The 144,179-nt window shown below is 39.7% G+C and overlaps 11 protein-coding genes and 1 non-coding gene across 17 annotated transcripts; 7 read left to right on the top strand and 5 right to left on the bottom strand.

The window, feature by feature from the left end:
* Positions 1-13,692: 13,692 nt before the first annotated feature.
* LOC141912477 (calumenin-B-like) lies at positions 13,693-22,224 on the top strand. 2 transcript variants are annotated; one of them, XM_074803702.1, is made up of 9 exons: positions 13,693-13,895; positions 13,973-14,135; positions 15,315-15,483; positions 16,372-16,505; positions 16,713-16,903; positions 17,587-17,759; positions 17,908-17,968; positions 19,246-19,442; positions 19,903-22,224. In XM_074803702.1, the coding sequence occupies exons 3-9, from the start codon at positions 15,361-15,363 to the stop codon at positions 20,005-20,007; spliced, it is 984 nt and encodes a 327-aa protein (XP_074659803.1). In that variant the 5' UTR covers positions 13,693-13,895; positions 13,973-14,135; positions 15,315-15,360; the 3' UTR covers positions 20,008-22,224. The 2 variants fall into 2 exon arrangements, with proteins under 2 accessions (XP_074659803.1, XP_074659802.1); XM_074803701.1 differs by having other exon boundaries at positions 13,693-14,135.
* Positions 22,225-23,386: 1,162 nt separating this feature from the next.
* Positions 23,387-27,551, bottom strand: LOC141913379 (leucine-rich repeat-containing protein 72-like). The gene is made up of 8 exons (XM_074804885.1): positions 27,513-27,551; positions 26,943-27,016; positions 26,505-26,574; positions 25,755-25,950; positions 25,153-25,242; positions 24,641-24,793; positions 23,990-24,026; positions 23,387-23,704 (listed from the first exon to the last, which is right to left on the bottom strand). The coding sequence occupies exons 1-8, from the start codon at positions 27,549-27,551 to the stop codon at positions 23,539-23,541; spliced, it is 825 nt and encodes a 274-aa protein (XP_074660986.1). The 3' UTR covers positions 23,387-23,538.
* Positions 27,552-30,995: 3,444 nt separating this feature from the next.
* LOC141912527 (soluble guanylate cyclase gcy-31-like) lies at positions 30,996-47,384 on the top strand. 2 transcript variants are annotated; one of them, XM_074803779.1, is made up of 12 exons: positions 30,996-31,303; positions 34,593-35,410; positions 36,227-36,308; positions 40,696-40,816; positions 41,069-41,153; positions 41,718-41,836; positions 42,269-42,545; positions 43,385-43,531; positions 44,029-44,185; positions 44,603-44,802; positions 45,219-45,875; positions 47,069-47,384. In XM_074803779.1, the coding sequence occupies exons 2-12, from the start codon at positions 34,628-34,630 to the stop codon at positions 47,132-47,134; spliced, it is 2,694 nt and encodes an 897-aa protein (XP_074659880.1). In that variant the 5' UTR covers positions 30,996-31,303; positions 34,593-34,627; the 3' UTR covers positions 47,135-47,384. The 2 variants fall into 2 exon arrangements, with proteins under 2 accessions (XP_074659880.1, XP_074659879.1); XM_074803778.1 differs by having other exon boundaries at positions 41,066-41,153.
* Positions 47,385-50,276: 2,892 nt separating this feature from the next.
* On the top strand, positions 50,277-53,141 carry LOC141912906 (uncharacterized). Its single transcript, XM_074804333.1, has 4 exons — positions 50,277-50,416; positions 50,998-51,049; positions 51,780-52,034; positions 52,218-53,141. The coding sequence occupies exons 1-4, from the start codon at positions 50,382-50,384 to the stop codon at positions 52,311-52,313; spliced, it is 438 nt and encodes a 145-aa protein (XP_074660434.1). The 5' UTR covers positions 50,277-50,381; the 3' UTR covers positions 52,314-53,141.
* A 46-nt stretch (positions 53,142-53,187) lies between these two features.
* Positions 53,188-56,423, bottom strand: LOC141912905 (tumor necrosis factor-inducible gene 6 protein-like). Of its 2 annotated transcripts, none has more exons than XM_074804330.1 (5): positions 56,364-56,423; positions 55,902-55,989; positions 55,619-55,740; positions 55,142-55,297; positions 53,188-53,757 (listed from the first exon to the last, which is right to left on the bottom strand). In XM_074804330.1, exons 1-5 carry the CDS (start codon positions 56,398-56,400, stop codon positions 53,510-53,512), a joined length of 651 nt encoding a protein of 216 aa, XP_074660431.1. In that variant the 5' UTR covers positions 56,401-56,423; the 3' UTR covers positions 53,188-53,509. The 2 variants fall into 2 exon arrangements, with proteins under 2 accessions (XP_074660431.1, XP_074660432.1); XM_074804331.1 differs by lacking the exon at positions 53,188-53,757 and adding an exon at positions 54,324-54,381.
* Positions 56,424-58,047: 1,624 nt separating this feature from the next.
* Positions 58,048-68,029, bottom strand: LOC141913161 (patatin-like phospholipase domain-containing protein 2). Its single transcript, XM_074804623.1, has 9 exons — positions 67,374-68,029; positions 65,645-65,877; positions 63,819-63,884; positions 63,263-63,530; positions 62,550-62,828; positions 61,894-62,023; positions 61,364-61,480; positions 60,061-60,274; positions 58,048-59,613 (listed from the first exon to the last, which is right to left on the bottom strand). Exons 1-9 carry the CDS (start codon positions 67,558-67,560, stop codon positions 59,089-59,091), a joined length of 2,019 nt encoding a protein of 672 aa, XP_074660724.1. The 5' UTR covers positions 67,561-68,029; the 3' UTR covers positions 58,048-59,088.
* A 109-nt stretch (positions 68,030-68,138) lies between these two features.
* On the top strand, positions 68,139-74,953 carry LOC141913090 (lipopolysaccharide-induced tumor necrosis factor-alpha factor-like). Of its 2 annotated transcripts, XM_074804540.1 has the most exons (6): positions 68,139-68,235; positions 68,386-68,516; positions 68,963-69,082; positions 69,467-69,614; positions 71,393-71,515; positions 72,535-74,953. In XM_074804540.1, the coding sequence occupies exons 2-5, from the start codon at positions 68,405-68,407 to the stop codon at positions 71,496-71,498; spliced, it is 486 nt and encodes a 161-aa protein (XP_074660641.1). In that variant the 5' UTR covers positions 68,139-68,235; positions 68,386-68,404; the 3' UTR covers positions 71,499-71,515; positions 72,535-74,953. The 2 variants fall into 2 exon arrangements, with proteins under 2 accessions (XP_074660641.1, XP_074660640.1); XM_074804539.1 differs by lacking the exon at positions 71,393-71,515.
* Positions 74,954-75,161: 208 nt separating this feature from the next.
* Positions 75,162-75,243, bottom strand: Trnas-cga (transfer RNA serine (anticodon CGA)). Its single transcript has one exon. It is a non-coding gene; the product is annotated as a tRNA-Ser (tRNA).
* A 4,993-nt stretch (positions 75,244-80,236) lies between these two features.
* On the bottom strand, positions 80,237-86,505 carry LOC141912780 (uncharacterized). The gene is made up of 4 exons (XM_074804174.1): positions 86,361-86,505; positions 85,591-85,770; positions 82,983-83,124; positions 80,237-81,004 (listed from the first exon to the last, which is right to left on the bottom strand). Exons 2-4 carry the CDS (start codon positions 85,768-85,770, stop codon positions 80,841-80,843), a joined length of 486 nt encoding a protein of 161 aa, XP_074660275.1. The 5' UTR covers positions 86,361-86,505; the 3' UTR covers positions 80,237-80,840.
* A 10,087-nt stretch (positions 86,506-96,592) lies between these two features.
* Positions 96,593-97,195, top strand: LOC141913129 (histone H1-like). The gene has a single exon (XM_074804587.1). The coding sequence runs from the start codon at positions 96,593-96,595 to the stop codon at positions 97,193-97,195; it is 603 nt and encodes a 200-aa protein (XP_074660688.1).
* A 1,269-nt stretch (positions 97,196-98,464) lies between these two features.
* Positions 98,465-104,838, top strand: LOC141912844 (uncharacterized). Of its 2 annotated transcripts, XM_074804260.1 has the most exons (10): positions 98,465-98,555; positions 99,229-99,367; positions 100,174-100,319; positions 100,930-101,071; positions 101,450-101,571; positions 102,214-102,324; positions 102,750-102,795; positions 102,883-102,943; positions 103,487-103,577; positions 103,675-104,836. In XM_074804260.1, exons 2-10 carry the CDS (start codon positions 99,271-99,273, stop codon positions 103,816-103,818), a joined length of 960 nt encoding a protein of 319 aa, XP_074660361.1. In that variant the 5' UTR covers positions 98,465-98,555; positions 99,229-99,270; the 3' UTR covers positions 103,819-104,836. The 2 variants fall into 2 exon arrangements, with proteins under 2 accessions (XP_074660361.1, XP_074660362.1); XM_074804261.1 differs by lacking the exon at positions 98,465-98,555 and having other exon boundaries at positions 99,236-99,417; positions 103,675-104,838.
* Positions 104,839-112,953: 8,115 nt separating this feature from the next.
* On the top strand, positions 112,954-140,127 carry LOC141913378 (uncharacterized). The gene is given in 15 exon segments (XM_074804883.1): positions 112,954-113,053; positions 118,848-118,986; positions 124,262-124,366; positions 125,303-125,419; positions 126,269-126,372; positions 126,997-128,753; positions 129,175-129,201; positions 131,811-132,094; positions 132,915-133,082; positions 133,532-133,604; positions 133,970-134,117; positions 134,618-134,942; positions 136,002-136,159; positions 136,993-137,254; positions 137,837-140,127. Coding segments are annotated over 15 exon segments (3,921 nt in total). The 5' UTR covers positions 112,954-112,994; the 3' UTR covers positions 138,032-140,127.
* Positions 140,128-144,179: the final 4,052 nt, after the last annotated feature.

The raw sequence follows: 144,179 nt of genomic DNA, 5'->3' as shown, positions 1-144,179 counted from the left end.
CTCAGTTCATAAAACAATTAAATAACCTAACAGTATTCTATCATGATTAAAAACACCTGAACATTAATGTATTTTATTGATGATCCCTAGAGTGATTTTATTAATGATGAAAATTTGTTTATTCCGAACCCTAGAAACAACAGACTTTATACCTTTAATAACTAAACTTTAAAATAATAATATAACTTGACCCAAACAAACTTAAATAACGAGACTTAAATATACTTAAATAACTCGACTTGAATAACTAGAAATCGACTAAAATAACTAGACCTAAATATACTTAAATTACTAGACCTAAATATACTTAAGTAAATTAGCCTAAATAGACTTAAATTAACTAGAAATATACTTAAATAACTAGCCTAAATAGACTTAAATAGCGAGACCTAAATAGACTTGAATAACTAGAAATATACTAAATAAATAGACCTGAATAGACTTAAATAACTAGATCTAAACACAATAAACAAATAAACTGAAATCAAAAAGTGAATACAATAAACTCACAGACAATCTGAAAATATCTTTAAAACAAAATAGAAAAATCAAGAAAAGAAGATTAAATAAAGTATGAGAAGTTCTCAATCACATTTCATATGAACTATGAGTACAAGCTCTTCGTGCGTGCATTATAATATATGGGCCTTTTATATAACCACTATTTGTATCTGTGTTGTGGACCACGTAATTGTGTCAAAGAGTATTCAGTGATAAAACCTGGACCTTCAGTTATCCGTTTCAAATATCTTGGGTTCCAGTATATGATATAGTCAAATATAAGATAAATAACTCATCAAATTGATCTGTAGGTTAGTTTTAAAAAACGAATATAATCTAGTTCTTAAAAAATATAAAATGGTTTGAAATTATTTAAAATTAAAATAGTTTAAAATAAGTACAAATAAAACAATTTAAAATATGATATACATAAAATTTGTTCCGTGATATTCAATAATGTTTTACAACGCAGATTTTTTTTAGATATTCAGGAAATGTTAAGATATGGATAAAACAATTTTTAGATAATTAATAGTTGATGTAAGATTCAGATAAAATAGTTTTTAAGATAATAGTTTCTTCTTGAATGCGATAGGTTTGACGCCGGTAACTTTTATAAAAGGAACATTTTCCCAAATGATTTCCTAACAACGAGGAATCACTTTGACCATCAAAAGTTGGAGTAAATTGGAATTTTTGCAATGAATGACTCGAAACATAGAATGAATTTGGTTGAATCTTTAGGAAATAAGTGAAAAACTGTAACGGTAATAATCTTAACACTAACTGTTCAATAACTGGAATATTACTGAAATGTTTGCTGGCTATTGATGATGATGATGATGATGATGATGATGATGATGATGATGATGATGATGATGATGATGATGATGATGATGATGATGATGATGATGATGATGCTGGTTTTTGTTTAATAATTGGATGCGATCAACCTCTGACTGTTCTCTATACAGGGGTTCAACCTACTCTCTATGACTGCCTTCTACAGGAATTAACTTCCCTTCTCTGACTGTTCTCTATACAGGGGTTCAACCTGCTCTCTATGACTGCCTTCTACAGGAATTAACTTTCCTTCTCTGACTGTCCTCTATACAGGAATTAACTTCCTTCTCTGACTGTCCTCTATACAGGAATTAACTTCCTTCTCTGACTGTCCTCTATACAGGAATTAACTTTCCTTCTCTGACTGTCCTCTATACAGGAATTAACTTTCCTTCTCTGACTGTCCTCTATACAGGAATTAACTTTCCTTCTCTGACTGTCCTCTATACAGGAATTAACTTCCCTTCTCTGACTGTCCTCTATACAGGAATTAACTTCCCTTCTCTGACTGTCCTCTATACAGGAATTAATTTCCCTTCTCTGACTGTCCTCTATACAGGAATTAACTTTCCTTCTCTGACTGTCCTCTATACAGGAATTAACTTCCCTTTTCTGACTGTCCTCTATACAGGAATTAACTTATCAATGATTATTTCTCAAATCTGAATTTTCAATCACATTATCTAAAAATATCTCAATCTTATCTTTTATTTAATGCTCAATTATTTGGTGTAAAAATCTAAATCATCACACCTTAACTCCTCATCAACGCTAACTACTCTCTCTCCTCTGCTCAATAAACAAGAATTATGAAGTCAAATTCTGAACCTGATGATCATTAGGGTCATTATTAGCCAATACAACTTCACCGACTTGACAACAACAAATTCTCTTATCAGAGATCATTCTTTTACTGAATCTATACAGAATTTTATAAGGTTTTATTTATCGTATTTATCAATTATTAAATTCATGTATTGATCATGGATCAAGTGAATTATTCCATTTTACACCCTAATAAAGGACCATGGGTGCAGTAGGATCAACTGAGTACAGTTAACCATTGAGCATTGAAATGGATTTGTTGTGGGATTTGCAATAAGGTATGAAGATGAAATCTTGGCGCACACAACACCAGTAGTAAGCGTGTGTGATAGTATGCATGGTATTACATTATTCCCATGACTCGCACATGGCAGACGATCGATTCAATGTTTATTCTATAACATTGAACTTGGATGCAGACGGGCTCTCCCAGTGATGACATTATCAAGAAACAAGGTCAAGCATCGATTATTAGAAATGGGGAAAATTCATCTGCTCATTTTCTCCCAGTACTTCCAAATGACAAAGAGCTGATGGACACAACTTTCCATATTAATTCCATCTATTTCTCTTCTGATGACAAAATATCAGCTGTGTAGATCCAGTGGTTACAATTTGACCACCCAGAGCTGACAGAAAGTTACTCTCAGCACTATAAGGATGTCGATAAGGATCAACGTGGTTGATCCTAAAAATGTAATGAAATCGATTACCGTTGTTTTTGCTGTGATTTCCAGTTTTGCTCAACATTTTATCCAATGTCACGCAGTTATTCGTATGAATACATATTCCTATTCTTAAACGAGTGAATATTTGAAGTCCTTCCAATCACATTTAAAGGATTTCCTTCTGCTATTTGGCAATAGATATAAACATTTCAAGTTTTCGTGATAAATCAAATAAATCTTTAAATCTGTAATTAGAAAAACAAGTATTTTAATAACAATAAACAATGATTTTAAACTTGACGTATGAACGTCATAGTATCAGGGGTGGGATAACATGGAACACATTAAAAAAAGTATTCCAATGTAGTTTGATAAGAAATCGCATTATGTGTAAAACATAGCTGTTCCTTCTCTGCGTTTTTGAGTATCAAAAAGAATCACATTATGTGAATCATAGCTGTCCTTTTGATTTGAAAAATCCATGGAACTGCACGAGTCATTTTGAATGCAGGAATGGAATTGCTGCATGAATGGAACTGCATGAGTGTCATTTTGAATGCAGGAATGGAATTGCTGCATGAATGGAACTGCATGAGTGTCATTTTGAATGCAGGAATGGAACTGCATGAGTCATTTTGAAAGCGGGAATTGAACTGCACGAGTCATTTTGAATGCAAGAATGGAACTGCATGAGTGTCATTTTGAATGCAGGAATGGAATTGCATAAATCATGTTGAATGCAAGAATGGAACTGCATGAGTCATTTTGAATGCAGGAATGGAACTGCGTGTCATTTTGATGCAGGAATGGAACTGCATGAGTCATTTTGAATGCAAGAATGGAATTGCATAAGTCATTTTGTATGCAAGAATGGAATGGTGTGGGCGGGTTTGGTAGGAACACAGCGGGACGTACAGTCAGAAAATAAATGAAAATAATTTAAAATAATGATGGATGACATGATGGAATGAAATTAAATTCATCCAAGGAAAATAAATAAAGTTGATGAAATGATGATGAATTTTTTTGATTTTTTTGTTTTTTAATTTTTTTGAGAGAACCGTAAAACTCTCGTTAAAAACTCGTTAGATCTGGTTTTTGCTTTTTTTTTTTTTTAATAAAAAAACATTAATAATGCAGGACTGCACGCCCACTGGTTCCTAATGCAAGGGGGGTTGACAGATATTTTGTGGCACCGCGCGAACTGCAGACCGACGAAGAATGAAATGAAATTAATAAGTTTTTAAAACTCACTTATATTACAAAGTGACAAGTGATAATAAAAATGGATGATGAAAGGAGTGCCGATCTGCAGACGTGTATGGGCTGGTGTTGTTGCCCGGAGTGATGGCGAGTGAAGGGGGGATGGTTTTTTATTATCGCCGTTGTCTTTTAATGAATGTATAGTTGCCATCAAAGGCCCCTTCAACATCGCGGAGCAATTGTAAAGGATCTTTCATTCTTATGTTCTTTGACCAACCAGGGCCACGTGCAACAAGCTCTACAGCGGGGGCGGGTGGTACCCCCGCTGGAGCGCCCGATGATCCAGCCTGGGCGGGCATTTCATTATTATTTTCATTATTATTTTCATTATCATATGTACCTCTCTTTCTTTTTTTTTGTTGCACTCCCACAGGTGTTTGTGGTGGTGGTGGGGGCCCTGGTTGTGGAGCTCCAGGAGTATGAAATAACTCCTCATCACTCGACTCCTCAAAAGATGGTGGTGGTGGAGGAGTCGCACGTTTTGGAGATTTTTTTTTATTAGGCCGCCCCGAACCTTCTGAATAGTTAACTTTTTTTATATTTCTACGGGGCGACCTGCGCGGTGCAGGAGTCTGGACCTGTGGCGCCTCTGTCGGGGCAACCACGGCAGGGGCGACCTCCTGCTCCACGATAACAGGTGGCACGACCTCCGTATCCGAAGATACGGTGGGCGCAACCACCTGCACCGCAGGAGCAGGGTCCACCACCTGCGGAGGAGCCAATTCAGGTGTTGGTGGAACTGGCTCCACCGGCTTATGAGACGACATTAGATCAACACACCTTTGTAATCTTTGTTGTAGACGTGTTGCCGCCTCATAAGTGTGGCCAGACTCATTTTTCTTCTTGATTACATCTCTGACAAGTCTTTCAGCTGAAATGAAAAGAAAAACTATTAAGGATCACGAATATTACACATTAATACCACGTAGACTTATGTCTGTCAATACAATAGTGATGAATAAAATTTTGTTTACTCATCACTGAAATCATACAAACAACTGTTAGACAGAATCATCATTACAATTAATTGCCAGTTTATCTGATTCATTTCTAAATCAAGAGTTTGAAGGCAATTTCGGTTTTGTCATCGTATCTGTTGATGCATCAATAGTGGATGGTAATAGTTTTGGGAATGCATAGGTAGAATTGGTTCATACCAACAACTGCAATTATGGTACAGTTCAGGTTTCACAACTATATAAATTTGTTTTGGAATAACTAGCCTCACGATTTAACAGAAAACCTGAGAAAACTCATACAGATGTCAATATTATGATCACCTGCGCCAGCCTTTTACACTGTTGCTGAAAAGCTTTCAAATGCATCTTCTTCATTCCTCATATTATCAAATTATATATTGTTTTCATAACGCCCATTGCTTTCAATACAGTTCGGGTATAACTAATGAACAATAATAAGAATAACAGCTTGGTCTACCATGGATAAATGAAAATATCAGGAAGGCATTCCTGAAAACAGCTACACCCGATACAACGAACAGAAGAGGAAAGATAAACAAGGAGCATATCGGCTTATATAGAAGAAATAGAAGCTTGAAGAAATAGAAGCTGCATACCTAGGGGGTGCCCCCTTGGGTCCAAATCCAAAAAGGTCTCTGTACTTTGTAGGTATTGGTCCATAGAACATTCATACCAAATTTGGAATTGATCGGATTAAAACTGTAGGACTAGTAGCGATTTGAAGAAATAGAAACTCCACCCCAAGGGGCGCCCTCTGGGGTGGCACCTTAGCTATTCCAGCCGAGTGGGGGATTCAGAACTTTGCGGGGAAAAAATCATACCAGTATCAGGGTGACTTAAAGAGATTCAAGATGGTCCACCTTTGACTGAAATAAGTTGCCTCAACAAAATATTCTTACTTGACAGTATTAGAAGTATCAGATGGAATTACACGACGAAAGCATAAATTTGATAAATGCGATAACAATACATCCGTTGTTTACCGTTTTAGATCCTCCAAACTTCGGAAATCATTTTTCCTGGTGAAATAAATAGCTGCGGTGGTCATAACAACAAAGAGCAATTAAATGTTTATTCTTTACGATTTGTTCATAATTCATAATTTGGTTATTCTAAAACTCTTTGACATCAAAGGTGTTCGTAAAAATGCAAGCACGTTTCAGGGTGGCTTCTTTTATTTGTCTTGCTTTTTCCCTGACATGTCCCCGACTACTTTCACCATTCGCAAAACCTATATATCTATATATCATGCGGCCATGTAATCAAACCAATTCACTGCTGGCTACATCCAATTCTACAAATAAAACAATTTGTATTGATTTAATTAGTAATAAATGACCTCTGGAACAGGCCTATTTTTGACGCTGTAAAAACCGTTATAATAATGTTTTTATCCATTGATAACTACAATACATTATTTGAAGGGTTCTGTGTCAACATTCGTGTTTCTAAATAAGATGAAAAGATATTCTATCAAAAGCTATAAGTTAAAAAATCATTCTGTCATTTACTAGACATTTATACGTGGAACCTCAGAAATATTGCCCTGGGCCACTCAGGGTATTTATAAGTAGGTCCGGGAGTTTCTTCTCCCCAATTTAATTGGAGCCCAGAGAAGAACCAAGGTGAAGGATCAGTGACTGGACCACTGCACCTCGATGAAGGCCTATTTCACATATATTCAAACTTATTTCAAATGAGCCACTTACCCCTTGAATATTGAATCCTTCAGACACAGCTTGTTTAAGAATTCAAAGGAAGTGGCGATAAACGCAAAAACTTCACACAGACGCAGTACAGCTAAAACTATAATATCTCCCACGACTTCATCAAGAGGATATTAGTACTAGTTCTGATGTAGTTCTGGAGTTGTATTCAGAAATGTTCAGCTCATATTTGACGTAATCTAGGACAATATTCTGATAAAACGCTACGTTTGAATACATTTCAACATTTGAATACATCTTTATGTGTATTCATCTCAAATGGAGTTTAACCATTTACAAAAAGCGATTTGTCTCGAAATCAAACACCAAAGTTCATTTTCACTTAAATCCGATTTTAACTATTCACATAAAATACTTATCATATGAAAAAAGTAATTCAACTTGATGAGATGCTGTTCAATTCAAGTAAAATAATAGGCTCAACTCCAGAACAGGTAAAAGTAGATCTGCCCAGGCTGAGTACATAGCACGTATTCTTCCGCGAGCCAGGTAGCCGACCTGTTTTACTCGTCGACAATTCCGACGATTTAGAATTGCCCACCTATTATACTCGTCGATAATTCCGACGATTTAGAATTGCCAACCTATTTTACTCGTCGACAATTCCGACGATTTAGAATTGCCAACCTATATTACTCGTAGACAATTCCGACGATTTAGAATTGCCGACCTATTTTACTCGTCGACAATTCCGACGATTTTAAATTGCCGACCTATTTTACTCGTCGACAATTCCGACGATTTAGAATTGCAATATCTTTTATATAATAATATCCCCTGATATAAAGTGGCTGGGATCGAGGGGCTGCGTGTTTGCGCGGATTACCCTGATATAAAGTGGCTGGGATCGAGGGGCTGTGTGTTTGCGTGGATTACCCTGATATAATGTGGCTGGGATCGAGGGGCTGCGTGTGTGCGTGGATTACCCTGATATAATGTGGCTGGGATCGAGGGGCTGCGTGTGTGCGTGGATTACCCTGATATAATGTGGCTGGGATCGAGGGGCTGCGTGTGTGCGTGGATTACCCTGATATAATGTGGCTGGGATCGAGGGGCTGTGTGTGTGCGTGGATTACCCTGATATAATGTGGCTGGGATCGAGGGCTGTGTGTTTGCGTGGATTACCCTTGAATAAAGTGGCTGGGATCGAGGGGCTGCGTGTTTGCGTGGATTACCCTTGAATAAGGTGGCTGGGATTGAGGGGCTGTGTTTTTGCGTGGATTACCCCTGATATAAAGTGGCTGGGATCGAGGGGCTGTGTGTGTGCGTGGATTACCCTGATATAAAGTGGCTGGGATCGAGGGGCTGTGTGTGTGCGCGGATTACCCTGATATAAAGTGGCTGGGATCGAGGGGTTGTGTGTTTGCGTGGATTACCCTTGAATAAGGTGGCTGGGATCGAGGGGCTGTGTGTTTGCGTGGATTACCCTTGAATAAGGTGGCTGGGATCGAGGGGCTGGGTGTTTGTGTGGATTACCCTGATATAAAATGGCTGGGATGAAGGACCGTGTGTAGATTACCCTTTATAGATACAAACTGCAATCGGCATCAAGTGGCCGTGTCGTTGCTTGAAAATTTATCTTCCCTTCAACAATTCTAAATCGTCGGAATTGTCTACGAGTAAAATAGGTCGGCAATTTAAAATCGTCGGAATTGTCGACGAGTAAAATAGGTCGGCAATTCTAAATCGTCGGAATTGTCGACGAGTAAAATAGGTCGGCAATTCTAAATCGTCGGAATTGTCGACGAGTAAAATAGGTCGGCAATTCTAAATCGTCGGAATTGTCGACGAGTAAAATAGGTCGGCAATTCTAAATCGTCGGAATTGTCGACGAGTAAAATAGGTCGGCAATCAGAAACCGAACCACTCACTTCATTAAAGAAAATCCTCCACGATGGAACTATATTGACCTATTCTGGAGTTGAACCAAATAATATCATTACATGATAATTCATTTACCATTTTGAATTACATGTATAAGAAATGTACAATAGTAATACAAAAACAATTCAAGATAGAGGGACGCATGAAGAAACCTGTTAAGGTTTATGAAACTAGTCGATATTTTCATCAATAAAACCATTTTCCAATGAACGAGATTTGATGAGACTAAGATGGCCGCTAATTGTGTAGTATTGGCTAATCGAAAAACGGGTTTCATCAAGTATCCTTTCCTCAAATATACCATTTCAAATTTCAATGTAATACGGCGAACATCAGGCCTAACAATGATATTTGTGGTATAAAAACCCACAAGAAAGCCATTTTGTTTCTGATCAAAACATGTTTTTGTGATGATGAGATCAAGGGTAACCAAAATTCAAGATGACAAGAACAAATATGCAAAATGTACTTAATTTGACGGAGAAACAACAAAGGCTGCCAGTTAGTAATCTTACTGAATATTGAATTTCAACCAAAAAAGAATTCTGACGATTCAGATTTCTCAATGTGCCATTTAATTTAAAATGTTTACAACGTAAATTGTATTCAAAGTACAAATACTTCAAAAGTTACTTAATTTTCATTTCAAACAAAAAAACGAAGCAAAGAATTACATTAAAATATCATCAGTATTTCCTTCACAGAAACCAAAACCAATAGAAACTGAAAAATCAACAATCAGCAGTTTGTAGAATAACCAGACTGGTTTGATGCACTGGTATCACTGGTACTGGTTTGATGCACTGGTATCGCTGGTACTGGGACGAAGCACTGGTTTCGCTGGTACTGGGATGATGCACTGGTACTGGGATGATGCGCTGGTATCGCTGGTACTGGGATGATGCACTGGTATCGCTGGTACTGGGATGATGCACTGGTATCACTGGTATTGGCTTGATGCATTGGTATCACTGAAGATTGTAAAACAAATTCACAACCGGCTTCAAACAAATTCATTCTAAATATAATAAACACATTTTTATAAAAACAGTCGTCATAAAAAAACCAAACATATATATATCAGTAAATAATGAATAAATGAGAGATCGGTTAAACTTACGTTGAGTAAATTGTTATTGTACATAACGCAATTATTCAAACTTCCTCCCGCAACCAGTGACTTCATATAAATCAATCAAATCCATTTACTACAAAACATCAAATATATTATCATTCACTCATTAAACAAAATGTCATTAAACAGTGAATAAAGAATAATAATAGGAATCTAGGCCTATTTCACGTATACCGATATTCATTAGATATTTCAAAACAGTCACTACTTACCCCTCGAATGTTGAATCAATCGGTGGAATAAATCACTGTAAATATAGCGACACCTACTTCCCCGCAAAAAACTGCATTCATATCATTTCTGTTGAAGTTTTAAGTTGTTATGTTACGAGGGCTGGGCTGGAAAAACGCTACGCCCAGGCTGGAAAAACACTAGGCCGGGGTTGCTAGGCTTTATTTAGAGATGGATAAATATTTGGGTCCGGTACCTACCGTAGCTTTTAGGCCTAATTGCAAATAATTTTTACAACAAAATAGAAACCTTTTCTAACTTCAACGAATATTATCAATTATGCACTGCTGCCTTTTCATTTTTTACGGAAACATCGTTAGTACGCCTAGGCCTATCTGATGTTGGCCTATCCGATGATCCGCACGCAGTGTAATTAACTAAATTTTAAAATATAGTCTTGCTGATCGGATAAAAAATGAATCAGTAAAAATTTCAATAGCCTAACTCGCAATGCAAATTCAAACTTCACATAAAAGGCCTTTTTATAGTTATTTATTTGGAACTTGTATGTGGCCTGTGCTTAAAGGCTTGGGTGGTCTTAGTTTTGGACGAAGGACTGGCCACCGCACCACCCTGCTAAAAAGACATATGATAATGATATCAATGATGACCGAGGCCTATTATCTATTAAACAGTTTCAAACTGTTTATTTGCAGCTTTCTAAAAAGAATTAAAGAGCATCAATGATACATGCTTGGAGTGATGGGATTCTTTACAAACGTCAAATTTGAACCCGGAAATAGGTTTCTACATAATTTTATTAAATCCCATCCATCAGAGTCAGTCAAGTTGTATTAAATTCAATTCAATTTTGTACCATGAATATTTGTTTCGAGTCTCGAATGAAGCAAAGGAATGGAAATTCTATGAGACATCAAGGGTAGATAGATATATTTGTCATTACTGCGGTTAATTTGTAACTTAGATTGTTTTAATGCAGAAATAGAAATAATTTCCTTTCCTTATTCAATTTTGTAGATGCTTGAACGAATTTACAGAATCAAATGAAATTTTACTTTTCAATGAAGAATAATTGAGTTGTTATTTAATAAAAAGAATATTAAACTATTATCAAATGATATAATTGAGAATACAAATAACTGATTTAAGAAAAAATCAATGATATTTTGGTATTGAACTGAGATTTGACCTTGAATCAAATGATTGAAATATTTAAGATCAGTAAAATTATACATTTGAGGTATTGAAAACTCGATATTTTTGTGATTAGTTTTTGAGATTAAGTATTGAAATAATTGAACTTTCAAGTAACTGGTGTATTCAAATGAATAAAGATATTACCTGAATAGAATTGGGTAAGTATTTAGCAGTTTAGATACTCTAGTTTATTAAGATTTCGGATTCGAGAAATCTTTTAATGAAATTTCAGAGATTTGTGCTAGATTGTTGTGTATTGGATATTTGAGGTAACCGAGATAAGTAATTGAGATAGTTGAGGCTTAATAACTGAGATAAGGTAATGAATAAAAACTTACTGATGATACAAAACAGGTCGAGGGACCCGCTGTTCTTCACCGCCTCGACCTGTACCGCCTTCAAGATTTCAAGAACAAATGTGTACGACATTTTTCTAATTCTATCTTAATCTTCTTCTTCTGCTGCTGTATGTGTGTTGTTGGTCGTCGTTATTTTGATTTCTGGTGCTGCTGTTGATGATACTGATATCTGCTGCTGTTGCGTAATGGATGCTACTGCAATATTAATAAAAGAATCATTAATACCAAGATATTCAAGAAACATTTCATCAACAAAAAAAAATCAAATGGACGTAGCATAACTTACCTGAAAATGGCCGAACTGGAAAGAGTGACCCCGTGACCGGGCCTTATATACCGACACCGGCGTGACGTCATATTGCACAAGACTGACCAATGACTAGTAATGATATTCCCGCCGGGAAGTAATGAATGGGATTGTCGCCACCAAAATGCCATTAGATTCGAATCCTGTAATGGTTCGCGATACTATTTCTTATTAGGGGTGCCTCCACGTAGGAAAGCGCCGATGCCCATGTGCCAGTTGCACAGTCATTAAACACTAGTCTAAAACCAACTTAGTTATGTGGCCAATTTACCAACGTTATATGTGGTTAACTGACTAAGACTATATAGTCTTAAAATGTAAGATTACTTATGGACGACTGATACAGCTGGCCCTTAAACTGAGCGTTGTATTGGACAGGGATTTTCTAATTTGACAGGAGCGATTTTTTGTTCAACGCTTAACTTGAGTGATGACAAAACGTAATACATTGGAGATGAAAAATATGCACAGTGTGATCTTATTGGAAATTAGCTTTTAAATTCCGACATTCCGACTGTAGTTGTGTCGGTAAATTGTAAACTGTGTAAACTTTGATTGTAGTTATTCGTCGTTTTTCTAATCATAAAACAGGCTTATGAGAATAACATAGGACCTTCGGTGAATTCATCTCCTTCCTGCCCATTGGCTCTTTGATAATTCGTCTCGGGTAGATGTATCATTGTCATTCACTTAACCTTCTACCTTGCACGTTCGCTGATCTTTTTGAGGTCAATGCATCATCATCGAGGACTAATCGCCATTTTGTCGTTAATAGAAATACTAACGTAATAAAATCTTAAACGGTCCTAAACTTTTTGTTCTGGCATATATGGGTTTAGTTATCTATTGAATGAGACCATAATACGAATTTCGATGAACAGGCTACACTTGAGCTTGAAGAGGAGGTCCTAAACTTTGGAATCAAATTAGTCACACTATAAAATACAGTTAAAGTTTGAATATTTTCAAATCGAGGATGAAACGCCATTATTTACTTATTAATTTATAATCCTCTTTAGGAAATCCAGTCCAAACTGTCATATTCATGTAGCATATTGAGTGTGTTGTATTTCCATATTCCAAATATTTATCGTAGTTTTATTTTTAACTTAGTTCTTTATTAACCAACTACTACATTTATTCTAACATTCCTTTTTCGTCAGTCACCGACAAGCCTTGCCTTTTTCTGAAACTCACTCTTATTTTACAACATACAAATTGTTTCTAAAATAAATGAAAAATGAATAATTTGTTTTAAATTGTTTTGACTATGGGCTAAGCCTGTCCTGGACGGCAGCCACCTCTTATACCGTCCAAGGACCGGCGCGACTCAGTGAAACGAGCCGGCGATGCGAGACTCAAGTTCCCGAGTCCAATGTCCATGATTTATTCATTGTAATTCCATGTTGTGTGATTTAGTGTTACGGGATTCCGGGGTTTCCCGAAGAATGTAAAATCAAACAAGCAACAATTTTGGTTGATGTTGGCCGGGATTCAAGTACTGCGTCATAGTATACCCCAGATCTATTAGAGGCATCAGTCGCGAAAAACATGGTTATTCTATAACTGGGTACCGAACCCATATATATAGAATAGAAATAGAAATCGTATGAATATTAATCGCCGAAATCGATAGCAATAAAATGTTCAATAAAGTCTTTATTAGAATTTGAGTGGGTACGAGAGACACACAGTCACAGGGCCACCTTGTCCTTCGGTTTTCTGAGTTAGTCAACTATAGTCGAATTAACTAAACGTAACCGAATGTCCGATAGTCGGAACTATATTCCGGAAATAGTTCGAAAATCAAGCGCATTCGGTGATTAGTTCCGACCACTGGTCGACTAGATACGAAAACCGAATTTGGCCCTGGGTATCACGGACTGGGTACTAGCGGACACATGACGTCTCCGTATACTGTTGCATTTTGCGGACGTGTCCGGAAATTACCGAAGTTGACGTGTCCGGAAATTGCCGAACGGGTCAAGTTCAAGTTCAAAGGGTCCAGCGGAAGGTAGTGCCAACTCAGTGCCACGTAGCTGTGATTTGATTGGTTATCAGGTAATGCCACGTGTGTTGTTTACGTGTCAGTTATTGGATGCTGAGAGGGATACTGGTTGATGCAGACATCGATTCTTCTCGCAGTGAGTGTGAACGCGTCGTACCGATCGATAGATTTGCTGGAGGTAGAATTGATCTGAGTCCAGAGTCGACGAGAGACGGCAGCTGTGACCAAATATAGGATTTTAATCAGGTAAACAGACACTGTCACTGACAGTTTGACAGCTGTTGCTGTGGTTTTGACAGATAAAAACAAGCTGTCGTCATACCGGTTACAGAATCAAGTTAAATTTAAATAAGGTTTATTCTCAATCGATTGTTGTTGCAGTTTTTTGCTCATGAACTTGTCATTATTTAATCAATGGGACGGTAAAAGTGCAGATCCGCACCTCTCGTGGTTGACGCAATCTGCTGAATGACAGAATCCAGGTTAAAAATCTTTCTACTCTCTAGTGAAGATATCTTAAAATTAGCCAATGGCAATGTACTGAATTGCTGATGACATTTTGAATCTGAAACAATGATATTTCATGTAGTTGATTGAACCGTTTATGCGGAGAGGTGCGGATCTGCACTTTTACCAATGGAACCAATAAATGATCAGGGTACCACCAATATCCCTGTATCTGTTGCTGCATGAACGTGGCATACCCATCGGTACTGGGTATGTTGTTGCAAGCAATTTTAGATTGCCGCGGCCAGTTGTCGATTTTTGACAGGTTCTAATTTGATTGTGTTGCTGCAGCAAATTTAGTTCATTTTCGTCAAAAATATGATATTCAAAGAAAAACAATGACATCATTCAAAAAACGTTATGGCCAGGACTTATTGCTGCAGTTCCAACAACACTGGACGGGACTGGGGAGAGCAATAAATAACCGGAGCGGAAATAGAGGGCGCTAGAAATCCCTCTTCTGGTGTCGGTTGGCTGACTATAATAGGCCTATTTGTCACTGGAGGTGATTCCTATTGACTGTGTAATAAAAAAAAAACTTATTGTTCTGTAAGCAGGGTCCTCTACTAACATGGAAAACTCTGGTGGGGAATCAGAAAAAGTCAGGAAAATTTGGGGAATTTGATGAAGTTTAACAAAATCCTGGAACAATCAGGGAATTCTTATGTGACCAGGTCTTGCTTTATCTATAGGCCTACATGATTCATGAAAAATGAATGAATTGTTAATGTTAGGCCTACATTTTAAACCTAGAAATTTCTCTTAATTCACTCAATTAATTGTGTACGCCTATGAAAAAATTAGTCAAAATTGGTGCAAAGTGATAATTCTGAAAGAGGAGTGATACCGGGGTTTATCAATCCATCTTCTTGCGATTCTTGGAGTTCTGGTGACTGAATGTAAATTGTATATTTTCAGGGCGTGTAGTTTTTCCTCAGACAATTTTTAAAGTCTATTTGTGAAAATGATGTCAAAAGCGACCGGTATGAAATTATGCGGTACTCTATTAGTGATAGCGCTAGTGAGCAGTACGCTGTCATCGGCTATACCGCGGAAAGATGGCGCTAAAGACAGAACTTACGAAAAGGTAGGGCCTAATTGAAGTCTATAAATAATCAGGGTGCAGCCGCTTACCTGGAAATCCAGGAAAAGTTAGGAAATTTTTTTTTAATCCTTAAAAAAACTAAAAATCAGTGAAAAGTCAGGGAGATTTGTTGAGATTGTTAGATCTGAGAGTTTATGTCTTACGTATTCGACTGTGTTAATTGATTGCATTCTTAGCAGATCAATTCAGGGAAAACAACTGAATTGTCAGGGAAAAGCAAGTGGGATAAAAGTGGCCCCTGATTAAAACTGTGACGTGGCAACTGTGAACCAACCCTGGTTGGAAATCTTCAGTAAAACATTAAGACAGAAAGTACTGATTAGATATATTTAGAGTATGAACTTTTGCTACTTCAGCGTAGAAGGTGCATCAGATAAAATGAGGTGATAATTGATTTAAACCTGATTTACTCATTTACCCGATGAAGCTACTTAACAATAGTTGCAAAAATTCGGAACTTCTTCCTGGCATTTGTCTCAACGCTTACCAATGGAATACCGGCAACACCAGATGGCGCCACAAAACATCGGGTTATTCGTAATGAAAATCAGTTCTTAACTTTAAGGCTTTCAAATGAGAAAATTATCAAACGACTCATCGGATAGATATAAGATTTCCTTTCTCACTCAGTGGATGGTATTGATTTCACTGAAAATTGATTTACTTCATCAGAAAAGTTGACTCGAAGTTTATTGAAATAAATTGAAGTGCGGTAACCCAGTGCCACTAGTGATCCTGGTGGATTATCGCCAATCCTAGCTTTCCTCAATAGCCTTGCCGGTATCCCATTCAACACCAGGTTATCACTGACTCGACTGCTCTTGCTAAAAGATAAATTTTTGTTCAGCACATGTTATGTTTTGTTTGTAGGAGTTATCAGATGAGAAACATTACGACGATAAAGGAGAACATAATTCCGATTACGATCACGAGGCGTTTCTAGGAGCTGACGAATCAAAAACGTTCGATCAATTGTCACCGGAAGAAAGTCGCGATCGACTCGGGTAAATTATAATAAATATTATCGAAATCATTGCGTATTTTTCCCACAAGTCTCGCAGTGCTGCTGTCAAACTTGCTAATCTCATCAGGTTACTGAAGTCAGCTTTGAATTTGAATGCCAATTTGTAATTCCAATGATATCCAAAATCATCGATATAGTAATGATGATCCAGAAGCCTTTGTCAAAATCAAACCTCTTCTCATTTCAGGAAAATCGTCGAGAAAATTGACAAAGACCACGACGGGAAAGTGACGGAATCAGAACTACAGTCGTGGATACAATACGTGCAAAACCGATATTTATTACAAGATACAAATCGTCAGTGGAGCGAGTTCGATACAACTGATGCAAAACTGAAGTGGGACGATTATAAAGAGAAAACTTACGGGTTTTTAGAAGGTAAAAACAACTAATCAGCTCATTTCTTATTCAGCCCCACAGTTCTGTATCCACTTCCACAGTTCGGTACCCAGCGCCACAGTTCTGAACCCAGCTCCACAGTTCTGAACCCAGCTCCACAGTTCTGAACCCAGCTCCACGGTTCTGGACTCAGTTCCACAGTTCTGTACCCAGCGCCACAGTTCTGGACTCAGTTCCACAGTTCTGAACCCAGCTCCACAGTTCGGTACCCAGCGCCACAGTTCTGGACTCAGTTCCACAGTTCGGTACCCAGCGCCACAGTTCTGAACCCAGCTCCACAGTTCTGGACTCAGTTCCACAGTTCTGGACTCAGTTCTACAGTTCTGGACTCAGTTCTACAGTTCAGGATCCAGTTCCACAGTTCGGTACCCAGCGCCACAGTTCTGAACCCAGTTCCACAATTCTGAACCCAGTTCCACAGTTCTGAACCCAGTTTCATAGTTCTGAACCCAGTTCCACAGTACAGGATCCAGTTCCACAGTTCTGAAGCCAGATCTACAGTTTTGAACTCTGATTCACACGTCTGAACTCAGTTTGACAGTTCTGGACCAAGTTCCACAGTTCAGGATTCAGTTCCACAGCTCTGAACTCAGTGCCACAATTCTGTACTCAGTTCCACTGTTCTGACAATGGATGATGATGATGATACTTGTATTTTGTAGATGGTGATGAAGAGGATAAAGATGATAAGGAACATTATAATCAGATGCAGATTCGCGATGAGAAACGTTGGAAAGTTGCCGATCAGGATCAAGACGGTTCCTTATCGAAAGAGGAATTCACACATTTTCTTCATCCGGAAGAAGTAAAACATATGAAAGAAATAGTCGTCGATGTAAGTTTCACTCGTCTGGAAATAAAGACTAAATTGAATATGTTTAAAACGATTCAGAACGATCATTTTGAACAGTATCCCGGATTCTTTCAATGTGAAATATTTCTAATTAAACCGCAAATTAATCGATGTTTCTTATTATTCGCAGGAAACGATGGACGATATCGATAAAAATAAAGATGGATTCATTGATGTAGACGAATACATTGGTGAGTGAGAACGCCGCTTATATTAGGACAGGTTTCTGATTGGTCTTTACCGATTACTGAATAGTATAATTTGTAAATCTGATAGAAGCGATCGGTAGTGAGTTTGATAGGTTTTGATCGGTCTCTACCGATTCCAGAATTCTCTTCTGGCGCTTCTGTTTGACCAGAATACGCTCTACCTAATCCGGAATAACTCAAATCTTGAAACTTGATAGAATCTACCAGATGAGAGTTTGGTAGCTTTTTAATCGGTCTCTACTGATTCCAAAATACTCATCTGGCGCTTCTGTTTGACCGGAATATGTTCTCTATTCGGGGTATTTGAGAAGTTGTTTGATAAATTCTAATCAGGAATTTCTATTCTCCTGAACTGGAATATGTTCATTGTTTGTTTGTGCTGGTGGTTTATTGTGTTGTGTTGTATTGGATTGTGTAGTTGTATTGGTCAGGGTGCGATCTAAACACTTGTCCGATTGCCCGGGACAAGTATATTCTCATCAGGGCGAGTAGGTTATCATTATCACTCGTCCTCCGGGCTAGTGCAATTTTATATCACAAAGCATTTTTCCCAATCGATACAACGGATGATAGTGCCACCAATCAGACTGCCCGTGTAGGGCAAGTAGATTTTGGAAGAGGCAAGCGAAATTTCAGATATGCTTACCCCGGGCAAGTGGCTTTCATTCCTTAGATCATACCCTGGTGTGTAATGTAATTGTATTGTTGTATTGTAGGTGATATGTATTGTAATTGTATTGTATTGTAGGTGATATGTATTGTAATTGTATTGTAGGTGATATGTATTGTAATTGTATTGTAATTGTATTGTAGGTGATATGTATTGTAATTGTATTGTATTGTAGGTGATATGTATTGTAATTGTATTGTATTGTAGGTGATATGTATTGTAATTGTATTGTAGGTGATATGTATTGTAATTGTATTGTAATTGTATTGTAGGTGATATGTATTGTAATTGTATTGTATTGTAGGTGATATGTATTGTAATTGTATTGTATTGTAGGTGATATGTATTGTAATTGTATTGTAGGTGATATGTATTGTAATTGTATTGTATTGTAGGTGATATGTATTGTAATTGTATTGTATTGTAGGTGATATGTATTGTAATTGTATTGTAGGTGATATGTATTGTAATTGTATTGTATTGTAGGTGATATGTATTGTAATTGTATTGTAGGTGATATGTATTGTAATTGTATTGTAATTGTATTGTAGGTGATATGTATTGTAATTGTATTGTAATTGTATTGTAGGTGATATGTATCATGAAGCGGCCGATGAAGAACCCGAATGGGTAAAAAAGGAACGAGAACAATTCAAAGATTATCGAGACAAAGATAAAGATGGAAAATTAAATCGCGACGAGATTCGTGAATGGATTATACCGGATGATTACGATCACACCGAGGCTGAGGCGAAACATCTAATCTACGAATCAGATAGCGATAAGGTACGACCCAATAACTGACTATACAGATTAAACAAGGAACTTATACTTACTGTGGTTCAGTTACATTAAACAGCTATCATCGATCTAATCAGCCTGGAACCTGCACTGCACTCCTTCAGTGTGCAGGCTGTAGGAGTGCAGGGAGGTACTCTAGGCTGAAGGTGTAGAATAGTACAGGCTGAGGAGTTGCTGAGTCTAGTCTGACCAGTTGGGGCAGATTTAGGTTTAGATTTAAGTTTAAGTTTACCTGAGGGCTGCAGTAGGGTCTGGGCCGAGGGCTGCTGTCAGATCTGGCCTGAGGGCTGCAGTAGGGTCTGGGCCGAGGGCTGCTGTCGGTTCTGGCCTGAGGGCTGCAGTAGGGTCTGGGCCGAGGGCTGCTGTAGGGTCCTGGGGCCGAGTGCTGCCATATCGCTCTAGTTATAACTGATAATTACTAATACTGAATGTTGTTTTATTTCAGGATGGAGTTTTATCTAAAGATGAAATACTCGATAAATACGATGTATTTGTCGGTAGTCAAGCGACCGATTTCGGGGAAGCGTTGAGTCGTCACGACGAATTCTAAACAATGCGGCGTCGTCGTTAGCGATTGATCGACGAGTGAGCAGGCGGACTGATTATTTACTGCTGGGATTAATTTACTAATCTTGAGATTAAACGCGTATACGTGTGTGTATAGTATAGTAGTTCCTGAGAGGAGTATTATAGTCGAGATTAATATTTCATGATGTCAACGCTGGGTATGACTCGTCCTCAACTAAATCTACTTTTAAAATTCAGGTTATTTTTGTAGCACTCGATCCGAATATAGAGTTTGCGGTTGATATTTGTCTCATTCAACTGATTTTAACTCAACTCGAGTCAACAGATGTATAGACAGTTCCACCGCTGTGGACTCAGTTCCACCGCTGTGGACTCAGTTCCACCGCTGTGGACTCAGTTCCACAGTTATTGATCAGTTCCACCGCTGTGGACTCGGTTCCACTGCTCTGGACTCAGTTCCACCGCTGTGGACTCGGTTGCACAGCTATTGATCCAGTTCCACCGCTGTGGACTCGGTTCCACTGCTCTGGACTCAGTTCCACCGCTGTGGACTCAGTTCCACAGTTATTGATCCAGTTCCACAGTTCTGTATCCAGTTCCGTTGTCAGTAACCTGTCTGTGGTTTAGTTTCAGGATCGGATATTTTCACAAACCACATGGGTCGGTATAAGCCCATCCGATTATAAAAAGCTTACTACCAACGTTAGGTAACGAACTACCAGTTCCACTAAGTTCGACTTTTATTTAGATCATTTTCAATGTTTTAATAATGTTCGATGTTTCTTTCGTATTACAAATGACGCGACTGTGGAACTGGATCCTGAGTTCACAGTTAACTCTAACTCACAACTGTGGAACTGGATCCTGAGTTCAGAGTTAACTCTAACTCACAACTGTGAAACTAGATCCTGAGTTCAGAGTTAACTAACTAACTCACAACTGTAGAACTGGATCCTGAGTTCACAGTTAACTCTAACTCACAACTGTAGAACTGGATCCTGAGTTCACAGTTAACTCTTAACTCACAACTGTGGAACTGGATCCTGAGTTTAAACCAACTTTTGAGCCATTGAACCCCTGAAGACTCCTCTAGGCGTTAAAAGTAACTCAGCTTTGATGTATGAATGTTTTGAGAAACGCATGGAGAAAAATAGTTTCCATTTAAATTGAAACAGAAACATCGCATATCTGAAACATTTCTTAATTCGCGGCAAATTTGTTAATCAGGGGGAGGGAGGTGCATTATTACAATTATTATTAGAATGCTTAATCGCTTCAAGCTTTACCCATTTCTGCATGCATCGAATCATCACATGTGATACATTGTAGTCCCACACGAGAGCCTAATGATCAAAACCTGTTAATTTACTGATGAATTCCTTCATCGGGACCTGCTACTGAAGTTTTCCACCTTTAATCAAAATGACCCCCCTCAATTAGTTAGGGAATGCTACCCCTTCACTGATTACTTGACTTGAAGGTGCTGCTTGATTGTCTCGTTAGAGGTGCATTAATAGCACCCTGTTGTACACCCCGTTCTGTTTAATTGTTAAAAGTAGTTTTGGTGAAACGCTTACAGTGGAACCTCGTTATAACGAACTCGGATATTAGAAATGAATGTAGAATTTTGTCTCAATTTCATACTGGATATAATGAACTATCGGTCGGTTATAACGAACAGATTTTCTGGTGCCATGAAGTTCACTGTAACGAGATTCCACTGTATTTATAATAAGGATAATTGTAAATTTTCAATCAAACTTCTGAAATGGTTGATAAATTCGCTTGCCTCACAGGGACCAGTCTCGTAACTATAAACAGCGGTATGTTGGGGGAAATGTATTCATTTTCAGCATCATAGTCACGAAAACCAACATTCATAATGTGCATCGCTCCATAATTTACTCTTCCAGACCACGTTAACTGTAAAAAAAAAAGTTCTATGAAGTTTTATATATTCTGTTAGTGTTAGTGTATCTAGTATAGGAAAGCCTGCTGCTGCCGCTATGGCTGATGTATGGATTAATTATATAAATATATATAGAAATAATTCATGTATTATTAATGCATATGACACTGACCTCATTAAGAGAATGAAGATGATCTGGGACGCGCTGTGAACGAACTTGAAACGAGTCCATCAAAATTAATAATAGTACATCATTCATTTATATTTTGTTTGCACAATTTGTTTTAGCATTTTCTACATCAATAAAGAAAACTGTTTTTAAGAAAAAAAGATCGCTGTTTCATAGCTGTATTTGTCAAGATGTTGAGGTTTGGGTGTTCGATAGGCAGAGGTCCAAGTAGGAGAAAAAAGAATTCAAAATTCTAATTTGCCTGAACAGCAATAGAGCGATAGGTTAATACGTTTCATTTAAAATTACTTGAAATGGTCTTAATAATATCAATTCTAGATTCGAACCGTGGACCGTAGAGAATTTCTTTAATAATACGAATTCTTTTTTCGGTTTGATTTCATCGATACATTGTAATACATTGTACGGCTGTATCAGTGGCGTATTCACTGATAAAACTTATTACTAGCGTTGACCTACAAGGTCATTTCTCGAGGCAGGATAGCAGCCCTATCGTCATGGTATCTGTAGAGGGTGTCTCGGTTCGAACCCATTTATTACTGATACAGATGAAGAGTGGTCCTGATGCTGAATAGAGGATGTACAGGGGGTGCCCGACGAGAGGATATCAAGATTTCTAACGTGATCGCCATCTATTGGAATTTGGCTGAACTGACTAGATAGCTCTTACTGGTCTCACTGAGTCTTCTTTAATCCGTGAAAATCACACTCGCCATCTGGTGGATATAACCATCATTAAACTGTAGTAGCATAGAAATCCACCAGATGGCGAGTGTGATTTCAACCCACTGAAGAAGACTCAGTGAGACCAGTAAGAGCTATCTAGTGAGTTCATCCAAAATCCAATAGAGGGCGATCATAGCATCATCATTAAACTAAGCGGATGTCCCGGGTTCGAACCTAGTAATTACTGATACTAATTCAGAGTGATCCTGATGCTGAATAGAGGATGTACAGGGCAGGGGTGTCCGGGTTTGAATCCTGTAACTGATTTCCAGTCTTTGGTGTTGAATAGCATTAGTCGTGATTACTGTCCTCAGCCAATGAAGTAGGCGTTTAAGTTGTCCACATACGACAAATAAGACGATTTTGTTCTTCTTTCTTTCTTTATTTTAATGATTCGCAGTTAAAATACCACAGATCAATAATTTTACTCTTCAATATAAACAATCTATAAACAAATAGTACCTGTCGGTACTAAAAAATCATATTTGTAAATTGTATAAAAAAAGTGAAAAAAATATGCATTCAATTCCATACATGATAATGAAACAAATTTCAAGTCAAACTCTGTGAAGTTAAAATAAATATTTCTAATAGGTTTTACTTAATGGATATCACAATGAAAATGTTTGAATTTTAAACATAATTCTTCAGCAGTACCTTCTCTCCCCATTTACTCTCCCCTGCTCCATGGACTCCCCATAAACCTCCCCAGCGCACCCTGGTGACACTCAACGGAATCTAACGGTTACTATTTGCGGAGTTTCGAACGGTTTTTCCGATATTCTGCGTTGTTCCGAATTCGGAACTTTCGACCAATCGAATTTCGAATAATCCATCGTAGATTTTTTGCTCAGTCGATCGTTAACGGCTTCCTCTTCAATCTCATACGGAGGACTGAAAAAAATATCGTTTCAATCTCAATAAAATCGTTTAAATCTCATAACAAAATCTCTTCCTTTGAACTAAAATTCACTAATTCATTTTCAAGAGTACTCCTCTATAATGAAGACCTCTGTTCAGTGATCTGTAAATATTTTCTAAATTCATTTTCAACTAAGAGAACTCCTCTATAATGAACACCTATCTACAGTAAACATTTGACCTCTTCCGTAAACAGTGAGAACTTAGTCTGGTTTTTACAGAAAAGTTCAAATCATTCTACATTATATGCATACTTACTTATTTCTGTAGAAATTATTTCCAACGTCAAACGAGACTGAAATATTCAAGAAAAGAAGAAATAAGAATTTATCTAAAATAAGCGATGATATTCCACAGGTTTTGACTCTACTGTTAAAATCAGCTCATTTTTCTGATGATTTTATCTATAAATAAGGGTGATTGTCTGTCTTAGTTATTTGATTTGATGATTCTACTTTATTTGGTGTCGTGGTTCCCACAGTTATATCAATTCAAAATCCCCAAGTTTTTCACAAGTATTTCATGGGTGATTTTTCAATTTTCCCAAATGCAAATGAACACATATCGTCATGCTACAGTCAACATTTTAGCGGTGACTGGTTGAGAAAGGTGATTTACAAGGGAAATTGCTGAAGAAAGTTGCCCTTAGCAAATGCAGTATGTGAAATGTAATGAATTTCCCAAATAGTTCCGTGATTTGAGTCCCAAATATTTCCAAACCGGGAATTATCATTTCAAAATTCCCAAGTTATTCCCAATTTACCTGTTCTGTGGGAACCATGTGGTGTGTGTCACTAGCAAAACCACTAAAACAGTTTCTCTAATAGTCAAATCCTAACCAAGAACGGTAGAACTGCAGGGGTGGATGATCCAGAGGGGGAGTTTAAGGGGTTGATATTATAGCAGTACCTGGTATTGTAGGCTGTGTTATATATCTCTCTGAAGGATAAACAATATCCGGCGGTCCTTCGGATCTACGTCCGAATCCAATCGATTCTTTAACCACTTCTTCCCGTTGGTTGTAAATACTGTGAGCGATTTTACGATCTTCGAGTGAAACTTCTAAACAACGAAATTAAAATAAACAACATCATTACAGAAAGAAATTACCGTTTAGATTCGATATGCTGCTTAAGGTTAACTGGTTTTTTTTCACAAATATTCAAGGCTTTAGACGTGAATATCGGTGAAAAACTGGATCAGAGAAACCCATTTTCGTAGTTGTGAAGATCATTATGGTCTGATCCATACAACGACTTACACTCAGTAAATTGAATTAGAAATATAGATTGAGACTCAAAAATAGAGTCAACTTCAGTAAGTGACGACTTATCAAAATGATGATTTAAGCTGAGAATTCGACTGTTTTTTATTAACAGATATTCAAGGCATTAGACGTGAATATTGAAATCGATACAAACCTTTCCTGTCTAACAGTTCAACGGACGGTAAATGATGAATTACATACATCTTATAGTCGGTCTCTTGAGCCACAGGATTATGAAATAAATCTAGAAATTCCATATGAAAAAAAAACACGAAAAAACTTTATATTTAATTCTAGTGCGCGATCAAGTGACGTTTTTCTTCAATTCAGATAAAATGGACCTTTCCTGATGGATATATACAGAGGAACCTCGTTACAACGAATTCCAATTTCAACTGTTAAGTGAACTGTGGAAGAGGGCGTTAGAGTTCATTGTAACAAGGTTCTACTGCATCTACACTAACTCTATCCTCTCCAGGTAGGGATTTTAACCTGATGACATCGCTACACTCAGCCACAGCATGAAACCCTGCCAAACTAGATCGAGTGCGCAAGTTTGCCGCGAGGAAACTTGAATTTCAAATTGGACCGGGTTAAAGGTCCAGGCTAAAATATAAAGGGATTGCTGATTGGCTTATAATGACATCATCTAAGCAGCGCAAGTGTGCACTCGGTCTAGTGTGGCAGGGTTTCATATCATGGCGCATCCTGATGCAAGTATCAGGTTCGAATCCCTGCCGAGGGAGGTGGACTTACTCAGAACACGCAGGTCTTGCATTTGTTTAAGTTCTTTGACAACTTTTTCGAGTTTTTCCAACTGATTGTTTTGTAACATTAAAACGTTAAGCGTGGTCAGGTGACTCAACGAGCCGGTGATGTCTAGAATGTTGTTGTGTTGAAGATAAAGTTCAGTGATTCGGAGATTCATAGAAAAACAGTCGATATGACGAAGCTGAAATCATGCAGAATGTGATGAACTGATTGACAAAAAAAAACATGCAAAGACGAGAAGATACACAATATCCGTGTATGATGATGACGAGAGAAATCCCACAATAACGAAACAAAGATTGAAAAATTCTATATCAGAATGATTATATTTGAGGAGCGACGTTTCGGCTAACAACTGTTAGCCATCATCAGGCAAACTCTTAGCTAATCTTACAATTTTAAACCGTCTGATGATGGCTAACAGTTGTTAGCCGAAACGTCGCTCCTCAAATATAATCTGATATTCTGATATAGAATTTTTCAATCCTGGCTTCGTTATTGTGGGATTTCTCTCGTCAAAACATGCAAAGCATCGTTGATAAGAATGCACAGGGCTGCCAACCACTGAAAAGTGCTCAGTGACATTGAAATCAAAATCCCAGCCCTGTGGCCAACATGCTATAGAATATGTAGTTTTTGAAATCCCAGCCCTGTGGCCGGCATGCTATAGACTCTGTAGTGTTTGAAATCTCAGCCCTATGGCCGGCGTGTGGTTTGATGCAGATTCATATTTACCAGATTTCCATTCAACCAAACTCTCTGTAGATTCTTAAATCGTTCGAAACTACACACATTCTTCAGTTTCCTAAAAAAAATAGAAAAGAAAAAAAATTTTCAATCCATCCCTAAATTTACAGTAAATTCAATAGAAGAATATATCAAATATTTTCATTCATTTTTAATCTTTATTTTATACCCTAATGAAAGTAGGCCTACCAGTACCTTGAAAATAGTGGAGTAAAATGAAGTGGAGTAAAATGAAGTTTCATCAGAGGCCCTGTAGTCTCTCAATTATGTTACAGTATATGATAGTACCCAAAATACCGTGGAATAAGATGTAGTTTCATCACGCCCAGGCTTAGTCTAGTACCCAGCCGTTGTTCCTAGGGAACCGTAACAACGACTGGTATTCAGACTAGCCCATCAGGCTATAGTCTCCTAACCCATACTTACTTTTTACCAAGATACAACTCAATTACATCAACATCTCTTTTGACTTGGTTTATTTTTAGTTGTTCGTCAATAAGCTAAAATACAATGTAATCAATAAATAATCAATAATTGGGGGATGGTTCTAAATTATAGTGTGTGTATATCGAGTATAACTGGGGACCCTAAATAATTGAGAGCCTACTCCTGCTGGTTGGGTACATCCTATCATCGACTGAATCGGGGACCCCATAGTCAAGTCAGTAACCCTAACCCACCCAGGGCCCATGAAGCCAGCCTCGTGGGGATTTGCCTTAAACTTGGCCAGACTTTCTACTGGCAAGTTTTGGGCCTCTGCCTGGCAGTGGCAGTTCTGTGGAGGTCTCTGCAGAGAGTAGTTAGTCCGATATATACCCACCACAGCAGGCAGATGGCATGGCGATGCACTCTACTCTGGGCTAGCCTATGGTTTAGTTTCGTGAACCACATTCGTACAAGCCCATCCGATTATAAAAGCTTATTACGAACGACTCAGTTACAATGGTATCAACCTTGTCATATTTGTATATTCTGGTAAATAATCGTTTATCCTACCCGAATCGATGAAATCCTTGTCTCACCGGAAGCCGCCATGTTCGCTTGTTGCTACAACTATCAGTGGTGACGACTCGATGCAATCCGTCAGATGTAGACCATGGTAAATAATAAGGACTTCCCCTGAATCATACTCACGGGTCATTTTTATTATCTTGCGAATCCATATAGCATAAATTTCTATTCGTATAAATCCTTCATATTTCAAAGTAGTTCGATGATTCGCCGCTAACTATCAATAAAGGGGCAGCACTTAACGGCCCATATTTGACACGGCTCGATATTCTTACTGTGGCACGCGAGTGATAGTCTATTCGTACTCACTTGCCGATGTTGGTTGTGTTGTCGGTGGTTCACGCGCCGGGTTCACGCCGGGAGTGTTAACGAATGGGTCAGAACAAAATTGGGCAATTTCTTTCATTTTTCATACAATATCTTGCATGCTACTATTTATACCCAGTTCATATGAACGTTTTAATCGTGGGTTTAAAAATTGTGACAAAAGTCGGCTCCACTTGGGCACCCGAACTTGAAGCGTTCTTTGCACGAGGACTCCCAGTCAAACCGTAGGACAACGGGCAGTTCTAGCAATAATACAATAATATTAGCAAAAAAGGGCACTTTTCCAAATTCTGGGGGGGGGGGGGGGGGGTAACTGCCCTCTGCTAGATACGGGTATTTTTTACCGGCAAGCAGCTTTGCGAGTGGATTTGAGCACTGACATGGCGGCGGCGGCGGCGGCACTCCTCGCCGTGGTGACAGTAACTGAGAGACAGAGCCTCCGGTAATGGATTATACCGTGACTGATGACTGCAACCTGCCTGAGCTGTCCGTATAAACCCATTAAACGTTTCTGATCATATTCAGTCCTGGCTTTCACTGTTCCGGTCTCGGGATGAATCTACAACTTCCGGTCTGTCACAGAGACGACGCTGAGTTGATCTCTGAATGTGTCAAACCAACCGGCGTCATGCAAACTAAGGCTTAAAACTCTCTTTCTTTTTTTCATGTTTGAATAGATTAACCTTTCAAAAGTGGTAATTTGCCGGGAGCCGAGATCTATGCTTTTTTGTTGAAAAAAAAATTATGAAAATAAACAAGACTCTATATGAAATAAAAACGTTAAACATCCAACTCGGATATCACTCAGAGTCGGACATATTTTGCGGTCCCGAAAGATTCGAATCAAGCAAAGTCTACTGTTTTATGTTGTATGAGTTTAATCGTAAACAATGGAAATGAAGTTTAAAAAATATAACACAAAATCGTTAAAAATTGTTTCCGAATTTAAATACGGATTCCTCAGCTCAGATTGACCTCAGCTGGGTCCAGTTTCACATAAAAGTTTAACTCTTAAATCGATTTAATTCCTTCGTTAATTCAGTTTATCTTAAATCGATTTAGGCCTTAATCCTTTTTGTGAAACTGGGTCCAGCAGCAGGGTGTTATAGGTCCGTGCGTTTAAAACAAAAACAAGGGAAATAGAATTAAAGACCTGTAAACCGTAGGGAGAAAGAAAAAGAATGGCTTTTGTAGCCAATTGTTGTAATTCATGGACGTAATTTAGATAAAACTGTTTTCTTTACTTTTATATTTCAATTTATGACGACATAAAATACCGGTATATATTTTTTTCGCTTAAGATGTTTGTACCGTAACTCTCTCTCTCTCTCTCCTTTCACTCTCTCACTCTCTCTCTTTCTCCTCTCACTCTCTCTTTCCTCTCACGAACGAATTACGTTGTAAATTACAACTACACATTTTTTAACTACCCTCCCAAACGAACAAAGCATATACCGTATTATACCGTATCACCTCTTGTTTTCTATCTACGCATACAGAGTCGTACATTTCTTGACTTTTGTGAAACCTACGTCTTTCGCTTCTGGCAAATTTCATCATTTTGTTGACATCGTTAAAGTCATTACAGCGATGTCAGGTGGTATCATGTCTTAGCATGCTTTTGAAGTATTTACGTGTTTCATATGAGTGTTTTGCAGTTGCTCTTGTTGTGATAGCCACGTAGATTTTCGACAGTAACCTCTCTCATGCCTCGACTGACTGACTGAATACAAGATGAATATCAAAGATATCAAATTCTGAGTTCGAGATTGAGAGACTGTCTTCAAATTGTTTGATATCTGAGTGTGAGGAATACACAAGTAGCGAATATCTCAGATACTGCTGTAGCTCTCTGAGTCCTGCTGCTATACCGTGACTTTTAAGTGTGCTGAGTGTTGGATGATGGGGGACTGTGTTTAAATCGTTTATTACTGGAATACTAACTCTATGTCCCGCTAAACCGCGTCTCCTATAAGTGTGTTGGAATACTGCGCGGGTATACACCTCAGCTACGAGCAATCATCTCAACGATTGCTCGTTGATCACAGAGACAGGCGATCTCCTCCGGGGTGCTGCTAACTGCACCAGTGTCTCCGAAGTGTGTGGAATAAAGAACCGTCGATCGAGGGTATGGACTAGAGCTCTACGGGCCCAGCTGCTAACTGCACCAGTGTCTCCTAAGATACGGCGGGTTTTGCCTACATCTCGCTGTCAGGGTTTTAACGATATGGAATAAACTGTTTCAAATGTGCTTTTTTATATCAAGTGCGCAAATGACTGACGCGTCATATTGACTTTATGGATCACAGTAAGACATTGAACTCTGATTAATGACGTGTCCTGGCGATCTATGATTCTTAATTAGTGCATTATAGCTGATGTGGTCGGGGATCATTCTTATCATTCGTGGAAAATGTTGATTATTTCATATTCGGACGCGTTTAGACAGTGGTATCAGCAGTGATCACCGGCTGTCTGTCAGTCTCAACGCTTTATATCGGAATAAACACATCAAGATGTGATCAGTGCCACATACGACACGCGACTAACGACATACGACATAAGTCGGCTCGCACGTAGAGTGTCAAACGAATGTCAAGGTCAACGATGAGAGGCGCATCAAACGATTCTAAATTGTCTCTCTCATTCACACACAGGCGACCAACGATTGAGATCTCTTCAATTTAAATCGCAGTCTGCTATTCGATTCTAAATCGGTTTTCTCGAGAATAATTTGGACCCATCGGAAAAATAGTAAAATTTTCCTGAAACAGAATCCATAGAATTTCAGTTGAATAACGGATTTTTTTTAGAGCTTAATTTAGAGTTTTGAATGACTAATTTCTAGAGACAAGGGAATCACGTTGACATCAGGCGCACGATGTTATATACTTGATGAAATATTGTGAAAATTACGATTGTTTTCAGATAGAATTGGGGAATATAAAATTGTCAGAAAACGTTCGTTCTCGCTCAGTAGGAGCCCCGAAGTTCGGACAGATTTTGTTGTAAATTGATATTCAATAGATGCGCGACCGCAGCGCTCACACAGTGACAATCAACGCGACAACGTCAGCTTTCTAAGACCCGACGCAGAACTCTAAATCTGATATAAATCAACGTTCATATAAAGAAGGATGTTCGTCGGTCGATGTTGATAAATCATTGAAATTCGATCAGAGCTCTATTTACAGAGTTTACTTGTCTGTCTCTATTTCCCCGCGAAACACAGTATCCGATGTAACAAACAAACAGATACGACGTGTGTTTTTTCTAACTCTGTAACGCGAGAATATTTTGACGTTTCGTTATCGTGTATGAATTGCTGTTTAATACGAATAGATCAAGCGTTATAACGAGGTGCTGGAGCTGGTGGTAATAATATTCAGAGTCTCGCCGACACACTGCAAGCTGGTCTAACTCTCTTCATCTCGTTGCGGTTTGTTTTGGTAAGTGCTACGTGGTTTATATAAACATTCTTTCTCGTTAGTCGTGTATCGTGTATCATCATATCTTTCTTTAATGTTTAGTTAACTTTCTTTTACTTTTTATTCGACCTATATCTAACCACATCTACTACACCCGGAGAGTTTGAGTGTTGGGTGGTGGAGTTTTTTTTTCAGCAATGTTTTTTAATCGGTAATAAAAAGACACCGACTTTTTATTTCGAATTGTAATCACCATCATTTCACCATAACAGGCGGCGAACAGTTTCGAATATTAAGTCCAATTATAGCGGTCTTGAAAATTCAGAAAATGCATAAGATTATGGAATTGCTTTTTTCAAAATTCAACTGGCTGAGAAACTAGATCCTGAAAATAAAGGCGATAGATCGTATCGTGTTTGCAGCCAATTATATAGCAGAATGTTGTGAACTCCAGGGGCCGGTTCCATAGTCATGGCTTAGACTTAAGACCAATTTAAGACTGTCTTTGTCCTATAACCAATCTAACTGCTTAAGACCAATCTTAAAATCTAAGACCATTTTTGAACTTAAGTCTCAACTGAGGAACCAGCCCCAGGGACCGGTTGCATAGTCATGGCTTAGACTTAAGACCAGTCTAAGACCATCTGAGTTCTATAGCCAATCTAACAACCTAAGACCGTTCTAAGACCAACTTAGTTCTATAGCTAATCTAACAGCTTTAGACCAGTCTTACGATTTAAGACCACTTTGGGACTTAAGTCTCGATTATGGAACCGGCTCCCTGCTAGGTGTTTACCGGTCAAATCAAGTTTTTCACATATCCTCCTATGTCACTAAAAGGATTTCAATTACTGATTCTGAAGGATTAAAGGGGTCCCGTATCGGATAGATTCTATTTTTGTCTGATTCATTTTCTAGCAACGTCTATCTTAACATTCTATATATAAATGGCGCTTGTTCTCCCGAGTTTTTATAGTAAAATCCTAACACCTGACGATTATCTCTGAGTTCATAACGTGTCGTATCCTCTGTTTTTTTTTTTTCATTTTTTTTCAATTTTTGAATAATGAACGTCTAAATGTGAACGTAGTGGGTTTTTATCACGTATATTACTGGGTGCTATTTAAATGTTAGCGCAACCAGAATAACTGCGACACTTTGCGCGTGAAATTCAGAGCAATTATGGAGTGAAATTGTTCTTTGATGACGTCTCAATTTAACGTTAATTAGACTTGTCACGTGACGTGTATGGTATTCATCTCCGTCTTTAATTGCTGCTTAATTGCATAATTTACCGAACACAAAATTACATCCACAATTCGCCCGAAGAGGAAAGATTCAAATTACTGTCGAAAAAGTGGAAATTGAGCTAGAAATTTTTGGATTTGAAATTGAACGTTGACAGTTTAAATAACCGCTATACGTAAAATTATTTCTCGAGTTCATGATTCAACTGATAATTTAAGAAGATGCGCGCGCGCCGCCTGGAGGGAGGATATGAATAAACACACCGGCTCTAAATAGAAGATGATGCAGCACCGGCTAAAGGTGAAAGGTTCGAATAAAAGTCGCCCGGTGAAACGACGAAAAATCACCACCACCGACTACAGCAACCAGGTTGCATCTTGTGACATAAACAGAAGCAGTTGCCATAGTAACGAGCTGTTAGATGAAAAGGGCGCTCGCTCGCTCGCTGGTGGTTTGGTTAGGATTATTGTGGTAAAGATGAATAAACTTGTAATCTTTCCTTCTCGTCTTCACAAACCGAAATCCCGCTCTCCTCGTTAATCACTGCGGCTAATTAATACACATTGACACAACGCGTGTGATGTACCACGTCGTCACGTGTCATTCAATATCTATTCACCTTGACTCTCCGCTCGCAGCCGCCGCTGGTTCATCTTCAGTCCCTGAAGTGTCGAGGATGAGGTATCTATTCACCCTGACTCTCCGCTCGCAGCCGCCGCTGGTTCATCTTCAGTCCCTGTAGTGTCGAGGATGAGGTATCTATTCACCCTGACTCTCCTCTCGCAAACAGATGTATCTATTCGGTGAGGTGTCTATTCACCCTGACTCTCCTCTCGCAGTTCGAGTTCATCCTCAGTCTCTGTGATTGGTGTTGAGGATGAGATGTCTATTCACCTCGCCTCTCCTCCCGCACTTCATCTGCAAACAAAAGTGCTAACTTTGCCATAACGTTGCACCACACCACAGCACCACACAGCACCACTCCCTCCTCCAACCATGGCACAGTGAACACGCGTCGAACCTGGACGATCAAAAATTTGAAATCTTCTACAGAATCAGTGCAGTGGTATATAATCCAGGCTTAGGAGGTTGTCCAGTGCAGGTGGGTTGACAGGTTCCAGGCTGAGATGTCTAGCGCACAGGCTAAGGGGTGAAGGATAAGGGCCTATAAAATCCTTAAAAACAAAAAAGAATGAAATTGCAGTTAAGAGAAAAAATGTCTTAGGACCGTAGAACCATGACACCTAACCCTAGCTCGGTCGCAACCCTAACCCTAGCTCGGTCGCAACCCTAACCCTAGCTCGGCCGCAACCCTAACCCTAGCTAGACTCGAACCCACGACCTGGAGCACGCTAGCCGGACATACTAACCACTAGACCATAGGCCAGTGGTGACTGAACTTGTTTGGAAGTTTGTCTGGTCAGTGTAGTGACCAGTGGCCATACTGGTGATCAGTCAGGTGTGACCCAAAGCCACACAAGAAATAGATATTATCAAAAATGCATAAAAAGTGATATTATAGTGATAATATAGAAAATAAAACACATATAAAAAGGAATGCGATTAGCTTAGTTGACATGGTTCAGTAGCTGATTGAAACCTTTAACTCGCTGCAGTTTTACTAATTGTTTACAGGTGTTAAAGCGTTTCTAAATCCTACTAATTATCAACTTGTCTTATTCGTTGAGCAGCGGCAGCGGCAGCGGCAGCGGCAGCGGCGGGTTCCCCATTCATTGCTCATTATATTCAACTTATTCAACTGCATAGCGTCTATTGTAATAACGTGTATTCAATAGATTCAATAGCTTTAGTCGAATTGCTTTATTCGTCTGGGATGGGGATCCTTTTTTACGACTACGTAATTTCCCCAATCTGGAAGATTCGTTTTAAGAAATCTAAGTAAACTGTTGAGTTAATCCTTTAGATCCTTACGTATAATTTTTCATCCTAGAAAAGATGTGTTTTTATCTAGAGAAAAAAACCCGGTAAATTCAAATTATCTGTTCGCATTCTATATATTACTATTTCCATGTTTGTGGAGATTGTGTTTGTCTGTTTTCAGGTGTTGTAGCAGTCGACCGCAGGTAACACGTGACGATGTACGGTCTACTTCTCGAGGGTATCTACTACTACGTCAAGCTGAAATACGGCGACGAAATCTGGGACCAGGTTCTGCAACTATCCGGGATTCCCGTAACGACTTTCAACACTCACAAAGTCTACTCGGAATCGTATATTCCGGCGATCGCCGAGGCCGCCTCCGAAATAACCGGATTCGACGTCGACGAGATTATGGAAGATATCGGCGTCTATTTCGTGTCGTTCGTCAGTCAGTTCGGATACGACGGAGTATTAAACGTTTTAGGTCGACATTTGAGAGATTTTCTAAACGGATTGGACAATCTACACGAGTATCTGAGATTCAGTTATCCGAAATTGAAACCGCCCAGTTTCTTTTGCGTCAACGAATCGAAGACCGGACTGACGCTGCACTATCGATCGCGACGACGTAATTTCATCCACTACGTCAAAGGACAAATAAAAGAAGTGGCCCGCTCGTTCTATAAAGTCGACGTCGACATGGACATCGTGTCTGAGTTCGAGAACGAATCGATGATCAACGTCATAATTAGGTTGAATTTTAATAATTTCGCCTACAGATCTTTAGTTCAAATACAAGCGGATCAGCTAAACGACTCGTTACCGGTTCCTTCAGACGTATTCTTCGAAGTATTTCCCTTCAATATCGTATTCAATCGAGGATTAACGATTCGTTCTATCGGAGACGGATTAAAAGCCGTTATGCCTCAAGTAATCGGTCATAATATAGACGATATATTTGAACTGAGTCGACCGTTAGTTTCGTTTACCTGGGAGTCTGTAAGTACCATGCAATACACACTGAGCCTCGATATAGTTATGTGTACCAAAAAATCTCATCACGATAGAATATCAAACATGTGATTGTAGATAGTTGAGACTATTTTCAGTCTGGGTTATAGTTGTAATTTTTAGAAAAATTGTTATTATTTTTGTTCTGACGTTTCGGGAGGATTATTGATTTTTTTGCTTTACTATTATATCTCATTTTCAAATAAATCTCTGAAGATGGGTAGAAGTAATCCTCGCGAAACGTCAGAACAAAGATAATAACAATTAATGAATTTTTTTAATTCAGATTTTGGGTGAAATAGTTAGTTAAATATAAAACTACTAATTCTAATCCGCGTCAACAGTCGATAGATAAGAAAAAAGTCTCACACAAATTTGCAAAAAAAAACCACAATCGAAAGAAAGCTTACAAAATTGATCTCTAAGTTTCAGTTCAGTTCAGTTCATAAGTTGTTGCGGAATAACCCTTTCGGGTCTTAAGCAAATTTATATTTCTCAAAAATTTTTCAACTCAATTATTGTTATTGTAACTGAGTTCAGTTGCCAGTCTATCTCCTGTCTAAGACAAAACCCAAGCACATTCGAAAGATAACTTACGAAATTTATCTCCATGTTTCAACTCAATTATTGCTTTGAAGAATAGCTCGTTGTAACGTGAGGTGAAATGTTGTGTTGATGCAATATTCAATATGGCTCTCTTATAGTAGTCCATTGAGCACACGACCCTAGTCGTTCTGTGCTGGCGGTCCTCGCGTCGACTTCTCAAAGTTGATAAAATAATGCGTTATTCTATTTGTTTTTAAGGTGATGATGCACACAAACAACGTGTTTGAAGTCTACACGAAATTAGAAGTGAAAGAACTACAGGAATATCTGAGAAACTGCGGTATGATTAATCAGTGTTTCTTAGGCCTTTTTTAATAGTTCGGTTTACGGGGTAGACCTATTAAAATATCATTTCGGAGGAGGAAATTAAAAATAAAAAAGAAATTTCCTCAGTGAGATAAAATCACTTTTTGAAGGAAGAGGGAACTGTCGACAGGGCAATATACATATGTCCAAAACAAATGATTCTTGGAAAGTTCGAATTCTGCACACTGCGATATAAGAAACCTTGCATTTTCAATTTTTTCATCATTCAAGCCGGGATTCTCATTCGGTGGAGGTGAAAAACTTTTTTTGCTCGTTTTTTTCACTGAATTTGTTCCACGGGACGGGAATGAAAATTTAAAAAACATTTTTTTTATTTGACTTTTCTTCAAATTTCGGGTGGCGGTTCCCGTAAACCAAGCTATCAAACAGGCCTTATTCATTGTGTATTTGAATGACAAGACGCGCGTAGATTTCGATAAAAAGATTTCAGTTCTCTACGATTAATAGGAAGTCACTGATGATTAGGATTTTTCGTTCGTTTTTAAAGTATCGAACACCATAGAATTTATCGTCAGAAGTTCATTTTTAGCGAGTAACATTTTTTTCGTCCATTTTGATATGACCCAGATGTGAAAATAACATATTCTATAAAACGTCACGTCATTACTAAAAGCTTAAAACCAGTAGCGTGACGAAATCAAATCAAATCCATCTATTTTATCTATCTATAACTATGCTGATGAGTCACCCAAAAATGCTGGTCAGTTCTTAAATTAACAATCTGATACGAATCTTTTCGACTGGGAAACCAAATAAAGTCGACTAAATGGTTCACGATATACGAGAGTGTGCTCACGGCCCAAATTTTATAGATTTTGGCATAAAAAGGAAATAGAAGCAAACAAGAGAGATGAAAGTTGTTTGCAAGTTGTCGTTGAAAGGTTTGAGCTATTTTATTCGTGGTAGCGCCATTCCATCAGAGTAACTCTGCTCCAGGACACGTCGTGTCAGATACAGATTCAGATTTACAGGTCGCAGCTCGGAACGGAGCGCACATTTCCATTCAGAAAATTACACACTATCATGCTACATCTTGAAAGGGGCGTAACATGACGAGAGAATGATATTCCACGTCACTGCCGAGCATTGAATGATGAGTTCTTCAAACGTTACCACTGTTCTGTTGCCAACTGTAAGAACCTTCTCGGGACATTGCGATTATGTACGGAGTAGCTTTGCAATACGCTGGGATTATCAGTTCAGTGTTTATATGTACATCTTCTTTTACGGACCAGTCACAATACTCGGTATCATTTTGAATATCATAACGCTTCTAGTGTTAAAGAAGATGAACAATGAAGCGTATTATTTGATCAAAGTTCTCGCTATTTTCGACATATGTTATTCGACAACCGTATTCGTGATGTACCCTCTACGCGCAATGCATCTCTATATACATATAGGTGACGTCATTTTACGTTTGGATGATTGGTTTTATGGTTGGGAATTCATTATAACTGCATTGGCGCCGTATTATGCGTTTCAATTGATACGAAACTGGTGCGTCATTCTCGTCAGTTTGGAAAGACTCGTTATTATAGTTTTCCCGCTAAAATCTAGATTGTTTTGGACTCGAAAAGTTGTGGATTCTATAATAGGTGTGTTATGTTTGTTTAGTTTTTGTTTTTGTTTTGCGATATTTCTACCGGATCGAACCTATATACCAGTACCCTGTATTCACAACCCCCCAACTCTTATTCAATCCTATGTTATAGTTTACCCTGCGTCTGTTAATGAGTGGAAAAGACGCTCGCAAGGCTGGATATTTACAACAATCAGCATCATGGCCCCCATGGTCTCACTGGGTGTTATAAATATATCTTTAATCGTAGTTTTAATCGTTGTTAAAGTTTCTAGTGTCGGTAAAACTCGTTCTAAAAGCCGCGCCACTAACACATTAGAATTGCGTGTCTTGCGAATGTCATTTGCATTAGTGGCCGTGTACATCGCCTGCGAATCAGTGCTATTTCTAGAAAAGCTACAGTATTTCGGTTTTACTGGAATAGTTTGGGTTTATTATGGAAATCTTACTGGTGTAGAAACGCTGATGATTCGGCGTAAAATCGGTATCGGAATGACCGTCGTAGATTCATGTATGAACTTTATCGTTTATTGCTTATCAAATAATAAATTCAGAATCGCTGTTAAACAGTTACAATGTAACAAACCGGCCTGCCGCGGTCCAACTTTAAAATCTGCAGAATGATAGTGCTTCCTTCGGCGTCAGGATCACTCTGAATCAGTATAAGTTATTCCTGGGTTTGAACCAGGGACACCCCTGAACATCCTCTTAATCAGCTTCAGTACCACTCTGAATCAGTATCAGTAATTACTGGGTTTGAACCAGGGACACCCCTGTACATCCTCTATCCAGCATCCAGGAATCAGTATCAGTAATTATTGGGTTCGATTCCGGGACACCCCTGTACTACATCCTCAGCACCACTCTGAATCAGTATCAGTAATTACTGGGTTCGAACCCGGGACACCCCCGTACTACATCCTCAGCACCACTCTGAATCAGTATCAGTAATTACTGGGTTCGAACCCGGGACACCCCTGTACTACATCCTCAGCACCACTCTGAATCAGTATCAGTAATTACTGGGTTCGAACCCGGGACACCACTGTACTACATCCTCAGCACCACTCTGAATCAGTATCAGTAATTACTGGGTTCGAACCCGGGACACCCCTGTACTACATCCTCAGCACCGCTCTGAATCAGTATCAGTAATTACTGGGTTCGAACCCGGGACACCCCTGTACTACATCCTCAGCACCACTCTGAATCAGTATCAGTAATTACTGGGTTCGAACCCGGGACACCCCTGTACTACATCCTCAGCACCACTCTGAATCAGTATCAGTTGTTACTGACGCGGTGAAGATGGTGCTCCAGTAAAACACCTGCCTCTTCGCATAAACTTAAAGACACAAAATGACGATCACGTTGAATTATGAATTTTGTTTATTTTCATATAAGAATATAGAAATCTGTTTTTGACATTGAAATAATATCTGATAAATGCATCATACGTTTTGCACGGAGCAACAACTACAAACACAAACACACATCTCATACAGACAACATTTCATACAAAACTATCTTATAATCAGCAAAACTCGTTTAATTATCATCATCAAATAAAGTCATCACATTATTGAAGTTTTCTCTATTCATGAGTCCTGATATGTATTTTCAATACAATTTACAAAGTGTACGTAAATCATTATTTGGATAAGATGTCACACTACTGAAGTCATCTCCATTTTTGAGTCTCAATTTGTATATCTAATTCAATTTACTATGCGTAAGTTATCATTTGGATAAGTCTCTAGATTAAACTTTTTTTCTGCTCGTTTTTTCACTGAATTTGTTCCACAGGCGGGAATGAAAATTTTAAAAAAAACATTCTCTTTTTTATTTGACTTTTCTTCAAATTTCGGGTGGCGGTTCCCGTAAACCAAGCTATCAAACAGGCCTTATTCATTGTGTATTTGAATGACAAGACGCGCGTAGATTCCGATAAAAACATCAGATTTCAGTTCTCTACGATTAATAGGAAGTCACTGATGATTGGGATTTTTCGTTCGTTTTTAAAGTATCGAACACCATAGAATTTATCGTCAGAAGTTCATTTTTAGCGAGTAACATTTTTTTCGTCGATTTTGATGCGACTCAGATGTGAAAAAAAACATATTCTATAAAAATTCACGTCATTACCAAAAGCTAAAAACCAGTAGCGTGACGAAATCAAATCAAATCAAAAGATTCCATCAGAGTAACTCTGCTCCAGGACACGTCGTGTCAGATACTGATTCAGATTTACAGGTTGCAGCTCGCGAGCGGAGCGCACATTTCCATTCAGAAAATTACACACTATTATTCTACATCTTGAAAGGGGCGTAACATGTTTGAGGGAAGAATATTCCACGTCTCTGCCGAGCATTGAATGATGAGTTCTTCAAACGTTACCACTGTTCTGTTGCCAACAGTAAGAACTTACTCCGGATACTGCGATTGGGCTCGGAGTACCAGGAGAATACACTGGCAATATCAGTTCAGTGTTTATACGTACATTTTCTTTTACGGACCAGTCACAATACTCGGTATCATTTTGAATATCATAACGCTTCTATAATCTATTGTCATTTTCATTATCAGTTTTCAGGGTTCATCCCCTCTCTGAATACAGCCTTGTTTGGCTTGGGATGAATCCTTGACACATTACTGTACATTAATGACTGATTTATATTTGTATATATTTGTATTCTGCTCTGTACTGGTAACTTTTGTGTCTGAATAAACTTCAATTTAAAATTCTTATTATTTACAGCTCGGTTTAAGAGAGAAAAATGCCGGAAACCTCACAACGCGTTCGCGAAGTTCAGTATTCTGAAACCGTTTCGGGCATCAGAGTCTCCGACCTCTTCTCAATACAAACGATCCAGTAAAAGGTATCCATCAAAAATAAACTGTTACCGACCGAAGATAGATAGATATCTATTTTTCGTGAACCTTACATACAATATAAATAATCGATACAATTTGTTATTTTATTTTTTTTTTAAATATTTATACACGATGTTGGTTCGAAAAGGGAACTTAGGAAAACTTCGAGTAGAAATTATAATCTAAGAATAAAAAGAGTCTGAAAATCAGGTGCAATGTATTTATGTAATATTTTGTTGATTGTTGATTTCCAGTAGTTTGTGCAGTAGTCACTCAATCGGAAACGGTAAAGGCGGGGATAGAAGGAACAGTGATACATTTGTGAATGGCTGTAATAACGAGGTAACACATACATGTAGGAGTACTCACAACAATTCATAAAGACTAGTCTTAATGAATTGTTGGTACTAATCATGTACTTTAACTAACTAGTTTAAATCTATCCCCGGGATGCTTCCGAAAGGCGACGATAACAGCAGCAATAATGACACCTTATATATTCTTGTTTGATTGGAGTTTTGGGCGGAATGATTCTATATTAATCTCCAGGATCCAATTCCACAGTTGCGAGTTATAGAGTTAACGCTGACTTAAATCAGTTCATTTTCAATGAGTTGAATCTGAGTCAAATCTTAACTGACAACTGTGGAACTGGGTCCAGAGATTATTCGAAAGAATACTTAATAATGTCTTACTTATTGATAAATCAGCTCACTGAAAAAAACTGACTTATATTTGAGCAAAATAGATCGTCGTTCGATTGAATAGAATACGTGTATTCTGATTCATCTATTGTGTAAGTAATAGGCTGCTCCAGGACGTTTGAAATATATTGACAATCTGAAGTCTGCAGCTAATTATAATAATTTCCTCTGATTAACTATAAGCTTTTCTCTTCTTAACAAGGACAACGAGATGACGTCATCGTCTGAAACGGAAGAAGGCAGTTTGAAATGTTTGAAATTGAAAGGTCAAATGATGTACATGAACGATTGGGATAGTATTATATTCCTCGGGTGTCCTGTGTAAGTATCCCATTCCTCGGCAGTCCTTTGAAATAGCGCAGTGGTCGAGTGGTTTAGGTCACAGGTCGCTGGTCTCCCGATTCCAGGCTTATGGGTTCGAATCCTGTTCGAAAAAAACTTACTTGGCCGAAGTTCTGTCTCATGTGAAGAATGACTTATTGATATGTCCCCATAGACTTTTTAGACTTTTTTAAATTTTTAAAGGAAAAAAACATCAAACCCGCTAATTCGGTTTGGTGAATTTTAATAAAAGTTGAATATTCTTTTTCAAAAAGTAGAATGACTTGTAAGTCCACATTTGGACTGGATGCATGTTTGAGTAACTAACACATTTGTAACTATACTTGCATATATAAAAAAAAACAATTAGCTAATTAACTGATAGCCAATCATTTCTACAATGAATAATTCGATTTTATTCGATCTTTTCAGTATGAAGGATATCAATGATATGTTCAACGCCGGTTTGTACATCAACGACTTGAGTATGCACGACTCGTCACGTGACCTGATCCTAGCCGGTACGCAACAGTCGGCCGAGTTGAAATTAGCGTTGGACCAGGAGCAGCAGAAATCTCGTAAACTCGAGGAGTTTATGAAACGTCTTCACGTGGAAATGAAACGCACCGATCAGCTTCTGTATCAGATGATACCCAGATCTGTGGCTGATCGTCTGCGAAAGGGTGTCGACCCCGTAGAAACCTGTGAGGTATACTATCTACCAGTATCCACCATTATCCAGTAGTGTTCACCAGTTTCCACCAGTATCCACCAGTAGTATCTACCAATATCCACCAGTAGTATCCACCAGTATCTACCAATATCCACCAGTATCTACCAATATCCACCAGTATCTACCAATATCCACCAGTATCTACCAATATCCACCAGTATCTACCAATATCCACCAGTATCTACCAATATCCACCAGTAGTATCCACCAGTAGTATCTACCAGTATTCACCGGTAGTATCCACCAGTCTATCTACCAATATCCACCAGTATCTACCAGTATTCACCGGTAGTATCCACCAGTATATCTACCAATATCCACCAGTATATCCACCAGCAGTATATCCAACACTATCCACCCACAATATAATATGATGTATCACGATAGGTAAAACACAATATCCGTGTTGACGCGATGAGGAGAGAATCCCACAATGATAATAAAAAGTCCGAAAATGAAACTTCGAGATAGTAGTTTATTTCAACGTTTCGACTATATCCTAATAGTCATCTTCAGGAATACTGAGAAATAAACGTTGAAATAAACTACTGTCTCGAAGTTTCATTTTCGGACTTTTTATTATCATTGTGGGATTCTCTCCTCATCCCTAATATGATGTAACAGTTTATTTTTTGCATTTTCGATGTTTTGAAAATCATGAAATGATGAAAATCATTGTAGTTTCTCTGATGAGTTATTCATTCAAAACTTTTCGAAACTATCAAAATTAACTGTTTATAAAGATCATCGAAACTATCAAAATTAACTGTTAATCAAATATCATCAATTGAGATATTTTCTGAATTCGTTTATAGACGTTTGAATGTGTGACTGTTCTGTTCAGTGACGTGGTCGGATTTACGACGATCTGCAGTAAGATTACCCCGTTACAAGTGGTCACCATGCTCAACTCGATGTACACTAAATTCGACCAACTCAGCGAAAAACATCGAGTTTACAAGGTATGAGAAATAACTACCGCACACCAGGGCTGGGTTTCATGGATGTGGAGAAAAATAGTCCCTGGGCCCGGTTTCCCGAACGGGGATTAACTTTTGATTCGAATTAGGTGATAATTCGAATCAAAAATGCTTATTTCGAATTAGACAATTAATTAAAATTACGGACTTAATCCCCGTTCGTGAAACCGGGCCTTGGGAATATTTTGAAATTCGTCAGTTATAACCATGGTTTCTCATTGTTACTATTACCAGATTGAGGATTTACCCCTAGGGTTAACGTCGATACTCAATCTATGAAACTGCTACCCATAGCAAAACAAATCCAATCGATGAATTCTGATAGGATTTTGGTCGAAGCTCGAAACGTCGAAATCCGTACAGCATTTTTCTTCATTTGTTGGTTTTATTTGTGTTAATGAAATAAAAATTTGTGAGGTTTGAAGTTTGATAGATGTATTAAGAAGATTTTTATCAAATTTTCATCTTTTTTTGTCCAGGTTGAGACTATCGGTGACGCGTATATGGTAGCGGCCGGTGCGCCGGTTGTAACGAAATTTCACGCTTGTTATATTTGTGATATGGGTTTAGATATGGTATCGACTATGTGGGAAATCATGGATTTATCATCAGGATCGCATATCACTATTCGAGTCGGTACGAGTCTGCCTAAACTACTGCATGATGGAAATTGAAAACTTGAAATTGAAAAGACCTGACCATTTGTAGAGTTAAGCCTTATCATATTCAAGACCATCTTATCCTAGTTGCACAGGCGACTGTTGTTAGGTTGGCTATAGAACTAAGATGGTTTTATGCTGGTCCTGGTCCTGAAATGTTTTTTCTATCCAGTCCACCAAAAGATTATCTATTCAAGAACCAAAATGAACTTAGACTATGTCTCTTTTAAGTTTTTTTAGATTGGCTATCAGCAAAGATGGTCTTAAACGTATCTTAAATCTAAGCCATAAACATGCACAACCGCTTGGCTAGTAGTCTAACTAGATATGATTAGTGTAATAAGTTATGATTAACGATGACATTTGCATAACATTTTTGGCGTATAATTTTCAGGAGCGCATTCTGGTACAGTCGTAGCGGGCGTTGTGGGGTTAAAGATGCCTCGATACTGTTTGTTCGGAGACGCTGTAAACACCGCGTCCAGAATGGAATCCAACTCCGAATCGCAGAAAATACACATTTCAGAAACTACTAAAGTTTTGCTGGAAGGTTTTCCGTATAGCGTAGTGGAAAGGGGAACAATTCAAATCAAGGTAATATTGAAATGTATCTAGCTGTAGCATCTTACGGGTTTAGAACCGGGGACCGGGACCAGGGTAAGGCTTTAGCGAATTCAGAAGTAAGGCTAGTCGTTGAGTCAGTTTTATAACCATATCTTAGATTGGAGACCATTCTATGGCAATTTTATACTTCTAAAGCCAATTTGACAGAATTTGAGATGAACACTTTCGTACTTGAGAAACGACTGTGCAAACTGAATCCACGACCTAGTCATAGCTAGCTGGGGCTTTGGCGTCTGAGATTGTTCTGGTCATAATAACTACCACGTGGTCATATCTAAGGCCCCAACTGAGGAATGGTCCATTTGAGTACACCTAGCAATATCGAGGCCCAGTCATAGCAAGGTCCACACAGTATTTAATCAATAAACACGTATTTGTATTTGCAGGGTAAAGGAGTAATGAAAACGTTTTGGTTACAAGGTAAAACCGAACTGGATCCGAGCGACCCGAAAATACAATCGATGCTCGAAGAAAAACAACGTCTGAACGATAACGTCTCAGACAGCCAATCAAATACGAGCAGTTACGTCATCGATGGTGAGAATCTCGGGAGCGCGTTGTTTAACCCGAGCGAGGCGATGAAACAATCAGTGACCGATCTGGAAGGAGTTCACTCAAAACTGAAAGCGATGGCCAAACTCAAACTGGTGCTTACTAGATCGGTAGAAGGAACGGTCGGTGACGACTGTGATGACGTCACGATGGATCGATCCGCATGTCAAGGTCATTATTGTGACGACGGCGGTGATTCTAACGAGTGCAGTACAGTCTCGGAGACAGGATCTGATACGGTGGACGTGAGGCTGGGTACTGCTGCTGCTGCTGTTGCTAAATCGTGCGGAATTATCGGTAGTTCTGAAGAACGCGCATGCTCATACAGCAGCAGTATTGATACGATACCACGTGACGAATATGGATCCGAACGGGCCGAGGAAGAAACAATTGAAACTCCTGATTCGGGGGCGACAGATATTCGAAGTAACGCCGCTGCGACCAGTGTCCTAAACCTTTCTCATCATAACGACGCTGATACAGCAGCTGAGGTAATGCAGACCAGTAGTTACCCGATCCCCCGTCAGGATACGCCACCAGTTCGTTCTAAAATAACGGGCGAAGTGAAACCCATCCTGGTAGTGTCGCATCCTTGCATCCGGGAACTTCCGGCGACAACAACAGACGACGAATCGCAGTCGCAAGCACAGAATACCGACTCGCATCGTAAAACGGCGATAGTCGATCTATCGTCGTCCGGCTGTGGTCCGTATTTCAATAACAATACGGGTCCTAACCATAGTCGCACCTGTACGATTATCTAGTTCCAGGCACCACCAGATGGCGCTTTTAACAGTCGGTTTTAGCCTAAATCATTTCACAAACTTTAAAATTCGAAATCTGAATTTTTCGGATAATCTGCCGAATCCAAATTTGATTATAGTATGCAAAAAGGCATAAAATTCACTTTTCGTCTCTCGGTGTTTCCTGATGGTTTCCATAGTTCAGAGAAAAGTTGATTTCATTTTGATTAAAATGTAGAAGCAATTGAAGCGCAAATAGTAGTTAAAGTACAGTCTGCGACTACAAGGTAGTGGGTCTCTCACCCGGTGTAAAACAGGGTCCGAGGGAAGTGAAGGTATTTTTAGGATCTAAGTGTTTTTTTTTACACAAATCAAGCATGAGCACAATAATCGTTACAGTTGATTCTACCCGAAATCAAATTAATGTTTCTATAGTAATTCAGGTATGAATTTGCAGCCAGGGATCATTCCATTCAGGTTGGGTCCAAGCTGAGGGGGTACAGGGTCCAGGTTCACCAAGTGGGCTGTTCACTCAGCGATCGCCATCGCCCTACGACACTATTTCACGATCCGCCTATCGGACACTGAAGTTCTAGGTGAACAGGGGCGGATCCAGAGGGGCGGTTCGGGGTGCCCAACCCCCCCCCCCCGTTTTCTTACCAAAAGCCCTTTTGAAAATCACATGTGAAAACTTCCAACCGACATTGATCAATGACAGAAAAGTTCACAGTACTTAAAGCAGTAATATGCACTAGAATTGCATAAAAATGTGCCTAATTTTTCCAAAATTTCCTGGTGTTCAGTTCCCAGGCTGCACAGATTCATACCCGTAGTATATATATATGCACTGCACGGAAAACGGCAGGATGCATCACTAAATAGAAACGTCTTTAGTTTTAGATGTAAATATATAAATGTTCCCTTCGTTTTTGATGTTTCAGCTTGGCCCTGATGACGGGATTACAGCAACCCCTAGCACGCATCCTACCGCCCGTAGTTCCCGATAGGTGTCGTCTCAGCAGTGTTCCCTCTCGCGTAGATTGATGTTTACGTCATTAGCTCCGTGTGCGTTGATTGGTTAAAACGCGCTGTGAGAAACGGCTTCGTGCATGTTGATTGGCTGCGACGTTGGTGACGTCACTAGAACCTGTCGCGTTGATTGGTTCGTCGTGATAATATGATCATAGAGCATCGTTATAGATTGTATTTTACAACTGATGTGAATTGATGATTTTTATCTCGTGAAATAAAAGTCGATCAAGTCTAAAATTACAATATCGGCTTCTTGCATTTATTTGAAATCGGTTAATTCTCTTGGAGTCGAATCTATAGAGAACTCTGTGGTACCGGGTGGAATTGTGAAGGATAACTAGAATTTAAAAACATGCGCGCGCACACACACTGTTTGAATTACTAAAATCACATTTTCCATTATAATTCCATAAGACGTAAAATGAAATCCCGCACTTGGCTCGTTTGAAAATAACTGGTAACTCGCTATGCAAGACCATTCTGACTGATCTGAACATCACCCAAATACTGCTGGTCAGTTATTGAATAAACAATCTATATATGAGTCCTTTCGACGGAAAAACCTTAAAAAACGTCTCATTATTCCATAAGCCCCATATGGTAATTGTGGTCACGTGCCTGTTGGACAATCTATGAGCATTAATCCACGGAATTTTTACATCAAATTCGATTTCACATTTTCCGATATTCTAGAAGTTTGAATTGGTCAGTTGTGGTCAGAGATTACTAAGTTTTTAATATCCTGGTTTTGGTTGAATCCTTGGAATTCGGTCTCCAATCGTTAACACCCCGTCCGGGTTGGGCCATGGAAAGAATTAATTTCTTGTGAGTTAAATAGGCAAGGCACTAATTATATAGTTATTGGCCTAAAGAGGAAATAGAAAGAAATGAATTATCTTAAACAAGAGAGATGAAAGGTATTTGCAAGTTGTCGTTGAAAGGTTTGAGCTATTCGTGGTAGCGCCATTTCATCAGAGTAACTCTGCTCAAAGACACGTCGTGTCAGATACTGATTCAGATTTACAGGTCGCAGCTCGCGAGCGGAGCGCACATTTCCATTTAGAAAATTACACACTATCATGCTACATCTTGAAAGGGGCGTAACATGACGAGAGAATGATATTCCACGTCACTGCCGAGCATTGAATGATGAGTTCTTCAAACGTTACCACTGTTCTGTCGCCAACTGTAAGAACCTACTCTGGAGAATGTGACCATATACGGAGTACCATGGGAATACACTGGCAATATCGGTTCAGCATATATATGTACATCTTCTTTTACGGACCAGTCACAATACTCGGTATCATTTTGAATATCATAACGCTTCTAGTGTTAAAGAAGATGAACAATGAAGTGTATCATTTAATCAAAGTTCTCGCTATTTTCGACATATGTTATTCGACAACCGTATTCGTGATGTACCCTCTACGCGCAATGCATCTCTATATACATTTAGGTGACGTCATTTTACGTGCGGATGATTGGTATTTTGGTTGGGAATTCATTATAACTGCATTGGCGCCTTATAATGCGTTTCAATTAATACGAAACTGGTGCGTCATTCTCGTCAGTTTGGAAAGACTCGTTATTACAGTTTTCCCGTTAAAATCCAGATTGTTTTGGACTCGAAAAGTAGTGAATTCTATAATAGGTGTGTTATGTTTGTTTAGTTTTTGTTTTTGTTTTGTGATATTTCTACCGGATCGAGCCTTCAAACCAGTACCCTGTATTCACAACCCCCCAACTATAAGACGAACCCATGTTATAGTTTACCCTGCGTTTGTTGATACGTGGAAACGTCTATCGCAAGGCTGGATATTTATAACAATGAGCATCATGGCTCCAATGGTCTCACTGGGTGTTATAAATATATCTTTAATCGTAGTTTTAATCGTCGTTAAAGTTTCTAGTGTCGGTAAAACTCGTTCTAAAAGCCGCGCCACTAACACATTAGAATTGCGTGTTTTACGAATGTCATTGGCATTAGTGGCCGTGTACATCGCCTGCGAATCAGTGCTATTTCTAGAAAAGCTACAGTATTTCGGTTTTCTTGGAATAGTTTGGGTTTATTATGGAAATCTGACTGGTGTAGAAACACTGATGATTCGGCGTAAAATCGGTATCGGAATGACCGTCGTAGATTCATGTATGAACTTTATCGTTTATTGCTTATCAAATAATAAATTCAGACTCGCTGTTAAACAGTTAAAATGTAACAAACCGGCCTGCCGCGGTCCAAATTTAAAATCTGCAAATTGATGATACACAATAATAGTGCTTCACTCGGGATCAGGATCAGTTATTCCTGGGTTCGAACCCGGGACACCCCTGTACGTCCTCTATTCAGCATTATCATCCCTTAATAGTCAAAGAACAAGAAAAATTCTCCTACGTCAAGTAGAGGTGGTTGCTCGTCATACCAATGGAGATTAGGAGCAGCAGCTTCGTTCTGGTACAATTCCGCATTTTGTTAACTGACTTAAACAATACCGAACAATGAATCAATTGCAGATCACAATATCCGTGATAAAACGATACGAGTACAATCCCACAATAAAAGAATTATATGATAAAATGTTTATTTAAAACATATGAGAAATATTTCGGGTGGTTACTACCACCCTTCTTCAGTCTAAAAGTCATTTTAGACTGAAGAAGGGTGGTAGTAACCACCCGAAATATTTCTTATATGTTTTAAATAAACATCTTATCATTTAATTCATTTATTGTGGGATTTTACTAATACCGAACAATATATTCTATCTATCTATATAACTAGCTAAACGCCGAATCTGCGTCAAGCTACAGAAAACCCAGCAACACGGTACTTACTGGGTGTGCTAGGACCCTACAAGAGACGACTGTGTAAATACTCGATCTATATTAGGTAATGCTAATTGATATTCGACTTGCCAGCGTATAAGTTTCAATGCTAATGCACGAATAATTCTCCCCCCCCCCCCTCCCCCCTAAAGCACAAAGACCGGCACTGCGCGGTAAAATATACACACTGCAAATATAGAACTGGTTTAACAACAACAGTAAACTATTCGAGGGCACTCACTAGAGGCGGTCACGTGACCCATCGTCACCCTGTATATATGCAGGTGAAACGGGCAAATCGTCTTGAATAATACAAGTACATATTATTGAATACAATAGGGGTATATATATATATAGAGTACCTTGGTCTATAGTATACGCCTTACCAAGGAGATCATGGTTTTACCCGCGGGTGCTGGGACTGGTGGCAAGTAAGTGTGAAAATAACATGTATTAGTCTAGCACTGTGAATATATCCTGCAGTTATCTGTTTTTTTCTAATGTTGAAAAAGCGATAAAAAATTCGGATCAATTTCATTTCGCGATAACGCTAGGAAATCGTGATAATGTTTAAGCTCAGGGCAAAGTCGCGACCTGCTGTCTTAGCGGTCTTAAGATCGGCGTTAGCGCTAAGATGGTCTTAAATCTGAGCCATGAGCCATAACTGGGGAACCGGATCCGGTGTAACTGCAGTTGGGGTCACCTATCCACTGGGTGGCACTAGTGTTTAAAGAATAGTGTTACGGTAAGGTTAGGTACATAACCATTAGGGACACCTAAACTGCAGTCGCTCCCCTGATCCTTATGTGGCTGGTATAGTATACGAATATCAGGGGTCGGTACGCCAAGGTTGAGAGATGTGAAGTCTGAATATTGTTTCTGAATAATTAAGAATGAATATAATCAATAACTATGACCTCACGAAAATGTCTTCAACTGTTTCTTTCTCTGGCAAAGTATCGTCAAAATGTTCTAAATAGTTCGAATTATTTTTTCCTATAAAATTCTTTAGGATGCTGTCACGTCTATGCGCAGTGTTAGGAATTGTAACGCTGATGAGCAGGGTAGGTTTCAAAGTTTTACACTAAGTTAAGTGGTTTGAATTTACGATACTGAATCCAGTTTCATCAAAAGCTAATCACAATCTGTTATCTCAATGTTGTTTGAGTTGGTCGAAAATCTGAGAATTGTCCTTATTTAGGTTTTGTAAAAACTGATAAGAATTATACCTAAGAAATGACAGCGCTATTCGGTCGAAGTTCGATACCGCTGCCAACCTGTATAATGCCACTGTTCACTTTTTAGAGAACGAATTTACCCAATCTAACTCAGATTCAATGGATTTACCATTCTTTATAAAGCCTAGCGCACATCGACACTGCGATTGGAGACAACTAGTTGCAAGGCAGTTTTCGGCGCATGAGAGGAACTGGCTGGATACGATCAGTTGCTTGAATGTGTCGATGTGAGCGAGCTTACGATAGGTAAGCGTCGATCTATCTCCAGTTCCAGCCAGTTGCCCATGTTCTACTTTTGAGCAACTGGTTGTACTCAATCGCAGTCATATCCGTAGATGTGCGCACTCTGGATCTCGACGATCGACACGCGCGCCATGCAGTTGCTGCAACTGACCGGTTGTAACTAGATTTCGATGTGCGCGGGGTAATCGTTCGGTAGCAACTAGTTGTCTCCAATCGCAGTGTCGATGTGCGCTAGGCTTACAGCTGCCAAATTCGTTATAACGCCGTGTTTTTCATTGGCATTACAAAGGACTTCATATTTACGATTTTTCAGATTGTTTACGGTTCGTCTAACGTAACGAACCCGACAAATGCAACAGTAATCGAAAAAGATCTAAAAGTCTCGCATCGAGATGTAATCATTATCAACGTCATCTCGTATATATTCGTCGTGTTGGTGATCGGCGGATCATGCGGGATTCATTTCACTTGTAAATATAAAGAATGGCAGAAAGCTAAAAGACGCAAACCAACTTCCGATGACATCGTAGACGTTATGCCTAAACTATCAGAGGTTTATTCAGTACAGGTACTATAAGATAAAAACTACCGGGTTTGTGTCAGGCCCCTGTTAACTGACCTGACCCCTTAACTTCCTTGGGCGGACTCTTTCTTCTGCATTCTTCAAATTCTACATAATGAAGGGACGATCAACTTGTTATAATCGCAGTAGAGTAGTAGATTATGTTCTATGTTTCTATTTTTTTTTTAGACCGATGAATCTTTACATCAGATATCTACAGCGAACTCGACGGACAATGTAACTAGTAGTAGCACGTTAAAACTATTTCAAAACACCTCCGTGTAAGAGTGTAACGCAACCGTTTGGAGGATTCAAGTACCGAGATTTTGGAGTGTAATTGGATAAAGATCTACTGCCTCGGCGGCTGACGACACCGGGTTCAATTTAGAATTTGCAGCATTTGAAGCAGATTCCGAATTTTTTTAATACAACAACAACAAGACAAAAGAGATTGATTTCAGTTTCTAAATGTTGTCATGTATATGCGCACCTGGTTATGCAATCCCGGCGCCCGTAGAGTTACAAATTTGAATGTAGGTCGTTTCTGGTTTTATTTACTGATTATTCAATCAACCGAATTATTTGATTTAGTAATTACATCATTTATATTTGACTGTATGTATAAGGCTTGTACATAGAAACCTTGTTTAAACCAACTAACTATTTCAAATGAGAAACTTAACCAGTTTCACCGGTACACTGACCCGACAAACTTACAGACGTCAAGCACCATCAGATCTATGGTCGAGTGGTTAGCATGCTCACCTGACACACTGGAGGTGGCACTAGTTCGAGTCCCAGATTTGGCAGAGCTAGGGTTATGGTTACTGGTGAGATAGGCGCGGTTAGGGTTACTGGTTAAATTAGAGATTTTGCTCTGTTTTGATGTCATATTTGAAAATTTCGAATAGCGATTTTACATCTCAAAATCTGTTTTTAGTTTATAAATCCCCTGATTATGTTTTTTATGTTAAGCAAACCCACTCTATGACGTAATTTACTCACAAAAGGGACTGAAACTACATCAGATTATTTTATTACGTTGTTCCATATATCGAATTGTCTGTATATACACGTGTATCTGATTTCATCAAAGAATACAAAATCATTAGATTCGAGTGAAATAGAAAATTGTTTTTTGTTCTTTTTTCTTCCAATTTACTTCTGTTGAAGTAAAGCCAACCCGATGCCGGTTGTCGGATGTCGGATGCCCGACGCCGGATGTCGGATGCCGGTTGTAGGATATCGGATGTCGGATTTCTCCTTAGATTCAATTTAAATCTATCCATAATTTCCACGAGTCACAAACAAACATATCATAAACCCTTGATGTCAATTTGAGTTTATTAAAGAGACAGGATTTTTCTAATTTCTGGTGTGGCTAAAATCTAGATGAAATTCCATTGAGAATGAACTAGATTTTGATGCAGAGTTGTCCAACTGTTATGCACGCCATCTAGCGGGACGTATCACGAACAGTACTACGCGTTCGACTCGCAATCGGAATGAATCGTTATTCTGTGCGTCTGGTCGACCGAAACCGAGGAATCTACGGCGGGAGTGTTGAATATTTTTCTGTTAAATCGCAGGAGCCGTTGCGAGTTGGAAGCTGATCGGTTTATCCAGATGACTGTACACGTGGTTAACACTGACACCAGTAACGTGGCCGACAGCGCCATCAGGAAATAATTCACTGCGCGGAACTCGACCTGTTTATATTGCATTAAATCTGAAATTATAGAATGATATATATTAAGATAAAATCCCACTATTTACAGATTAAAGAAATTAAAAACCAGAATTTATTTATTAAATCTTAAATATATAAAAGACACGACGTTTCGAACTCACCCTAGAGATCATCGTCATCATCGTAGAGATTTAATAAATAAATTCTTGTTTTTAAATTCTTTTAATCTGTAAATAGTGGGATTTTATCTTATTATCCGTTCACCACGTTTGAGTGTGGTCATCGTTCTAGTGATACATATTGTATTGGATTGGATTGACATTCATGTTGTATTGTCTTTTTGCTCTAAGCAAATGTAATTTTGTGAGCAATGAAATATATTGTATTCTATATAAAAGTCTCGTTGAGGTGACACATGGCGCGTTTTTTTTTCGGTTTGAAGCTCAACCTTCGTCGGCAGGGCTTCAAACCGGATAGCATCTTGTCATGTTCCTCCATCGCTGGCAATCGAACCCGATGGCATCGCGAGACTCTGCCACCCTCATCCGTTTCCAACTAGACGATGCTGATAGATTTCCCTATTGCGTACAGATCCCCTCGAGGGATGAAAGGCCACTAATCTAAAACTCCACGATTCAGGTGTCGTGACTTATATTTATAAATCTGGAATTAGAATGATATGAAAGTCTCGTTGAAGTGACACATGTCACCTTCATCCGTTTCCAACTAGACGATGCTGATGTATGAATTTCCATATAGGTTACTTTTCGAGGGATGAAAGGCCGCTAATGGGCCAGTTGCACAGTCGTGACTTAAGTCCAAAAGTGGTCTTAAATCTTAAGACTGGTCTTAAGTTGTTAGTTTGGCTAAAGAACTAAGTTGGTCTTAGACAGGTCTTAAGTCTAAGCCATGACTATGCAACCGGTCCAACCGGAATCAGCTGCATTGTCGTGACATAGATTTATTAAGAGTAGGCTAGTCTAGTTAATCAAACTAATAACTGTTAAAATTGGTTCGAAATGTTTTGAGCATTAGAACAGGGACGGAATTAAGGGATGGGCCCCTTCCAGTGAGGTTGCCCTTTATGACAAGACAGAGATCGCAGAAAACCTGCAAATTCGGAAATTGCTTTGACATTTTTACAAAAAGGTCTAATACCGAGGGAGAGCCCCGCTGGTGGCCATTGATATGATGGCTGCTTAATTCGAGAAATGCCGTTTCTTGTCTTCTGGGGCCGGTTCCATAGCCATAGCTTAGACTAAAGACCAGTCTAAAACTATCTTAGTTCTATAGCCAATCTATCAACTTAAGACCAGTCTTAAGATTTAAGACCACTTTCGGGACTTTAGTCTCGACTATGGAACCGGCCCCTGGACCCCAATTTTCCTTGATCCATCGATCCCTGCTAGAAGTTATTTCTTACGTTTTGGTGTCGACCAGTATTTGAATCTGAAGCCACGCCCCTGTTCACTGTCGTCCGTTTTAAACGTCACAAACATGGCGTCTTTGTAGCCGGTAAAATTCGCTGGTAGTTTATTTCCGCACCAGCGACGTAACGCGTAGTCCCACTGGTATTTACCTTTCAATGTGAAATAAATGAACATCAACAAGATTTGGATCTAAATCAAAATTATTTAATTTTTTTATCAGGAGTCAAATATTTGCTAATAATGTCTTTTCAAAAGACTCAAAAGCATATTTATACACTGTAACACTGTAGAATTGTTCTCATGTTCATGAAGCTACTTACAACTAAAAAGGAGTCAAATCTTTACTAGCGGGAATGGATCCAAAAATTGTATGTCAAATTCAGAATCGTGGAACCTTTCAATTTGAAATCAAATTAACTGCCTCAAAACGACTTTGATATAGTTTAAAATCGCGATTGATATATTCGTACCGTCTCTGATCTCGATGAAGTCTTTGTTACAAGTCGGACTGCCCTCCGTATCAGTGTCGAGTACCTCAACGGTTATCACGTGACTCTCCTTTGCTTTCAGTATCCATCTACAGTAGGTCAAACTGTAATATCAGATTCGGCAAAAACCCGTTATAACCCACCACCCTCGCTTACCAGGGCTTGAGCCTTATCAGAATGTAAGATATGTTGGACAGTGCGTTAGTGATGTCATAGGGGGATCTAGGAGGTCGCCATATTTTCTGAAGGAGTTATAATTACGTACGGTTTATAGAAAAACGGATAATTTGGAGACTGTAGAAATTGCGGAGCCGCCCTCGCTTCTAATTCTACTGGATCTTCGACTCGACATTCTGCGGAAATAGACACAAAAATATTCCATCATCCGCAGCTGTATCTAAATGATGTTTCATTATATTCTTATTCCATCGTCACAGTTCCACAGTTGTCGGACTGGTTTAGTATTGACTGAGTAAAAATTAGTTCATAATAAGTAAAAATGTTTTAACACGAGGGTGAAATTACAACTGCGAATTTTGGTAGAACTTATGGACCTATGAACCCTGAGCCCGGTTGCACAGTCGTGACCGAAGTCCAAAAGTGGTCTTAAATCATCTTAAGACCGATCTTTAGTTGTTAGATTGGCTAAAGAATCAAGTTGGTCAAAGACTGGTGTTAGAGATCGAAGCCATGCGACTGTGCGACTGGGCACTGTATTTTTACCTACCTGACGTTACTGTCAGCGAACTATCAAATAAAACCATAAGTTGTAATACGCGAATTTTCAGTAGTTGATGGACGAGGCGCCACATAGTTCTTCATTTGATATCTCCAACACTTCTTCAATCACTTCAGCATTTTGTTTTTATAGTTCCAGTCTGTACACGTTCACCCGGTGACCCACACAACAAACGCACAAATTATCTTATCGCATCTACGTTTAAACAGCTTTAATAAAGATCATCAGGTTAAAGTTAAATCTGTTTAATCCAAATCCCGGCGGTTAATAATGATATATATAGATCACTAACTGTTTCTGAGTTTGAACATTTTTACGATTACTTTTAATAATGAACCATTGATGATGAAACGCTTTCTGAGTTCGTGTTGTAAAGATGATAAAGATACCTGAACATTAAGAACAAAGAGCGTCTGAAATTTTTTCTCGAGCTCCTATAGTAGTTAACGTTTATCCTCAAATAGTCATCTTCAAGAATACATTGATGAAACGCACTGAGTCCGTGCTGTATAGTAACACGAAACGCCTGCACATTAAGAATAAAAAGAGTCCGAAATGTTTCCCCGAGCTGATATCTAGTGGTATTTTCGACTATATCGCATTTACTGTGAGTCGTCTTTTGGAATATTTGAACAGTTATGATAGTCTCGAAGAGTCCGAACTAAATCCGTGCTCGACGTGAATCTAACGAGATGACGCTGGGGTCCACCGCGTAGAACGACCTTCATCAAACCATCAAAAAACACAATCAAAACTGATCGTAGTGAAGTGGACGTGCGGGTCCCTGAGGGACACCACCACCACCCACTGCGCTCGAGGAGTAATTAGCCATTTTCGTCTGGTTGTTTTACGTAAATTCCTTACCTACCTGTCTACAGACATGGGAGCGTATCTCGGTACCGGATGGTTACCTTGGTAACCGCAAGCAAAATGTTTGTTAATCCACAAGCAAGATTTGATTGAGGTAATATCGAATTATCGATTTTTCGAGAAGGATTAAGTATGTGACGTTAACCCACGCAAAGCGACGGTTCTCAGAAACAGAGTCGATTCAGTGGAAAATACTTCTTAATTTCAATTTCTAGAATCAAATTAAAATGAAAGTTTAAAACATGGCTGCAGTTTCTGCGCGTGTGGCCCCGAGTTCGAGCCAAGCACCGGTGATTTCTGTATCGAACACATCACGAGTTTGAAAGGGTTAAATTCGATTTGCGTCGACTAATTTCCGGCGCATTCACTCGCAACAGTTTTTTTATTTTTATCACATTTAGGGCCTCGTATTAATTCAACAAACTCAACGACATATTTCATCCGCCTTCACAGCGGGTTTGATTCTATCAGTAAGGTTACTATGTGGCGGGTCGGGTCACAAATGGAAGTCCTCGCCCAGAAAAGGGTCTACAGTGAGATCCTGCAGAGTAATTATTCTAATTGGAGGTACTGAGACGATTTCTGGATGCGACCGGAATCAAACTTCACAACTTTCACCTCATCAAGAGGTGTCGGAGTCCACCGCGCCTGTAAAGGGTCTGTAGATTGAGCGGGGAACGGGATTTTTATTTAGTTATCGGCACTTGGATCGTGGAGCAGCGCATCGAATTCGACCAAAAACACTAAATAACGATAAAATCGAAAAATAAACTACTTTTTTTTCAATAATTCATCATTTATTAAATCAGTAATATTATGTTTCGAGACTGAAGGATCTGTGTAACTCTGGCCGATCGATTAACGGTAAATTCAATCTCTAGACTAGGATCAGATATAATCGAAAAACAATTGCTTTATATTGATTGTAGTCACTGTAATGTATAATGCCCTGTAGATGCCCAGTAATGCCCTGTAGATGCCCAATAAGTGCCCCGTCGATGCCCTGTAGTTGTCAGTAATGGCCCAGTAAAGCCCGATGTCGTTTCATTTGATAACACACAGTTAAATACGTACATGTACGTGTTAATAATTCAAATGAACAATATTGAACAAACTATTTACTTAAAACTGAATTATTCACCTTAAAAACGTCATTAGCACCCAGTAATTAAAGCAATGATATCACTAATACACATATTTTCTCGGTAATATATGCTAAAATTAAACCAGTCTCATTGTTATATTGCAGTAAGGGACAAACAAGGTCTACCCTCATTAGGCACCAACTCGGGGTAAATAGAATTTTTCCAGTCACAACCGCAGTAAGAGACACAGTCTACTGTATCTCTCAAACTCTTACTCAGTATTTGACACCAACTCGGGGTAGAATTTTACCGGTCTCAACTTTACTGCAGTAAGAGACAGAGTCTACTGTATTTCACAAACTCTTACTCAGTATTTGACACCAACTCTGGGTAGAATTTTACCAGTCTCAACTTTACCGCAGTAAGAGACAGAGTCTACTGTATTTCACAAACTCTTACTCAGTATTTGACACCAACTCTGGGTAGAATTTTACCGGTCTCAACTTTACTGCAGTAAGAGACAGAGTCTACTGTATTTCACAATGATAGATGAATTTCTGATTTTAATAATAGCACATATGATTGTATTAAGATAGGTATTTTCATTCATTCATCCCTCTCCATATTCAGTCACGTTATTCTTTAAAGCGGCGCATTTCGCTACCGAACTGAACACAACGCACAAACAACTCAAGAAATTAAATTACAAACTTTTTTACCGCTCAAAAAAGAATAACAATAGGTGGCGTGTCTATAGATTATGTCCACGACGTCACTTCCTGTGTTAAACTATTCACCGATGACGTAACCGACGACGTCACTGATGACGTCACGTAGCGTTGTTGTTTATTTTTGTTGGCGCGTAGTTTATTTTCTAATTGTAGGAACGCGATCCTCGACACGCAACTGGCGCTATGACGACGAGCGATAAACGATAATTCATCGTCAACGTCTCCGATATCTATATCTAAATATTCGCGACCGGATTTCTTCGGACCGCGGACTAGATCCGGAACGCTGCCGTGTAATAGTGTTTCCTCGTCGTCACACACGTCGCCGCAGTGTTTCATGTGACTATTAGATTCCACCTCTGGCACGTGAGCAGGTGGTGCACCGCATATTTCCGTTACTTTCACGACTTGTTGCTCTTCGTCCAGATAATAATAAGCCATTATCGTATCCATCTCGTCCGTCTGTTTGACGTATCGTTCTAAAGTCTCGTACGATTGGTCGACGACGCTTTCTTTTACCGGTTTGTTACCATGACGACGCTCGTCTATCACCTATAAAATCAATAAATCGATTTATTCCCGATTTGAAGTTTGGTAATTATGCAAGCAGGCCTGCAGATACCACCCCCCTCCAAAATTTGGGTTGTACTACCAGGGGTTAAATCAAGAATCAACTTCAAATGTAACGCACGGTAATTGTGGTAAACAGTGACTTAACTGAGATCAGAAGCAGGGCCGGATTTAAGGGGGTGGTCTCGGGGGTCTGGACCCCTGCCTTCCCAATGAGGTTACATTTATCGTCAAGACAGAGATCGTAATGACCTGAACATTTGACGCTCATCCGCCGTCGGACTTTCGCAAACCGCAACCTTTCAGATGTATTTCTGAACACCGAGGATGCCTCTTTTCTTTCTTTCCGAACATGGCCTATTTAATTTCCCTAGATCCGCCGCTGTACAGGGGGGGGGGGGGGGACGGCGGTCGAGGGGAGATTTTTACCTGTTTCTCTATCTGATGTAAACAGTCTATTGGACGATGATTTTGATCTATCACCGTCAGTTCGTTACGAGACGCCGCCAGATCCACCAGAGACGAAGCCAAGTTTCTATTGGAGTGGAATTTTAAAGCGAATCCCATATTCACTTTACGGCGTTTATTGTGATGATACGAATCGGGACAATCCGTTTCTGTTATATCCAACTCGCAACGAAATCTGAAAATAAATCAGATTTAAACAAATCAATTATAGCACAGTTCCAGTTCTGAACCCAGTTCCACAGTTGTAGACCCAGCTCCACACACAGCTCTGGACCCATTTGCACAGTGGTTCGTGAATACAGCCCCAGTTCCAAGGTTCTAAACCCACACTTCCACAGTTCTGGGCCTATTTCCACAGTTCTGGATCCAGTTCCACAGTTACTGAACCAAGTTCCACTGTTCTGGATCCAGTTCTACAGTTCTGGACCCAGTCTTATATCATAACCCAGAATACAAAAAGGTCATTGAAATAAATTGAACTAAATTTACATATTTGTGTCTCATTCGTGATAAACAAGGTTTAAAGATGAATTCAGTGCTCAATAAAATGTTATCTACTTCCTGGTATGGCATGGTCAAAACAGTTTAAACAGTAAACACAATTCGGAATCTGATACACAGATCAATGTTCATCTATTTTATTACGCATCAAAAAACTTTCTAGGGACACGTCATTGCCTAACAACAGGACTGCCAAACTGAAAATTTGTATAATACATAATCACGGAAGTTTATTTCGGACACTGGATGGAGTCCATAGAAGGAATTATAGATATGATAAATTCACATACTAGACTAAAACTTAAAGACAAACAGTAATAAAAAGGTCAAATAGATTTTTTCAGAGTAAAAGCTTTCGCTACCACTGAATATTGTAGTTAAATCGGGTAAATGAGTCATTGAAATTAATAGTATAGCATGATACCATTACACAATAGAAGCATGTGTATTGTGAAAAACATTTTTGCGAATTCTGCCAAAACTTTAAATGAATGAAATTACATTAAAGGTATTAATTTTTAGCAGGATTATTTATGTGAGTAAAAGGTATTGATGGCAGTTAAAACCCAAGAGAACCCATGGGGTCATATTTGTCCCAGCAACACGCGAAATTTCAAAATGTAGGTCAAAGTTCCCAAATTTAAAAAATGAAACCTGGGTTGTACTTTGCAATGCTATAGCTGCAATAAAATGCATTTTCATAATTTTTTGAGCGGTTACAATTGGTCTTGGGTTCTCTTGGGTTAAAGTTAATTCAACATACCTGGCTTTATAGTTGTGTCGATGTTTCAGATAATACAACAACGATTGTAGAACATCTTTAAATTCTGATAACAGCCACAAACTGTCGTCGGGAAGCGTCGGTAACCAGTGGAGAAATCTACAATTTAAACACAATAACTATATTTATCAAGTGAGGGAAACTTGGGGGTTTTGAAAATTGAGTGAGGGTGAGGGGGAAATCAGCTAGATTTTGCATATTTGTAATTTATGAACATGATGCCCACTTAGAATTTAGTTTATAAATGGACGTTTTAATTGTTGCTGGTCCTCAATCGAGTTCTACAGTTTTGATTTGAAATTAGACTTTAAGAGTCTAAACATCGGAAATGAGTTGATTTTAACTCTGCAGTCAAACTTTACTGACAAATGGTGGATCTGGATCCACCAGTAACTGTGGAACTGGCTCCTCCAGTAACTGCAGATCCGGGTCCACCATAACTGTGGAACTGGTTGTAGCAACTGTCGAACTGGACCCTGTTGATATTGTGGAATCGTTTAATAAAAACGCACCTGATAGTGAAGTTATACACGTAATCTAACGGTAAAACCATCGGAGTGAAAGCTAATGCCGTTAATCGATAAATACGACTTTCGTAAAGATGAGCTAAAATACCATTCTTAGTGCAAGCAGCTTGTAATACTGAAATTATATCAAATATCATCATTATTATTATCATATTAACAATTTTCTAATTCAAACCACGGTTTTTATAATGGCGACCTCAACGGGAAAGCAGGGGTCTGCACTCAATACCCCTTTCTCTCTAAATGAAGTAACGGACCCAGTTCCACAGTTGTGAGTTGAGATCTATGACACAATTGTGAACCTGGATCCAGGAACCCAATTGCACAATCATGACTCAGTCAACTGGATTCTGCTGCTAGTACAGTCTCCGGTGAAGTGTCGCCCCCTGGTGGTTATTTACCTGCTAATACTGTCTCCGGTAAAGTGTCACCCCCTGGTGATTATTTAACTGCTTATACTGTTTCCGGTAAAGAGTCGCCCCCTGGTGGTTATTTACCTGCCAATACTGTCTCCGGTAAAGTGTCACCCCCTGGTGATTATTTAACTGCTTATACTGTTTCCGGTAAAGTGTCACCCCCTGGTGATTATTTACCTGCTAATACTGTTTCCGGTAAAGTGTCGCCCCCTGGTGGTTATTTACCTGCCAATACTGTCTCCGGTAAAGTGTCGTCTAATGCTTTTCTCTGGCGATGCCTACAGTCAATACAGCTGACAATATCACAGTGATTCGTTATATATCCGTCATCATCTATTTCATCATACATCTCCTCTTCAACACGACCAACAGCAGTATCGGCATCATCATCATCGTCATCATCGTCGATAGATAGTTCGACCTCGTCTGATCCTATTGAGTACGAGTCATTTCTAGGTCTGATACACGACACAATACTGACGTGTTTCACGCATGAAATCAAATCTGAAATTCACAAAATCAATCAAATGTTTCTTTTCGGTATCGTAATTTATCTGCAGGGAAAAATAAATCCTGAATTCCCGAGCGGGAACATCATTTAGAGACCTAAAATTAAAATTCCCCGGTTTAGTTATAAGATAGTCTCAGTGAGGAGCTGTTTCTTATCAAGAGGTTCCTTGTGTCACTCGTCACCAGCAAGAACAACAAGACACCAGAATTTCAAATTCCCTCTGATTATTTCATAAGATATCCTCAGCGGGAGCTGTTTCTTATCAAGAGGTTTCTTGTGCCACTCGTCACCAGCAAGAACAACAAGACACCAAAAATTCCTTAAAACTCAGAATTCCCTGATTTCCGACCCGTAAGAACCCTGCAGGTTTATGATTTCTGTATATATGTATTCTGTTCATATTATGAATGAAATGAAATGAACTTACTGTTATTTTGAAGGAATCGTAGCGCGTCGTCGAATCCCTGTCTGCACATAGCGCTGAGAATCTCAGGATGCGGCGGGAATAGAATCCGGGACAGACGATACAGATTCCTCGACGTGAACTGTAGACTAGTATTAGCTAGGTTGATATGAAAGTTAAACGGCGAATGATCGTTCGGGCAGATATCAGTTTCACCTGCGAACGGGGAAACAGTGATCGTATCTTCATCTAATACCGGTAGATTATCACTTAAACTACCGTCGACATATCGCTACAAAAAAACAACACACAAATTCTTCTATTATCATCATATCGATTATTTGAGATACAGCGATATTGCTGTATGATATTGATAATTTGAGATACAACGATAATTTGAGATACCGTGTGATATTGCTGTGTGAGATAAAGATGCACGGTATATCAGTGTGAGATTGATAATTTGAGATATCGATACTATTTGAATGATTTTGATATTTGTAGGTATCACATAACGATGAAATTGTTAGAAAGTTGCAGTGAGTTGAATTCACACTCGGGGTCGATAGATTAAACTTACCGTGCCTTCAAACGTCGGAGGAATCAAACCGCAATAAAAGGGTACAAATGCACTGCATAAAACTGCCTGAAAATAACAACAAAAATCAAACTATGTTGCAAGATGAGTCAGTTTAAAGAACTGTTTATGGGTTCGCTTGGTCAGAAGAGCTGCTGGGGTTTAGGTGAAGTTGTTCAGATCAGGACCCAGTTGCTCAGAGGTTAACAGCCCAGTTGCTCAGAAGTTTCGAGCCCAGTTGCTCAGAAGTTTACAGCCCAGTTGCTCAGAAGTTTACAGCCCAGTTGCTCAGAAGTTTACAGCCCAGTTGCACAGAAGTTTACAGCCCGGTTGCTCAGAAGTTTACAGCCCAGTTGCACAGAAGTTTACAGCCCAGTTGTTCAGAAGTTTACAGCCCAGTTGCACAGAAGTTTACAGCCCGGTTGCTCAGAAGTTTACAGCCCAGTTTCTCAGAAGTTTACAGCCCGGTTGCTCAGAAGTTTACAGCCCAGTTGCTCAGAAGATGGCCAAAACTGTATTTATCTGATGGTTGATTTTAACCAATGTTTGTGCAATTGAAAAAATATCAGAAAAAAAGTCGGCTTCAATTTTTTACGTAGTTCAATTCATTGCTAAACGGGAGACAAAAATTGCATGATATCACAAAGGAACATTGACCTTGTACCTATTAAATGAAATATATAACCACGGGTCGAATCTTATCTTTAATATATTGTTTTAGGGCCTCGTGATAAACACAATTAAAAACATATCGTCACTTTAAATAGATTCCATGAAATGTGATAATAATATCGAGGTTAACTGGTGCCGTTGCACTCAGAGTTACCTCTCGACGAAACGTCGTCAGAAAATCGAATCCAGAAAGATTTTAGGATCGGAAAATATTTCCGAGAATTTAAAATCGATCGTAGAACAATGTCTGGCCGAGTATTCATAGTTTAACTGTTTAGTCTCTGGAGGAGACGTTTAGAATTTGTCCGCGACAAACTTTGCATTTATCAATTAAAGGTGACTTCACTGTTCAACGAAACAGAACCTTTATTTTGTTTCCTTTATCGTGTTTTGTATCGTTCAGTTCACACGAGACTGAACCCGTTATACTGAATTGTTTATTTCACCTCGATCTTTTCAATTATTCGCTTTCTTTCTAGAGTGTAAACCTAAATATTAAAACATTTTCCTAACTTGCGATGTTTAGTTAAATCTTAGAATTTCCAGAGTCAGATTTTCACTATTTAAATTCGAACCCGAGTCGGACGAAGGTCCCCGTTCTAAAACGATTTGAACGAATCCAAAAATGATCCGACCTAACGGACCGACTGGAGATATAGTCAGTAGCCTGACTGTGGTTTAGTTTTATGGTCGGATATTTTCACAAACCACATGACATGTTGGTATAATAAGCCTATCCGATTATAAAAGGTTTCCACCAATGCTTAGGTCGTTAACAAACTGTAGATAAAAGATATTTTTCCTATCTTAAAATAGGGATTGACCCTGTTATTTATTCAATTGGTCTTTAAATCCCTGATATTTATTTGATTGGTAGATTTCATTTTTTCTAGTGATTTGGTGGCCCTCAGCTGCTGTCCCTTACAAACCCACCACATACAAGCCGGTAACGAAACAAAAAGTTTGATAGAAGAGATTACAGTATTATACCTGGATATTTTATATCTTATTAATAGGGATTGACCCTGTTATTTATTTGATTGGTCTTTAAATCGCTGATATTTATTTGATTGGTAGATTTCATTTTTTCTAGTGATTTGGCGGCCCTCAGCTGGTGTCCCTTACAGGGTTAGATAGAAGAGATTACTGTATCATACCTGTATTAAATCATCTCTTGTTTTGAACTGTGAAATGATAACGTTCTGTCGGTCTGACACTCTGGTCAGCGACACGTGTAAGCGACCGCTACAGATTTCATGCGCGTTCGGTGGCAGGATGTCATCCAGGCCTTGGCGCAGAATCTGTAACACGTGAAAACTAGGATGGAACGGACCGAGCGTTCGAGACCTCGCGCGAGTCGCTAACCGTAACACGAAACTCGTACAATCACCTGTAAATAATATAAACAAAACAATACATTTTATAGTTGTGATTTCGTAAGATTCGTCATCTGAATTATTTGTATTTTACACAAGTATCTGTTTACATGGTGGCCATATTTACAAATCCCGAGTTTTCAAAATTCCCCGAGAGTGAATCAGAGAAATTTCTAGGTTTAAAGTGTTACAATTCATTCATTTTTCATTGAATCACGTATTGATCAAGAAACATGTGGTAAATAGCATTATAGAATTCCCTGAAATTTCCAGGTTTTTGGTAAAATTTGTGAAAAATTCCCCGAGTTTTCCCTTGACTTTTCTGATTCCCGAGTTTTCCTGGTTTTTCAGGTCAGTGGTACCACCGCGCGTTTCAGTCAGTAAACATGTCAGCGGTTCAGTTTGACGGTAAAGATGCCTTTTTTCATGGAACATTTATATCACAATTTTTCTTAATAACAACTGAATTTGCCCTCGAAAATAGCAACTTGACAGCTCGAATATAGGGGTAACTAAGGTGAACAACTATTCTGTTTCGTATCAGGAAACAATTTGTCAAAACAGGTTTGGAATCGGTCCAAAATTAGAACTGGCCCCGTACGTGACACGTGTACCAGGAATTTTGCGCGTCGCAAAAATTATATTTAATAGTAACAGAATCCATTGTGACCTTGGCCGCCAAAACTTGGCAATGCGCAGAATAGACGCACTTTTATATGGCTACAAGCCAAATTCAGGTCACCAATCTATCGGAATGCGAAGAATTAAAAATCTTTTGTCTCCATCGTCGGGATCGGTGTCCGGCAATAAAATACGAGTTTTTTATAGGAAAAATTCCGGGAATAGGCAAGTTTTTCGGGGTTGTCAGGGCAGTAGGGGTTTAGCACTGTCACACGTGTTTTAACGAATATACATATTCTTATGTCGCGTGACGGGTCAAATGTACTTTAACATCGGTCAGTCCGGCGAGTCCGTGCCGGCGTCTTGTGTAGCTGTTTTGTTGAACTGTCATAGGTCAAGACAGTCACGCGAACTATAAACAATACTTTGAAGAGTTTTAATCATATGATGTGTCTGTCTCTGTTAGTTTACTACAAGAAACTCCTATAATCACTTGACCCTGCAACTCGATCGTGAAGTTCTACGCATTTTGCCCCCGTGCTAAAAAGTTCCTGAGCCCAACTAGCCAGATCGTCTCGTCTCGCGGGGTTTCGGGGTTTCAAATTACTTTGTGTGAAATCATGCAACCCGCGAGCAATCGGAGCATTTGATTTGAATAACTCAGACAGTATATTTTGAAATCGTTTTTTCCGATCCTTTAGTTCAGACTTTCGGGACAAATCTTGCAGCAGGACCGGTTACTCCGGATTACATGGTTGAACAAACGAAGCATTGTAATGTACTATTGACTAGTATTCAGTTATAAACTTTGTATTTAGAAACAAACTGAGAAACTATCAGGTTTTTTTCTTTTTTTTGTTCGAATCATATTAGAGAAGGTGACACATACCTAAATGACAATCGCATAGTAAACATGTTGCTGTAATTGCCCCGGCGCTGGCTCCAAACACTTTCGTTCCTTCCAGTAAATGAGGAGCATACTCCTTCAGACAACTACAAACGCCTACGTGATAAATACCCAAAAATCCACAACCAGCGAAAGAGATACTGGACTTAGATTGCTGTGGCAACAACATCGTGTCTCTAGATCCTTCGAGCCTTAATTGTTGGCTTACTGCCAGAAGAAAGGCTTGTTTCAATCCCAACTGTAGCAAATCGAGTTCTTGGATCAGTAAAGAACGGAATTTAGTTAAAAAGTAGACTGTTTACTCGAAGAATATAAAGCTATTTAAACCTCTTTCCTGCGAGTAAAATATCCGTTTAAACAATAAATCCTTCCACGAACTAACACATCGATATGAATGAGATGGGAGATCGAGTTCGACCAATCAGCGTGCTGCGTTCGGCCACACACCCTCAGCAGCTCGGATTGTAGTACGATATACGAATCCTATTCCCTCTCGCTTTCTACCAGTTATAGATACGAATAAAACACCGAAATGAGTTCCCTGAGAAGTCTTTACTATAACAACTCGATTCCAGCGATCGCTGCGCGTCTGTGAAGTCACACTGACCACGAATCGCGTGACATACGCGTAATTTACCAATCCGTGTTTACATTGATGACGTCAATAAACAGAATATCGGGGAACCCGGAAATAACCGTTCACTTCCGCGTGTGACGTCATTAGAATAAATATACACCGCCAGATGGCGCTTGAAGGCTGGGGAACCCGGAAATAAAAACTGGTCGCGTCTTCTTGTCTTCGATTTTGGATTAATTTAGTGATATTTTCGCGGATTGATAACTGGTAAGGTTTGTTATTGTGTTGTTTGAATATTTTCCAATCAAATTACTGATTGTCAGATTGTCCCGTTCACGTATAAACCAGTCCGCGTTTAAAACAATCGCAATTCAAATCTACTGGTTTTATTGTCAATGTTCGTTCTGTTTGTTTCAGTCGGGTTGCCGAAAAAACCATGTCGCAACCACTTCTTCCAAACGGACAACCTTCGCCGGTTGAGCCTCCGCCCCCGGCACCTCCTCAACCTCCAGCAGATAGTTCTCCTGTACCCCCACCTCCTCCAACTGGTAAGTAATAATCATCAGTATTTTACTTCTGCCAGCCCCTGGGCCCAGTCTGTCATATGGTCATAATTTGAATATAGATTGAGTATGGATTATTCTGGGCCCGGCGGCCCTCGTTATTACCTACTTATCACGGGGTTTCTCGTGAGTTGGTTTGAAAGTTGTTCGACAGTCTTGACTTAAGTCTAAAAATAATCTGAAATCTTAAAATACTGATCTTAAGTTGTAGTAGATGGGGATTGACTAAAGAACTAAAGATAAATTGACCGGTCTTAAATCTAAGTGATGACTACGCAAATTACCCTTGAACTCAGTTCCACAGAATTATTTTTCTTCATCTTTTTAATCAATCTATTATTACAAACACAAGTTTAGAATTCAACGACCTTTTCAAGGGCAGCTGTAACTGGCTAAATATTGTAATATTTGTAATGATTGTTATTATGCAGTTGGAGGTGAAGGACCCCCTTACCCTGATGAACCACCACCAGTTTATCAAGCGCAAGACACCGAAAAAACCGGATTCGGACCTCCGCCATCTTACTCTTATCAGGGTTCAGTTCCTGCAGGTTTGTATTTGATACATCACTATATTTATCTAACTATTGACTCTTATTCATATTTCTGCTCTTCTTCATGAGCCCAGTTTCACAGTAACTAGAACCAGTTCCACAGTTACTGGACTCAGTTCCACAGTTCTCGACCCAGTTCCACAGTACAGGATCCAGTTCCACAGTACTGAACTCAGTTCCACAGTACTGAACCCAGTTCCAGTTCTGGACCCAATTCCACAGTTCAGGATCCAATTCCACAGTTCTGTATCCAGTTCCACAGTTACCTGACCGAATGCCACAGTTTTGGATTCAGTTCCACAATTATCAGATTCCTCAATGTTTCTAAAATCATCATAATTCTTTTCAATATTTACAAACTATTTTTTTTCCTATATCTAGGTCAACCAGTAGTGATCCATCACGTACCGTTCGGACCACACCCAACAACGATCAAGTGTCCGAATTGCTTAGCAACAGTAACAACCACAGTGACGTATACTCCGGGTGCGCTTACGTGGATTCTATCAGGATTGCTCTGTTTGTTCGGGTGAGTTTTAACATCACCCCCTCCACACAGTTTGTTGCAATAGAAAAAGTAGATTTTCCAGTCCAGCAAATAGCGATTAGATCCGTAGGTGAATTTCATCACTATATTGGAAAAAAACTTAAGTTTTGCCGATTTTCATCTCGATGAAATATCAACATCAGTTCCGTCGCTATTTTGATGCCGTGTCACGCGACAAAATAGAATTCGTACCATGTTCAATACGACATGGAATAAACTAGAAAATGATTCAAGTGTTTCCATCAAAGGTTTGGACAATTTCTAGCGGATGACTGATATGTTCTGGTTCAGACGTGGACAATACGTAAAGAAATTAAAACCGATTATTTACAAATCTAAAAGTTTAAAAATGAAATTGATTATATCAAAAATTAAGACACAATGAAAACAAGACTCTCTCCAGAAACCATCATCAGCAGTGATGGAGACCTCCCTATAATAATACGTCGTGTTCAGTAGCTGAGAACCTCGAAATTAAATTCATGTAATAATAATTATCTATGAATTGAGTATGATATACTCGTAGCACCTCAAACAGCTGGTTAACTCACTCCCTCACTCTCTCATTCTTACAGCTGTTTCAATGTTCTCTTGTTCATTTAATATGAAATTTACTTTTAAATCAATTTCGCCCCATTCTATTAGTCAGCCAGTCAGTCGGTCGGTCGGTCGGTTTGTAAAACTACAAACCAACAAACCAACTGCAGTCACGATATTGATACGTGTAATATTATAAATAATGAAATATAAATTGATTTTACGTTGGTTTTATTTTTCCGTGTCCATTAAAAACATCTGTGACAAAAACAGCGGAACAGAACCTTCTATAAAAAACACCAGTTACTGTAATAGGGTAAGGGATACCCTTACATGGGAACCTCCTATCTAATAGATAAACTTGTATAAACCAATGATACATGGTGACACTATGTCTACTGTGAGGAAGCCGACCGACATTTTTGATTCCGTTTTGTAATTGAATTTCTAATGTTCAGCTTCCAGAAATTAATTCAGTTGAATCAGATTAAAATGGTTTCCATTGTTGAGTACGTTTTAACCCTATCATTGCCAGATCGTACTAACTGAATTGAACAATACCCCTAACTCTTCACCCCTCCCCACCAAACCCCCTTTAGTATCCACTTCACCTCCTTCAGTATCCTACTCCCCTTCTTTCAGTGTCCCACTCCCTTAAGTATCTCCCTCCCCCTTCTCAATATCTCCCTTCAGTATCCCACCCACCCTTGCTTCAGTTTCTCCTTCCTTCCAGTATCATCTCTGTTTGTTACTTAACAAAATTTTTTCAAAGATTTGATATGAATGATTGTAAATAATCAACTGGACCTGCTTCACAGTTGCGAGTTAGTACTAAAAACTCTTTAAGGAGTTCAGAAATGATTGAAAACTAACGCAAATTTTAACTCATTAAGACTCACATCGTGTAACTGTTAGTGTTATTACTGTGATTATGTATAATTGTGAATATTGATTATTCAAGCAGTAATTGTTCCTAGGTGCCAGTTAATAGATTTTCATACCGCGTGTTCGCGTTAACAATTTTTTACAATTTGAATATTTGAATAAACATTAAATTTCATCGATTTTTATTTCTACCGATTCTAATTTTGGTTGATTTTATGAACACGAAAATGGAATCGCTAGTCAGTTGTTAATTTTCGTGTATATCTAGTTCTGTGTATTATGAAAAGAATGAATTAATGAATAATTGTTTTTATTTTTGTGGATTCTTATTTTCGCAGCTGTTGGCCATGCGTTTGTATTCCATGCTGTGTTGACAGTGCTTTAGACGTTGAACATACGTGTCCCAAATGCGGAAATTGTCTTGCAGTAGTTAGAAGAATATAATTAACCCCTAACCTTTCGTACGTTTGGCAATTTTCAAAATTTTGCATATTTTTTTTTTCATCTCCTGGAATTGGTATAATTCATACACGTATCAATCTGCAGCCTGGAACCTGCAGCCCTCATGCGTTCACCATTGTAGTGTCAAGTGCAGACAGTCAGTTTTAGAATTGAATTGAATTTAAATTGAAAATGTCTAAATGTCTCAGGTGAAGCACTGAACACATGTAAAGTGTGGACGATCAGTTTTTGAAAGTGTGCTGATAAACTGTCTAATATCTGGTGTTTGTAGTTCATTCTCAATTGAAAATGTCTCAGATGAAGCACTGAACACACGTGAAGTGTGGATGATCTAAAAATTGGAAGAATGTTGATGTGTCACTAGGTGCTGGGGGAGTTCCAGACAGCAGATTGTTACCTGTGTTACTAAGTGGAAATCTTCTGCATTTTTTTTCATTTCCCTTCAATTTCTCAGTTTTAGATTTAGATGCCGTTCTGGTTTTCTAAAATATGGTCATAAATGATAGTTATTGGTGTTCTCATTTCACCCTATAGTTAGAATTAGTTTAAATTATCATCGATATTGTAACAGTTTGGAGTTAAATGAAACCGAGAACTATCTAAGTTGTTCGTGTAGTTTGTGGTTTTTAGCATGTTTTCTGTTTTTAGTCTTTATTCTTCTCCGTTTTCTGGTTTTAGTTTCTCTTTTTTCCGACAATGCATGTTTTCTTCCCCCTTAAACTCTGGGAATTTTTAGAATTGAGGTTTTTTGTCATTTTTTGAAAATGTTTTCAATCGTGTGAGTACTAGTAGGCCTAAGTAAATGCCATTAGAATGGACTGCAGGAGTTTGTGAGGATTCGTCATCATCTGAACAAGTCGTCACATATTCTTGAGTTCCCAATTTATATTTGCAATTCAATTTACTAAGTCATCGCTTGGGTAAGTTATCATCATGATGATGGTGTCCTAACTATGATGACTTGTGTACTTCTCTATTGTCCATTGTTTTATTGACTTGATATCTGTATATTTTGTAGATGTTGGTTCGGATGTTGTTTGATACCGTTCTGTGTGACCAGTCTTTCCGATTCTACCCACACCTGTCCAAATTGTAATTCAATTCTCGCTCATCACAGACGTCTTTAAACACACCATGGGAGGAGTCATTCATTGGAGTCATTTGTTGGAGGAGAGTCATTTACCAGAGTCATTTACTAGAGCAACTAGTACTGCTACTACTAGAGTGTCTGTTTAACAGAGTATCACTAATAGATTTTTAAATTGTAAACCCCCCAATTGTTCCGAACCCAGTTCCGCAGTTCTGTGTTAGAATTACAGTAAACGTCTTCTGTTATAACGCCACTGCTGGGACCACTGAAATAGATGGTTTTATTACGAACTAGGCAGTGTTGTATAAAGAATGGTATTTTCTTAGAATTTGAATAAAATTGAGCAAATTTATTCTCTGGAAAATGTGAACAGTGGCATTAGAAAGAATGGCGGCGTTATAACCGACTTTTTCATCATTTCCAATGTTTTCAGCCCCGAATCGAATATTAACCAACCCAATAAAGGTGGAATACCAGGTCGTATTAAGTATAGTTTCAAAGTTCTGTGTTTGCTTTGGCTGGGTGATTTCGAATAAGTACCAATTCTTAAAGTTTTCTAGTCAACACTAGAGTTAAATTCAAGCAGAATTATGGAACTGGGTTCCAGTGTTGTTAATTAAGCTGGAGTATTTTTTTTTGTTGAACATTTCCACTATTTTGTTTTTGTTGTTAATTGTAAATTTATTGTATAATGAATATGCAAGTCGTTTTTCGGGCTTCCGAAAATGCGATCACTTCATTCCATAGAATTCCATCGAAAATCAGATCGAACCGATCAGAGTTCAGATACTGGGGTAGTAATGATAATAACTGTTGAATGATATATTTATCTGTATAATTATTCATCGAGCTATTTAAATCTTTTAGTCATAATCAAAGGTTTCGGGCTACGTAAGTATTATTATTATTAGTATAAATATGAATATATATTTTTGTATGTTATTGATCTATAAATGTCTATGGGTACAGACTGTTGTTGTCAACCAGCTTCATTCGGATTGTTTTGGGACCAATGAAACTTACGTCCAGGGCCGTACCTACTAAGGGGAGGGTAGAGAAACCCGAAATGGGGCAGTTACCTCGAGTCAAATGTTGATACAACGATTCTTCTAGGCCCCTGAGCTGTCACTTCCCGATTTGCTAAAAAAGCAATTTGTTTCTATAACCAGAAATACGGATTTGATCTGTTAGGCCTATAACAAATTGCTTTTTAGTCCTCGGTTAAGGATTCTACATTAATGTCTAATGGGTATAACAATAATAATTGCAGAAAGGACACTTTTCTAAATTATCTGGGAGAGGGCCCGATATGTACGGCCCTGCAGTTTTTGAAAAATCAGGATCAAACGTCACGTTTTCAATACATTCATGTATGGATGGATCATAGATAATGTCCGAATTAGATCAATATCGGGATTAAACTGATCTGGATTAAGCCGGTTTGACTGTATACAGATAAATCTGCTTGATGAATCGAAAATTGTTATAGTTAAATTATGTCATTGAAAATGACTTTCTTTATTAGAAATGAGAGAATTTTATGAAACATTTCTTCTAATGTTTAGGTATATTAGAATTAGATGGATAGGTGTAATTGCATACTACGAATGTCACACTCTTGTTGTGGTCAACAATTTACGATCATTGTTAAAATCGTAAAAATGATTTTTAGAGTAAACATTTCAAAGTTAAAAATTGAAATATTTTCACTTATGATAATATATATTTATTGTATTTAAAATACACAACTGATGCAATTTCAACTGCTGTCTCTTGCTGAAAGATATCACAAGTCTTCCATTCTGTAGAGTTACGGGTACCACACACGTCAGTTGGTGCGGCCGGGCTCCCTTCCTCGTCCCCATTGTTGATGGTCACCCCTAGTAACCATACGTGAGTCTTCCCTAAAAGTATTACATGAAGAGATATTTAACTATATATTGTTAATAAAGATTCCGCGATCATATAACAGTGAATAAGATGTAATTTTTGGGAGGGGCAACCCTACCCCATCTTGAAGAGTGTGTTCTAATCGTTCCGTATTTATTTTTGATACGTCCCTTACAAACCCAGCCCCGGCTTAGAACGAAACAGACGTTTTGATTTTCTTTTAAATTAGAAATTGAAGTAGGCCTACAGTCAAACAAATAATGTTCTAAAGCAAAGTTCTAATGGATTTATAATCATGATTGTCATGATCGTGGGATTTTTCGATAATTCTATACTTTCACGGATCCCCCATGTATTGATGTCAGTCAGTATTTATTAACGGTTTTTCTCTCAGAGGATTTATGGTGTATTCTGTACTTAATCAATGTGTAAAATAGTGCAATAAAATACAGCTGAGTAAACAATAACACATCGTGCGTCTTATTAGATAGTGGCTCCACTGTGTGGAAGATCTGAAAACGACTCTCTCTTAGTCATTAGTATCAGTAGACATTAATTTGAGTTAAAAGCGATCCATACCTAATACCTCTTTAGAATTTTTTCAGCAGACTTCAGGCGGACAATGTTGGTTCAAAATGATTTTAAAAATATGTAAAAAAAATCGACGCTGCGAGCAGGGTTCGAACCTGCGCGGGAATATCCCATTGGATTTCGAGTCCAACGCCTTAACCACTCGGCCATCGCAGCACGATGGATGGCGCCACACAAATATTGTATATGAAACTCGGTGACGTGTCGCATATGACGTCACGCTGAAAAGTGGAAAATTTGTGTAATGAAAATTCACCAATGCTAGATTTGAACAGAATTTGTTGTTTAGTACGGACCTGCTGTATATGATAATGAAATTCTTAACGAAGTGGTGTCAGTAATACAATGAAATCTCGCGCGCATACAGATCTGTGCCAGATGTGAACCAACCTTTACTAAGGTCTTACTATGAACCAACAAGCACCGACCAAGACCTACAATCTACCTTGTGCCGCAAGCGGGTAGTTTTTTTTCTACGAAAGAGAGCGATTGCGCAATTAAAAACCATTATGAAGTTTCTGAATGGAATCTGAGTTTCACAAAATAAAGTGCTAAAGGTTGAAACCTCCAGTTTCCAGTGCACTCTTGTAAGCCTGGAACGGGCTAATTTCCAACGGGTTTAGTGTTCCGATCCAAGATTAATTATCCTTGCTGAGCAGGGACATGCTGAAAATCATGCTAATAAACGGTTTTCGTCTAAAACAGAATCGTATTAACGAGGTTGAATGGTTTTTCTGGGAAATAGTAGACCACCCGGGGTTGTTTTACACTTTGGCGATGGCATGCCAATCATGAGGAAGGAATGCCAAACTTTGTTAGAACGGAGCTGAACATTGAAACACTGAAATGTATCATTCGACTCGTTGGCCAATGTATGCCTCGATTCCATGCCTTAACACACCATGATTTTGATATTTTGAGAATATCTGCAAAGGATCCGCGTTGGCCGGTGCCGAACCCGGGTCACACCCGGTAACACCCGCAGCGAGCAGAGCACTTTTAGTGGATTATCACGAACGCTATAGTGAAATTAAATACCCCACGTCTAATATAATCGAATTGGAGATGAATGAAATACGTTATATTTTCATTCTAGATACGCGCTACTATTATTCCTGTATCTGAACACACGGGACCAACTTTGATACATATCAATCGAATTGTAGATTAGTATTTTACAGATTGCCCGAGGCGGCGGCGGCAGCGGCGGGTCCTGCACACGTTCCCTTTGGGCGTGTCAGTTTCAAACTCTCGCCGGTAGAATCGGGAATTCCTGCGGCGTTTGAAATAAGGCGACGGCGGGCAACAAGTTAAATTCTTAAACTCCCAATTTCTAGGGTAAACCGAAACCGCATAGCGATAACGTGACAGATGTAACCAGGGGGATGCTGGCTGATCTGTTGTTACCCGGGTGAACTCACTGATCTATAATTGTTAGTGATCAATTGTTTGAGGCTTTTTGACGTAAAATAACGTGACGTTACGCGTCTAGATGCCTGACGGTAATACGATACGTCACTGGTGTAAAACGCGTTTTCAACGTTGTTTTTTCCAGGTATTGTGTACGGGCCCCCGGAGGACACGACGTGCCCTTGGGCGTTTCGGAATTAAATTACACCGGGGAACTCACGTGTGCGCAACCAGATATCTGAGTGGAAAGATAAATAAATCCGCGACTAGTGTCTGCTGATGTTGATATGTACAAAGAGTATAATTTACCCCATAGATAGTCGTAGATTAATCAGGATACACCTGCTTCATATAGGATTAACTTAAGCCACGTGTATTGAGCTAACAATGTTATGTGATCTATGGATTTCATTGTTGCCACGCAAATCTGTTCATTGTTAACGTCACATAGTTGAGTAGAGATGAGAATTGGTATTTATTGTGACGGTTGATCATAAGAAGAAGCCAACAGAATAAAGCATTATCTCTCCTCTCTCTGTCTCTGTCTCTGTCTCTGTCTCACTCCCTTATATAGGCTTCAGTGATCCAAGCGTAATTGATACACAACTGCCGCTTTAGTGTTGCTTCTGTCTCAGAAATATGGCGTCAAAAAGTTTCTCAAAAATTACCCAGAAGTAGATTCTTAAGAAAGAAAAATAATAATAATACAGAATGTTCATCTTCAGACGAACAAAAGTGGTTGACTTGGTAACGCGCGGTCGCTATTGTTACGACACGTGACCGTTCTATTGTTTCTCTCTTTTCTCGGTGGTGATTATAAAATGATGACGGTTTAACGAACCGATGTTCGATTTTTACCACAAACTATCGCCTGCTCTCCGGAGCCGCTGTCTCACACGTGGACGCATCATTCATTCATGACCGTGTTCGTACGCCGCTTCGTTATAAATTAATACGCGACGCGCAAAATAACAAGCTTCATTTGCATAAATTTGCATATTAGTTTTTTGTCTCATCGTCGGCGGATGTGACGTATTGTAGTTTAGCGTTAATTGTTGAACGCGCTGCGCGACGGAGCTGATGAAATATAAAACTAAACCGGGTGTAACTTGTAAGGTTTGTGTTGTCTGCAGTGTTCTGCAGCTGGGGTAGCAACGTTGACGCAGTCACATGTTTCTCACGATTGTCACGTCGTCGTTAAGGCGATTATTGTTAAGAAACTATGGATACGATCGGTGTAATTACAGTTAATGAAGACCCGCGTAGTTCCCCCTCCCCTCCCCCCTCCCCCTTCTCTCCCTAATCAGTAGATTATCGGGACACAAAGATATCTTTTCTCCAGTTAGCTCAATATGTCCGGATGACTGATATAGTCTCAGTTTGTAAATGATCCCCCCTGAGTTTCAGAGACCCTGCAGGTAGCACATGTGACCGAAGTGACCAATGATCTGCTGGGACCCGTTTTACAAAAAGGGCTTTAAAATTACATTAGATAGATCATGGCCTCTAAAACGAGTCAGGCCAGTACCCGGCTTTTTGCGTTGTAGTTCTATTCTAAGAGGATACTTTTTCACAAGTGACAAGGGACACTTTCCTGAAAAAGGACAGATCTTAGATTTTTTCGATAACCTTAACTTGAACAAAAAAAGAAACAAATATAAACATTTGAGAATGGATCATTTCCGAAAAAGATATGAAAATTGACAATCGTCAGGTCTTCAAATTTCTAAAATTGTTGACCCGATTTTTTGTACGCCCCCTCGGTGCGGGTCTGGAAAGAGTGACTGAATGCTAATGTTAAGGTCCACACACCGTTTGAAACGGGTCCTGGGACCGATAAAACTTGCTATGTTTTCAAGTGAGAGGCTGGACTGGAATGAGATGATGGTTTATTATCAGTATCAGTATTCCTCCCATGTATTATTCAAAACTTAGCGCATGCATCTTGTGTTAATTTGTTCCCGCATACTCATTAAATACCCATAATGCCGCGCACGTGTCGCCGACCGGACGGCCATTGTCGCGGTCACGTGATCACCAGTGTATTCGTCGCTTCGTGAATTGATTTTCGATTTCTATACAGATGACACCTGGGCGTAGTCCCGCCGGGTATAGCTACAGATTCTACCACAAACCTGTATCAGTTTATCATTTAATTGAAGAGTTTTGCCTGTTTTTGAGATGTCAAAGCTTTTCGGGAAAAAAGTCGAGGATCCAGTTCCACAGTTCTGAGTTAAATTTGGTTCTAGAGTTAAAACATTGAAATTGACCAGGAACCAGTTCCACAGTTGTGAGTTAAGTCTGAGTTCAAGCTAGTTCATTTTCAATGAGATACCTCTGAGTCTAATCTCAACTCAGAACTGTGGAACTGGATCCTGATTTTAGCCCTGAGTCAACTCTAAGCCACCGTGGAACCAAAAGAAATAGGTTATTGTTACAAAATTAGGAAATTATTGGTTAAAAGAAAACAATATAAATTCGGAAAAAATGGTTTATTATTGATAAAAAAGGTTTATTTTATCTCTTAAGCTCCACCATAGCAGCGAAAACTCGTAATTTCAAATAGAATCAGCGAACCATTTCTATGTGTCTTGATCTTCAGAAAAATGTCGGTTATATAATGGTGGGTGTGTGGGTGTGTGGGTGTGTGATCGTTATGTCATCTTCGAGCTAACTCGACAACATTTGTGTCTGAAAAATAGTTGCGCCGAAAAAAAATGCGCCCACTTAGAAAACATCAAGGAGTGTACCCAATTTTACCGTGAGACTGTCAAATATAAACACGCCGAGTACTTTTGTGTTCGACAGGGAGAGAGTAACGCGCCACATGTTTGTGTCGGTTCAAATATTGACACTCATTTTTACTCCGGCCGCGTCGCGGAGTCGTTCAATTTTTATCAAAAACACATCTGTTAGCGTATCGTAGAAAACGAACTGTTAATAAAAGAAACCTCATCGTCGACTGACCAGTGTCAACCTGCGTCTATTACTGACTGACCACACCGCGACTGACCGACCCATTGTCCGCGATAAATCTCGAACACTGGTCAAAAGAAATGCGACTATTTTTTTAGGCTATAAAAGGTTTCGCGTCTATTGACGTTGTTGATTTCACATCTGTTTGGTTTGTGTTTTATTCCCACGAAATTGTGATGAATTCATCGCCCTCGTTAAAAATCTGGCGCATTTTTCCTCGTCCTACTCGTCACCATAATAACTTGTTTGACAGGTATTTCTGCACATTAAGGGAGTGAAAAGAGTCTGAAATGTTTCCTTGGGCCAACGGTTTATTCAATGTCATCCTTTCCTCTTGATTTCTGTAATAAGAAATTCTGGGGCCGGTTTCATAGTAATGGCTTAAACTCAAGACCAGTCTAAGACCAATTAAGTTCTATAGCCAATCTAACAACATAAGACCAGCCTCAAGATTTAAGACCACTCTTGGACTTAAATCACGACTGTGCAACTGGCCCCAGGGATGGGTGTCATAGTCGAGACTTGAGACTCTAAATAATGGTCTTAAGTTGTTAGATTGTTGACTATAGAACTAGGATGGTCTTAGACTGGTATCAAATCTGAGCCACGACTATGGAACGAACTTGTCCCTGTAGGGCCAGTTACTCAGACACGGCTCAGATCTGCAGTTCACTCTGCCTTCCTATGTTTGAATCAATAAGCTCCCATTCCAATAAACTCAGATAAAAACAACTCACAAAAAAATTGATTTTTTTCATATCGAAGAATTATCTTAAAATTTCTATTATCAAAAATTACAAAGTTACAAAATTTTCTGTACACAAAATTCATCCGTTATAAATATTTACATTTTAATAATGAAATCCCGTTTAATAGAGGATTCATATCTTTCTCTGTAGATAATTATTTACAAAATAATCGTTGGTTTGTTCGCCTGTCGCGCCGTTAAGAAAAAAAAAGCAGGATTCGAACCCAACAACAAGAGTGCGGGCACGAATCAACGCAATTAGATTTTTTGTTCGTTTTGGTCGCGTAAACATTATAGACTGGTTGCCTGCCCCATTCTTATTGAAGATAGAGACCGGTAACCAGTCTAGTAGACATTATACACAATATATAAACAATTAATGACTAGTTTTTTTTGTAGAATCTGGATAAGGTACAACCCAGGATCTAGTTCCACAGTTATCAGTTGAGTTCGATTTGAGTTTAAACCAGTTCAATTCCAGATGTTTTAACTCTAGGAGTCGAATCTTACTCGATATAATATCATGGACTCTAAAACAAGGGGTTTACGAGTCCATGATCGGCACACTGATCGGTCCTGCATCGAGTCGTACATATGATAGTGATCAGCATACAATCCTCTATGTGTGATCGGCGCGTGATAGTTTTTGATTGGTTAGATAGCTGGGTAGTTTTCTCGATTTCTCGCACACCGGGTTCTGTTTTAAACTGTTTAACGGAGCCAGATTCCTCATCACCACCTCGTGTAACATACGTTGGTTTATTTCTGTTTGACTAGGAGAACCTGTAAGTACATAATCAAAAACTACATTAAAGATAATGTACCTAACACATTTCACGTGCATGTAATTCATTTTTTCTTAGAAATAAGGCGTCTCGCACAGCCGGGAATTAAATCCAATTGTAGATTATACTTCATCTTATTTAAGATGGACTTTCAAGTTGTTATATTGGTTATAGAACCGAAATGAGCTTAGACTGGTCTTAAGTTGTTAGATTGTCTATAGAACCAAAATGAGCTTAGACTGGTCTTCAGTTGTTAGATTGGTTATAGAACCAAAATGAGCTTAGACTGGTCTTCAGTTGTTAGATTGGTTATAGAACCAAAATGAGCTTAGACTGGTCTTAAGTTGTTAGATTGTCTATAGAACCAAAATGAGTTTAGACTGGTCTTAAGTTGCTAGATTGGTTATAGAACCAAAATGAGTTTAGACTGGTCTTAAGTTGTTAGATTGGTTATAGAACCAAAATGAGCTTAGACGGGTCTTAAGTTGTTAGATTGTCTATAGAACCAAAATGAGTTTAGACTGGTCTTAAGTTGTTAGATTGGTTATAGAACCAAAATGAGTTTAGACTGGTCTTAAGTTGTTAGATTGGTTATAGAACCAAAATGAGTTTAGACTGGTCTTAAGTTGTTAGATTGTCTATAGAACCAAAATGAGTTTAGACTGGTCTTAAGTTGTTAGATTGGTTATAGAACCAAAATGAGTTTAGACTGGTCTTAAGTTGTTAGATTGTCTATAGAACCAAAATGAGTTTAGACTGGTCTTAAGTTGTTAGATTGGTTATAGAACCAAAATGAGTTTAGACTGGTCTTAAGTTGTTAGATTGGTTATAGAACTAAAATGAGCTTAGACTGGTCTTCAGTTGTTAGATTGGTTATAGAACTAAAATGAGCTTAGACTGGTCTTAATTTGTTAGATTGGCTATAGAACCAAAATGAGCTTAGACTGGTCTTCAGTTGTTAGATTGGCTATAGAACCAAAATGACCATAGACTGGTCTTTAGTTGTTAGATTGTCTACGGAACCAAAACGAGCTTAGACTGGTCTTCAGTTGTTAGATTTTCTATAGAACCAAAATGAGTTTAGACTGGTATTAACTATTGACTGTACAACAAGGCCCCGTGTATTTGCTTTAAAGACAGATAGGAGAAACAGGAAGTCAGTGTGACGTCACGATGCTATAGACACGCCGTTGACTATAGATAAAAAATGAAAAGTCACGTGTCATCCTCTCGGGTTTTGAATGCGAGGGCGTAGGTCCTCCCGTGGGAACCATGGCCCGAACGGGTTCCCACTGTACTACTTTGCGATCGGTTCAGAGTTCTCTGACCATCTGTGCCGCGATGATATAACGATCTTAGGCTCTCTAGAGCCGCGGTCTGATCTCAGTGTCTATCGTGATTTTTGACAATATGATATATTGTTTATTGACTCGGTCGCCGACCGAAAAACAAAACGTTTTCTAAGTTGAATCGCTCACAGGTAAAACGCGCCCGGTTTTTAGAGTGAAGTCTATTGATTTGTGTGGTTATTGTAAGACCGGCTATTGTCAACTGGAAGTGGTTCCCACGATCGCAAGGTTCAAGTTTGGCATTTGACCTATTAATGATACGACATTTTGATGGTTCCATCTGTCATCAGACGACACGACTGCCGGTGGTGTGTGTGGGAATTTTTGACTGACATCGTTAAAATGAAATATCATATCAAAATCTCGAAATGGACTCTTGAGCTGAGTCGTTTGCACCGGGACCGCCGCGGGAAGTCGAATTGGTCTTAGTGGAAACTATTTTCCTCTGTCATTTCAATTACCTATCGTCATATACTTTGCCTTCAGTCATAGAATTATCAATTCGCGACCAGACGATATCTCTGATACTAACGGTCAGAGTCGTGAAAGTATTGAACAGTCATTAAAACTCATCCACCGATGACGTCACACTTCGGAGTCTGTAATCACTGAACACTCTTTACTTACCGGTTTGACTACTGCTGCTGTTGCTGTTGCTGTGCGACAGAGTTGCTGATTGTGATTGGTTATTGTTATTGTTCTGTAATCGCTCTATCAAAGCATTGTGTAATTCATCGATGTATTTTATCGCTTCTTCGATCACCGTAATCTGTAAATAATAGAGAAAAAAAACTAGAGAAATCTATCGTAATCTCGACCTCTAAACTGCGACCTTTAAATCAGAATCGAAGCCTGGGCCATGGATCCAGTTTAACAGTTCTTGACTTCCAGGGGCCGGTTGCTCAAAAGTTGGTTAGAGTTAACCACTGGATAGCTGGATAGTTGACATAGTGACAATTGAAATTTCATTGTTAGTATGGTGTTTAACAGCTAGTTATCTTTAACCAACTTTTGAGCAACTGGGCCCAGATTCTTTAATTACATTTCTTTCTTTATCATTGTTGGATCTTTATATCGTCTCCAAGAAGCAAACAATTTTGGCATGAAACAATTCATCTCAAACTTCACAATTTTCAACTGACGTCCAGGTGTTCGGTACCTGGCGACATGTCGTGTTGATCCAGTAATTAGTGCCAGTAATTAACAGTCCGTTAATTACGCGCAAACAACGGCGCGAACAATTATCTATTTTAACACCTCGAATAAAGGTGTTTGTGTGTTTGGTGTTGATTGCTGTATGTAAGGTGCCAGAACTGTGAGAAGGGTCAGAGGTGACAAGACCCGCGATCATCCGATCACCCGCAAGCTACAACTTAAACACAAACCCCGTAAACTGATGTGTCTTATTGTCGTGCAAATACAATATACAAATTGACACAAGGATAATTTGCCGAAATTCCAACTCAACAATAGACACAGGTGCGCGGTCGTATACTCGACCGAACGCACATAGAAAATCCGAAACAAATACTCTATAGAAAAAATCGTATATTTCCCACGATCCGATGCGGCGCCGTACGTGGAGCCTATGAGAAAAAAAGTGCTTCCCAAGCAAAATCTACTAATGGCCAATTAAATAAGCAGTATATCTTTCAAATTTGAAATTGATTATTTGATTTAGTTTATCTTGCATTGTAATAGATGAACAAGTCGGATTCGATAAACTCATTAATGAAATATCCATTTAACTCGGATAGATTTTTGTCGATATATTTTGTGACAATATCTGTAACATCTAACTTAGATATTCATCAAGTTGGACAGATTTGTTTTTACAGTCCAATAAGATCAGACTTAAGGAGAGCGTATAGACTACTGCACGAAGCGCTAGCAACGCAATTGACTCATCACTGGTGGTAAAAGTGGATCTTGGTTATTATAGAAATTCAATAGGCTTGATACAATATTACCCGGCGAACAGGGGATATTATTGGGGGGTATTTTGTTATCTAGAGTTATTTGGAATCACAATAACGGATCTGGTCTCAGCGTGTATGTAAAATAAGTTGTATGAATATATTCAGTGTTTAGACCCCCGTTGCCAACTGGTTGAGATTTATAACCATCCCTAGAGCAATTCCTGTCAGATTTTCTTCTAAAACATTCATTTTACACTATTTTACATTGTACTCGTACAATGTTTCACAACAAAACATTCTTTACATTTGAAATGATGTAACGTTGCAGAACTATTAATCGACTACTATTGTGTTTTACAAATTAACTTTCTAGGTTCGTAAAAAAGAAAGCGATATTCAGTTTTGCGCAATGGGTGCGGGCTATAGGGGTTGGTACAAATAGATAATTATACCTATTGCACGATGTTAGATTATGTCGATTACAAGGAAATAATTAGAAAGGTTTAACCGCGTAGAAATCAGCTAGGAGTGTACATTCACTAATCGTGTATTTGCACGAATTGAAATCCATTAAAACTTCATTTAATTCGAGTCAAGACGCAAAAAGGGATTAATATCTATCTCCCTGTTCTATAGAATAGTGATTACGTAAAGATTAAGTTGCGGGATTAACTCAATAACAGGAGCGGTTTGTAGTCGTATTCTCACAGTTAATCCTGGAATAATAGATCCATTACTAGATGTTAACTTGAATAATAATCGGTTTTTGAAATGAAATCAACACAGCTGAGGAAATTACTACTAAACGTGAACTTTGACGCTATTCAACACCATTTCCACACCTACACGACTTAACCCTCAAAATACCGTTATCGTACAGCTTCTGAGATATAGTTAATATATTAAAAACAAAATGTTTAATTTGACACCATTTCTGAGATTATACGAACGGAACCGATCCCTTAAGTTAAAAGTCACTGAAGATATAAAAAACTGAAGTTCTAACGATGGCAGAATCCATGTGAACCCAGCTCCTGTACTTGGCCTAAGTTAAGATAGGTTTGTAAACCCATATCAGTCAAATACTGACCGCAGGAACTGGACCCGGTTTCGTTAGTTGCGAGTTAGATTTTAAGCCCTTAGTTAAATCAATTCTTTTCTGATAATATTTCTTTCTACTCTAGATTCAAATATTAAACTTAAAGAACTGTAAAACTGCATCCAGAACACTTAGATTTTAGGGTCCATGTTTTAGTCAGGCGGAGAGAACCACTGATGATTTCTGTTATATATGTAAATTGTCGTTTGTTCTGTACCTTAGAAACTTTTTCCTGTTTGGCCACGGCCGGCACCATCGCTCGTAGTTTCGAGTATTCACGTTTGTGTAGTTTTTTCATACGAGCTCTCATCACGATCTTCTTCGCTTTTTTCTTCATCAGTTCGGATTTCGTGTTGGATGACGAGGATAATGTCGTCGGTTCGCTGAGTCTCAACATCTGTAACAAGTCGATAAGACGATTATAGATAACTTTGATGAGTTTACTAATAGATTAACGAGTCCTTGTTGTAAAGATATAAAATCCCTGCACAACCTGAGCTGTGGCATGTTCAACGTTTGGTTAAGCTTAATCCTTATAGACATTGCTTCGTCGAGTTAACCATTAGCTCAATGCTTTTTATATCACAATTTATATAGACTCAAAGCATTGTTACAATATTATGTTAATTTTCCGCCTGATTCATACGTTCAAATATAATATATTAGATGGATTTGGCACCACGCAAAGTATCAAAACAACATTACAAAAACTAAGAAATGCTTCAACGTTTGTAATCAGATCATGAACTCTAAGTCCACGGCGATCAGATTCACATGACTTCATTGTGTATGAATCAAAATTTTTGAAAATTCCCATGGAAAAGTTTAACTTCAATTTCTTCATCATAAAAACGTTTTCATGAATTCGAGAATAAATTCGAGTAGAAATTCCAGTTGCACGTGATAGTCGACCTCTTGTTTCGCTACGATCAAACTGTATTTCATGAAAAATTGAAATTATCTTTGAAAAAATGAAAGAATTCAAACCTTGCTCGTCTGTGTGGTGAGTAAGTCTTTCGTTATAATGAAGAATATAAATCCTATAAGAACTACGGATGACGCGACTTTTGAGAGTTATTCCTGTAGTCGAACTTGCTGCGGATCTGGTCACGATCTAGACTGATCTAATCTGTCAAATCGCTCGCTTTATATACCGGGCTGAGATCGATGACGTCACGAGTCGGGTGGGTAGTTTTGTCGGTTGCCGTCGCTATGCAGTTGACTGCAATGTAGTCAGACCAGATGCGCATGTCACGCGCATATCTCACCGCCAAGTGTCCATTATTCCCATTGTCACCCGCCTAATTTACGATCTTATTTTCGCGGATTTCGTTTCCCCGTATCTTAGCCGAATTCGGCGGTTATCCTTTTTAACCGAACCTACGAAACGGTGATCGCAAATATAGATGGTTATTACTTACAGAAAGTTTGTATCTGTATCAGGGAATGATTGAGGGATATTTATTGAGGCGCGGAATTAAGTTCCGATAGTTTGAGGAGGTATATGGAGCCCGGTAGCGATGGATTGACAGGATTTCCGTTCCGAACACGAGTAACCACGTGCTTAACATCAAACAACACGAGATAGTTCGAGAGAAATCGTCTCTATGACAATATGGCTTCAGTATTGTTGTATTCTACACTAGTGCTACTGCGGGGCTTCTTCATCAGGGACCATTTGCACAAAATCGATATATTCCCAGATTTAACACCCGTTTTATGTAACTAATATATACAAACCCTGACAATGCTGATTTGTACGGCCACCAGTCCAGTTGCCTTTGAGCTCAAATATCGGAAAACATCGGAAATTTACTCATTTCAAGTTTATTAAGTTTTTATGTACCAAACAATTTAGAATCAAATCCTGATCTTCAACCATACATTTTTTTTGTATTTGGATCGTGGATTTATGAAACTATATTAGGAGTTTTAAATTTCCACATCTGAAAATGTTTATTCCTTGAATATGAAACGAATTCTCTGATATCATTTTAAATTTGAGGGTATTTTCGGTCACAATCGACCAGGCCTCGCGCGGTACGAGCGACGGCAAAACTTTGAAGTAGATTTTTCTTGTATGTTCATACATGAATTTGAGTTGTATTGATTTTCAACGATTTTAAATATTGAACCGTTAGAAATAAAATATTCAAACCCGTGTGACTGCGCTTACTGCGGCGTGCGCGTGCGCCAAAATCTCTCTCTCAATGTCTCTCTTTGTTTTTTTTTTTTGTGTTAGATACAGACGCGTGTTTTCACTGAACCCTGAATAATTCATCAGTAACATTATTAAATAATTACTGAATTCAAAATAACGAACGGGGAACAGAAAGGTGAACATGGTTCGTTCGCCAACTCGTGCGACTAGAAACAGGTGTTATTCTAACCCGGTCCGCCAGCCAACCAGCCCGCCAGCCCGACCGCCAGCCCGCCTGCGTCAAAAACAACAACCGATTATCTCAGCGAGAAAAATACTGCGTATACACATCTGCCACAGAGAAATTACTGGGAAATTGTCTTTTCAATTTTGTCACCAATTTCAGCTGCGTCTGTAATTATATAGAAAACCGCAATTTCATACACCAGTATTTCATGCGCAGACACCCTCATCGTCATGAGTACCACCACCACCACCAGCAGCAGCAGCAGCAGCAGCAATTATCAAAAATTATCCACCTGCACCAGTTTGCTTACATCTGAAACCCGTATCAGACACTATATAATAATAACACCCGGTACTATACAGTCTTACTCTAGAATTAAATACGGGCTGGACTCGTGTACACGGGTTTAGTCCGAGAGTAAATTGTTTAATGATTATTACACCAATTAGTTTTAGTTGTCGTGTCACATATGTTTGTGAGTCCGGTTATTGAAACTATATGCGACGCTTCAGTAGAGAGGGAGAGAGATTGAGAGATGATCGGTGGTTTTGCAACAATAGAGTAGTTATAGTCAACAAGAAGTCTTGCCATTGACTGATGCAAGGCACCTTTATACTTTCCGTAGTGAATATGAACTTGGTTGTAGTCAAATATTACTGGGGGAGGGGGGGGGTAGAGAGTGGGAGAAAGTGGGCTGCTGGTAGGCTGGTGGGCGAGCGGGGGAGAGCGGACTGGCTGGCAGACTGGTGTTGGAGAGCGGGAGAGAGCGGGTCAGGCTGGTGGGCGGGCGGGGGAGAACGGACTGGCTGGCAGACTGGTGTTGGAGACAGCGGGAGAGAGCGGGTCAGGCTGACAGACTGGTGTGGGAGAGAGCGGGAGAGAGCGGGTTAGGCTGGCAGACTGGTGTGGGAGAGAGCGGGAGAGAGCGGGTCAGGCTGACAGACTGGTGTTGGAGACAGCGGGAGAGAGTGTGACAATACTCTCCTAGTTTAACTAACTTGTATAGATAAGTGTATTTACTCGTTTTGAAGTGACGACGGTTTTAAGTGTGAGAAAATCAAATAAGCGATAATAATTCATAGAGAGGCAGTTTGTGTTTATATAGTGAAATGTCCCCCACCCGCCCGCTCGCCCGATCGACCGACCACACATATGTTATCTCATCTAAACGAGATGACTTTTTTCCATTATCAAAATTGCTACTTGTGTTTTATGTGGAGTGGTAATGACTCCACTCGACCCTTGGCACCCGGCGTACGACGCAATCAAAGTTACTGTGAATATTCGATTACTATATCCAGGGAGGTGGGAGTTCACTCCCACCTCCCTGCTATATCTGAAGTTTTAGATCCCTGTGTGAGAACCTATACCTGGAGGATGAATAAATTGAAATCGAAAAATTCGAAGTGTTAAGGTGGCTCTTTGATAGGCTGGTCAAAAATACTGCAGTCGTGCATAATGATATTGAAACCATAGATTCTAAAACGATCGTTTTATAATTTAAAACAATCTCGTGTGACCAAAGTTATCTGCAATAAAGCTCTTCAGCTCTGAGTTGAAATCAACTTTAAACAATGAACTGATGATTTTCACTTTTAAGCTGATCTATTCCCGCGCTAGAATGGTGATAGTACGGTTCTCAGTAGTTACAATTTGATTCAAGATTCAATTATTTCTTGGACCGAAACTTTACACCGAGAACTCATATCGGTATTGGTAAAAATGTCAGAGGTAAAAATGTCATGGATAGAAATTACCAGTTGGAAATACTGAGAATTAGATAGCATAGATTATGTATACGAAAATGACTGATAAACAATAATTGCTAAGAGAACAATTATTGTTCTCTTCATTGACAAAATCAAGGCTTGTGAAAATTTACTATATGAAAAACTGGGTCCAGTCTGTTCAGTAATCAACCCCTGACGTCAAATTCATTGTATCATAAATGGAGCAGGCTTTTTAAAAGTATGGAGCAACTAGATTATAGTTTGATATCGGGATCGTTTCAGCGAGTGCCAGGTTTCAATAAGTGGAGTTTATTTGGGGATGGGGCGCGTCAGCTTGCGTTTATCAATCTCTTCCCAGAATCGGCCAGGACAATTATCTAAACGCCGAACCTTCGGATCCTTGTTTTATGAAAATGTTTTCCGGGTAGAGAAATTACCGAGAATTAGTCGGGGAATAAACACGGAACAAATTAGAAATCGCTTCCTGGTGTCCGCGGCTATAGAGAGCCTTAATAACTCTATAATTCTATTGTCGCCATATGTTTCTTTTAATTCGAAATGTTGTTGACCTTTTGAGAATTACGTATGAAAGCAGAGTCTAATGACGTAGAATGGCATTAACTCCGGCGTATAGATAGCTGCCGCTAAGAATGCCTCTGTCATTGCGCTACTCGCGTATACACAGGGCCGAGTCGAAACACCTGCTAGGCTCGACCCGACGACCTCGGATCCGATCAGTGGTTTCCATGCGCGCTGACAACCGAAATACGCGACGAGTCCTTTTACGGGGTAGAAATGTGATTCTTAGCAACGCGCGCTCTAAAATCACAAATCAGTCTCATCAACACCAGCCTCCCAGGCTGCAGGATGTCATCCGTCGCGTATTAGCCATATGTCTCAATATTTCACCGGTTGCTAAGAGGGGGAGAAAAGTTCTGGTCGATTTTCTTCGCCAAAATGTGGAGAGAAAATAATAGCGAGATTCGCTCGATTTAACCGGGCCATAGTTAGCTTAAGATCGGACTTAACTCATATTCGGTCTTGAAAAGTCAACTTAAGTAATCTGCTGGGGCTGGTTCCATAGTCAAGACTTAAGACCAAAAGCGGTGTTAAATCTTTAATAAGACTGGTCTTAAGTTGTTAGATTTGCTATAGAACTAAGTTGGTCTTAGAACGGTCTTAAGTCTAAGCCCTCACTATGGAACCGGCCCGCCCGGGGTCTGGCTGGCTGCAGGGGTTTAACTGGGGAAGATGACATCTAGTTATGGGAGTAGAAATGTTCAGAATACCTAAACGACTGCGAATTGAGTCACGAGGCTCCAGAAAGCTTCATCAATCGATTGTAGGGCCGGAAAAATATGGCCAAGGAAAATAAAAAAGCCAAGGAAAATTCATAAGAATTGCAGAGATGGAACTAATTACTGCCGCAATGTTAATTAATAACGACATTGAGAGTTTTCTATTTAATGAGATTACTATTAACTATTATATACGTCATATCAGGAGTAACATTAACGTTTATAGAAATTCTTATTATTTTTGAAAACATGATTTTGATCTAGAGGACTAGAGTACTGTTCTCGATAGATCCGAGGTGGGCCTATCAGCCACCCCTAGCCCGTCACAGCCCGTATGGCCGATAAGTCTCTCAATACTGATGTCTAATGAATAAATATTAATCAATGTTTTATTACTGATAACTGGTTACAGCGCGTATAGCACAGCTGTCATATCATAACAATTATCACTTTAGATTGTTTGTTGACAGGTCCTGACAGGTCCTGACAGGTCCTAGTCACTCGCTTCAGTAATAATACCTTATATTGACGTGTTTGCTTTGTAATTTACACAGTTTCACGATTAGAACTCTGTCGCAAATAATAGTTTAATATTTGTTAGTATTAATAACTCGATAAACTATATGAACCTCACACTCAGATATATCTTCTTTTTAATTCGTGATTCGATAAATAAATTTCTTTAACTTTTTTAATCTTTTATATTTGTACATAGTGAGATATTGAGTGGGTTTTGATATTATCATTTTCCTCCACGTCTCAGTGAAAGGCTTCTATAATCTCCATTAATTTGAAAGTCTAAAACTGCTTTTAACATTCTAAGTCCTCGCTTGAACGCAACTCTTAATCTGAAAGTATATATGTAAATTTCCGCCTATTTGCATAAAGTATTTCAATAATTAAGTAGTTTTGAAGATAGATTGAATTTGACACGTTGTATAGTAATCAGCCCAGGGACACATATATAGTCAAATTAGATCTTCCTGTTTGTTTGACTTTCTGTGTTGTGTGAAGTCTTTCTAACAATAGAACAGGTGCTATACATATTCACGTGACCTTTCTGTAACCAGGCGACATTGCCAAACGATTATACCATGGACTCTAAAACGATTTAGAGTCCATGATTATACTATACCAGTAGATGACGCACACACCACACGGTCTCTAGCGAGAGACCTGGCACAATAAATCTTAAATTTTCAAACTTTTAATGAACACATCTTCGTTTTTAACGAGAGAAATCCCACAATAACGAAGACAAGATTGAGAAAAATTCTATATCAGAATGCCTGATGATGGCCAACAGTTGTTAGCCGAAATGTCGCCTCCTCAAATATAATCATTCTGATATAGAATTTTTCAATCTTGGCTTCGTTATTGTGGGATTTCTCTCGTTATCATCACACACGGATATTGTGTATCCTATCGTCTAATCTTCGTTTTTATTTTTTGGAATTTGTATGAATTAACGGTTTATATCGTATGCAATTGGGGCCTGTGATTCAACAATCTGCAGCGGTTCTATAGGTCGTCCGTCGATACAACCGAGACTATCATCCACTCCGGTCCCTCTTCGTTTTGATCTTGAAGTAGGGATTGTTCTCCAAATTTGTCATGATTTAGTATCCCTCTACTAGCCCGCACCACACCTGCCGGGAGCGAAACAGGGGATTGAGTTTTAAAATCGGAATTCGAAGTTATCGTTTTATGAGATTGGGTGGTCGAAATTACTCTGAGTTTCAGAGTCCTCGATTTAGTATAAGTTTATTCGACGAGCTCGTCGATTAGATATAAGGTATTTCATGAGCGCGTCAGGGATAAAAGAATTCTAAGGAAAAAATACAAAATACAAAAAATATGTATTTTTGCTATAATTAGATTATATCGTTCCTTTATGATTTACAATCAGCCCTGCATATACCATGTTTTTGTTCTGGAAATATTGCACTTTGCTGAACTCTTAATTTTGCTGCTTTCTGTTGGACTGATTTATGGCGAGATTTTCTGAACGAGAAATCGTATCCTGTTTTGCTGTTTTTGTTTCAATTCTTTCCATTATTTCAATTTCCCCCATTGACACAACGAGAGAGAGGGAGAGAGAGAGGAGAGAGAGAGAGAGAGGGGAGCGATCGAGTGAGATACGCTCTAACCCGACAGGGGATATTCAAACATATCTCCATCAAACATCGACCCATTCTTCAAACAATCACCCGTGAGATTTCATCCACCGGAAGTCAGCTGTGCTAGTCAGCTCGATTATTCTCACTTCCGGTTTCAGTGCCGTCGTTCATTTCCGGAACGCATGCGCATTGACGACTGAACCGGAAGACTTGTGCGATGTGTTACCAGGGGGACATCTCCGCGCGATGTGTTTGATGCCGGGGGGCATCTCGGCGACTGGATTCAAACAAAGGAAAGAACTGTAATGAGCGGTTGTTCGCAATTTACGATCTATCTGCAATTTCTATTATTTCATTGAGCTTACGATTCAATAAATAAAAAAAATCCGACCCATTGTGAAATGAAAAAGCCTTTTTTGCTAATGAACCGCGTGAGAACAAAGGCTGAGCGATAATGATACTATTGTTTCTCATTACTGCGCTGAGCTTCGTTCACTCGGTTTGTTCACCTGGCCAGCCGCCCTATCTACCCTGTACATTCTCTTAGAATCGTCACCAAGCAAACAATAACAGAAACTGATTCCAAATTTTATTGCCGTTTACAAAATTCTTACTAAAATAATTAAAAAAAATTATTTTAATTTTTTTTATCTACCCTTCCATTCTAAAACGCCTATTATGATCTTAAAAAATTTCATTTTATTTTTTCCTGCCCCCCCCTTACTTTGGTTTTGCTTTGCAAGTGCTTAAAAGGCATAAGGGCTGAAAAGGCCGGGCACACTAGGTGCTGATATCTACCGCTACCTTTGTATATAGAGGCAGCACTTGACAATTTTTGCCTTTTTAACCTCATAGTTTCGTAGTCGGAAGAATGAAAGTTTATCATCTTTATCTCTGGCGCTTATTATTGTCATCCCAAGACTTTTTCATTAGCGGGCGATTCAATTTCAATTCAAATTTAAATTGTTTCAATCGCTGCCTGAAATTGTATAAACTCTTTATTCACCATTAATTATTGCCAATAGTTTTGAATCATATAAACGTTTTTAGTTGTCTGTTTTAAAATACGTAACTAATACCGCCATCGTTTGCGATCTGCAGTTTTGTTGTCACCACATTCCGATAGATGGCGTCTAACTCACTATTGGGCGAGTGTATTAACTACAATTCAAAAAATCGTAAAGAGCATCTTGATGTATTTTTGCGACATCTCTAGGAAATTAGGAATTTTTTTAAAAACTTAAGTGAAGCTAATCAACACATATCGTCATCTTTTTCATCATTCCGGTCCTTTGTCAATATTTATATTTGACCCGAAAGATGGTGAACTATGCTTGAGCAGGACGAAGCCAGAGGAAACTCTGGTGGAGGTCCGTGGCGATTCTGACGTGCAAATCGAATACGCACCTGTGTATAACAGCTTCTGTATTTCTCCTTTGTAGCCCCTACAAGTAATTAAATTGCTCGCAGGTAGCCCTAACATACATACATTTTGTACACAGTTATTGTCGTCTCTTTTCTCAGTCAAATAATTATTATTGTTTATTTCATATTCTCAATGTATTTCATATTCTATATGTTATGTTTTATAATCTTTAAATACGTCTTGACCTCACTCCGTGAGACCTCTCGTTCATGACCTCACTCCGTGAAACCTCTCGTTCAGTATAAACAAACAAACAAACAAAAATTAACAAACAAACTTATTTATTTCATTTCCACCCGCGCCGAAGTAAATTGTCGGAACCGATTAAGATATTTTATCAAATCTATCATTATCAAAATTCCGCGCCTAGTGTCGGCTCTTTTTATTTGTTTTGTTTATTTTTCATTTTTCATGTTAAAAACTTTGAAAAATATCTTGCATTAAATGAACTAATTAATGAATGGAAGATGTCTGGACTGGATCGCAGTAGTTGATTTTTTTTCAAAATTCTCGTATCTCGTTTTCTGTAATGCAGCGCGGTTTTCCCGGCTCAGCACCAGAGACTACCCTAATTGTGGAATAGAAGAATACAAATTTTTTCGAATTATTTTCTTGTATTTTACGCGAATCTGTATACTGACTTTTTGAAAGCTTTTGGGGGGTTCCACAATTCCGCATTTTCTTTCGTTACAAATTTAGTTTTAGTTTCCACCTTTCGGAAATTTCATAGATATTTTGCCTTAAAAAGGTCCAGAAAAGGCCACTCTCCCAAGCTTCGAATATCAAATGATGATTATTTATGCAATTTCATTGGCGGATCCAGAGGCATAATATGACTACCGCATTTCGGCAACCGAATGCCGAAGGCACGAGATGTGCAATACGAGTGTCATAGGCACGACGTGCCTACGGGGGGTTTGGGGGCCCTCCCCCAGATAATTTTGAAAAATTTAAAGGGCTGAGATGACATTTCCTGGGTTTTGGAAGAGAAAAATCCTGTTTTAATACGGGTACTTTTTTCCAAGGAATCAGCTAAGTCAAATCCATCCATGAAATAAATAAAATGTTGTTAGAGGAAAAATGTTGACTATCGCATTAGCGGCAAGTGCGGTAGGCTAAATCCGCCACTGAATTTCAATGATTCAATGGCATTAGTGGATGATTCAGTCTTATCATATTGTAAATTGTTATTTATTTACTCGTGGAATATTTTTCCTGATTTCTCAGACGAAGAATTACCCGAGGATATTAGATCAATCATACCGATGATCGTCGCTTTGTCTCCGGGACGCCGACTGGCCTCTCCTCACTTTCATCATCTGAAGTATATTTCTCCTCAGTACAGATGCGAAACATGAATGAAACTAGATATTGAAATTATTGTAATTCGAGACTCATAGAACCTCGTTGTTTAAGATATTCTTGATTCGCGAAAAAGAAAACAATGGAGAAGAATATTGAGATGAGAAATGGCCGATCACCGCCAGGCTACGCGTCTCAGTCGCTGCCGATATCACCGTCACTTCAACTCAGATATATGTGAAATTAAACAACTTCCCATCAAAATATTTACCAAAATTGATATCAAGATTATCGGAAATATAAAAAGTTATCATGTTATTATGTTTGTTAGGTGTAAATTATTGTTTGATTGCGCCAGGGGTCGATTTAGAAAAAGGACCCGAGTTGGCGGCGTCATACCGCGTCTGACGAAACTGCTCTGGTAGGGTCAAAATAAATCGTCAAATTCCACCAGTTTTACCGCTCCAAATTTCACAAAACTTCGTCAGTTGATAAAAAACAACATTATCTTTCATCTGAAATAATAGTTAGATGGATTTCGAGATGCGAAACGTATTAATTTTTAGCTTTAGAACAAAGTTTTATTTTATTTTCCGCGATTGTCTTCAAACAACTGAGATTTCGATACCGTTAACAAATATGAAATATCGATTTGATCACATAGATTGATAGAGTCAGATCTTGGCTTTCAGAATATGTTAGTTATGTTTGGGTTTGAGCGGTGATAATTCGAGAAATTAACCGTTTATTAAAATCATCCAGCACAAAATCCGCGTCGGTGAATTCAGCTGAATAGAATCGAGCGCTCTGCGCGTAGCAGCGGTACGTGCGCGTCGGCAATAGTTGAACATATACAAGCGCGTATCGGCTGAACGGACATCACTCGAACTGTAGAAACCGTTCATTCAACACGTCGCGTTCTGATCTACGAGATTATCAACTCAACGACTACAACCATGTCTGACGCCGTAGCCGCCGCTCCAGCCTCGCCCGCTAAAAAGGCCGTCGCCAAGAAGACCGCGAAACCGAAAGCTCCGGCCGCTCATCCTTCGTTCAACGTTATGGTGAAAGCCGCTATCACCGCCTTGGGAGACAAAACCGGATCGTCTCTGGTCGCCATCAAGAAGCACATCGCCGGACACTACAAGGTCGACATCGAACGTCAAGGCGCCTTCATCCGTAAAGAACTGAAATCCGGACTCGAGAAGGGAACTTACGTTCGTTACATGAACAAAGGTCAAGGCGCTTCTGGACGTTTCAGATTGAGTCAGGGAGCGAAGAAAGAAGAGAAAGATGCCGCCAAACCGAAGAAAGTCGTAAAGAAACCAGCCGCCAAGAAGGTCACCAAACCTAAAGCAGCTAAACCGACGAAAGCGAAGAAGCCTGCCGCTAAGAAAACAACCGCCAAGAAAGCGACGAAAGCTTCGCCGAAAAAGAAAGCCGCGGCCAAGCCTGCCAAGAAAACCAAAACTCCGACCAAGAAGGCAGCAGCCAAACCGGCCAAGAAAAAGACTCCAGCGAAGAAAACCGCCGCTAAGAAAACTGCAGCAAAGAAGTAAATGAATTCGACGGTCTTTTGAACTCTTGAATCGGTCCTTGTCAGGACCACCTAAAACTCCCAGAAAGAGCCAGTGTTTTGACTCCTGCCTCGCTATTAATGCTTCCTCCTACACTCGGCCATTTCACATATTGTGCTTAATGGTACATGACAGTACAGTGAACCGACCCTCGGACATAGTTATATCCCTCAGTCGTCTGAATGGATGATGGAATCATTAAACATGCCCCTGAAGGATAAGTGTATTGAAATCGATTAACGAAAAATGACTTTGTGTGGCGAACCAAACACTGGACTGTCTTTCCTTCCTGGAAGATGGAGCCGTAGAGGTTCCCTGGTCTCAAGCCCACTGCTGTACCTGGCTCGAGGATCCTGAACTGCCTTCCAGCGGTCCCCGGGTTCTAAGAAGTGACACTGATTCATACAGTGTATACACCCACTAGGTAGGATAATGATGTCAGTTAAGTCGAATCGAAACACTAGTCCGTGTTAATTAATCGTAGAAGTCGTTCTAATGAATCAGTTCGAACAATTCGAATTGTGGGACTTCTTCCTTTTATCGTTCTTTGTAGAATTTAGAATTCCGAATCTCACTTCAAATTCTTCCTTTGGCACGCGAGGGATCACTGCGTCGCCGGTTAATAACCCACGCTAACTACAATCGTTGCATAAAACAGTTCTGTCGCAAACGACTCTTTTTAGAAAGCAGGTTTACCCCTAAAGTAAAATTTTCAATGGTAGTATTAAATATTTGATATATTCGCCGTGGTAATCGAATTTGCTCGATTAGAAAATCAATCTTTACTACTCGCATGCCACAACCGGAATACCGACTTCGTGCCGTCTATTAGTGCTAACCAAGGACCAAGGCCTGTATATTATTGGTTAGTTGATTGAAGTGAAGGAATTTAGGTCTAATTGTGAATGGTGTGATGACAAATATTGTATCGCCGACATAGAAAGGACATCTTTTCAAATGGAGTCAGTAACCTGTCTATTGTACCGTCGTGAAGTGAGCACTGGATTCGGTATCACTCGATTCAAATTTAGACTGGTTGCCTGTCCCATTCAGTTTTTGAGAAGGTACCTGCCATCTTGAGCACAGTTTCTGGAGTTATATATAATGTATCGCCGTATCGGCGCTATTGCACTTTCGTACCCCCCTCCCAAAGATGTTCTGATGAATAAATATTATATACCCAAAAACGAAATTTTGTCAATTCAATTTAATTTATTGAGATCCAGATGTTTTTAGGTGGTAATTAGTGCGGAAACATGGCCGACCCGTCGATTTGAATCGAGGAGATCGGCCGCAAATTATCACAATGTTGGCTTGGAAAAAATTATTTTTTTTGTCAAAAGTAATTTATTTTGACTCTACAGACCTCCCCGATTAATAACATACAGAAATTAAAATTTTTGGGAGGGGGTACGAAAGTGCAATAGCGCCGATTATGAAAAAAGACCCCAGAAATAGTCTGTGAGTGTGAATGTGATGAACTGAATATTATACCTTGTCCTTAACCTCAGTCGTTGTTACGATTCCCTACAGTTGTTTGAGGAACAACGGCTAATGTCTATTTCAACCTGACTTGAGAGCATTCCAGGTGACCTAGCTTGCTCATTTTTGGTAGTACATACCTGATAAAGGTCTTAATAGGACCAGAAAGGACAGGCAGTCGACCTAAATCAATCATCATTTTTTAATCCATTTGAAACTGTATTGAAGGATATCCAAAAAGACTTCACTGAAAGGGGTTAAATGAAGAGAAGTGACTCCATGATTTGAAAGTTTAACGATATGTTTCCATGCCTACGTACCAAACTTCAGTTGGTAGGCATGGAGACATATTGTTAAACTTTCAAATCATGGAGTCTCTTTTCTCTCAGGAACCCCTTTCAATGCAGACTTTTTGTATATCCTTCTATACAGTTTAAAGTGGATTAAAAAACGATATTTTAGTTCAGCTTTCCACCAGTTGACTGTCACAGTGCAGACAGTGTCACAGTGTGATTTATTGTCAATCTCCTCAGGTCGTCGTTGAATGAATGTAGTTTGAAGTCTGATGTTTAACGATGCTACAACAATGCGAACAGTTCACAGCGATCTTCAAGACTCTTCCCGATAATATGATCGACAATTTCCTTCGCTGGACTCAGAAAACGGCAACAGGTAACGAGATCTCGAGGGGACCTCGAAAATACGAGACCTACGCGTAATTGGTACGTGAATGTGAGCATGTATATTCCTTGAGCAAAACTTGAAAAGATAGATCCCTTTTTCTGAGCGTCTTAGCTTCTAGAACAAAATGACTGATGATAATTTGCCACTGTATGTGTTGCTTTCATGGGCCGGTTGCTCAAAAGTTGGTTAGAGTTAACCAGTGGATAGTTTATACGGTGACAATTGAAATTTCATTGTGACTATGGTATTTAATGACCGGTTATCTTTAACCAACTTTTGAGCAACTGGCCCCATGTTGTGAAAATGTTATCTTCTCAATAAGATGTGGGGGAGGGAGGGGGGCGGCGGTCTGCGTAGACCCCCTGAATCCTCTGCCCCCCGCACACAGACGGTCGTCTGTCGACAATCTGTTGATGCATAGGTGCTTGTACTTTTGAAGTTTGGGGGCGAATCTAGTTTTGCTACTTTTTACCCCCAATTTTAAATTACGAGCCCCTGTGTGTTGATCGATGTTTAGGGGCTTTTCCATGGGAGGGAGGGGTGTCCAATGAGAAAAAAGGACACATTTTACGAAGCACCACATACTCTGGATACTTCCACACAATTTCAGGGGGCGCTTTCGGTCATTTCATGCGTTGAAAAAATTGTTATAGGTGGAAAACCTTGGTCAAAAAAATTTTGGAGTGACATTTTTGAGGGCACTTCAAAGTTGAGGGGGGTCCGGACACCCTGACATCCCCCTTTAGATCCGCCCCTGATGTTTCACAACAATATTGGTTTGTATTTGTTTGTAGAATTACTGGAGGGAAGAAATCGTGTGAGATATAGAAATTCAGACGTTATGATCAGAAACATTCAGGACGATCTGAGAGACATTTTACCTATTGATTGTACGGTTCAGGATGAACATATACGGTTTCCATCCTCGTCTCAAAGTCAGGTAGGTTGAAAGAGAGAGGGGTTGCCTCCATCCTCATCTCAAAGTCAGGTAGGTCGAGAGAGAGAGGGGTTGCCTCCATCCTCATCTCAAAGTCAGGTAGGTCGAGAGAGAGAGGGGTTGCCTCCATCCTCGTCTCAAAGTCAGGTAGGTCGAGAGAGAGAGGGGTTGCCTCCATCCTCGTCTCAAAGTCAGGTAGGTCGAGAGAGAGGAGAGCAGAGGGGGAGAAAGGGAGAGGGAGTATCCAAAGGGACATGATCAGATGCAGAAGGCCACTGAGGGGGTCAAAAGAGTTGATTTATCCCTAGCGAGCTAGTAATCTTAAAGATTTTACTAGTTAGTTATCTAATCGTTGTTGGTGTTAAGCTTATAATCGTATATGGGCTTAAATATGTGGTTGGTGAAAATATCCGATCATGACAATGATCTCAAGTGAGAGTTTGAAATATTGTGTATATGATTTCAACTCTTGATAAATGAAATTCCGTTTTTTAATCTGTTAAGTTCTGTATATAGGGGGTTTTAAACTTATCTGTTTTCTGCTGTTAATCTACACCAGGCACAGATACATTGATTCAATTAATTGATTCATTTGTGGATGCTTGTTTTTCAGAATTCCGATTCGTCACGCTCTACTACGATTCACGTCGATTCATTTATTTACGATGATGAGAAACTGGATGAACTTTGCGAACTCGGAAAAATCTCTCGTAATTATTGTCAGCTATGTGGAAGTCATCAGGTGTCACCTCTCAGTGAGTGTAACCCTCGCATCCCTCGGCCAAGACCAAGCACCCTCACTACCAGGACCCTCATCCTGCCACCCCTCTAACTGGGAAATTGGATCATACGACCCTGAACCCCCTCAGTCTAGATTTTGTACGATCCGCTCGATGTAAATATAAATGTAATTTCTCTTTAATAGAGAGTACAGTACAGTAGAAAGTGACCAGAAAATCTGTTATAATCGATAGTGAAATTGTGTTACTTTGATATTTGTTATATCCAATGAATCGTTGTGTCTGAGTTCATTATAACGAGGTTCCACTGTAGTTATAAACTATGAGTATCGTTTTTAAGACTTCGTTCGAAAAAACAACCGTTTCAGATTTTCATTTTCACTTCTATTTCAGCGTTTATTTCACATTCTGCGTCTTTGATTCAAGTGAAGTTTATTTTTGAGTATATTTTGTCGGATCTTCGCGGAAAAACAGTGATTGATATCGGTTCTCGACTCGGCGCTTTACTTTACGGGGTAAGTGACCTTCACTCTCTGCGGTTGATGCAATAGATCTAGATGTTTTACGGTTACACTTACTACTACTACCGGTTACATGCTAGACTACACAGATATATGGATCCTGGTCCTTACAACGCTTCAATTAATTTAAAACTCCTTCTAAATTGAAATGCATTTTAAGGTGCTTGAAACTCATTTCATGAGAGCAAAATGCCAGAAACTCCTTCAAAACTGCTTTAATTTTGAGAAGCATGTAATTAGAAATTTAGGAATTGTACATAAGACCCTGGCTCCATTGTGAAGTAATATGCATATGCGATACCATAAGCCTCCAGGTGCACAGAATCATGGCTTAGATTTACGACCAGTTTAAGACTATCTTGATTCTCTAGCCAATCTTACAACTTAAGACTTATATTAAGATTTAAAACTACTGTTAGACTTAAGTAACAACAGGAGCCAGTTCCATCGTCGAGACTTAAGTCCAAAAGTGGTCTTGAATATTAAGACTGGTCTTAAGTCTAAGCCCTGACTATGGAACTGGCCCCTGTGCGATATCAGTTCAATTTTGTGTACGTTTAGACTTTAGTTTATGGCTGCAGTAAAAAAGCCATCATGTTTCAAACACTAGTGATTGTGCATTGGTTTTGATTTCAGGCTTATTTTTACAGTTCGGCAGAGAGAATCGTTGGTGTTGAAATCAGCGCTGATTGGTGTCGAATTCAACAACAAATTATTGAGAAATATAAACTGAGTGATAGAATTGAGGTAAGCTGTATTGAGATAAGCTGTATTGAGGTAAGCAGTATTAAGATGAGTTCGGTTAAGCCACGATACGGTCAACTTATAAGTAACCCGACTAGAACACACATGACCGCTGCAGGGGCTGGTTCCGTAGTCGAGACTTATGTCCAAAAGTGCTCTTACATCTTAAGACTGGTCTTAAGCTGTTAGATTAGCTATATAACTAAAATAGTCTTAGACTAGTCTTAAGTCAAAGCCATGACTATGGAACCGGCCCCTGATTCATATTGCTAAGTCATCTCTAGTATTGTCTCCCAATTTGTATTTCTAATTCAATTTGATAAGTTTGAGTCATTATTTCGATGATTAGTTGTCTCAACTTCAGCAATTTTAACTGTATGTTGGAAATTTAAAGGATTGTATATTTGGTTTTAATTCTCTATTTTCAGGTACTTAATTCAGATGTTAGCTTGCAGTCTAGTTTATTGTCTACCGGTAAGCGATGATCTGTCATCTTCATCGTCGATATATTTCATATGTCTAAAAGTTATCGTTCGTTGATGGCGCGTTCTATGTTTGTAGGTGATGTGGTCATTATGAACAATGTCTTCGAATATTTCATGCCTGATGAAGAACAAAAGAAGTAAGTTTGACTTCAATAATCCCAGATCTGCCCACTACCTGATAACTGTAGTATCATTCTGCAGTTCTCAATCATCCCCCATTAGACATTCGTCACTACAGTTGTGCGAAGTCTTGAGAGTGTGCTGATAAAATGTCTAATATCTGGTGTAGTTCATTTTCAATTAAAATGTCTGAGGTGAAGCACTAAACACATGTGAAGTGTGGATGATCAGTTTTTGAAAGTGTGCTGATAAAATGTCTAATGTCTGGTGTTTGTAGTTCATTTTCAATTGAAAATATCTCAGGTGAAGCACTGAACACATGTGAAGTGTGGATGATCAGTTTTTGAAAGTGTGCTGATAAAATGTCTCTGGTGTTAGTAGTTCATTTTCAATTAAAAATGTCTCTTGTGAACTTCTGAACATATGTTACAAGTATGGATGAACAGAAATTGGAAGAATTGTGATATCTGAAGGAGTAACATGGCCCAAATACCATATTGATACCTGTATAAACACTGGATCCTGTAAAAGTCAATTAAAAAGTTTATATCTGTTTTTAGAATGTGGATGTTTTTGTCACAAACAGTTCGTAAATCGGGAGCATTAATTATTACTTTACCAAGTATTGAAGAATCAATGAAACAATTACAGGTAATGAATCAATGAATATCTATTTTATTTGTTATCGTGAGATTCGTTGTTTCATCAATGGTTTTCATCATGATCTCTTTATTTTGTATCATTTCAGTTACAGTTCCCTCAGAACTGGCTTTGTCAAATTGACCTCGATTCGAAACGTGAAATCATCTCGCGTGAATTATTTCCCGATGAAATCGACGCGATCGAAGACAATCAATTACACAATGTTTATCTGTACGAAGTTTTAGGCTGAACTGATTCAATTCCTTGTTTCTCGTTTGTGTCGCTTCATTCGAAATTGGTGGTGATTTCAAACATATTCCAATCCGTCTCTTATTATGTTATTTTATCCAATGTTAAAAGGAGCAGGGTTTAGATCTAATACTTAGGCTTATAATTAATCAGTGTTTAAACTGTTTGGGTTTAGATCTAATCCTTAGGCTTATAATTAATCAGTGTTTAAACTGTTAGGGTTTAGATCTATTCCTTAGACTTATAATTAATCAGTGTTTAAACTGTTTGGGTTTAGATCTATTCCTTAGGCTCATAATTAATCAGTGTTTAAACTGTTTGGGTTTAGATCTAATCCTTAGGCTTATAATTAATCAGTGTTTAAACTGTTTGGGTTTAGATCTAATCCTTAGACTTATAATTAATCAGTGTTTAAACTGTTTGGGTTTAGATCTAATCCTTAGACTTATAATTAATCAGTGTTTAAACTGTAAGGGTTTAGATCTATTCCTTAGGCTCATAATTAATCAGTGTTTAAACTGTATGAGTTTAGATCTATTCCTTAGGCTTATAATTAATCAGTGTTTAAACTGTTAGGGTTTAGATCTATTCCTTAGGCTTATAATTAATCAGTGTTTAAACTGTAAGGGTTTAGATCTATTCCTTAGGCTTATAATTAATCAGTGTTTAAACTGTAAGGGTTTAGATCTATTCCTTAGGCTTATAATTAATCAGTGTTTAAACTGTAAGGGTTTAGATCTATTCCTTAGGCTTATAATTAATCAGTGTTTAAACTGTAAGGGTTTAGATCTATTCCTTAGGCTCATAATTAATCAGTGTTTAAACTGTATGAGTTTAGATCTATTCCTTAGGCTTATAATTAATCAGTGTTTAAACTGTTAGGGTTTAGATCTATTCCGAAGGTTAATAATTAATCAGTGTTTAAACTGTATGGGTTTAGATCTATTCCTTAGGCTTGTAATTAATCAGTGTTTAAACTGTAGTCATTGGTCTCAATCATATAAAGTGCTATTATTGCTGTTTACAATCAATCCATGCGTATTTAATAAAAAACTTCATAAATGTTCAGTTTATTTGTTATAATTTTGTGTTGAGTTGATGCTGAATGACGATAAAAACAGGGGGTTCTCCTAGGTTCAAACCCGGACTTGTGAGAATCTGATTTTGAGTGATCCTTGTTATAATGCCGTCAAATAGAGGATTTACAGGGGTGTTACAGGTTCGAACCTGTTCTATTTGGAATTCTGATACTGAATAGAGGATGTACAGGGGTGCCCCGGGTTCGAACCCAGTGTTGGACTCCGTATTGTACAGAGTCCCATTCCGTCTTTTTTATGTACCCTTTTCCCTAGTTCCAAATTTTGTCCCCAGGTAGCGATCTGATCGCTCGGCAAATTCCGTCAATTTCCGTACGTCACACACACACCTTCGGTAAGAACAAAATGGCCGTTCATAGAAATTGTCATCGTATCCTGATCGGTGTTATTGTTATTGTTTGACGTCGGAAGGATTTAATGCAGTTGTATGCGTGAATATATATGATCGTGAAGAACAGGTTTCTATCTACAGACAGACGGCTGAAACATGTCGGACAGGTAAGCGACAATAGTATTCAATAAAACACGTCTGAGACTGAGGAGGAGGGAGTCTAGCGGCTGCTCGGTGGCTGCTGCTGGCTGAGTCCAACAACGGGTCATCATTCATTTTGTCTCTGCAGATCGAGTCTCTCCGCTCAACTCTTTCCCCCTGCTGTCTATTTAAGTGTCTTTATTTTCCTCAGACAGCAACAACTGCTGTCTATTTTAGTTTTACTTGTATTCTTGCGCCCAGTGGACATCCCGGACCCTGTGTGTGTGTGTGTGTGGACCTGGTCATCAAGATTCTCCTCTACCCTGGACCACTTGAGTATAAGAGACTGGGAATTGGTTCATCCATCCATCCAGTCGGTCTCCTCTCAATCACTATCAACAACTGATTCTTCTACTATTGTTTATAATATAGTAGGCCTTCTGTGTGTAGAGCCAGTCAGTTAGTGTCAGTGCGACCTGTATCTCACTCCCCACACAGAGTCCCCCCTCATCCTCCCCCATCCTCCCCTCCTCCATCCCTGCCACACACAATACACACTGATCCAGTGCAGGGAAGAATCTAACTCAAGTTTTGACTCATTAAAAAAAAAATTCAAACAATTTAATTTAATTTCGTCAAAATTTCCCTAACCCTTACCCTATGGTCTCTATCCCAGGGAGCCGTAACCCTAAGTCAGCCACCGATTAACCCTAACCCTAGCTCTTCAACCCTAGCGGGATTTGAACCTGGGTCCACGGATTGCAAACCCTGAGCCTTACCACTAGACCACAGAACTCTGATGAATGAAACAGTTTGGAAGTTTGTCTGGTCAGTGTGGGTGACCAGTCAGCTGTGAGGTGACCAGTCAGGTGTGAGATGACCAGTCAGGTGTGGTAACTGATCACCAGTCAGGTGTGGTAACTGGTGACCAATCAGGTGTGGTAACTGGTGACCAATCAGGTGTGGCATCTGGTGGCTACGAGTTCTGAACTGTGGGACTGGGTCCTGAACGGTGGAACTGAGTACAGAACTGTGGAACTGGGTCCTGAACTGTGGAACTGGGTCCAGAACTGTGGAACTGAGTCCAGAACTGTGGAACTGGGTCCAGATCTGTGGAACTGGGTCCAGAACTGTGGAACTGGGTTCAGAACTGTGGAACTGAGTACAGAACTGTGGAACTGGGTCCAGCACTGTGGAACTGGGTCCAGAACTGTGGAAATGGGTTCAGAACTGTGGAACTGGCTCCAGAACTATGATACTGGATCCAGAACTGTGATACTGGATCCAGAACTGTGGAACTGGCTCCAGAACTGTGATACTGGATCCAGAACTGTGATACTGGATCCAGAACTGTGATACTGGATCCAGAACTGTGATACTGGATCCAGAACTACGGAACTGGGTGCAGAACTGTGGAACTGAAGTCTTAAGTAGATGATGACAGTAGTTGAGGGGACAGTCAGAAATATTAATTTTGTTCTTTCTGTTATTATTAATTGATTCGGCACATGATAATTATTTAAGCTGCTGATAATATGTCAGTTGTGTAGCTGACTGTAAAGCAGCAGCTCACAGTCCCTGCTGCCTATATCTAATACATACAGTTTCATTCTAGTATTGTATACGCATTTTTTTGTATCATTTCTTAAACAATTCCTGAGAGTTTATTTTTGAGATAAGAGATCCTCGATTGATCGTCAGAACTCAGCGCGTTAAAGTTTGCCTTTGATTAGAGTTTCTTTATCACGAGAAAACACTGTAGAAAATAGAGTTCAATTGAAACATCAGAAATTTCTAATATCCCATCGGGATAGTTTGAGTTTAATTTATACGAGAGATTTAGTATCCTCGGGATATTGCCTGCTTCCTATACTCTCTCTCCTCCATCCAGGATATTACATTTCTCCAGTTACTGTTCACCAGAATCGGTTTAAAATGTTTAAACAATTAAAATGACCTAATCTTTTAACTCTGTATGAATCAAACAATTGAACAACTGTGGAACTGGATCCAGGCATTTCATGAATTCTAGCTCGGATGACAGGGGTAGATTCAGGGTCTGATTTCACGAGGGGTGTACTCCCAAAAATAGGGCATATCACTAGAATAGAAAGATATACCTCCTTTCCTCCAATTTGGGAAGGGGGGGGGGGGTTTGATGTACACCGGCATCCCTCCTCAGGTCTGTGGCTCTGTTTGAGATGTTTGAGTGTTCCGGGTTAAACTGATAGATCTCTGTAACTGCGACAGATCTGAACCGACGACGGTGACCGCCACGTCTGTTGTTTATTGGATTTGAGACTCACAAAAAAGATAAACCACTGCATACAACAAACAGCAGAAGCATTTTTGATATTGATTGTGAAAAAACAATTTATTCAACATGAACAGAGAGGAGAGGTCTGAGAGGGAGGGGGAGGGGCAGGGAGCGAGGGAGGGGGTGTTTTACTGCAATTGAAGAATATGTCAGATATTCAGAGATAATTGATGATGGTCATATATATAGTTTTTTTTTCTGTTTTGCGCTGTGGTAATATTGTCTGTTCCGCAGACTCAAGATTGAATGGATATTTATATCTACAATGTTGCGTTTGATTAATTTGGTTGAAGTTGTATTTTTTAAGAATGAGAGAGATCGGGGGAATAAAGCAACTCGGAGCGTTTTGATATTTATCAGTTCTGTTTCCATGGTGTCTCAATTTGTTACGATGTCTCTATTGGTAACTTCAATATCCCGGGACCAGTAATAAATGGATTATTAGTTCAGTACTGAATCAATTTGATCAGATAAACCGGATTAATGAAGAAAATTAAATTTATTTGAGAGTGTTTTGTGAATTCGGACCCTCATTGTACAAGGAGATATAGAAACCAGGGCCCAGTTTTACAGACATGACTTAGATTTAAGACCAGTTTAAGACCATTTTGGTTCTACTGGTTCTATAGTCAATCTAATAACTTCAAGATCAAAGCTCATTGTTGTTCTACAACAAATCTAACAACTTAAGATCAGTCTTAACTCATCGTAGTTCTATAGCCAATCTAACGACTTAAGACCAGTCTAAAGTCATTTTAAATTACACCAGTCTAACAACTTAAGACCAGTCTAAGCTAATTTTGGTTCTATAAAAAATCTAACAACTTAAGACCAGTCTTAAGATTGATGATCAAATTGGACGTGACTTTATAACTGGTTCCTGTTGATTCAGTTTGACTTCGAAGTCTACAAAATATATTGATAAGAATCATCTCTATTTGTACGAGTTGTGTAAAACTGGATGCAAGTATTTGAAACAATGTTTCACTGTTGAGACGTGTTTAATTAGTTTTCAGGGTATGAATTCATCTCAGTCTGAGTGGAGTTTATACCAATAACAACAACGACCGGGTTCGGATTCTGGAGCTGGGAGTCTCTGTAACATTAACCGTTTGAATCTGATTACAAGATCTTACGATTCTCAAGATTCAAGATAAACATAGAAACAGGATCCCGGGAGGGGAGGAGGGAGGAGGGGAGGTGATGTACCTCAGTGTGTATAGTATATACCACTACCAGCACCACCAGCACCAGCTGCTGCTGCTGCTGCTACTATAGTTATATACTAGTAATAGCTAGTGGATACAAGTGAAGTTTATGTCGAGATTTTGTGGTTGGAGGTTTTTTTACAAATTGATTTGTACTCGCGAATTCATTCGATATATCATCGGATATATTAATTATCTCGAGATTGCGGAGATCTCGAGATTGCGCGGAGATCTCGTTTGAGATATTTTTGGATTTATTGAAGGAGTCAGTTTGACCTCCACAGCCGCTGTATATGTTATACACTTATAGTTTAGTATTGGAGATATTGAGAGGAGGACAAGAGTGAGAGAGATGGATGGAAGTGGTTCTCACTCTCTGAGAGAGAGAAAAACTTATCAGAAGGATATTGAGATATCATTAATGAGATAATCATTTATAAAATCGGCCGAATTCACTAGACATGATCAGTTGATGTAGATCAGGATTATTGAATCAGTTGATGTAGATCAGGATTATTGAATCAGTTGATGTAGATCAGGATTATTGAATCAGTTGATGTAGATCAGGATTATTGAATCAGTTGATGTAGATCAGGATTATTGAATCAGTTGATGTAGATCAGGATTATTGAATCAGTTGATGTAGATCAGGATTATTGAATCAGTTGATGTAGATCAGGATTATTGAATCAGTTGATGTAGATCAGGATTATTGAATCAGTTGATGTAGATCAGGATTATTGAATCAATTGATGTAGATCAGGATTATTGAATCAGTTGATGTAGATCAGGATTATTGGATCAGTTGATGTAGATCAGGATTATTGAATCAGTTGATGTAGATCAGGATTATAAAAGCAACTTGTCTTCATCTCGAATATTTCGGAATATACGCCTAGCGAAAGTCATGATTTTCTCGGAAAGTTTAAAAATTGATTAGAACACTCGGTGCACGGTCGGTCTATCGAGGCCAATCTATCAGTTCTATTAATTACGGCTGTTAATTAACAATTATGGGTTTAATCTGTCTGTCGAGTGAATGTGAATGATACTACTGTAGTGTGTGATTGGATTCGGAGTTTATTCGAAATGTATCATTCTACAAACTGGCAATGGATGTACAGGAGTTTACCATCGAGACCTTCTTCATACAGGTAACCAATATCTATCTCACAACCGGCTGCTCAGACTGCTGTCAGTTTGTCAGGATTTATATGTCCGTCCCGCCTCCGTGCTCTGTGAGCTTGGGCCCTGTGATTAAGGCCACGGTTTGAATTTGTATTCATAAGATGAAAAGTAAATGTGCTCTTGGCGGTGATTTATTTCTGGGGAGGATTGAGAGGGAGTGAGAGGAGGGGATGAGTCATTCTCCCATGGTGTATGACATCCACCTGTCGGTCGGTCGGTCGTTGTTGCTCATTTCTACTCATCCAGTTTTCCTGCGATGGATGAGAATTGCTCAACGACTCTCGCTGATTTCCACTACCATTGAGAGTTCCCTACAACTCCTTTATTCCGCAAAAACCCCTAAACCAAAAATGTTTATCGAGGTCCTCAAATATCCTTGAATTTGAGCATAATGTCCATAAGTCCTTGAAAATTCCTTGAATTTTGAGAAATTGGCAATCAGAAATTTTTTAAGGTTTGAGGCCTAGTTAGTAGTCATAGGTTTCACGCGCAAGATACCCCCAAATTAATGCTTTACTGAGATAAACAGTACTGATTTAGGAGGAGTCTACTGTAATTGGGATATGAAAGTGATGCAACACCCCTCGAAATTTGAAATTTTCTTCTTGAAAACTCCTTGAACAGTCCTTCAATTCTGGAATGACTGACTGACCTGTAGGGTATCCAGGCGACTGCAGCCCGTGAAGTACGGAAGTGTTGAGTTATTGAACCACCACCACCAACACCACCACCGCCACCGACACCACCACCACCGACACCGCCACCGACACCACCGACACCATCGACACCACCACAACCACCGACACCACCACCATCACCACCACCACCACCGACACCATCGACACCACCACAACCACCGACACCACCACCATCACCACCACCGACACCATCGACACCACCACAACCACCGACACCACAACCACCACCAACACCACCACCACCAACACCACCACCACCACCACCAACACCACCACCTCCACCACCATCACAACCACCATCACCACCACCACCACCACCAACACCACCACCATCACCAACACCACCACCACCACCGCCACCGACACCACCGACACCACCACCGCCACCGACACAACCACCACCGACACCACCACCATCACCACCACCACCACCTCCGTGGCGTGTGGCGTACCGCGATCTCTCTCTCTCTTCCTCTTTCAATCCTCTTTCTTTTAAGTGGTTATTTCCAGTCAGGATGTTTTTAGTAGGAGTTCAATCTATTCTCCGCGAGATAGAAACAAAAAACAATAACATTCCTCACTAGAAACTACTGTTAAAAATAACTCACTCATTCGCTCGGTGAAAGTGCATCGCAGTCAGTGGTGCTGTTACTGTCAGGTGATGTCAGTGGTGGTTTGTCTTCTGCTAAAGTATTGTTAAAAACAACAAGTTGAAGGAAATTAACGCTTGACTCTGACTTCCCTTCGAAATGTATCGGTTTAAACGTTGACAATAGTGTCAAAAATTGGTGGAAATTCAACTGATCTTAACTCTATAAGAACTTAATCAAAAATAGTGGAGCCAAGTCCTGAACTGTGGTATTGGATTCAGAACTCTGGAACTGGGTTCAGTAACTGTGGAACTGGATCCAGTTCTCTGGAACTGGGTCCAGAACTGTGGAACTGGATCCAGAACTGTGGGACTGGGTCTAGAGTCATTAATTTTGGGGTATATATGAATTTGTGAATATTTGTCAGTGGTTGAACTAATGTTGATTGTTATAAATGCTCGAGAGGGGGGGGGGGTAGAGGGGGCGGGTCAGGTTAGGGGGGAAGTGCCAGGTCAGGGAGAACAAGGCCTAGGTTAATTAGAGTGATTCTATTTGTATGTAATTATCTATATGTGTGCCAACAACTATTACAAGTATATTTGACGACTACTAAAACAGTAAACATGCACTTTTAGTTCAGAGTACTGTTAGAACGGAGGTGACATAGTATGGTCATATATGTACACAGTAAACCTTTTACAGGGTTCATGCCTGAGGTGACCAGCACAACCCTTGTAAAACTGAATTAACTCATTGAAAATGGACTAATTTAACTCACAACTGTGGAACTGGGTCCTGAGTTCAGAGTTAACTCTAAATTCACAACTTGTGGAACTGGATCCTGTTTGTTTTTGATAGATCAATGTTTATAGCTCGGTCCGCTATACAGATCAATGGATTAATATTCCCCTCTCTCCTCTCTCCCCTCCCCTCCCCCCTCCCCCTTCTCTCTTCTGTCTCATGTCTCTATCTGTTCACTGATCAGTAAACATTACACAAATGGTTTCAGGCTAAATCTGATATCAACTCTGGTTTTTTTGTTGCTGTCGTTCGGGTTTTTAATCTATTATTATTACGGAAGAATGGATTGAGGGGAGGGGGATGTCTATCAATACAACTACTACTGCTGCTGCTGCTGCTGCTGCTGCTGCTGCTACTTTTTCGTAAGATAATTATATTTTCAGAGATTATTTTTACTAAAAATACTGGATTTCTTTGACGTATCATTGGTGCTCGAGGTCGTTAGGATTATATTCATTCACTGAAAACTAACATGAAATCATTTCAAACATTTCTGCCACTTTCGACAAAATTCTAAACCCTTCGCCAGGGCTTTATCTAGCAGGTACAATTGACCCCAACCCCCGAAGCTTTTGAAAAAATGCCCTTTTTGCAAATATTATTGTTATATCGAATAAAACTTCCTTTGTCAAGCTCCTCTACCCCCCAAATTCAAACACTAGTTAAACAGCCCTGTTTACCCTGTTAGTCATGTCTGTATGTAGATATCCTGTATTTCTTAAACCGATTATATAAAACATGTTTTTATTGTTATATTTTACAGGTGGGAATGGGTGGAGATTATAGAGCCACGGACCCAGGAGCACATGTACGCCAATCTAACGACCGGCGAATGTGTATGGGACCCGCCACCTGGTGTCAAAATGTAAGTAACTAAACCATTCCGTGTATAGTTCATACGTACGTAAACAATGGCTGCCTTCTTGATCACCCTATGACATCATCGAATGTCCCTATATAGCGATTGGATCTTGTATAAAACGTAGTCGTCTTCCACCATCGAATTGTAATTTGAAACATGGCTTCATCCCTAATCACCCTATGACATCATCAAATTGTCTGCGATATACCAAACGGCTGTCTATGTGTTCACCCTATGACATCATCAAATTGTGATTGGATCCATGAGATAGGCCTACTATACGGCTGTCTATTTGTTCACCCTATGACATCATCATATTTTCATCTAGTGATACCTGGGGATTTTCTCACAGGTAATTTTGATGATGTCATAGGGAGATGGGTATAACATGTACCGGTGTGAGTAGAATGTGTTATACATGTGTATGATATTTCTGGGCGCCATCTGTTACAAACATTCTCCTCCCTGTTCACATAAACAACAGCTTACACGTTGTAGTAAATACATCTTCAGCTGATAATTTGTTTTCAAGATTTTCCTCTCAATTTTCTTTGTGTGAAACATCGAAAGAAATATCCAACCCTTATTCGCTATATTTAATCGGTTTGATCGGCAAAACCTTCTTCTTCGCTGACTGTCATCTCCCTGGTGGAGGCCCTGGTACTAATGTCTATTTATTAATGGATGAGACCTGTTTTTCTGGGATATTTTGCTTACTTTTTGGGATACATACCTCATTTATGTCTTAACAGAATGCCAATAGTCGCGGACAACAACTGAATATCCGATATATTTCCAGTTCTGTACCAATTAGATGGATTGGCAAAAAGACTCCTTAAGTCCAGTTGAATGAGAGAGAAAATCCTCCATTTTGTGAAATTTCTTGAATTTTTACATTGTCACCATGCCTACAAAATGAAGTTATTTTTCTTGTGGGGTCTCAACAACTAAATCAGGGTGGCGTAGGCATGGTAACAATGTTCAAATCCAAGAAATTTCACAAAATGGAGGATTTTCTCTCTCATTCAACTGGACTTAAGGAGTCTTTTTGCCAATCCATCTAATTGGCACAGAACTGGAAATATATCGGATATTCAGTTGTTGTCCGCGATTTTTGGCATTCTGTTAAGACATAAATGAGGTATGTACCCCAAAAAGTAAGCAAAATATCCCAGAAAAACAGGTCTCATCAATTAATAAATAGACATTAGTAGAGACCCACGTACCGGTGGAGTTGCATGCAGAGTCAATGGGTCTCGACTGGTAGTCTGTCTAGTGGAGTCTCATGTAGAAATCCTAGTACCAAAGTTGTCCCCTGGTAGTCCCTGGTACTAGAAGAGTCCTATGTGGAGTCTCGTACTGTGGAAGAGTCCTACGTAGAGTCCCTGGATTACCAGTGGAGTCCTACGTAGAGTCCCTGATACTAGTGGAGTCCTACGAAGAGTCCCTCGAGTACCAGTTTAGTCCTAGGTAGAGTCCCTAGATTACCAGTGGAGTCCTACGAAGAGTCCCTCGAGTACCAGTTTAGTCCTAGGTAGAGTCCTATGTAGTAGAGTTCCTAGTTTGTAATATAACGCTAAGAGTTGGTGAGTTGTGATTATTCTCACAATTATAATGACTTCAACTCAGATTCATTTCACATGAGAAATCAAAAAGCTGTTATACAAATAGAACCAACTACACATCTTTAACTCGCGTCTCAGCTCTCAACTCTCAGCTCTCAACTCTCAGCTCTCAACTCTCAGCTCTCAACTCTCAGCTCTCAACTCTCAGCTCTCAACGCTCAGCTCTCAACTCTCAGCTCTCAACTCTCAGCTCTCAACTCTCAGCTCTCAACTCTCAGCTCTCAGCTCAATATTCATTCAGAATAAGAATGTTGCAGTTTATGAGAAATCTATTTGTTTTTCACGGTTTTTCATCAGTTTCTCGTTGTACATGTACTTAATTATTTATCACTTGTGAAATGATAACAAACAATCATTATCTTACTGACTGTATCGTCGTGGTTGAGATTTAAAAAACGGTCGTAGACCAGCTTCGTTCATTCTGTAGTTGATCTTATCGCGATGATACCCAATCTGATCAGTCTTTACATTAAAGAACACTTTCCAACTCAAGCTATGGCTATATGCAACTAAGCCCCGGTCGACATAAGCCCAAAAGTGGTGTTAAATCTTAAGTTTGGTCTTAAGTTGTTAGAATGGCTATAGAACTGAGTTGGTCTTAGACTGGTCTTAAGTCTAAGCCTTGACTATGCGACCGGCCCCAGGAGCTGGTTTCATAGTCATGGCTTAGGTTTATGACCTATCTAAGACCAACTTAGGTCAATAGTCAATCTAAGACCAGTCTTGTAGATTAAGCACAGGTTATAATGCAGCTCGGCCAAAGGTAAACTAGCAGTTCACAATTATTCTATGGTTTCAAATATTTCCTATTCACCTATGCTGGTTATAGATCTGTGATGGGGCGCGGGGATAGACTAGTGATAATGGTACCAGAATCTAGAATCAAATTCAACTAGCAAATGTGAAACTGGATCCAGCAATATTGAAGTTAATGAAACTAAGAAAGGCGCAACACTGGTATAATTATATATTACATGTTTGTAATAAACGAGCTAAACGTAAAGATTCTAAATATTTGCCAGTTTCTAACGGTTTTAATGTGACGAAGGAACTGAACATCAGAAGATTCGGAATCTTTGAATTATACATTTAGAATCGTTGAACAGAAAAACCCGACCGGCCGCGGCGATGACGGGCGTCTGTGAATTTAGAGATTAATGTAACCGGTCGTTTTTATACGCTTACATTTTTATGATAATCATGAATTGTGAGTGAGTCATCGTGAAACGTAGCGAAAAATATCTGAATTCTTTAAACTTCCTGCAATTATCGCTTGAGACTCATATTACACAGATCATATACCCTTATATATAATACAGACATTGAGAAATCTGGTTTTCAAATGAAGGTGAATTGTGGTGCATGAAAAGGTCACATCTGATGACAATGTGTGATCCTATTCCCGATATCTGTCTCTGTCTCTGTCTCTATTATTATTCAAGAAGTATTCATTAAAATAATCGATCTCTCTCTTTCGAAGGATATTTGAGATATTCTAGATATTTAGTGCCTGGTAAACGTGCCAGACACATAGCCCCAGATGTTTCGCTATGAGATATTGTGAGATATTCCTCCTCGACGATAGTTTATGAGATTTGAACAGATGTGAAATTCCACACATAGTACGAACTGTAGTCCAACTGTAATCCATACCTCCAATTACACCTTCATAATATACCGCATAACATAACATCGCCATTTGATATTACTGCAAGGATTTAGTATTACCAGTGGATTTAGTATTACCAGGGGTCTTGAGTATAGGGTTCCAGAGTATTACAGAGGGTTTTAGCATTACTGAGGGATTTAGTATTACGCATGGTTTTAATATTACCAGTGGTTTTAGTATCATCAGGGGTCTTGAATATAGGGTTCTAGAGTATTACGGAGTGTTTAGTATTACTGAGGGTTTTAGTATTACTGGGGCTGGGGGGATTCGGTTATGGTGAAATGTGAACTGAGTTAGAATGACAATCTTTCTCCCGTTCAACATTTAAGATTATGATTAGTGATTTAAACAGCCGTGTCTCCCTCCCTCCCTCGTTGGTTGGTTGAGATTGTTCATCAATGATGTATCTCACTCAGTCTGTATATATGCCGTGTAGTGAGTGGAATGAGGATTTCACTGATTCAATTAAGCTCATCCATTCTCAGTAAATATAAGACACAGTAGACTGTAGACAGTCAGCCATTTAATTAGTGACTGATTGATTTTATTGATCACTGTCAACTATCTCCTAATCTCTCACCCCCCAGAGCCTTCTCAACTGTCACCCACAGCCCTGTCACCTCTCACCCCTAGAGCCTTGTGACCTCTCACCCCCCAGAGCTTTGTGACCTCTCAACCCCTGCCCTGTGACCTCTCACCCCTAGAGCCTTGTGACCTCTCACCCCAGAGCTTTAAGACCTCTCAACCCCTGCCCTGTGATCTCTCACCCCCAGAGCCTTGTGACCTCTCGCCCAGAGCTTTCTGACTTCTCGACCCCTGCCCTGTGACCTCTCACCCCCGATCCTTATGACATTTCACCCCCAGAGCCTTGTGACCTCTCACCCCCAGAGCCTTCTCAACTGTTACTTGTGACATTTACCCAGAAACATATCCACTTTTCCTGCCCCTCTCTCTCTCTCATCACCCTCTCTCTATATCAACAGTTCTGTATATAAATGATATACCATACAGTATCAGTATTAGTAATGCTATTTAGAATGTTCCCTCGTGGCTGATTCAGTCAGATAATTAGTCTATAAAACAACAACAACGACCGTCAAAATCCGATCTGATATTTTATAATAGTCGATAATTAAAATGTAATAGTTTGTAATGATAGATCAGTTCTCAGTGTTGTCATGGTTTTATTAGAGGATGACACTGATCTATGGCTTTACAAGGGCAGCTCGCGGCTCGCAGGGGACTCGTGTATACGATTTGAAATGTTTACTGGTATAGATTGATGTGGTTGTGTAGATGGATGAGGAGTCGGTCTGTAATACGATTATTATTGATTTCTTTATAAAATCACAAAGATAGAGATTCATATAATAGTCATATTGATGGACCGATATTGAGAGTATACCGGACCGGACCTGAAATACTGGCAATCATTTTATGTGTAAACATTTGGATAATGTTATATTTACTGGTTTGATGTTTGAATATTTGATCGCGTGGTATTTTATTAGGATGAAACATGCAATATGTTCATCTCAATAAAACAATTATATCATTGAGATTGAGAGTTGGGGACGTGGAGGGACAGTGAGGGGACAGTGAGGGGAGTGATGAATAAGGGAGGATTGCTAACTTGAGAATTGTACTGTCTAACACTGTCATTCATTGCTGTCTTTCTGATGATGCTGTCTTTCTGATAATGCTGTCTTTCTGATGATGCTGTCTTTCTGATGATGCTGTCTTTCTGATGATGCGATTGTCACAATTTCCATTTCTTAAATTATTTTTCAGTTGCGTTTGATTTGGCTGTGAATAAAATCATTTTCGTCCACGTCACAAAATTCTAACAATCTATGAATTGAGTTTTGCGGGCGGTGCTGTGTGGTTATTACTGACGTCTCTACTCAAGTCACCTCGTTCTTTTTCAATGTCTTAAATTTTTTAGTCAAATTTTCATTCAGACTCAAACCAGGTCCAGAGCTGTGGAACTGGGTCCAGTAACTGTGGAACTGGGTCCAGTAACTGTGGAACTGGGTCCAGTAACTGTGGATTTAGGTCCAGAACTGGGAAACTTGGTCTAGTAACTGTGGAACCAGGTCCAGTAACTATGGAACCGAGTCCAGAACTGTGGAACTGGATCCAGTAACTGTGGAACTGGGTCCAGTAACTGTGGAACTTGGTCCAGTAACTGTGGACCTGGGTCCAGTAACTGTGGAACCAGGTCCAGAGCTGTGGAACTGGGTCCAGTAACTGTGGAACCAGGTCCAGAACTGGGAAACTTGGTCTACAACTGTGGAACCGAGTCCAGAACTGTGGAACTGGATCCAGTAACTGTGGAACTGGGTCCAGTAACTGTGGAACTGGGTCCAGTAACTGTGGAACTGGATCCATAGTTGAACTGAGTCATGTAGTATTTGAATTGTTTAATATCCCTGCAGGGATGATTTATAATTGATTCTATTCGTTCGTTCCGTTAAGATGTAATTGATATTTGTGTTTACAGTAAGAAGACTGATGATAATCAATGGTGGGAGTTGTTTGATCAAAACACATCGAGATTCTACTATTACAACGCAACCAGTCAAAAAACAGTTTGGCATCGACCACAAAACTGTGACATCATTCCTTTAGCTAAATTACAGGTATGTGTTACTGGTCTCTCTCTATAAGGTGGAAATAACATCCTGGTGTGGACTCTGCTGAGTGGAACCACCATTCCTGGGTGGATGCTGCTCAGCAGGGTGGAACTATATTCCCTGCGGTGGATCCTGCTGGCGTCATCTTTCAAATCAACACCTGAAAATGATAACCTCGAAGCGCGATTAAAATCTCATGATTTATAAAAGTCATAAACCTAAAAATATCCTCGATATTTCATGATATTTTTGTGAAGCGCGTTGATATTTACGAGGTCCAGTTCGGGACCTGCTTTTCATTAATGATAATTATATCTAAGTCAATTGATCGTCGTCATTTGTTCACATGATGTTTGTTTTGTCTTCATTAATAATATTTGTTCTCACTGCTGAAAATTGCTTTTATACGTACATATATATATATATATATATATATATATATATATATATATATATATATATATATATATATATATATATATATATATATATATATATATATATATATATATATAATTTACATGTAAATGTATATACGGAATTTATATGTCAGAAATACAATACTGAATGTATTAGTGAGTATTTCATACACTGGCGTAGGGAGAGTGTAAGGAGAGAGAGAGAGAGAGTTGTTCTAACATTCTTTCTCTCTTTCTCTCTCTCTCTCTCTCTCTCTCTCTCTCTCTTGTTGATGCTTGATATGAAAATGTCGATAATAATGATATAAACTAGTTGGTATTAGTTGCTGTTTGATAGTGTAGTGGTGTAGTGGTACTGCTGGTGCTCAGCTTGTTCGGTTAAACTGTTCGCTCAGTTCAATCCTAGCTAGACCAGAAGTCCTATCTAAATGTTTCTTTGATTCCAAGTCAAGGAACGACAATGTTTATCCTTTGTGATTGTGGGAGTTATATCTAAAAACATATTGTGAACCCACGTGTAGACGCACACTCAGTTTTAGATCTCAGTGATCTACAGTATTCTAGCAATCATAGCTTTAGAGTTAGGGTTAGGAGGCAGACAGAACTCTATCGGAGATTTTCAGAGACTGGTAGTAGTGACTGGTAGTAGTGACTGGTAGTAGTGACTGGTAGTAGTGACTGGTATCAGTAATGATAGTGATGTCTCCTTTGTTTGATATTATCGCTATACTCTCGCTACTGTATGATATCCCGACACTGAGAAGGTGATGTCTTTATAAATTCCCGATAGACTCATTAATCTTGTTCTCTATTTAAATTACTCGGTTGTCTGAAACCGGATTGATCAGTGTTTAGCTATTTTCACTGCAGCAGTAGTAAGTGAACCGCCACCGCTACCGCTGCTGCTGCTGCTGCCGCTGCTGGTGCTGCTAGTAGTAATTATTCAATGAATACTTTGTTCCTTTGTCAGATGATTTTCTAGTTTGAATTCTCTCTCTCTCTTTATGTCGAGGAGGTTAATTAGTATCGAGTTAATTACGTGTAGTACGTTTATCTCGTCTATTGCTGTATCATATACACAATGAAATTACTATCAATTTTTAATGTTCTTCTTTTTTACGACTTCAAAAGTAAATCATTTCGCTTTAGAATCTAATATAGGTCATTCACCCCTCTCAGGTATCGCGGACCTCGGCGCAAAATTTTAAGCTGAAAATGGTGGAACATCTAGAGCCAAATCAGCTGAACTCTTGGGGCGGCAGTTGCTCAAAAGTTGGTTAAACATAACCAGTGGATAGTTACCGTAGTAACAATGAAGTTTTAGTTATCATTATGTCAACTATCCACTGGTTAACTCTAACCAACTTTTCAGCAACTACAGCCCCTGACCCACAACATTTTGTTTGTGCTACTGCATGAAGTGTAGCATTATCATAACCTGTGTGTAGGCTTGTTCATTTAGTTTTAAAATCCCAGTAAAACATAACTTTCCCCGTTCTCTACAAGTTACGTTAGTTTCGGTTTGGAAATATGTTTTCAGAACTAATTCAATGAAATTCAAATCAATTCAATGTTTACAAACTGTATGAGATTATTCAATCACAAACACCATGGCTACTGACATCATCATAACCTCAGCCATCCAATCAAACCCAAACCCTAGGTCAGGTGACCACCGGTGACATCATAGCCCGAGCCAGCCAATCAAACCCTAACCCTAGGTCAGGTGACCACCGGTGACATCATAGGCCGAGCCAGCCAATCAAACCCTAACCCTAGGTCAGGTGATCACCAATGACATCATAGCCCTAGCCAGCCAATCAAACCCTAACCCTAGGTCAGGTGACCACCGGTGACATCATAGGCCGAGCCAGCCAATCAAACCCTAACCCTAGGTCAGGTGACCACCAGTGACATCATAGCCCTAGCCAGCCAATCAAACAATAACCCTAGGTCAGGTGACAGTAGGAGTAGACTAGGTCAGGTGATATGACAGTCTCACAGTGATCAGTGACAGTTCACTGCTCTTCTCACTAACAAACCATTATAGTAATATATAACAAAGCCATATGTTACTATACGATAACTGGGCATAATACTCATATATACATCTATTTGTTGATAAACTGAAATAAAGTATTCACAAAGAAAAAACTCCCAGATTGAACAAGTTGAATCATCACTTGAACCAGGGAGGTGACATTAGTTTCACCCCTAACTCCCTAATACTCCCCACACTTTGATGAAATATATCGTACCAGAGCAATTAAACGCATCCGTTGTTAACTGTGTTCTTTGATAAACAGTTAATACTTGATAATTAGTCCCAGTCTAAACACATTCCACACAGAGTTCCACAGTGGCTGTTTGTTTTATTTGTTCTGTAATATTCTGATGAATTATGAGAGAACGGGGAGTTAGAGGGAAGGGGAGTTAGAGGAAAGGAGAGTTAGAGAGAAGAGTTAGAGAACAGGAGAGTAAGAGGAAAGGGGAGTTAGATGAGAGGAGAGTTAGAAAACTGTTCTATTTGTATTTGATCCACACAACACAAACTCGTAATAAACAATACCTAATATTTACATTAATGACATGTATGGTGGCTGACCGGTTTTATGTGACCAAACATATCGTAAATTTGATTGTTCTCTTGACTCAGGACTTCAGAAACCTGGATCCAGTTTGATCCGCAGTTCCGACGTTTTACTGTAGATCCGAGATAACTTTGAAACCATGGAACTGTAGAAAATGTGTCTTGAACGAAATCGATCCCGAATTGTGGAACTATGGATCTAGAATTGTGGAACCGGGTCCAGAACTGTGGAACTGGATCCAGAACCTTGGAACTGGATCCAGAACTGTGGAACTGAGTCCAGAACTGTGGAACTGGATCCAGAACTGTGGAACTGGATCCAGAACTGTGGAACTGGGTCCAGATCTGTGGAACTGGGTCCTGAACTGTGGAATCGGGTCCAGACATGCGGAACTGGGTCAAGAACTGCAGAACTTGATGCTGTCTATTTAACACCTGTTAGATATGAATGCTATATATCACTGTAGAATAAACAATTCTAACTCAATTTGTTGATTCATCAAAACTGAATATTCATAATAATACACAATTTGTTTTAAAACTTCCTGATTGAGGAGACTGTGTGTAAATGCACTGATGATGATGATGATGATGAATTACTTTGCTCGTGATCTATAGTTTCATTCGTCTGAGTATTTTAAAAAAAACGGCTGGTAATGAATGTGACTGATTATTGTCACTCCACCTAGCTACCAATGATTTCCAGTTGTCACACACACACACGAGTACAGCAGCAGCTTAAACAGCTACTTCGGTTCATCAGCTTTGATTTGATTCATCAGTAGAAACATGTGATGATTGGTTTTATACCGGAGTACTGAATATTGACCTGTCTCTCTCTCGATGTCTACGGTTTATTATTGAATACTAGAGTCATACGATGTGTAAGGAGCGGTGTGCTGCCTGGGAGAGAGTGGTGTGCTGCCTGGGAGCGGTGTGCCCACCTGTAGTGCGGCGCACGCCACTGATGAAAATCATTCATCTACAAATCATAAATCAGATAAAATGCGATAAAGTGAGACAAGTGAATATGACTCATCGATTGAGTAGTCGTTCGGTTGAACGGCGACTGATGACGGTGGTGGTGGTGGTTTTTACAACAAGTGATCTCCCCGCGCGCACGCACGCGCCCGTGTCATTACTATACTACTACACATAAACTGATTCATCAACCCTCACTTACCGCAGCCTACATCGAAGATTTTACGATCGATCGCAAGATTTGTTATCGGAGACTTTGACATGTATAGTTCTGTAGTTAGTGAAACTACTTCATTAAAAGAAACAAAATTCATTTGGATTACAGAGCATCAAAATAGCCCCGTCTCACATGCTGTCTCATGTCTCACAAAAAAAGCTTGATGGTAGGATACAATTAATCGACTTCACGAGACAATCAACACTTTGTGTTATTAGTACAATCACATCTGATGTCTATTTTTTCTTAACATTTCCTTCATCGTAATTTATCTAAACCACGATTTATCGTCTATTGTGATAAAATATGATATTTCTGCATTTGAAAAACCTTGAGACGGAGAGGGAGAGGGAGAGGGAGAGGGAGAGGGAGAGGGAGAGGGAGAGGGAGAGGGAGAGGGAGAGAGGAGGGTAGGGGGAGGGGAGAGGGAGAGGGAGAGGGAGAGGGAGAGGGAGAGGGAGAGGGGAGAGGGTAGGGGGAGGGGAGAGGAGAGGTTAATGGAGAGAGATTGCCAAATATTAGTTCCACCAGTGTTGTAGGTTAATACGTTTGACTTTAAAAGTTAGAATCATTTTTTTTCCAATGTTTTAACATAGGGTCTAATTTCATCAAGGACCCAAATCCACAGTTCTGAACCCAGTTTCACAGTTCAGGATCCAGTTCCACAGTTCTGTACTCAGTTCCACAGTTCTGAACCCGGTTCCACAGATCTTGATGAAATTTGAGCCTAACTTAAAACATTGGCAATGAAATGATCTTAACTCTTAAGTCAATCCAGATCCATTTACTTGTGAGATAGAGTTAACAGAACAATATATAAATATATATATATATATGCATATATATATATATATATATATATATATATATATATATATATATATATATATATATATATATATATATATATATATATATATATATATATATATATATATATATATATATATATATATATATATATATATATATATATATATATATATATAGATATATATATACACATATATAATAGATAGAGTTAACAGAACACAATATATATGTAAACATATGAATATAAATTACTATTTGTAGACATTGAAACAGAATACAGAAGTTCGAGATGATAGTCATTTAAAAGCTGCTAAAACGAAGGTAAAACGTGAGATTTCAACTCAAACGCCGGATCGACAAACGGCAGTAAGTCCCTGTACCCCTTCATTCATCAACACTTTACTAAAATACACTCACTTTTATATTGCGTTTTAATAGTTGTTTTGTTTTTTATTAAACACAGTGTGTATAAATGTTAGTATGAGCTGCTGTTTTCAGCTGCTAAAAAACGACATGTCATCGTCATTTTCCAATAAAGCAATAATTCATGTTGTTAATATTAGATGTATTAGGTGTATTTTACCAGTTGAATTGAGTGGTGTTTGATGTTGAGTGTAGTATGGATAAGAACTATCAGCTCGTATAAAGTTGTATGTACCAGGCTACGGCCTGTGTATGTTCAATGTACATATACCAGTCTGCGTGTACCAGCCAACGTGTGCCCGGTTTACCAGCCTGTGTACATGTATCAGCCTACATACGTTTGCACGGTGTACCGGCCTGTGTACGCCGTGTGCCAGTCTATGTACATGTACCAGCCTGCGTGTACGTGGTGTGCTGGCCTATGTACATATACCAGCCTGCGTGTACGTGGTGTGCTGGCCTATGTACATGTACCAGCCTGCGTGTACGTGGTGTGCTGGCCTATGTACATATACCAGCCTGCGTGTACGTGGTGTGCTGGCCTATGTACATATACCAGCCTGCGTGTACGTGGTGTGCTAGCCTATGTACATGTACCAGCCTGCGTGTGCGCGGTGTACGGTCTATGTACATATACCAGCCTACGTGTGCTTGAACAAGCTTTTGTGTGCCAGTGCCAGTGCCACATTCATGTGCATGAACCAGCGCTTGTGCACACCACCCCGAGTATATGTGTGCTATTTAGCGCACACTGTCATGAGTATATCTGTGAGTGTGTATGGGTACCAGTGTGCCTTCGTGTGCCAGCCTACGTGTGCCATTCCTCTTTAGTTCGTTGTTCACGTTTTGCACGGTTTTTTTTTCGACATTTATTTGTAGAAAAGTGATCATCATCATCATCATCGTCATCAACAACAACAACAACATGTGCGCGCACAGTCGGTTAAAGCTAACGCGAGCATGACACAAACCAGTCCATATCTATCGCGTAAACATGTAAGTTTCATATCTCATTCCCCCCAACTACAATCATACTACCTCACGGGCAGGGATTCGAACTCCGTGGCATCGTGAGACTCTGTTATATTCCTCTCTCAGGGATTCATGACGGTATCGTATCACCATCAGGTTTGGATTCCCATGTGGCTGAGTCTCGTGATGTCATCGAGTTCGAATCCCTGCTGAGGGAGAACCGTAGCTGAGTCTCGTGATGTCATCAAGTTCGAATCCCTGTTGAGGGAGAACCATGGCTGAGTCTCACGATGTCATCAAGAGGCCGGTTGCATAGTCATGGCTTAGACTTAAGACCAGTCTAAGACCAACTTGGTTCTATAGACAATCCTACAACATGAGATTGGTCTTAAGATTTAAGACCACTTTTGGACTTAAGTCAAGACTGTGCAACTGGCCCCAGGTTTGAATCCCCGCTGAGGGAGAACCGTAGGTGAGTCTCGTGATGTCATCGGGTTCGAATCCCTGCTGAGGGAGAACCGTGGCTGAGTCTCGTGATGTCATCGGGTTCGAATCCCTGAAGGGGGGGGTAGTATGCCACAGATTCATCACACTGAAGTACCGATACTGGTAAGTGAAACTACAAAACCTAGGAGCTGAATTCTTGCGAACAAAGTGAGAATTGATTTCATCCGATTCATCGGTAATAAAACGATTGTTTTGTGTTGAATGCTGTTTTTGTTGTGTTTTCTGTTTATTTATTTCTGCACCGGTTCACTATTGACATTAACTGACTGCTTACGTCCAGTCTCTCCCCCGACCCCGCCCTCTATCTAGCGCTGGATTCGTGATTCGAAATATAGCAGTTTTAATTGTTGTATATTGTCGTTATAGAGACAACACGGTTCGGGACGTTATAAAGAAGATCGTTGTATGAATGGCGAACGAGTTCATCATAAACGAAGAGGCAGCGCACCGGTTCAACCTCAATACGTCAGGTAGGTCCACCGCCTCGGCGAGGGGGGGAGGTAGTGCACCGGTTCAACCTCAATAGGTCAGGTAGGTCCACTGCCTCGGCGAGGGGGGGAGGTAGTGCACCGGTTCAACCTCAATACGTCAGGTAGGTCCACCGCCTCGGCGAGGGGGGGAGGTAGTGCACCGGTTCAACCTCAATACGTCAGGTAGGTCCACCGCCCCGGGGAGGGGAGGTAGTGCACCGGTTCAACCTCAATACGTCAGGTAGGTCCACCGCCTCGGCGAGGGGGGGAGGTAGTGCACCGGTTCAACCTCAATACGTCAGGTAGGTCCACCGCCCCGGGGAGGGGAGGGGAGGTAGTGCACCGGTTCAACCTCAATACGTCAGGTAGGTCCACCGCCTCGGCGAGGGGGGGAGGTAGTGCACCGGTTCAACCTCAATACGTCAGGTAGGTCCACCGCCCCGGGGAGGGGAGGGGAGGTAGTGCACCGGTTCAACCTCAATACGTCAGGTAGGTCCACCGCCTCGGGGAGGGAGGGGAGGGTATATAGTTGGTGTGGTAAATCTGGAGCGAGTGGCGTCCAATTCAAGATATTTGCGTCAAATCAAATAAAAAAAACTGATATCGTTTTATTTATTTTAACAGGAAAGATTCGTTGGAATCGTCGAGTCCGATTCAGAGGTCGACCGTTGAATCGCCGCGTCCTCGTCGTCATGGTAGCAGAGATTCATCGCGGGGTAGCGATAGTAGCAGCTCGTATCACAGCGCTGTTAGTCACGGTCGTAGCGCGTCGTACGACACGTGTCCGCGATCCGATTCTATAGACGTCGTCGCTTACGGTAAACCGTGTCAGAGTCCGAGCCTACGTCGTACCGTCGATTGTAACCGCCCCGCCGACGGTAACCGAGGAGATAGTTACCGCGGAGACAGTAACCACGGAGATAACGGAGGAACGAGTACGCGGAAAAGTCGACATAAAAACGTGGTCGATAATCAGAGTCCGTTCTACGACAGCGGGACTTACTCGCGTGGTTCGTGCGATAGTGTTACCCAGTCTCACTCGCGTAGCTCGTTAGAGAGCGCTCAGTCGCAGACGTTACCGCATCGGTCAACAATCGCAGCCGTAGATAATATCTCGTCTCATCATCGCCACGGTTACGAGTCATCTCACTCTCGGAGCTCGTACGACTCGTCGCCTCAGTCGCGAGGTTCCATCGATAACATGCCTCCGTTTATAAACACGGAGGATTTCCCTCCTCCGACGTTTACACCGGCCGATATCAACCGGGGATTCCCGTTCCCGAGCGCCGTCGCCGGCGACATGATCTTACAACAACAACAACAGAAACCGAAACCGCGGGCGTTCCCGCGAACGAATCCGACTTATTTGAAGAAACGCGGTGAAACGGGGAGTAGCGGAGGGGGAGGGGGAGGAGGGGGGACGTTTCAAAGACGAGGTACGATCGATTCTCAATACGAGACCGGAACGACCGAAACTCAAACAATCGAAAACTCACCCGTTTCTACGACGACCAATACGACGACGAATCTGGATTCGAGCGAATTTAATAACGATAATAATTTGAATTTGTATCGACAAGAATCGGACAGCGATTCGTCTCATCATCGCGGCGCCATCTATCACGATTCGTTGTATCACGAACGTTCCGATTCGCAGACGTCTCAAACGTCTCTCTCGCGTACGATGAGAGATCAATCGGATTCTCATTCATCTCAAGGATCGCTGCGTAACCTACCGGATAGTCACTCGTCGCACGGGTCGCTACGCGGGCTCGGCGGTTCCGACGCCGTCGCCGTCGGTAGCCCGTCGTCTCAGGGCTCGTTACGGTACACCGCGGGCAGCGGCGGCGTAGTCATGACGACGGATGACGAACAGTTGTCGTCTCGTCCGTCGTCTCAACGTTCGTTTCACAGCAGTCCGCGGCCGGACCGGAAAATAACGTCATCTCCGCATCAATCACTGGATAGTAACTCATCGGATACAAATAATCCAGCTGCAGTTGCAGCAGCTGCTGCGGTAGCTGGGCATCATCTCGACGATACACCGCGTAATCACTACTCGCATGAAACAATGCCAAACTATTCACGACCGAATAAGATTAAATATTCACGATCAGAATCTGTGAATTATCCTCCGCAGCAGCAGCAGCAGCAGCAGCAGTCGTCTCCCGCCGCTCACAGGATGATCGGTTATCACCACCCGGCATCACGAGGGGGCGCCACCGTCGACCCATCGTACGCACGATCGACGTCGAAACATCATAACGAATATGATTTACACATTTACCAGGAATTAGACATCAGCGGTTTACAGGAACCCGGTTTAAACACGAGTTATCAGGCTGATTTACCGGGTGGAGATATCAGCTTCCGATCTGAAGGTACGTTTTAAAATTATTATCAAAATAATACGTTCTAATATTTGTTACTGATGACTAGAGTAGAACTGTCAGTCAGGTTCCACAGTTTTGAGTTAGAGTTAGCTTGTCGAGTAATTGAATTAGATCATTTTCCAATGAGGTAACAACTCTTTGAGTCAAATCTTGAGTTTGACTCTGAAGTTAAAATAAACTAATTTTAACTCAGAGGTAACTGTAATTCAGAGGTAACTGTAACTCAGAGTTAACTCTAATTGGATCCTGAGCCTTTATTAGCGTATCTTCGTAAGTGAAGTAAAATGATGGTTTGTGAAGAATGATGATGATGATGATGATGATGGTGATGATGATGATGATGATGACAGTTTATAGGAACGGGTTCATTATCAGATTAACACGTTTTCTGTGTTCTTTATATAAACAGTCCTTCACTTCATCAAGTTGAATTGGGGTAAAGTATTCAACAATACATATATACATAAATATAATATTTATCTATATATTTATATTATTATTATTATTATTATTATGCATACAATATATTTGTATTGTTTGTTACAAAAATCATCTCATTTCTTGAATGTCTAAAACGGTTTGAGAGGGTTGGAATATTGGAAGTATCATTACTGCTGCTGTTGCTGTTGCTGCTGCTGCTGCTGCCGCTGTTGCTGCCGCTGCTGTTGCTGCAGAGTCTCTTGTCATGATTATCTATAAACTCTATTCCTCTGATTTGTGCTTGCATTTAATCTCAAACAACATTTACGGCAGCAGTCTCTGTTCTCCTGCGTGTTTTCAGTGCCATGTTAGTGTCTTTTTATTCCAACCTGGTTTTTTGCAATAGAATTAATATTGTTTTTATTTTGAACATCATCTGGTAGATCTCATCTCAATTCATCTATCTCGATATATCATCCTGACATGGATCTCATCAGTTCATCTATCTCGATATATCACCAATGTGTAGTTCTAATCCATTCATATATCGTGATATATCATCATGTATAGCTCAAATCAATACATATATCTTGATACATCGTCACGAGGTAGATCTCTTCCATTCATCTATCTCGATATAACATCATGGTGTAGATCTCATCAATTCATCTGTCTTCGTATATCATCATCATCATCATCATGTAGATCTCAGTTCATCTATCTCGATATATCACCCTGGAATAGATCTCATATCAGTTCATCTATCTCGATATATCAGAATGGCGTAGATCTCGATATATCACCCTGGAATAGATCTCATATCAGTTCATCTATCTCGATATATCGCAATGCCGTAGATCTCGATATATCACCCTGGAATAGATCTCATATCAGTTCATCTATCTCGATCACAATGGCGTAGATCTATCTCATCTCGATATATCATCATCACATATATTTCATAGCGATTGATTTCTGGTGTTGTTTAGGATTAAAATTATTTCATTGTTGATTTGTTTAGTAGTAAAATCATTGATCCAACCTCATTGTTCACTTGCCACAGGTGATCTCAGTTTACCTGTGTGGTCTCTGATGTGATGGTGCACTATCTAAACTCCCTGTGTGTGTGTGAGATCGCTCTGTCCTTTCATACGGAAAATCATTGCCTGCAAATATTGTTTTTTTACTCAGTTTGTGTATAACTCTATTGAATGTGATTTGGGTATACCGGCGAGCTGCATGCTTCGTACTATCTGAATCTTACATACGTGTCTCTCTTATAATGATGCTTGATTCCTGTCGTGTGCTGTGGGTTTCGAACTGACACACAGAGAGACAGAGATCAGTGGAATTAATCATTCCATTTATCAATTATCAATTTAATAAAAGTGTAATTCCTAAATTTGTCTAACTTGATTCTAATTGATTAACATAAAACCTAGTTTTAATCATCAGTATAAAACAATTCCTAACAATGTTTAGATTAGTAACAGTAGTGAGTTTATCACCCGGGGCAGGGATTCAAACCTGATGGCATCACGAGACTCTGCCACATTCCCCTCGGCACGGATTCAAACCTGATGGCATCACGAGACTCTGCCACATTCCTCCCTGGGCACGGAGTTGAACCTGATGGCGTCATGAGACTCTGCCACGTTCCTCCCTGGGCACGGATTTGAACCTGATGGCGTCATGAGACTCTGCCACGTTCCTCCCTGGGCACGGATTTGAACCTGATGGCGTCACGAGACTCTGCCACGTTCCTCCCTGGGCACGGATTTGAACCTGATGGCGTCATGAGACTCTGCCACGTTCCTCCCTGGGCACGGATTTGAACCTGATGGCGTCATGAGACTCTGCCACGTTCCTCCCTGGGCACGGATTTGAACCTGATGGCGTCATGAGACTCTGCCACGTTCCTCCCTGGGCACGGAGTTGAACCTGATGGCGTCATGAGACTCTGCCACATTCCTCCCTGGGCACGGATTTGAACCTGATGGCGTCACGAGACTCTGCCACGTTCCTCCCTGGGCACGGATTTGAACCTGATGGCGTCATGAGACTCTGCCACGTTCCTCCCTGGGCACGGATTTGAACCTGATGGCGTCACGAGACTCTGCCACGTTCCTCCCTGGGCACGGATTTGAACCTGATGGCGTCATGAGACTCTGCCACGTTCCTCCCTCAGCCCGAATTTGAACCGGATTACATTGTGACACACTGCCGCAATCCTCCCTCGCAGAGATACAAACCAGAATCCTGCCATCGTATAAACCCTGCTCTAGATGACCATCTGTCCCTTACAGGGATTCAGGGACTGATGTTGGGACTGGTATATGTAGTATTGAGTAGCGCGATGGTCGTGTTTAGTCTCTGTGAGGATGTGTGTATTCAGTACTGTGATGACATACTGAGTGTGCATTAACTACTAAACACCCTTCCCTCCTCTATACTTCTCCCCCCTGTCACAGATGAATATTCTCTCCCTCTCCCCGTCGTAGATGAATATTCCCTCCCCCCTCGCGGATGAATATTCTCTCACCCCTGTCGCGGATGAATATTCCCTCCCCTGTCACAGATGAATATATTTATGAATCGATGTATTGTTTATTATTTAACCATTAGGTATCGATACGCGACAGTTCGAAGACTCATCCGATAGTAACGTGTTTATTCCGGCGTCGCCGCACCCGATGAGTCGAGCTATAGACCCTCCGCCGCAACTAGACCTACATCACAACTCGCTACGACGTAAACGACTCACGGAGTCAGACTCCGCGACTCCGTTACTCGAGAAGAGCACGTCGTTACAAGCCGAATTAGCGCAGCAGCGCCCCCTATCGATGGTCGTAGCGTCTCATTCTGAAGCGAATATAATGTGTCCCGGAACGAACTCATTACAACGAGGGGTGAGTAGGTTGTTATCAATTCAGTTTTTGAAAGTGTGCTGATTTAATGTCAGCAGTGTTGTAGGGTGTGGGCTGAAGGTGTTGCAGGATGTGGGCTGGAGGGTGTTATAGGTTGTGGGCTGAAGGTGTTGTTGGGTATGGGCTGAAGGTGTTGTATGGTATGGGCTGAAGGTGTTGTAGGGTGTGGGCTGAAGGTGTTGTAGGGAGTGGGCTGAAGGTGTTGTAGGGTGTGGGCTGAAGGTGTTGTATGGTATGGGCTGAAGGTGTTGTAGGGTGTGGGCTGAAGGTGTTGTATGGTATGGGCTGAAGGTGTTGTAGGGTGTGGGCTGAAGGTATTGTAGGGTATGGGCTGAAGGTGTTGTAGGGTGTGGGCTGAAGGTGTTGTAGGGTATGGGCTGAAGGTGTTGTAGGGTGTGGGCTGAAGGTGTTATAGGTTGTGGGCTGAAGGTGTTGTAGGGTGTGGGCTGAAGGTGTTGCAGGGTGTGGGCTGGAGGTATTGTAGGGTGTGGGCTGAAGGTGTTGCAGGGTATGGGCTGGAGGGTGTTATAGGTTGTGGGCTGAAGGTGTTGTAGGGTGTGGGCTGAAGGTGTTGCAGGATGTGGGCTGGAGGGTGTTATAGGTTGTGGGCTGAAGGTGTTGTATGGTATGGGCTGAAGGTGTTGTAGGGTGTGGGCTGAAGGTGTTGTAGGGTATGGGCTGAAGGTGTCGTAGGGTGTGGGCTGTAGGGTGTAGACTGTCAGTCAATTGATACCGGTATCAAGGGTATCAATCTGGTCTGTTATTAATCTTGAATGTTTGTCTATTTTTCTGTATAAAACAGGGTCAGCGACATGCTACAGTACCGGGAGCGTTGTCTTCATCAAACCTATCAAAGAAACCAGGATCTGATAGTGATATCGAGAGCTATGCACAGATGTATTTGAATACTCATAAAACTGGATTATTTGGCAAAAAAATGTCGATTCATCACATGTTATCGTGGACCAAAGTAAGTAACGTAATTTATCCTCTGCGTTGAGAATTTGAAGTTGCCCTCGTATGAGAATCTGTTATTAACAATCACGATCCACGGGTTTCTCAAATCTACAGTTACAATCAGTTCATGTCCAATGTTTATGAATCAAATTTTAACTCAAAACTGTGGAACTGGGTTCAGAACTGTGGAACTTGATCCAGATCTGTGGAACTCGACCCAGATCTGTGGAACTCGACCCAGATCTGTGGAACTCGACCCAGATCTGTGGAACTCGACCCAGATCTGTGGAACTCGACCCAGAACTGTTTGAGTGGGTCCAGGACTGTGGAACTGGAACCAGAACTATGTAACTGGGTTCAGAACTGGAACTGGGTTCAGAACTGTTGAAGTGGATCCAGAACTGTGGAAGTGGATCCACATCTGTGTAACATGATCGCGTGTAAAGTGTGTATATTTTTCAGGAGCCGATTCAGAAACCGATGCTTCGAACGAACGATAAAAACGTGAAAAAAGACGCGTGTGAAGTGTTTAAAAATATCCTTTTATTGATAATTATTAAATTAGACCCGACTAACACGGTACTAACACCAGACTTACACCACACTCACACCAGACTAGCACTGGACTGGTTGTACATGTTTCATTGTATTCCTGCAGTAAACTCTGCTCCTATTTTTCTGTATATGTACCATCCAACTCTGGAGATATCACTTTCAAGTCGGAATAATTAACCGAAAATATTCAGCTGAGTTTACATCTACAAACTCAACGGTGTGTAACTGTACCTGGCCAACAACATAACATGTATCAGTTATTGAAATGAATATTTCTATGGGGGGGTTAACTGTACCACACAAATCAAATCACAATAGAATTGTTCCTTGATTTACGCGGTGCACTGATTCAGATGTATATGGCTGATCGTAAAACTAAAAGCACCAGTCAACAGGTGGCCTGGGAGATCGTTACGAAAGGATGGAGTTCTCCGTTTCTACGAGATGAACTATTTATACAACTATGTCGACAAACTACTGATAATATTAAAGAGTAAGTAAGAGCCTTTAGGGCCAGATTTAGGGTATGGTCCCGGGGGTCCGGACCCATGCCCTCTCATGAAGATTGCCCTAATCGTTGAGAGTGTTGAAACCTGCAAATTTGACGTTCGTCCTCTTAGAATTTGATTATTTCCAAGTTTTCTTCTTCAAAACTACCACACTGAACCCCAATAGAGGCTGTTAACTTTTATCCCAGAAATGCCCTTTCTTCTGGCTTCCTTATCAATCTTCAGGGGCCGGTCGCACAGTCATGGCTTAGACTAAAGACTAGTCTAAAACAAACTTAATTCTATAGCCAATCTTACAACATACGACCAGTCTTAAGATTTAAGACCACTTATGGACTTAAATCACAACTGTGCAACTAGACCCTGGCCTTCCAATCCCCTGTAAGTTATCTGACAGCGTTCAGCTATACACAGTGAACGATGTGTTCAGCTATCTGAACATTGTTATATACACAGTGAATGATTTGTTGTATTATATTTGCAGCGATAGTTTACAACGAGGTTGGGAATTATTAGGAATATGTTTAGCGTTCTTCCCGCCGTCGGTGAAGTTTCATTCGTATCTCGAAGGTTACATCTACCGCCACCTGGATCCGATCTGCGACACCGAACGGGTAAGAGAGTGATCCTCGATCGCCGCAGTAACCGCCACCAGCGACCGTATTTCAGTATTGCTATATATCGTTCTCGTGTAGGTTCCCGTCAGCCATTTTGCTCTGTATTGTCAAAAGAAGTTGGAACGCGCGGCTAAACTCGGTGCCAAAAAAGGTTTAAGACCTCCGACGCTAGAGGAGGTCGAACAAGCCAAGGTACGTATTACACATTGTCCAAGAAGCCAGTTTCCTGATTTAAGACCACTTTTTGTTCAACTGCGCTATATCCGAGTTGAGAATTTGCCAGCCGGTTTTGATTGAGATGAACCGATGATAATTCCCAGTGGATATTTAGCCATATAAGTCAGGGTCCAGTTCCACAGTTGTGAGTTAGAATTAACTCTGAGTTAAAATTAGTTCATTTTCAATGTTTTAACTCAGGGTCAAATCTTAACTCACAACTGTGGAACTGGGTCCGGAGTTTTTACTTCCACTCATCTACGCCGCGCATGCGCACAGAGGTGTACGACTTAGAAAATTCAAGGAAAGCGTGGAGATCAGAGATCGATAAATTTGAATTTGAATTTGATAAAATTGTGCGGATCGAGCATATTGCGAGCGTAACGTTTTTCCGCTAGACAACACCTACCTACTTGTAAACATAGCGTAACGTTTTAACTACATATAGCACTCAACCTTACCCTAACCCTATCCCTAGGGACCCTCACGACCCTAACCCTATCCCTAGGGACCCTCACGACCCTAACCCTATCCCTAGGGACCCTCACGACCCTAACCCTATCCCTAGGGACCCTCACGACCCTAACCCTATCCCTAGGGACCCTCACGACCCTAACCCTATCCCTAGGGACCCTCTCGACCCTAACCCTATCTCTAGGGACCCTCACGACCCTAACCCTATCCCTAGGGACCCTCACGACCCTAACCCTATCCCTAGGGACCCTCACGACCCTAACCCTATCCCTAGGGACCCTCTCGACCCTAACCCTATCCCTAGGGACCCTCACGACCCTAACCCTATCCCTAGGGACCCTCACGACCCTAACCCTATCCCTAGGGACCCTCTCGACCCTAACCCTATCCCTAGGGACCCTCTCGACCCTAACCCTATCCCTAGGGACCCTCTCGACCCTGACCCTAAACCTAATTATGATAAGGTACAGTCAAATAGCGGAAGTAAATACTTTATCGTATACAGCTAAATATCCACTTCAAAGATAATTTCGATGATGACCTTGTGTTTTATATTTGTAGCGTGGGATTTTCCACCCGTCAATGTTTAACAGTACGTTAGAAGAAGTGATGACGCTACAATACCATCGAATGCCTGAATGTCGGTTACCGTGGATACAAACAATGCTGTCGGAAGAGGTCCTACGTCTCGATGGTGCTCAAACCGAGGGAATATTCAGGTTATTGCTATTTTTATCTCGTAAAAGTTTTGAGACTTTTAGACTGGCTATATCACTAAGATGGTTTTAAATATAAGCCATTAACTGCAACTGGCAGATTGAATTTAGATTCAAGATTTTTGATTCGAGGCCAGTTTAAGACTGACTTAGTTCTGTAGTAGCTGCCTAATCTAACAACTTTAAGAACTGTCGAGCAATTCAAAATCACTCTTATGTCACTTATGTCGAGACTATGCAACTAGCGATGGTTCTGTAGTCAAGACATATTACTGGTCTGAGCCCATTGTTGTTCTATAGTCAATCTAACAACTTCAGATCAGTCTTAACACTTAAGACCTCTATTGGACTTAAATCATCAAATATGGAACAGGTTCCTTGGCGCTTGGCTGTACGGTCGTGACTCGAGTCCAAAAATGGTCTTATATCATACAACTGGTCTTAAGTTGTTAGATCGGCTATAGAACTGAATTAGTCTTAGAACGGTCTTAAGTCTAAACCATAAACTACTATAAGTTAGTCTTAGACTGGTCTGAAGTCTAAGCCATGAACTAACTTAGTCTTAGACTGGTCTGAAGTTTAAGCAGTCTTAGTCTGGGTCTGGGCCCAGTTGCACAGTTATGACTTAACTCCAAAAGTGGTCTTAAATCTTAAGACTGGTCTTAAGTTGTTAGATCGAGTATAGAACTTAGTTGGTCTTAGACTGGTCTTAAATCTAAGCCGTGACTATGCAACTGGCCCCTGAAGTCTGAAGCAGGGACTATGAAACGGACTTGTGGTGCTTGAACTGCAGTCAATTCATGCGTTATTAATGAATGTTTGTGTTTTTAATACAGAGTTCCCGGTGATATCGATGAAGTGAACGTATTAAAAGTACAATGCGATCAATGGATTCAACCTGAAGATCTTCCCGATCCGCACATACCGGCGTCGTTATTAAAACTGTGGTTCCGTGAACTTTACGAACCGGTTATACCAGCAGACGTGTACGAACAATGTGTAGAGAATTACGCCGATCCCGACGCTGCTATCGACATCGTACACGGTCTACCAGAAATCAATAAATTGGTGCTCTGTTATCTTATCAGGTTCTTACAGGTAAATATTTTTTTAAATGATAATAATGATAATTCTTTATTTCGTACAAAAAAGTACGAACTACAGAAGCAATAAAAGAGAATACAGAAATACAAAAAAATACACATTCAAATGGATAAACGTATTTACAGACTGAATAATTTAAGGACATACATGTAGATTGTAGATTGAGGAGTTTCAGGGTACAGTCTGCAGATTGTTTGAAGGGATGTTGGGTACAGACAGAAGTCTGTCTGAGGGGGTACAGGGTACAGACAGCAGTCTGTCTGAGGGGGTACAGGGTACAGACAGCAGTCTGTCTGAGGGGTTACAGGGTACAGACAGCAGTCTGTCTGAGGGGGTACAGGGTACAGACAGCAGTCTGTCTGAGGGGGTACAGGGTACGCACAGCAGATTGTTTGAAGGGTTTCAGACAGCAGATTGTCTGAAGGGGTACAAGGTACATACAGCAGATTATCTGAAGGGGTTCAGGGTACATACAGCAGATTGACACTTGCCTGACGCCAAAATCAATCAATCAAAAGTCAAATTTACTGATGTTTTTACTGGCGTTTTTATATATATATATTTTTCATTTCGTAGGTTTTCGCTGCTCCCGAAAACGCAGCGGTAACAAAAATGGATATAAATAATTTAGCGATGGTGATGGCACCGAACTGTCTACGCTGCGAGTCGGACGATCCGAAAATTATATTTGAAAACACGCGTAAAGAAATGGCTTTCGTTCGAACTTTGATTCAATCGCTGGATACAAGTTTCATGGAAGGAATCATTTAAAAAACTCCCGACTATTAGACAATGAACTCAAACTATCAGAGAATGAACTCCAACTATCAGAGAATGAACTCCAACTATCAGAGAATGAACTCCAACTATCAGAGAATGAACTCCAACTATCAGAGAATGAACTCCAACAACTCCAACTATCATTGGATGAACTCTGAATTTTAGAGGATTAACTCAAACTTAGGCCAGGTTGAAAACGCTTGTTTAATTGCTGCTATAATCATTGCGGTTCCTCCTGCCGTGGATCGGGGTTCCTCCTGTCGGGGATTGGGGTGGCTCCTCGCACTTAGGATCGGGGTCTCATGGAGCACTCCACTAACGGCAGATTTATCAGTTGTGAATGAGGGCCACATTGAATTGACCTCAGACGTTCAATGGTACGAGTTGATTGACTCAACTTTGTCTCCGGAACCAATCGAGCTATTAGAAAATATACTGCTAGGACATAATAATCATTTGATCAAAAAACCATTCAGAACAAAACCATAAAAACGAATGCTTTAACAAAGTGTTGGATGTAGAACTAATACGAATGAATGTATGCAGTGATAGAAATATTATTATGTTTAAATTGATTGAAAAAAATTGCTTTATTTGTATTTGACTTTAATGCAGTGTATAATTGTATTCGTAAGCTTTTAAACAACGATACAAAAATCTACCCTAGATGTTTATTAGAACACAGTTCCACAGTTCTGAACCCAGTTCCACAGCTCTGGACCTGGTTCCACAGTTCTGGACACAGTTCCACAGTTCTGGACACAATTCCACAGTGCTGGACCCAGTTCCACAGTTCTGGACCCAGTTCCACAGCTCTGGACCTAGTTCCACAGTTCTGGACACAGTTCCACAGCTCTGGACCTGGTTCCACAGTTCTGGACTCAGTTCCACAGTTCTGGATCCAGTTCCACAGTTCAGAAGCCAGTTCCACAGTTCTGGACCCAGTTCCACAGTTCTGGACCCAGTTCCACAGTTCTGGACACAATTCCACAGTGCTGGACCCAGTTCCACAGTTCTGGACCCAGTTCCACAGTTCTGGACACAATTCCACAGTGCTGGACACAGTTCCACAGTTCTGGACCCAGTTCCACAGCTCAGGAACCCGTTCTGGTGTTTGCCTCTACAGTTGAAAATTAGTTCATTTCCGATGTTTTCATACTCAAAATTATGGTCAAAATTTTTAAGCAAGAACTTCTGATTCTGATTTATAAGAAAGATTACAGTTTGATGAAACTTATTTTAAACTTGATTAAACAATCTTTTCGTCATCGGCGGATCTAGACAAATTGGAAAGCCGAGGTCCAAAACAAAAAAGAAAAGGCTTTCTTTAAATAAATCAGCCATGCTGAAGGCAACAAGCGAGATCCGTCCTCTCCGAAGGAATATTAACGAGCGGATCAGTGTCAAATCAGTACAGATCTTTATCATCTCTGCTTTGACAGACGCAGGGATCCCCTAGATCCCCTAGATTCATCCCCAGATCGAATTCAACTATTCGAACTATAGTCACTTTTTTTCTGTTGATATTCTGTTGTGATACGATATATTTTCATGACATTTTTTGTCCGTCATATATTCATCTCGGAATGCATTTAAAATTAAACAACGTGTCCCCTAGTTAGAGAGCTCTGAACTAACTAGTAACGGGGGTAGCGCGGAAATTCGTTTACATTTTTACTCGGATCTGTATTTATTTCAAAAGGGTAATTAATTATTTAATCGTTTGTAAATTTGATTTACTGCGAAATAACAACTGAAGATATACAACACGTCGTGCTTGAACAAGAATTCTTTGTGCCTTTTTAAAATGCTTTAAACTGAAAAAATATGTGAAATCTGTATAATCTGATAATGTTTTGTATTTTTAATGATTATTTGGTGTTTACTGATGTTCATTGCTACTGTGTCGTTACAATCAGTTATCTCATAGTTAGAGCTGGAACTATTATGTGGTCAGCCATTATTCAAAATTGACCGATGAGCCTTGAGAATGAAGCTGAGTTTGTTCGCATTGCCAGCCGATCAGGAACTGTGTCATTCCCGTGCACCAGAGTGCAAATATCTATTCGGTGAAAATGAAAAAGAAACAGCTATGAAATAACTCATAGTGACAATGATGGCCGAACTGGAACTATGAGATAACTTGCGGTCAGCGGTGAACGTGTTTAAATTCTTACAGCAGCTATGAACGATGATGATATGAATATAAAGTAGTAATATTTATGAGGCAATGGTTTATTATGATGTAATACTTAGGATCGTGACGATTTAAATCATTAAGAAGTGTCTGTTCGCGTGATGTTTGTCTATTGGACTCTCAAAATACATTGTGTCATTCAAAACCAATAAGAATTCAGTAGATTTTGATAGTTAGCACATGATTAAGCTCAATGTTTTGGTCACCTGAGCTCGAACTAGGATGTAAAAAGTGAAGAATTTTTCATCTCAAGCTGTTAACGAACAGATTTTCTGGTCTCCTGAAGTTCGTTGTAACGAGGTTCCGCTGTATCAGTTATAACGAACAGATTTTCTGGTCTCTTGAAGTATCAAGATTCCTCCGTAATCGGGATTCCAAAACTACTGGTCATCTGTTGTGTAAATAATTTATTGTGTTTGACATCTGCAGTAATATGGCATCATCGTTATTTTACAGAAGAGCTATATATATTGTTGTGCATAATAAGGGTAAATGCAAAGTTGTAACAAAACCTGAGATGAAATGTGAGCTGCATGTATATAGATGTAATATATATATATATATATATATTGAAAGCTGCTGTATTTTAGGGGGATTGATCATGATATATATCAGGGATTTTATCTTAGCATGACACACACGCAATCTCTTTAACTCTCTCTTTACAAATAATGTGCAATTAGAATTCACACAGCCCCCGAGTCAGTCTCTAACTTAGAACACAACGAAACCGATGTAAAGTTTCAGGGATATCATATTCTGCCTTTAAAATTGGAGAAGTTTGAATTCTTTCTATGCAGTTGTAAACCTTGCATTTAAACTCTTTAGACTTTAATTTTGTTTTTGCTTTGCATTCAGAGTTCAGATACATGCAGCGTTCTAAGACTGGTCTTTAGCTGTAAGTTGTTGAGCTGATCTTGAAATGTTAGATTGGTTATAGAACCAAAATGAGCTTACACTGGTCTTAAGAAGTTGTTACGGTAGATTGATTATAGAACCAAAATGAGCTTAGACCGGTCTTAAGAAGTTGTTAGATTGGTTATAGAACCCAAATGAGCTTAGACTGGTCTTAAGAAGTTGTTAGATTGGTTATAGAACCAAAATGAGCTAAGACCGGTCTTTCATCTCTCAAGTCTAGACCGTTAAACTTGGTATACGGATGTTTACGGAGTAAGTTATGAGACAGACAACGGCTACAGTGAATGACTGTTGAAATGCAGTCGAGTTCTTTCAAGGTTTAATACTGCATCAAATACAAGACGTTGTAGAATTTTTAGCTTTAGTCAAGTGTAATATATTCGTGAATGATAGATATATAGATGAATCTAACTCCATTGCGTATTTATTATATATATGATTGATGATTGATTTTAGTGTTTTTTATGCAAGCTTTGAGGAAGTATATATATATATATATAATATATATGATAATACAGGTTGTATAGATGTGTACACGCCGCATATTATGATTATAATTAATACACTTGGATCAATACAATTATTACTCATATCGGCATTAACATTATAATAGTTGTTTATTTACTGTTTTGAGGAAATTCGACCGAGGACACAACTATTCTCTTGTATATAGTTAGCATAACTGATACTGAATCAGATTGGTCCTGATGCTGTTTAGAGGATGTACAGGGGTGTCCCGGGTTTGAACTCGGTAATTATTCAGGATGATTCAGAGTGGTCCTGATGCTGAAACGAAGTATACAGGCCGATGCCCAACAAGGAGAGGATATCAAGATTTCTGACGTGATCGCCATCTATTGGAATTTGGCTGAACTGACTAGATAGCTCTCACTGGTCTCACTGAGTCTTCTTTAATCCGTGAAAATCACACTCGCCATCTGGTGGATATAACCATCATTAAACTGTAGTAGCGTAGAAATCCACCAGATGGCGAGTGTGATTTCAACCCACTGAAGAAGACTCAGTGAGACAAATAAGAGCTATCTAGTCGGTTCTGCCAAAATCCAATAGATGGCAATCAGAACATCATTAGCAAACTAAGCGGGTGTCCCGGGCTCGAATCCAGTAATTAGTGACAACGATTCAGAGTGGTCCTGATGCTGAATAGGATGTACAGGGGTGTCCCGGGCTCGAACCTAGTAATTATTTGCAATGATTCAGTTATCCTGATGCTGAGTCGAGGATGTTCAGAGGTCTATCGGGTTTGAACTCAGTAATTACTGATGCTGATTCAGATTTATCCTGATGCTGAATAGAGGATGTACAGGGGTGTCCAGGGCTCGAACCCAGTGATTATTCACAATGATTCAGAGTGGTCCTCATGCTGTTTAGAGGATGTACAGGCCGATGCCCAACAAGGAGAGGATGTCAAGATTTCTATCGTGATCGCCATCTATTGGAATTTGGCTGAACTGACAAGATAGCTCTCACTGGTCTCACTGAGTCTTCTTTAATCCGTGAAAATCACACTCGCCATCTGGTGGATATAACCATCATTAAACTGTAGTAGCATAGAAATCCACCAGATGGCGAGTGTGATTTCAACCCACTGAAGAAGACTCAGTGAGACAAATAAGAGCTATCTAGTCGGTTCTGCCAAAATCCAATAGATGGCGATCATAGCATTATAATTATCAAACTAAGCGGGTGTCCCGGGCTCGAATCCAGTAATTAGTGACAATGATTCAGAGTGGTCCTGATGCTGAATAGGATGTACAGGGGTGTCCCGGGCTCGAACCCAGTAATTATTTGCAATGATTCAGTTATCCTGATGCTGAGTCGAGGATGTTCAGAGGTCTATCGGGTTCGAACCCGGTAGTTACTGACACTGATTCAGATTTATCCTGATGCTGAATAGAGGATGTACAGGGGTGTCCCGGGCTCGAACCTAGTAATTATTTGCAATGATTCAGTTATCCTGATGCTGAGTCGAGGATGTTCAGAGGTCTATCGGGTTCGAACCCGGTAGTTACTGACACTGATTCAGATTTATCCTGATGCTGAATAGAGGATGTACAGGGGTGTCCAGGGCTCGAACCCAGTGATTATTCACAATGATCCAGAGTGGTCCTCATGCTGTTTAGAGGATGTACAGGCCGATGCCCAACAAGGAGAGGATGTCAAGATTTCTATCGTGATCGCCATCTATTGGAATTTGGCTGAACTGACAAGATAGCTCTCACTGGTCTCACTGAGTCTTCTTAATCCGTGAAAATCACACTCGCCATCTGGTGGATATAACCATCATTAAACTGTAGTAGCATAGAAATCCACCAGATGGCGAGTGTGATTTCAACCCACTGAAGAAGACTCAGTGAGACAAATAAGAGCTATCTAGTCGGTTCTGCCAAAATCCAATAGATGGCGATCATAGCATTATCATTATCAAACTAAGTGGGTGTCCTGGGTTCGAGCCCAATAATTACTGATACTGATTCAGAGTGGTCCTGATGCTGAATAGGATGTACAGGGGTGTCCCGGGCTCGAACCCAGTAATTATTTGCAATGATTCAGTTATCCTGATGCTGAGTCGAGGATGTTCAGAGGTCTATCGGGTTCGAACCCAGTAATTACTGACACTGATTCAGATTTATCCTGATGCTGAATAGAGGATGTACAGGGGCGTCCAGGGCTCGAACCCAGTAATTATTCACAATGATTCAGAGTGGTCCTGATGCTGTTTAGAGGATGTACAGGCCGATGCCCAACAAGGAGAGGATGTCAAGATTTCTATCGTGATCGCCATCTATTGGAATTTGGCTGAACTGACAAGATAGCTCTCACTGGTCTCACTGAGTCTTCTTTAATCCGTGAAAATCACACTCGCCATCTGGTGGATATAACCATCATTAAACTGTAGTAGCATAGAAATCCACCAGATGGCGAGTGTGATTTCAACCCACTGAAGAAGATTCAGTGAGACAAATAAGAGCTATCTAGTCGGTTCTGCCAAAATCCAATAGA

The sequence above is a fragment of the Tubulanus polymorphus genome, chromosome 11, assembly GCF_964204645.1.
Source record: "Tubulanus polymorphus chromosome 11, tnTubPoly1.2, whole genome shotgun sequence".
NCBI classification, from domain to species: Eukaryota; Metazoa; Nemertea; class Palaeonemertea; order Tubulaniformes; family Tubulanidae; genus Tubulanus; species Tubulanus polymorphus.
This window is presented reverse-complemented; position numbering and strand designations above follow the sequence as displayed.

Bases quoted from the DNA above. Each gene is read 5' to 3' on its own strand.
- LOC141912527 (XM_074803778.1), top strand. From the start codon at position 34,628: ATGTACGGTCTACTTCTCGAGGGTATCTACTACTACGTCAAGCTGAAA. The intron at 36,309-40,695 runs GTATGATTAATC...TATTATTTACAG, and splicing joins GGAATATCTGAGAAACTGCG to CTCGGTTTAAGAGAGAAAAA. The intron at 42,546-43,384 runs GTATACTATCTA...ATTCGTTTATAG, and splicing joins ACCCCGTAGAAACCTGTGAG to ACGTTTGAATGTGTGACTGT.
- LOC141913161 (XM_074804623.1), bottom strand. From the start codon at position 67,560: ATGTTGTTGCCACAGCAATCTAAGTCCAGTATCTCTTTCGCTGGTTGT. The intron at 63,885-65,644 runs GTATGATACAGT...TGTTATTTTCAG, and splicing joins CAAGAGATGATTTAATACAG to GCAGTTTTATGCAGTGCATT. The intron at 61,481-61,893 runs GTGCGTTTTTAT...TTTAAATTGTAG, and splicing joins GTGTATAACTTCACTATCAG to ATTTCTCCACTGGTTACCGA.
- LOC141912477 (XM_074803702.1), top strand. From the start codon at position 15,361: ATGATGTCAAAAGCGACCGGTATGAAATTATGCGGTACTCTATTAGTG. The intron at 16,506-16,712 runs GTAAATTATAAT...TTCTCATTTCAG, and splicing joins GAAAGTCGCGATCGACTCGG to GAAAATCGTCGAGAAAATTG. The intron at 17,760-17,907 runs GTAAGTTTCACT...TATTATTCGCAG, and splicing joins TGAAAGAAATAGTCGTCGAT to GAAACGATGGACGATATCGA.
- LOC141913090 (XM_074804539.1), top strand. From the start codon at position 68,405: ATGTCGCAACCACTTCTTCCAAACGGACAACCTTCGCCGGTTGAGCCT. The intron at 68,517-68,962 runs GTAAGTAATAAT...GTTATTATGCAG, and splicing joins ACCCCCACCTCCTCCAACTG to TTGGAGGTGAAGGACCCCCT. The intron at 69,083-69,466 runs GTTTGTATTTGA...TCCTATATCTAG, and splicing joins TCAGGGTTCAGTTCCTGCAG to GTCAACCAGTAGTGATCCAT.
- LOC141912844 (XM_074804260.1), top strand. From the start codon at position 99,271: ATGCTACAACAATGCGAACAGTTCACAGCGATCTTCAAGACTCTTCCC. The intron at 101,072-101,449 runs GTGAGTGTAACC...CTTCTATTTCAG, and splicing joins TCATCAGGTGTCACCTCTCA to CGTTTATTTCACATTCTGCG. The intron at 102,796-102,882 runs GTAAGCGATGAT...CTATGTTTGTAG, and splicing joins GTCTAGTTTATTGTCTACCG to GTGATGTGGTCATTATGAAC.
- LOC141913129 (XM_074804587.1), top strand. From the start codon at position 96,593: ATGTCTGACGCCGTAGCCGCCGCTCCAGCCTCGCCCGCTAAAAAGGCC.
- LOC141913379 (XM_074804885.1), bottom strand. From the start codon at position 27,551: ATGGCGGCTTCCGGTGAGACAAGGATTTCATCGATTCGG. The intron at 25,951-26,504 runs GTAAATATGAAT...GCATGATTTCAG, and splicing joins TTTGGTTGAATGGAAATCTG to CTTCGTCATATCGACTGTTT. The intron at 23,705-23,989 runs GTAAGTATGCAT...TATTTTTTTCAG, and splicing joins AATAATTTCTACAGAAATAA to TCCTCCGTATGAGATTGAAG.
- LOC141912906 (XM_074804333.1), top strand. From the start codon at position 50,382: ATGGTTTTACCCGCGGGTGCTGGGACTGGTGGCAA. The intron at 51,050-51,779 runs GTAGGTTTCAAA...ACGATTTTTCAG, and splicing joins TTGTAACGCTGATGAGCAGG to ATTGTTTACGGTTCGTCTAA. The intron at 52,035-52,217 runs GTACTATAAGAT...TTTTTTTTTTAG, and splicing joins CAGAGGTTTATTCAGTACAG to ACCGATGAATCTTTACATCA.
- LOC141912905 (XM_074804330.1), bottom strand. From the start codon at position 56,400: ATGGTTTTATTTGATAGTTCGCTGACAGTAACGTCAG. The intron at 55,990-56,363 runs GTAGGTAAAAAT...CTATTTCCGCAG, and splicing joins TTCGCTGACAGTAACGTCAG to AATGTCGAGTCGAAGATCCA. The intron at 55,298-55,618 runs GTACGAATATAT...TCACATTGAAAG, and splicing joins CTTCATCGAGATCAGAGACG to GTAAATACCAGTGGGACTAC.
- LOC141912780 (XM_074804174.1), bottom strand. From the start codon at position 85,770: ATGTTGAGACTCAGCGAACCGACGACATTATCCTCGTCATCCAACACG. The intron at 83,125-85,590 runs GTACAGAACAAA...TATTATTTACAG, and splicing joins AACAGGAAAAAGTTTCTAAG to ATTACGGTGATCGAAGAAGC. The intron at 81,005-82,982 runs GTAAGTAAAGAG...ATGTACTTACAG, and splicing joins CAGCAGCAGTAGTCAAACCG to GTTCTCCTAGTCAAACAGAA.